Source organism: Oreochromis niloticus, linkage group LG23, assembly GCF_001858045.2.
Source record: "Oreochromis niloticus isolate F11D_XX linkage group LG23, O_niloticus_UMD_NMBU, whole genome shotgun sequence".
In the NCBI taxonomy this organism is placed as follows: Eukaryota; Metazoa; Chordata; class Actinopteri; order Cichliformes; family Cichlidae; genus Oreochromis; species Oreochromis niloticus.
The window spans coordinates 13,525,190-13,634,060 of NC_031986.2; the positions used below are offsets into that span (position 1 = coordinate 13,525,190).

General features: G+C 39.6%; 6 protein-coding genes, 4 long non-coding RNA genes and 9 other non-coding genes across 25 annotated transcripts in view; 11 read left to right on the forward strand and 8 right to left on the reverse strand.

Annotated features, from left to right (window-relative positions):
- The window catches only part of LOC100707934 (sodium/myo-inositol cotransporter), an 8,030-nt gene extending 2,330 nt beyond the window's left edge, over positions 1-5,700 (forward strand). For both annotated transcript variants that reach the window (XM_019352280.2, XM_005460664.4), the window contains 4 exons: positions 1,392-2,319; positions 2,408-2,603; positions 3,753-3,880; positions 3,983-5,700. In XM_019352280.2, coding sequence (XP_019207825.1) covers positions 1,692-2,319; positions 2,408-2,603; positions 3,753-3,880; positions 3,983-5,229 — 2,199 coding nt within the window. In that variant the 5' untranslated portion in view covers positions 1,392-1,691 and the 3' untranslated portion in view covers positions 5,230-5,700. The remainder of the gene's footprint in view (positions 1-1,391; positions 2,320-2,407; positions 2,604-3,752; positions 3,881-3,982) is intronic.
- On the reverse strand, positions 1,175-1,256 carry trnal-aag (transfer RNA leucine (anticodon AAG)). Its single transcript has one exon. It is a non-coding gene; the product is annotated as a tRNA-Leu (tRNA).
- Positions 5,701-13,118: 7,418 nt separating the features above from the next.
- Positions 13,119-32,480, forward strand: LOC100708206 (ATP-dependent RNA helicase DDX3X). 5 transcript variants are annotated; one of them, XM_025903439.1, is made up of 20 exons: positions 13,119-13,485; positions 15,007-15,058; positions 15,556-15,603; positions 16,333-16,392; positions 17,105-17,305; positions 17,459-17,561; positions 17,771-17,887; positions 18,423-18,522; positions 18,612-18,747; positions 18,833-18,930; positions 19,783-19,881; positions 19,977-20,137; positions 20,228-20,372; positions 20,600-20,744; positions 21,437-21,487; positions 22,545-22,726; positions 22,897-23,014; positions 23,176-23,329; positions 23,496-23,623; positions 24,045-32,480. In XM_025903439.1, exons 1-20 carry the CDS (start codon positions 13,441-13,443, stop codon positions 24,122-24,124), a joined length of 2,223 nt encoding a protein of 740 aa, XP_025759224.1. In that variant the 5' UTR covers positions 13,119-13,440; the 3' UTR covers positions 24,125-32,480. The 5 variants fall into 5 exon arrangements, with proteins under 5 accessions (XP_025759224.1, XP_025759225.1, XP_013119969.1 ...); XM_025903440.1 differs by having other exon boundaries at positions 16,336-16,392; XM_013264515.3 differs by lacking the exon at positions 21,437-21,487.
- On the reverse strand, positions 31,924-38,944 carry tgds (TDP-glucose 4,6-dehydratase). The gene is made up of 12 exons (XM_013264518.3): positions 38,706-38,944; positions 37,487-37,553; positions 37,282-37,350; positions 36,994-37,084; positions 36,741-36,889; positions 36,557-36,655; positions 35,708-35,767; positions 35,214-35,257; positions 34,947-35,112; positions 34,782-34,837; positions 34,526-34,623; positions 31,924-34,443 (listed from the first exon to the last, which is right to left on the reverse strand). The coding sequence occupies exons 1-12, from the start codon at positions 38,750-38,752 to the stop codon at positions 34,325-34,327; spliced, it is 1,065 nt and encodes a 354-aa protein (XP_013119972.1). The 5' UTR covers positions 38,753-38,944; the 3' UTR covers positions 31,924-34,324.
- A 374-nt stretch (positions 38,945-39,318) lies between these two features.
- On the forward strand, positions 39,319-45,506 carry gpr180 (G protein-coupled receptor 180). Its single transcript, XM_003455919.5, has 10 exons — positions 39,319-39,591; positions 40,447-40,590; positions 40,721-40,815; positions 41,366-41,471; positions 41,766-41,946; positions 42,148-42,197; positions 42,323-42,480; positions 42,608-42,805; positions 42,886-42,963; positions 43,115-45,506. Exons 1-10 carry the CDS (start codon positions 39,453-39,455, stop codon positions 43,268-43,270), a joined length of 1,305 nt encoding a protein of 434 aa, XP_003455967.1. The 5' UTR covers positions 39,319-39,452; the 3' UTR covers positions 43,271-45,506.
- Positions 45,507-46,856: 1,350 nt separating this feature from the next.
- On the reverse strand, positions 46,857-46,938 carry trnas-cga (transfer RNA serine (anticodon CGA)). Its single transcript has one exon. It is a non-coding gene; the product is annotated as a tRNA-Ser (tRNA).
- A 669-nt stretch (positions 46,939-47,607) lies between these two features.
- Positions 47,608-51,583, forward strand: smim11 (small integral membrane protein 11). Its single transcript, XM_003455894.5, has 3 exons — positions 47,608-47,725; positions 49,258-49,493; positions 51,077-51,583. Exons 1-2 carry the CDS (start codon positions 47,711-47,713, stop codon positions 49,444-49,446), a joined length of 204 nt encoding a protein of 67 aa, XP_003455942.1. The 5' UTR covers positions 47,608-47,710; the 3' UTR covers positions 49,447-49,493; positions 51,077-51,583.
- LOC112844022 (5S ribosomal RNA) lies at positions 48,652-48,770 on the forward strand. Its single transcript, XR_003216577.1, has one exon. It is a non-coding gene; the product is annotated as a 5S ribosomal RNA (ribosomal RNA).
- Positions 51,584-51,858: 275 nt separating the features above from the next.
- Positions 51,859-51,977, reverse strand: LOC112843968 (5S ribosomal RNA). The gene has a single exon (XR_003216535.1). It is a non-coding gene; the product is annotated as a 5S ribosomal RNA (ribosomal RNA).
- A 343-nt stretch (positions 51,978-52,320) lies between these two features.
- Positions 52,321-52,439, forward strand: LOC112843979 (5S ribosomal RNA). The gene has a single exon (XR_003216545.1). It is a non-coding gene; the product is annotated as a 5S ribosomal RNA (ribosomal RNA).
- A 2,978-nt stretch (positions 52,440-55,417) lies between these two features.
- LOC112844037 (5S ribosomal RNA) lies at positions 55,418-55,536 on the reverse strand. Its single transcript, XR_003216592.1, has one exon. It is a non-coding gene; the product is annotated as a 5S ribosomal RNA (ribosomal RNA).
- A 312-nt stretch (positions 55,537-55,848) lies between these two features.
- On the forward strand, positions 55,849-55,967 carry LOC112843990 (5S ribosomal RNA). Its single transcript, XR_003216546.1, has one exon. It is a non-coding gene; the product is annotated as a 5S ribosomal RNA (ribosomal RNA).
- Positions 55,968-60,082: 4,115 nt separating this feature from the next.
- LOC109196846 (uncharacterized) lies at positions 60,083-60,524 on the reverse strand. The gene is made up of 2 exons (XR_002058179.2): positions 60,371-60,524; positions 60,083-60,287 (listed from the first exon to the last, which is right to left on the reverse strand). It is a non-coding gene; the product is annotated as an uncharacterized LOC109196846 (long non-coding RNA).
- Positions 60,525-65,605: 5,081 nt separating this feature from the next.
- Positions 65,606-77,790, reverse strand: LOC112843946 (uncharacterized). The gene is made up of 3 exons (XR_003216498.1): positions 77,411-77,790; positions 66,298-66,407; positions 65,606-66,080 (listed from the first exon to the last, which is right to left on the reverse strand). It is a non-coding gene; the product is annotated as an uncharacterized LOC112843946 (long non-coding RNA).
- LOC112843945 (uncharacterized) lies at positions 75,742-79,976 on the forward strand. 2 transcript variants are annotated; one of them, XR_003216497.1, is made up of 3 exons: positions 75,742-75,892; positions 76,125-76,237; positions 78,806-79,976. It is a non-coding gene; the product is annotated as an uncharacterized LOC112843945 (long non-coding RNA). The 2 variants fall into 2 exon arrangements; XR_003216496.1 differs by having other exon boundaries at positions 75,755-75,892; positions 76,125-76,225.
- A 4,811-nt stretch (positions 79,977-84,787) lies between these two features.
- On the forward strand, positions 84,788-87,788 carry LOC102079780 (zinc finger BED domain-containing protein 1). Its single transcript, XM_019352290.2, has 3 exons — positions 84,788-85,847; positions 86,243-86,871; positions 86,961-87,788. The coding sequence occupies exons 1-3, from the start codon at positions 84,905-84,907 to the stop codon at positions 87,351-87,353; spliced, it is 1,965 nt and encodes a 654-aa protein (XP_019207835.1). The 5' UTR covers positions 84,788-84,904; the 3' UTR covers positions 87,354-87,788.
- Positions 87,789-91,772: 3,984 nt separating this feature from the next.
- Positions 91,773-91,891, reverse strand: LOC112844034 (5S ribosomal RNA). The gene has a single exon (XR_003216589.1). It is a non-coding gene; the product is annotated as a 5S ribosomal RNA (ribosomal RNA).
- Positions 91,892-92,712: 821 nt separating this feature from the next.
- On the forward strand, positions 92,713-92,831 carry LOC112844043 (5S ribosomal RNA). Its single transcript, XR_003216598.1, has one exon. It is a non-coding gene; the product is annotated as a 5S ribosomal RNA (ribosomal RNA).
- A 5,124-nt stretch (positions 92,832-97,955) lies between these two features.
- On the forward strand, positions 97,956-100,531 carry LOC109196763 (uncharacterized). Its single transcript, XR_002058130.2, has 3 exons — positions 97,956-98,284; positions 98,523-98,635; positions 100,421-100,531. It is a non-coding gene; the product is annotated as an uncharacterized LOC109196763 (long non-coding RNA).
- Positions 100,532-108,871: the final 8,340 nt, after the last annotated feature.

The window sequence follows — 108,871 nt, forward strand, 5'->3', positions numbered from 1 at the left end:
TCTGACAAAAGTTTTTATTTCTGGCTCAAAATGACTCAATGCTATTTCTGAGCGATATATTTGACAGATTATAGGCCAACATACGGTGGCCCTGAGAGGCCAAACGGACTGCAACTTGAGGAAACACCAGCAATAAGAAAAACGCTGCAAAAGCACACAAAACACAACGGTAATAGGAAAAATGACAACGGAAATAGGAAAAAACAAAACACAAATAGGAAAAAACACCAGGGAAGTGTTTCTGGGGAGACAATAACCTGACAGACCAGTTACAGGAATCCAAAACATGGTAGGCGTGTTTTATCATGATTCATATAATACTGATGACGGATTTTTAGGCTAATAGTTAGGCTAACACACTTACCTCTCATCTTTTCTTTCCTCACAACACTGATAGATCCTCCACTTCTTTTAACTGTCTCCCAGTGCAATTCTTAGCATATTTTGGTTCCTGCAACTCGTCCGTCGGGTTATTGTCTCCCCAGAAACACTTCCCTTGTGCTTTAGGAACTCTGTTTTTTCCTATTTGTGTTGTGTTTTTTCCTATTTACGTTGTGTTTTGTGTGCTTTTGCAGCGTTTTTGTTATTACTGGTGTTTTCTTAAGTTGCAGTCCGTTTGGCCTCTCAGGGCCACCATACCAACAACTCATTTACAACAGTTGAAATACCAGCAATTATTTTTATGGTAAATCTTTATGCAAGATGATAATTCTTTGAAACAATGTCTCTATTAGCTCTATTAGCTGGGAGTGTTAAAGTAAGAGGCTAAAATTAATAGGTGACCAACTTGGGATGACGACTGAGGCTCTGAAAGGTTCAACCACTGACTGCACCACTTCTCTTACACTGAACAGATTACAAGGTTTAGGGAACAGAATATCTTACATGATTTCTGGAGCATTTCTGCATGTGTACACACTGAATATGGCAGCCAGATTTACAGTTAACTCCACTGCAATTCAGTCAGCTTTTTACAAACAAGAATTAATGCTTGGGTTTTGAGACAAAAGAACCATTATATCACCTCATTTCGCAACCTTTTACAGCTTATCTACACTGCAAAGAAGTGTTCTAATCTAGATAGATAGATAGATAAAACTTTATTAATCCTTTGGGTGGGTTCCTCTGGGAAATTCATTTAAATAAATTAAAAAAAAAAAAAAAATTCTGTTTATGGCAGCGGTGGGATTCGAACCCACGCCCCCGAAGAGACTGGAGCCTTAATCCAGCGCCTTAGACCGCTCGGCCACGCTACCGATATTTGGCAACCCACTGTGTTTCCTAAGCAAATATTGTCTCCTTGTTTTATCAGCCATTTTCAGCTGTTCACATGTTTTTGCATTGCTTTGGTCATGCAACTTGTTCTTTATGTTTTGTTCATCTTGTTGCAGGAATCGCACTTCTTCTGTAAAACCAAGGAACAACCCAATGCCATCCTGTGTGCTGCCAAACCACAGCTTGCACAGATTTCCAGAGCTAACTACCAAGGATCCAAAAGTCAATAGTGCTTGAAGTAATTCCTAAGAAACAGATGCAAATGTTTCAGATGTCTCTTTCATAAACGTCTTACACTGTCTGTGTATATAAGAAGATATAGATGACTATAGATGAAGCGTTTGAAGCCGTGTCACAAATTCGCCATTGGGCACATTTAGTTTATTTCTGCCATATAGCCATAAAAGGTTTTAAACATGGTTATGGAAGCGGCGGACATGATCGTCGTAGCGATCTACTTCATCCTGGTGTTAGGGATTGGCTTCCTTGCAATGTGGAAAGCCAATAGGAGCACAGTGAGCGGCTACTTCCTTGCTGGGCGCTCCATGAACTGGGCAGCTGTGGGAGCTTCTCTATTTGTCAGCAACATAGGAAGTGAGCACTTCATTGGATTGGCTGGATCAGGTGCTGCTAGCGGTCTCAGCGTGGCTGCATGGGAGCTCAATGCTGTATTACTGCTCCAGTTTTTAGGCTGGATGTTTATTCCCGTCTATATCCAGTGTGGCGTCTACACCATGCCAGAGTACCTGTCCAAGAGGTACGGGGGGAATCGACTGAAGGTGTACTTTGCTGCTTTATCTCTTGTCCTTTACATCTTCACCAAGCTGTCTGTGGATCTCTATTCTGGAGCCTTGTTCATCAAGGAATCCTTAGGTTGGAACCTCTATCTGTCCATCCTCCTCCTCATCGCCATGACAGCTCTGCTGACCATCTCCGGAGGTCTGGTTGCTGTTATCTACACGGACACAGTTCAAGCGTTCCTCATGATTGCTGGGGCACTCTGTCTAACAGGCATCAGCCTCGTCAAAGTGGGAGGGTTCGAAGGTCCTTGTTTCTCTTTTGTGCATTCATGAACTTATGCCAGTTGTTTAACTAAACAATGCTAAACCATGTTTTGGCATGTCTTTGTAAGGTGTGAGACTCGGTTACATGGAGGCCACTCCAAACATCAGCGCCATCTTGCTGTCTTCACCCAATCTGACGTATTCTGAGTCCTGCTATAACCATGCCACTCCGAAGCCAGATAGTCTGAAGATCCTCCGAGCAGCCCAGGATCCAGACCTGCCATGGCTTGGTTTCTTACTGGGCCAGACTCCTGCCTCTATTTGGTAATGCTATTTCTTTCAAGACTAATTTCCTTACCAATACAGTTTTGTACAGCTTTGTGTGTTTAAACACTCCTAATCTCTAAAAGATTTACTCTGAGCCAGGTGTTTTTCTTTTTTTGCCACCTGTCAGATTTGATTGCTTTAAGTTAAAGTAGACTGAATTTGTTACCATGAAATGCTGCCCTGAGGAGCATTTATTCTTGCTCCTTGGCTTTGCATGCTTCATTTAATGTTTTGTAGCGCTAGGGCAAGTATGCTAATCAACCATGCAACATGTGTGCAAGGTCCTGGTTGCTCGCTGGCATCGCAGCCAGGACCTTGCACACATGTTGCATAAGATTTATTTTCCTCAAAAAAAAAATGAATTATACAGTTAGAAATTCTTAAAGTAGAGGCAACACATATAAATTGAGTGGTGCTTCTTCACAGCAAGAAGGTCCGTGGTTTGGTTCAAGCCATGGAGCAAGAATCCAAACTCCTCAGGTTGGCATTATTGGCAATAAGGTCAGTTTCAAGCAGTTAAATCTGACAATTGAGAAATCTTTCTGTGTGGGTACTCCAGTTTCCTCCCACAGTCCAAAGACATGCACTTAGTGGGGTTAGGTTAATTGGTCATTGTTAATTGGCCATAGGAGTGAATGTGAGTGTAAATGGTTGTCTGTCTCCCTGAGTTACCCCTGTGACAGACTGGTGACCTGTCCAGGGTATAACCTGCCTCATGCACTATGGCAACTGGGATAGGTTGTAAACCACCGCAACCCTAAATTGGCAGAGTGGAATAAAATGGATGGATGGAAATTCTTAATGATGTTTAGTTCTCATTCTTTTTCTCTAACATCACTGAAAGTCCAATAAAGGCTTTAAATATCCCAGTGGTCAATGATTGACCTATAAAGTCATTTCAGTGTCAACATACATTTTTTTTCAGTGAAAATGTTTCATGATTTGTCAGACTGAGATCTGAGGTGAAGGACTGACTGAGAGACCCTCCATGGAGCCACAGAACAAGCACGGTCTCAGAAATGTCCCTAGAAAAGTTCTCACAAAGCTAACTTTTGGGGTCATTACAAATGGCACAGGTAGTCCAGAGTATACTAAATAGAGGTAAGTACCAATTAGCAGACTAATTTTTGTGTTTATGTGCTCCAGGTACTGGTGTGCAGATCAGGTGATTGTTCAGCGGGTTCTGGCAGCAAAGAATATTGCTCATGCCAAAGGGTCAACAATCATGGCCGGTTTCCTCAAAATCCTGCCTATGTTTATCATTGTCATCCCAGGTAGAGACATTAACCACCCTATGAATATCTTACACAGCTAAAATTCTGACTCTATACTCACTAATTGTCTTACTGATGTATCCTATGTGATCATGATTCCAGGAATGATTTCCAGGATCTTATTCGCTGATGACTTGGCATGTATCAGTCCAAAGCACTGTGTTGAAGTGTGTGGCTCTGCAGCTGGCTGCAGCAATGTGGCTTACCCAAGGCTCGTCATGTCAGTAATGCCCGTCGGTCTCCGCGGGTTGATGATGGCTGTTATGATTGCAGCTCTAATGAGCGACTTGGACTCTATCTTTAATTCTGCAAGCACCATCTTCACCCTAGATATTTACAAGATGCTGCGAAAGCGGGCGTCGTCCAGAGAGCTGATGATAGTAGGCAGGCTGTTTGTCGTTTTCATGGTGATCATCAGCATCGCCTGGGTGCCTGTGATCATTGAAATGCAGGGAGGCCAGATATTCTACTACATCCAAGAAGTATCAGATTATCTGACTCCGCCCATAGCGGCTCTCTTCCTGCTTGGTATCCTGTGGCGTCGTTGTAATGAGACAGGTGCCTTTTGGGGAGGGATGGTAGGGTTTTTCCTTGGAGCACTCCGTTTGGCTTTGGCATTTGTTTATCGAGAGCCACACTGCGATCAGCCTGATGAACGCCCATCCTTCATCAAAGATATCCATTACATGTATGTGGCAGCCATCTTGTTTTGGATATCATCTCTGGTGGCTGTTGTTGTGAGTCTCTGCACTCCTCCACCCGAAGAGGGACAAATCAAAACCACTACTCTCTGGGGACTAAACAAGAAAAAGAAGCTAAAAAATCAAGAAAAAAATGCTGAAAAAGACGTCAATGTTTTGAAACCCCTAAATCACTCAGCCTTTAATGGAAATGGTGTTCTTGGTGAAGAAAAGTGTCCCAAGAACCCAAACTTGCTCAATGGCTCTGAGGCAAATCTTGAAAATGGTCAATCAAGAAGTAGTAATAATGTCACAGCAACTGATATAGAAGCAATCCCTTCAGTACAGAATGGTGGCTGTGCTCAGAGTTCAGGCTCCAAAATGATAGAAAATGAGGAAACAAGAGGAGTGGAGGATGTGGAGGAGGAAGACGAGAGCTGTGGTGCAGGGGACGCAAAAGAGGAGCGTGGATGTTGTATTAAGACTTTGGATTGGTTTTGTGGATTCAAGGAGGAATTATCCAAAGATCAGGCCATAACAGTTCAAGAACAGGAGAAGATGGTGGAGGAGCTTCTCTATGAACCTCCAACAACCAGAATCATCTTAAACATCGCACTGGTGGTGGTTTGCTCAGTTGGGATCTTTCTCTTCATCTATTTCTCCTTATAGGTTCAGTTATTTCCAAACAGAAGGCCAAATTTGTCAGTAGATGAATGTCCAAGAAATACAGAACAGGCATGTTTGATACAGTTAATTACCCATTACACAAATTAACAAAAGCCACATTTTAAGGATACAAAAGGCATGGGGCTACCATATTTTATTTTGTTATTCAATATTCAAAAGATGGTAGAGTTTGAGATGTACTAACCTATATTTTGGTTGCACAAAAAGTTAGCAATACACTTAGATGCCTATATATATATATATATATATGACAAAGTGAAACCCTTTAAAAAGCATTTACCCACATTGCCTTTCATATATTTTTGTTGTGCTGGGTATATACATACATACGCATATACTGTAGGTCAGCGGTCCCCAATCTCCGGGCCATGGACCGGTACCGGTCCGTGAGCTGTTTGGTACCGGGCCGCGAGAGTTGAGGCTCAGGTGTGAAATTTTCAGTTTTCAGGGTTTGTATCGTTAACTCGGTTTCCCTGGGTCTTTTCCCGAGTTGTAGTTGTGTGTCTTATTTTGAAAGAAATATTTACACGTTACCATAGCGACCAGATAGCATTAAGGGGCAGAGAGGAGGATGTTACTCTCAGTGCTGTTGGCGCATTTCAGGAGGACGCTGCTAATAAAGTTACACAATTACACAGTGAATTCGTGTTTATTATTATATTTACAAAGTACCACAGTTTTTGTCTTGGTTGTGTCATTTTATTGTGTTGTATTTATCCGCGACACCTTAAAGGCCGGTCCGTGAAAATATTGTCTGACATTAAACCGGTCCATGGTGCAAAAAAAGGTTGGGGACCGCTGCTCCAGGTATTGTACTTAGAGTATGTAAGTACAATACTGTAAAACACCAAGCTGGTGTTTTACATGGTTTTAGTCTTTTGTAGAGAAAAAAGCTCTGATGTTTTGCCTTTAGCCTATAATCAAAAGACATGTCATGTGTTAGGCTATTGGAAAATACAAATACAAAAGAAGAAAAATGTGATTTCAGAAAGTAGAGTTTGACCAAAATAAATACATAATCTAATCTAATATTTTTTATATACAGTTTATAGTAAATTTATATTTTCTGACAATATGCTGAACTATATGTATAATATATGTTTAATTCATTTGGATTTTGGATTCTGAACTAACATGAGTAAATGTGTACAAATAATGACAGAAGATGACTCAAAGAGCACTGTTGTATAAGTACAAAGTTTATTTTAATGCACCTTATGTTTTTACAATCACTGTCTGTCAGTGTATAATTTACACAGGTCATTAGTGAACTTGCTCTAGTTGTAAATCATGTTTTACAAAAATTATGACGCTGTCAATGAGCTGCTAGCATAATTTTATAAATTAGGTTTAATTGCCCAGTACTCATTTGCATATAGGTACATAAGGTGTTTTTCCCGTAGTGCCACATTTATAACACCGTACACTTGATGATATCAGGTGAAAACATAAATTGACTGCCAGATTTGTTTTTGTGTATGCTACAGCTACAATTGCATAATCTTGAATTAATCCCAATGGGAATGTGTTCATGATATGACAATTCATAATGAATGTGAATGGCTGAAATTTACTGTGACTACATCTTTTCATTTAAATGGAAATGTGTAGGTAATTCTGTTGTTTTTAGCCTTTTTTTCTTCCAAGACATATGATCATGACACCTGGATTAGTACTTGATACACATTTGAGTTGGAAAAGGCATTTGGTGTGATGGTCATGTTTTATTTTATCTGTACACATACGCAGAACTCAAAGGGTGTCTTGCACTTACTTTAATCACAAATGAATTAATTAATTGTGAATTAAATGATGTCAAATTGTAAGAAGTTATGCTGACCCTGATCATCAATTTAAAGATAGGACATACTTATATTGCAATATTTCCATTATATTATTTAGCACTGAGCACTTAAACAGCGGACCAAATTAATTGCAAAACAATTTTTTTTTAAAAGAAACTGATTGAAAGTTGTCCAGATTTAAAGTTGACCACATAGTACGTTTTTTAAAAGCATATTGTACAATAAAAACTTCTTAAAAAAATGAACTACTAAGTACTAGTGTCTTTTATGTAATTATTCTTTTATAAATTGATCTTTGCATAGTGTAACTGCCATTTTAAGCACACTGAGGGTTTGAGTCTATTTATGTGTATATATATCAGGACTATCGCATGTTAGTGGTGCACAGTGGTTGGAAACTGGTGAGAACTACAAACTTTACAAGCTTTCTTTGACCTGATTTGCTTTGTTGAGAATGAGGGGAAAATGTGGGTTATATCTGTTTACAACTACAGAAAATATTTTTTAAGACAGACATCCAGCAGATGGATTAATTTCCAGCAATATTACCACTCACGTTATTCCTGCAGCCAGCTCAACCAATACATAAGAACACCCAAGCCGGGCATCTTTCTACCACTTTTATTCACGCTGCGATACTCCAACAAGTGTTGGCTGCACTTCAATGAACTGAAGGCCTCAATGTTCACATGCATAGTGAAATATTAACAAGATAAACTGGCACAAATATGTTCCTGGGGTGTGGTGAATTTAGGTGTTTTTCCTCAGGTTGCTATTTTAACTATAGCCGTGACAATTTATACACATACTTATTTCTTGAGAACAGAGAAATCTTTCTACCTTGCAGGATCACTGAGTAAAAACATGCCTTCATTCTGCTGACTTCTGCATAACTAATGACACCTATGAGCCTCACCTATACTTTACTGTGAATGATGAATGTTAGCATATTGAATTAATATGATGAATTACTAAATAAACCTCTTTACTGACATAATATAGTAGACTTGAGGTTTACACTGTAAATGTGCTTATTATCAGCTGCTGTGACGGTTATTGCAATAGTGATTCATTAGAAACATGGACATGAAGTTCTTAAATGTTTGAGCTACTGTAAAACCAGCACACATTGAGCTGTCTAAAGAAAACAATGTCAAACGAAGAGCAACCAGGTCATGGTGTGTGAAGCAAACTGCATACGCTAAAGCCACGACAACAAGCATGCCACCACTCAGTGAAGTAAATTAACAGCGGCCTCTACTACAGTGGAAAGTTACTGGGGGTAGTTGTCACACAAGCCAACGCACACAAGTTTAGGTTATTTTTCCTCACTTATTCAGTATCTTCAGCTTTATTACACCTCAGTTGTGGCCGCTACACAATTTAGTGTTTATCGAGATAATGTCACTATAAATAGATGACTGATAATCGCACGCACAAAAAGGCCTTGCTGTATTTTGAAGTTTCAGAATATTACTTTAAGAGTCTTTGAACGTTTGAAAATTCATATTGCATAATTATTTACTTTAACTACAGTGATAAGTAAACGTCTTGAGCCAGACTTCATTTCTTTATATTTTGGTATATTTTGTCATGTTCAGGTTTTTTCAGAATGAAGTACAGGGAAAATATCTGTCGTTTTAAAAAGATTTAATTTGCTTCAGCAGTTGAAATTACAAGTTACAGCGCTGGACCGTGATGTGAACACAACAGCCTCCCTCACACCAAGGATGACCCTGGTTTGGGCCGCACAGTTTTTATACTGCGACAATAACAAATGATTATTATGTCTGTCTTCTTCCGGAACCCATCCTGATGTCTCCATTTGACCTCCTCTCTGTCCATGCCCGCTCCCCGTCGGCCTCCTATCTGCTCTTTTTCCTGGAATCATAAAGACAGGCACAAAAACCACCTTCCTGCCTAGCCTTGATCAGTTTAATATTACTGACTCTAATATCTAGTTCAGGAAATTTTGTTCGGACTCCCTTTGGCCCAGAGAATATCCTTATAACCATTATCAGTGATGTGTAAGTGTGCTGAAAAACCCTCTACGCTACTACGTCAACTCTTCAATATTTCAGCCCAGTCATAGCGCTGGAATAACCTTTTGACCCTAAAAACACGGAACGCCAACTCGATTATGAGGACACTGCATTGTGTATATAAAAATAATAAAAAGAGCTTTATTTAATCATTTTCAACCCTAACAGGAGCCAAACTTTCTTGGGCTTGAGCAATACTTCTCCATGAAAAGACGTGAAAAATGCTACCAGTCATGGATTGGCCTCCCCAGAGCCCGGACCTCAACGTTATTAAAGCAGTTTGGGATCATCCTGACAGAGAAGAGAACAAAAGGCAGAAACATCTAAAGAAGAGGTTTGAATGTCTTTCAAGAAGCCTGGAGAACTATTCCTGAAGACTACTCAAAGAAAGCTGCCTAAGAGAGTTCAGACTGTGCTAAAGATTAAAGGTGGTCATAACAAGTATTGACTTTGAAACTTGTTAGAATGAACAAATTGTGTTTTAGCCTTATATGTTTGTTACGTTGTATTTCGGGTATTACAAGAGACTAACCAAATGCATGGCAAATGAGGGCCCATCCATTCAGACATTTCTAACTTCCAGTACAAAATATCAAGAAATAATTGATCGACACAAAGCTGCAAGTATTTTATTTTGCAAGTTTGGAGCTCAAAAATAGGCAGTTGTAGAACTACAGAACAGAAATACAGCATGGTTTACGGAAGCTTTGCTTGACTTGGTTGGAAACTGTCTGAAAACCACAGAGAAAACAAAATGTGTGTGCACAGTTTGTTTTTCTTTTTTTGTGGTTTAAAACCTACAACATACTGGGAATCCATGTAGAGTCTTATTTTGGTTAACCACCACCCTGAGACCAAATCTGGTGAGCAGTTAGTTGACACAAAAGACCAGAAAAGTCCCATGTTTTTCACAGCTTTTAGCAGAAGTGGGTGAAAGAAAGATTCCCTTTGTGAATTACGAAAATGTGTCAGCAAAACCACTGCTACAGATGTGACCTGACTAAGCTCATATGGGGCCTGTACTTTCTATTAAATGCAAGAGTATAACATAGTCACTAGTTTTAATACAGTCTGTTCTTATCTTGCTTTTCCAAGATTCAAGATCTTGAATCTTGAATTTATTCTGTTTTATCTTGTTTGGGTTTGCACCGCGCTGCTTCATTTTCCTGCAGACTCCTGTGACGCATAGCTGTGACTCCATTATGCCTTCTGTTTATCAGTTATCATAGATTAGATGTAAATGCCAAATAATATTAATAAAATGAGAATCTTAAATGTTGGTTCTACAGTTTACTTAAAGTGTTATAGTTTTTGTCAGACTACCCCCTCCCCCCATCGTGTGTGACCCTGTCTTTTCTTACTCAACTTTGTTTCGACATATTTTTTGTCAGAGTTGACATGAAAAGATTTCCATTAAATTGCTTAATGTTAAATCAAACCCACATTTTAAGGCTTCGTCATTTCAAGGAAAGCCCACAACTTGATTCTGTGTAATTTTACTAAAAGTGTCCAGTGTGACAGTGTCGAGTGTTAAGTGTGGGCGTCCTGAATCTTTAAACAAGTTGTGCCACAAGTTCTTTAAAGTGATTCCAGAAGTTGCCCAGTAAATCAGGGATATATAAGGGATGCTTTACACAGACTCAATGCTCCTCCAGAATCAGTGCTATTGATCCTGATGGGACTCTATTAAAAGTGACTCACATTTATTAGAAATTAAGAGAAGAAAATACAACACAAAATAGAGAGCTTATACCGCTGAATGAAACGGTGCTATCACTAGAGAAATGAAGGTTATAGTACAATGAATTACCACATCAGTGTGCCAGAATGGACACTGATGAGGATATGTCAGTAAACACATCCAATATGTCATGGGTTGCTGAATGCCTGAGAAGTGGGCCGCAGTATCCGAGACTGGAAGGTGGTCTATCTGATGTGCGTACAGGAGCTCCAAAGGGGACTGTGCTGTATTCATTCCTGTTCACTTCATACACCTGAGGGTTTCGGTACTACTTGGAGTCATGGCACATACAGAAATACTCAAATCTGCAGCCGATAGATGCAAAAGTAATGGGCAGGAGGAGTAAAGAGTGGATGAGTTTTGAGAAATGAATAATTTGCTTCTGAATGTGAATAAGACCAGATAAACGGTGATTGACTTCAGAAGGAAGAGGAGGGACACGCGACAAGAATACCTGGGCTTTTATGTCGACAACAGGCTGAACTGGAAGACCAGCACAGAGGCTAAGCACTAAAAGAGGTTGAGTGGAATCTATTTCCTGAGGAAGCAGAGATGCTTTAATGTGTACAGCAAAATGATAGATTGAAGATGAATTTTATATCATTCAGTTGTGGCGAGTGCAGCATACTTTGCTGCAGCTGGTCACACTACCTGACAGAATAAACTGATTATGAAAGCTGTCTGCAAACTGGACACTTTGGAAGCAGCACTGCAGAGGAGGTCACTGAACAAATGGTTATCCGTCATGGATAATCCTGAAAACCCTCTGCAGCACTTGTTGGCAGACAGGCATTTTCTGTGACAGACTGATTCGGCTCTGCTGCCACAACAACAGAGACAGGAAATCTTTCATACCATGCTGTCACTCGCTATAATGCAATATCTCTCTCTGGCAGAAATCCTATTACATTATTAGACAACAAATAACATTAGCAGAGTCACGCTAAAGTAGGCTAAACAACAAATGAAACTTTAACCAAACAAAACAGCTAGACAGATAATAAAAGCTACATGCAGTTCAGACATGACAAAGATCCAAAATGGGCGTGTAGGTTATGTGCAATTCAGTGCTGTTTTATAACTTTTGTCCTCCTCATGTTTCTCCCTCCCCTCACTCCAACCGGTCGTGGCAGATGGCCGCCCCTCCGTAAGCCTGGTTCTGCTGGAGGATTCTTCCTGTTAAAAGAAAGTCTTTTTCTTCCCACTGTCATCAAAGCTCTTGCTCATAGGGGGTCATATGACTGTTGGAGTTTCCTCTGTTTTCTATGTATTATTGTAGGGTCTTTAGATTAAAATATAAAGCGCCTTGAGGCAACTGTTGCTGTAATTTGGCACAATATAAATAAAAGTAAATTAAATGGGCATTTCTTAATATATTTGTTTATTTGTTTTTTCATTTAGATTAAAGGCTTACAGACATATGTATATATAGGCTTTATTAACCCTGCTTCAGTTGTTACAGAAGCAGAAGAGCACAAGGGTCGTGAATTAGAGAAAACAGTAAAAACAGAAGAAATGGCAGAAAAAATATGTTAAGATGCTAAAAATGCTAGAAATGCATGAATCAATAACTTACAAGAGTCATTTTTACTCTGTACAAATTATATATATATATCATACGTCAAAACACACATCACAGGGATTTACGTTATGAAAAAAAAGAGTTCAGTGGGAATGGTAATATATATATATATATATATATACACATCTATTTTTATTTATACTATGTGCGTATTGTACACTCTGATCTCTGTCAGACTTGTTTGCTTTTCAGTCGGGAAACTAGCATAAGTGCCTCAGGCCACATTAAAAATTGCAATTTAAACATTGTGTGGCACAACCTAATGCAAGATGTGTGATAAAAGCATTCTCATATTTGTTTTATGTTAGTGCCAAGATTTTGAAACCAAGTGACGGTGGGAAAGAAGTAACGGAAAATCTACTTAATTCTCCGCTAGAATATTTGTGTAACGGTATACTAGCGATATCGCGACAACCTACTACTAAAATCTCGCGCATTCTAGATTAATAACATTCGAGAAGTGTCTGCCAAGTTTGCTAGTAGTACTAGCAGTCCGGACATAGGAACATTTCAAATTAAGGGGATGTAACCCTCTTATCGTCATTCTTAACTTCAAGAACACAAAAAAATTAATAGTATAATAGTATACGTTATTATTATTATTATTGTTATTATTATTATTATCATCACCTAAAATTTAATATAGATATAAAATTATACCTAGTTTGTTTTTCAGCTTTTATTTTGACGTCACCGGATGTTTACTTTCACATTGTTCGCGTTCCCTTCACGCGCTTCGTGAGGGCTTCGTCTCAGCTTCAGCTAAAGACCAAACAGACAACAGCTGTGTTTGCTTGAAGTATCAACCTTGAAGCTGAAAATACGGGACTTTATCGCTACTTGAAATTCAGTAATAGCATTTTAAAAAGTTACCTGAAACCATTAAGGAAATGAAATAGCTGTCATTTGGCATAACCACAGAAACGGGCGAGACGCAAAGGAGAAATAATAACAACATCAAAACCCGGCAAACAAAGAGGTCCCCTTTTCAACGGCATCATTTTTCCTCCATATTCTATAGTTATGAGTCATGTGGCCGTCGAAAATGCCCACGGTCTAGAACAGCAGGTAAGCTGTGTTTGTTTCGTATGTCTTAAATGTTCGCTTTAGAAGTAGTGTAAAAAACGGCGGTGGTAAACATTAGCTTGCCGGCTAGCCTGGGGCTGCTAACAGTATGCTATTGTGCTAGCTTAACGTTGGGTGCGCTGCATTCGTGCGCGCACACGTCTGATGGTGGCTGCGGAGCATACGACATAAAAAATGTTTTGGCCCCTCTACAACCTGAAGTATAATGCTTTTATTGAATTGAATTCTAGAAATAAAACATCCATGTTTTGCTGGTAGACTAACCGGTGTTCTTTAAAACGAAGAGCTAAATGCGAAATGACGCACGAGTGGTTCCTCTGCCCCCCTCATGTGAACACATGAAACGCACCCCTCAACTGTTACGTCCACTGCGCTTATCTTGCAGCTCGATATAATAATAAAATGGAGGTCAATGTGGCTGGAACCTGCGGGTCTACTTGCTACACAAACAATGCGCCGTGACTGTCGCCGTCCCCGGCTTTTAGATGATACGCAGCATTTTCCAGACTTCCATGTTTTTATGTTGACTGCGTCCCGCTAAGAGATGGTCATTTCTCCTGCGTCACCAGCAACGTAGTCTATCTGTGTCTGGCTGGATGGCAACAGAAAAGTACTGCATGTACTCAGTTGATATTTTGGAGAGCCCCTATTGAGGAAAAATGTCTAAGAAGGAATGTGATGCGCAACCCAGGCCCCTATTTCAGCGACTTATACGTCCTCATGAGTTTAGTTGGCCTAAGCTGAATGTCACCACCGCCATCCCCCAACCCACAGTTAGATTTTTGGTAATGAAAGCATTAAATCCAAAGTTGTTCCCTGGACAGCAGTGAGATTTGACGCACCAGCATCGCATCTCAGTATCCCAGACCAGCTGTGGCTGGGTGCAGTTTGCTGACATCATCATGATAGGAATTCAGCACGCTGGAGCTCACATCTCTGTCTCCCTTTCTCTCTCTGTCTCTTTTTTTTCTAAGTCTGCTGCAGAATTCAAAAATAAAAATTACTTCTAGTTTTCTTTTTCATGTCAAATCTGAGTACTCTAACCAGTCCCTGTAAGCAAATTGTTCACTCTCCTTATTATACACAAATATTTTTTAAAGGTAGGCAGCAGCTCTCTGTGTCACCTACTCTTATGGATAAGTGGTCTGTGGCCTCAAACACAGCCTGCCTAACAATCTAAATTCTAGTTTCCACTCATTTGGTTTTACGTGCATTCTTAATTTAATGGGGGATACATATAACAGTGACACTGAGCTGTCTTGTAGCATTAGCCACTGAAAACCTAGACAACTGAGAATCAGTAGGGAGATTACTACAGAAATACTACTGTGTTTGTGTCTATGGTGGAGAAAAATCAATTTGTAATGCCACCAGTTAATGTAAGACATGGCCAGTAATAGTTTTTATAACTCATTCTGTTGAAATGCAACTTAATTTTTTAAGTTGCTGGAAGTGGGTCAGTGAGTCTTTTTCTGATTTTGTGTTGTTTTTTTTCCTCTCTAGCTCGCTGTCCTAGACTTGAGCGCTGCAGACGGACAAGGTGGCGGCAGTAGCAGTAAGCAGCTTTCATGTTTTTGTTTGAACTTTTAACTTTGTCTTGCTAAAACAAACAGAGGTTAAAAAAAATGACTGCTGTATGTCTGCATGTGGTACAGTGTAAATGCATCCCTGGCACAGTAAGTGATGTACGATGATGCTGAAAGCAGATGTTTCTGTTAAAATATGCATGTCTTTGGATGCTGCAAAGGTTTTGAAGAAATTATGTCTTTAAATCTTTTATTATTCATTAAACACGGTGACTTTTCGGTCACGTGATCTATTTTTATTTAAGTGCAGAACATCCGTTATTAATACAGTGACATTTAGTTGTAACCATGTGAAAATGCATATTTGCATGTCACCTTAAAGTTTTGCTTCACACTATAGTTTAATAATCTTTTGTCATTACAGTCACAATTTGGGGGTCAACCCTGAAATCGGTAGTTAGATGTGATTATAAATGCAGTGTGACATAAGCTCTGACTGATTTTTGGATGTCTGTCTCTGTTGCAGGGCGATACATACCTCCACATTTAAGGAACAAAGATGCTTCCAAAAATGGTGAGTAGGGTCCACTTAACCTTGTTTCCTATAAAGGAAAAATCTGAATTGTTTATTTTTAGGCCACTGAGCAACTCCCATCACTGATTCCTACCAAATAAATCATTTTCAAGACTTTTTTTGATGTTCAAATCATGCATGGTTATAGCTGGATTTCAGTCTTGTCACTGATTGGTTAGTGAAATCCATCGACATCATGATACTCGATGTGATGAGCGAAGGGCAGGTTGAACTGTGAAAGTGCACTCTCATTGGCTAACGATTTGTGATTGCCAAGTACCAATGAACGTACCCTGGATAAGGCTCCTTTGTGACTCTTAAAACGAATAAAATTTACAAAATGGCCTTTAAGTTGTGATCATTGTGACCTGAAGCAAGAAATGTTTTACTGAGGTCACAGAGAGGGAGCTGATGTCAGGTTTTCCCTATATGGCAAATAAAGAGTGCAGGTTTAAAGCACTTCAGGTCTGGTTTTGCTTTTCAGACCCAGTTTTCAGCTCTGTCCGTCTTTATTTCTCTACAGTTAGCAGTCAGTCTCCCTCCTCTGTGCTCTGCTTTGTAAACGTTATTACTACCCATGGTTAATTTTTGGAATAGTGAGGAAAAACGGGTGACACAGTATTCTAAAAGTAATTAGACCCCACACCTGTAACTCCACAAAGTACCTTTATTATATCAGCATCTGTTTTTTACCATAAGTTACAACTGGTATTTCGTCTCCTAATCCAGCAGGAAATGCCTTTGCTGCTGGGCGACAGGGTGGTTACACCATCGCGCCTGCAGCCAACTGTAAGTTCCTCTCTGAACTTCTGATTTTCTTGGATAGAGTTGTGCAGAAGTTGGGGAATTGGTCTTTTTTTAGAGGTTTTTGGGTTTTTTTGTAAACTGTTGGCTTACTGATATGAATTCATAGTGAATGCCTAAACATTAAAGTGTGGCTGCATATTGGAAGCAGCAGTAGAAGTATCTGAAAGTGCTTCTTTGAATTGGTTTGTTTAATCATTTTGACTTGATCCATCTAATTTCCTACCTTTACACAAGAGTCAATTTTTCTTTCAAAATTAATTCGATATATGTAGAAAGCGCAAAAAATAATCGCTGGTGCTGAAAGATGTCTTTATTGGCATTCTGCCACAACACTATATGGACAAAGTACTGGGCCACACACACATTACACCTACAGAAGCTGTTGATCATACCATGAAGCTCCCAGCACACAGTTTTTGTGCTGATGTTAATGCTAGAGGAGGTTTGGTGCGCTGCAGTTGCTGAGTCAGCAGCATTAGCGAGCGTTGGCGACTTTTGCAAGTTTTGCGCCTGTGACAATGGGACTGAAAACACTTGAATTTAAAAAATTTAAGAGGTGTAGCCCATTACTTTTGCCCATATAGCATTTATTGCCAGCGCTCCACCAGTAACAGCAGTGATGATCATGAAGACGATGTTCCTGCAGGTGTGATAATAATTATTAATTATTTTGTGCAATGTTTCCTCTCTGCAGACGGCTGGGACGGCACACGCAACAACTTTGTCAACGGCTACCACGACAATCGCATGACGGGGAACTCATTTAACCGTGGCCCGCCTCGCATGGAGCGGGGAAGAGGTGGCGTTGGAGGTGGTTACCGCAACAACAGGGGTGGAGCCTTCAACCCCATGAACCCAGCACAGCCAATGAGCTTTGCTGGGTATGAAAATAAAGGTGCGATTCAGTTTTAGTGCTTCCAAAATTTCTTTTACTTAGCTCGTGCATCCAGTATGTGTTCATTTACCTGCCTCTCTACTACATGAATGACTGGATGTGTCTGCTAGCATACTGTTGAAACCTGATCGCTTTGTGGTGTTCTCCTGTTAGACGCAGGTGGCTGGAACACTGCCAAGGACACCTATAGCAGTTTTGGCAATAACCGTGGAAAGTCTGCTTTCTTCAATGACAGAGGCAACGCTACCCGAGGAAGGTAAGCGGATCAGATGCAGTGTCGAGAGCTTATGTCATTGAGCTTCAACAGAAAATTCCCATGTTTACTATAAAAGCTAAAAAACGATCCTCTTGTGAACCCTTAAAATGGTTTATTATTACCTAAAAAATGTTAAGTGGAGAGCTGTTTGTGTAATTTGGAGAAAGTTGCTTCATTATTCATCATTAACGTGTGCATGCTGTGTTCAGGTTTGAGCATGGAGGCTTTGGTAATGGAGGAGGGGGAGGAAACAGCCGCTGGGTGGAGGAATCCAGAGATGACGGAGACTGGTCCAAGCCAACCCCTCGCAACGAACGTCTTGAACAGTGAGTCTGTGCTTTTGAGTGGTCGTGGGAGGTGTAGTCTACTTTCTAATTTGGTGTGATTTATTGTAAGATCAGGAAATTTCAGGTAGAATTGCAAAAGATATTTAAAATTAGAGCACAGAATTAGATTATTAGACTAGTGTAATTTCACTATTAGACTGTCTGAGTCATATTGTTGGGACTTCATTGGTTTCTTGTGTAACAGAGTAAAACACACGAAGGGAAAAGCAAATTCTTTGATGTTTTGTTATTTCCAGTTGTCATCCTAATGACATTTGTTCTTAACTTATTTGGAGGTTTCTAGTCTGATGTCAATATGGAAGTATCTTTAACTTTGCCCGTTATGGTTCTGCAGCATATCCCTTACCTGACACATAATAAATTCAAGTGGCTAACCTGCCCCAGTAAAAATAGTTATGGGTTTTTATTCTTTTAAAATTTGACATTCAGATAAATTATCCCAAGAAATTGCTGCAGTTACTCTAAGCAATAAAGTTCCAGAGCATTCGACTAACCTTTGTGTCTCTCTCCGTAGTGAATTGTTCTCTGGCAGTAACACTGGGATTAACTTTGAGAAATACGATGACATTCCTGTTGAGGCCACGGGACAGAACTGCCCTCAGCACATCGAGAGTGTGAGTTACTCACATTATATCAGATACCAGCTGCACTATTGCTTTTCTTCGCTCTTTCTGTACATGTTTCTGTGTTTGTGATCTCACAGTTCCAAGACGTGGACATGGGTGAGATTATCATGGGTAACATTGCTCTGAGCCGCTACACCAGACCCACTCCTGTCCAGAAATACGCCATTCCTATTATTAAATCAAAGAGAGACCTCATGGCCTGCGCACAGACAGGTAGCGCACAAACATAACAAAGTATTGGAATTGGGTCGATGAGATGAAAAGCAGAAATGGATGAGGCTGTCCTCGTGTGTTTCAGGTTCTGGGAAAACAGCAGCATTCCTCTTGCCAGTCCTCAGCCAGATTTACACTGATGGACCAGGAGAGGCCCTTAACGCAGCTAAAGCATCAGGACAGGTAAAAGAGAGAAAAATCAATATTATCTAGTTAAATACAGCTAATTTCATCATGGCTTTAACAGGGGGGAAACAAATGGTTCAGGTGCTGTGGGGGATTTCATGGTAAAGTAATTTAATTAAACTATCCTGTGTTAATTAAAGCGCATCCTCCAGATTAAAAAAAAAAATGCATTAATTTCAGGCACGCACACAGTTCTGCAAATGATTGGGAAAAAGGTATCGTTCATACGTTACCACAAACCGTGAGCACAAGTTTTAGTCACTGCAACAAACAAGCAGACCTGCTTAAGTTGATTTATTTTATACCAGTAGTATAGTAGACTATCAAAGAAGAGGCAAAACAAGCAGCAGTTAAAGAAAAGCAAAACCCTTTTAGACACAAGTCCTGCCTGTCAGCAGCCATCTTGATATGACACCTGGCACCTATTTAGGGAGTTATTTTGTCTAATTTAATTTAAGCTGTTATTGAGAAAGAAAATCAGCAGCAGGTAAATCTGATTTTAAAGGTTATCTTTCTTTCCTCTGGAAGTTTTTATTTTGCTAACCTCACTGTTGTTGAATTATTCCATGAACTTTAAATTGGGAATTATTTGAATGCTATGTCTCTGATAATTGTCAGGTAATTCCTATTACACTAGTTCTACCCTAATTTATATTATGAAGCCTTTAGGGGATTTTTGCTCTCAGGAGTCACAGACTGGTCCCTGATAGGTTTGACACATGTTCTGTAAAATGTTTGAATTTAGTCTAGTTTCTAGCCCACTCATGGCGTGGCCTCAGTTTTCTCTAGTTTCAATCATGTTTGTTGCTGTGAAACTTAAATGTTGTGTGTTGTGTCATTGCTTTGTAGGAGAATGGAAAGTATGGCCGTCGCAAGCAGTACCCCATCTCCCTGGTGCTGGCTCCCACCAGAGAACTGGCACTGCAGATATATGATGAAGCAAGGAAGGTATTTAAACACATTAGTGTGTAATAATCTGTTTATTTAATGATGTGATTTTTAAATCTGTGTGTAATTGTTAATACGTTCTATTTTCCTGTTAGTTTTCCTACCGCTCCAGAGTGCGTCCCTGTGTTGTGTATGGAGGAGCAGACATTGGCCAGCAGATCAGAGACCTGGAGAGAGGCTGTCACCTGCTGGTGGCCACTCCAGGAAGACTCGTGGACATGATGGAGAGAGGCAAGATCGGACTGGACTACTGCAAGTAAGACATAAACAGGAGTAGTGAGTGATGGGTAAACGTCTGTTGTCATTTTTTTCTAAATTTCAAACTCTTTTCTTCTGTTTCCTTTAGCTACCTGGTCCTAGATGAGGCCGACCGTATGCTGGACATGGGCTTTGAACCACAGATACGGCGCATCGTCGAACAGGACACCATGCCTCCTAAAGGCATCCGACAAACTATGATGTTCAGCGCTACGTTTCCCAAAGAAATCCAGGTATATCTGCAGTAATTGTCAAAGAAATTGGAACTTTTCTTCTTCTTCTTCTTCTTCTTCTTCTTCTTCTTTTTTTTTTTTTTAATCCGCCTGTTACTAATAAAGAGAAGTGCAGCAAGCATTCACATGGTGATCAGTGTTTCATTTTAAAGATGTAAAATTTTCCATCTGTTTGGTCAGATGGTGCAAAACAGTTGTGTTAAGCACATATTTTGCTCATCCTGCAGATCCTAGCTCGGGATTTCCTGGAGGATTACATCTTCCTGGCAGTGGGCAGAGTGGGTTCCACCTCGGAGAACATCACTCAGAAAGTGGTGTGGGTGGAAGAGAGCGATAAGAGGTCTTTCCTCTTGGACCTGCTAAGCGCTACAGGTGAGCCGATCTCAGCTCAACTGCCACATGTCCCAACACATAACATAAATACTGTCTGCAGCCTGAGTAGACTTATCTGCAATTATCTCGAGCCACACATACATACACACACACACACACACACACACACACACACACACACACACACACACACACACAGATGTGCGATTTTATTTCCCCTGTCTTTTTGCCATCATCATATTGTCATCCTCACATCTCAACCAATACATTACTGTGTTTCCCATGCTTAGCACAGTGTAATGTCCATCAGCACCCTTTGTCTTTCAGTGAAAATTTCACTTAGATATGTTTGTGTGTGAAATTAGGAAGATGTATACCTCTAGGCTGCACTGAAAAGGGTTTAAAACCTCTAATTTAAAATATGCTCTTTCTATATTTGTGGTAGTTGGCAAGAAACATCGTGTTTCCTGGATTATATATATATATATTTTTTTTGCCTCCAGACGGCAGTGTTCTATTTTTATTACAAAATATCTTTTTCTTCAGATTGAACTTTAAAAGAAAGGTTCTATAGGATTTTAAATCATTTGTGGCTGGGAAAACTACCTTTTTGTTTTGTTAGTGATTATATGGCAACATTTTAAACCTCTGTTAAATCAGTAATATCAGACACACAAACATTGCTTTCAAACTGGAGTTTACATGTCAGTGGTTTGTGGTTTTATCCCAAGCCATCCCAAGTGAGGTACAGGACAGTACTGGAGACAACATAGAGAAACCTGGTAAGATCCTCAAACAGGAAACTTTTATCTGTCATTTCATATTTTAAATAATTTTGCTCGACTTTACTGTTCTTTTTTTTTTGTGGATGGAGAATCTCCTGTTTATTATATTTATTTAGGTTCTGTGTCCCATTTCACACGTCGCGTCCCCTCATGTGAAATTAAACATGCCTGTTGTTTGATTTTATAGCTTAAGGTTGTTTTGGTGTCATCTTTAGAGTATGTTGCTGTGATGTCTTTAGGTCAAACCCATAGCTTTAATGGAGAGAGTCTGGTCACGTTGTGTTCGTGCTGTTGCCGTGTATCTAACTTGTGATATAAATGTGGGTCAATTGATGATGTTGATGCAGGAAGAATACAATGACCAGAATCTTTCCATCAGTGCCTCTAGTGAAACCTGCATGAAAACACATTGCTGCTGGTCATTTTACCCACACTGCACCTCCTGCTGCCTGTTGCACTGTTCTGCTCATATAACAACATCTGCTGTAAAGTAACGCTGGTAGATTTAACCCTGAAACCTGCATGTTAGTCACCCCATGGACTGACACACACCTATATACATGTAAACATATGATCTGTACACAGGGCTGCTGCAACAAACCCACTAACTGATGTGCTATGGAGGATTTCATATACAACCAAGGGCGTTGATTTATGTGTGCATGGCAGCAGAAAACCGTTCACACGTAAAATTGTATGATTCATTTAGATCCTAACTGATCCCATTAGCTAGAAGGCAAATCAATCTCATGTAGTGGACTGAGAAGCCTAAAAAAGGTCAGTTTAGCAGGCTGGGCAATCGGGGATGAATTTTAATTTATGTGCTTGGTTCTCATAATTGCTCATGCACCTAAATTCTATATAATTCCAGCATGACTGCAACTTCATTATTTGTGCTTGTTCCACAATTTGGTCCATGCTACATAAAGCCAGAGTCATAGTGGCGCAGGATTATTAAACTCAGTCTTTTATTTAGTCCAAACACAGCGCAGCCCTGAAGTTGTTTTATTCTTTGTAGCATTAACACCCAGTGTTTCCCCTCTCGGTTGATCAGGTAAGGACTCGTTGACTCTGGTTTTTGTGGAGACCAAGAAAGGCGCAGACGCCTTGGAGGACTTCCTATATCGGGAAGGCTACGCCTGCACCAGTATCCATGGTGACCGTTCCCAGAGAGATCGAGAGGAGGCCCTGAACCAGTTCAGATCGGGAAAATGTCCCATCCTGGTTGCTACAGCGGTCAGTAAAAACTTCCTGTTGTTTGCACGTTATGGTAAACCGCAACAGGAACCATTCTGTTATTAACTGACAACCACAATCGACAGAAAAACACTTGAGTTAGAGCCCAAACGAAATGTTTATGAAGGTGTGAGTTTTTAAAGTATCTGCTCCTCTTTTTGTGATCTCAGGTAGCAGCTCGGGGTTTGGACATCTCCAACGTGAAACATGTTATTAACTTTGACCTGCCAAGCGACATAGAGGAGTACGTCCACCGCATTGGACGTACGGGACGAGTAGGAAACCTGGGTAAGGCTATAAGTAATGTGATTTAAGGGAAGTATCCTCTTGATTTAGGATGGACCCCATTTACTGCTCTTACTTGCTTATATTGCTTTGAAAAATGTCTCCTGTTTTTAAGTGGGTTTTTTTTTTTTTTTTTTTTTTTTTTTTTTTTCTGTTTCCTGTAGGGCTGGCAACATCGTTCTTCAATGACAAAAACGGGAACATCACTAAAGACCTGCTGGACATCCTAGTAGAGGCCAAACAGGAAGTTCCCTCATGGCTCGAGAGCCTGGCCTATGAACACCAGCACAAGAGTAGTAATAGAGGGCGCTCTAAGAGGTACACACACACACACACACACACACACACACACACACACACACAGATTCTGTCTTTAACTTGCAAATGTTTGTTTTTTGTTATAAGTATTAAAAACATTTGCTGGTCTAATCAGAATCCCTAAACACTGATTTATTTATTTATTTATTTATTTTTTATCCCACAGGTTCTCTGGCGGGTTTGGAGCACGAGATTATCGTCAGACTGCTGCAGGACTCAACGCCGGAGGGTTTGGAGGACGTGGAGGAGGACGCAACCAGGCAGGACATGGAGGAAACCGTGGCTTTGGAGGAGGTGAGGCTCTGATCTTTGGATAGAAATTTATTCACTAATGTAGGGTGATTATTGTGCAGACCATTGTAGTCACATGATGTTCATTGTGTTGCTTTAGAGCCTTTTTTCCTGGGCCCCCCAGGATACCTTTTTTCTGTTTTCTGAGAGCTTGTATAGAGAGAAATAAAAGAAGAGCACTTGAGTTTGCCATATATTGTTGTACTTTTAATATATTTTGATGGAGAGTCGGGAAAAATATATTCAGTGTGAATTATGGTTTTACAGAACTGCACATTCGAGATAAATGTTTTACATCAAACCTGCATTATAGAGATTTGTTTTGCTTGGAAACACTAATTTCTGATACTTGGGCGATGAAATGCTACAAAAGTTTTACTTTATTAAGAAGGCTTTTTTTTTTCTCTTCCCTTTTTCTTCTCAGGCGGCTTCAGCAACTTCTACACCAGCGATGGCTACGGAGGCAACTACTCACACTCTCAAGTTGACTGGTGGGGCAACTAGGTTTCTCCATCCCTCCCTCCCTCGCTCATCCCTCTTTCCTCTTCTCACTCATCCTCCATTCTTTCTCCACATCGACGTCTGCATCCCATCTGTCTTGTTACCACCATTAACCCCAAGAAACCCCCATGCATGTTATTAAACTATTTATGCTCATTTATGTAGCTTCCATCCCCATCCTTCATGTCTTTTAAGTCGTTTGAACAGTTTTCTTGTGCTTTCTATGTCCACCTTTTTTTGTTTTGGTAAATTAACTTTTCTCCTCTTGAAAAAGACCACATTGTGACGAGATTCTTGAATTTTAGTTGTTTACTTTTTAAACACTGGACACAGGCTTACTTGTTAGCTTCCAGCTAGCAGCCACCTTAAGACCATTTTCCCTCTGTGACACGTGTGTGTGCTGGTAAAAAGACCTGGGTGTTTAATTCCCTGAGATTTCAGAGTGTGGGCTTCTTCAAAGAGGGGAAAATCCTTTCTTTATTTCCCCCCACTTTATATTTGAGTTTGATTTCACTGTGTTTTTGTCTGCATTTACACTCCCCGCGTGACCTCATGTCATCTTTGTATTTAACGCACGGCCATGTTGTAAATCTCTGGCCAAAAACTTTTCTAAAATATAGCTATAGGCAGGACATAAAAGCAAACCATGTCTGCGTATAAATTCAAAAATACTGGCCTTCACGTATCACACATTGGAGGCCACAGAAACAAGAAAATCTTTTTTTTCACCTTTTTTAAAACATGAAACTTTATCGAGGTCTGACACAGATGTCTAACAAAGAGAGACTAGTGGCTGGACAAACTGAAATGGCATTGTTGGCCATTAGCAGTGAGGCTAGCAGACAGTCTTAGGACTTATGGTTGTTACTGCAAATAGCATTTTTTTGTTTGTTCATTTGTTTAATTTTAAGATAAGCGTTTATGGAGAATCATTTGTTTCTGTACTGTGCCTTTAAGAATTTAAACTTTGTCTCTTATTTCCATCGTTTTTATTGCCATAATACGTTAACTGTCCACAAGTATTGGCCCACGGTGACTAAAAGTGTGTATTCAATGTCATTTGTTGGTTTAAATGTTTTCTTTATTTTTATTTGGAAGGAAGCAAACTAGGCTTGAACTAAATCAAACCTTGGCAAAAAAAAACAAACTAAACTAAAACTATGATGAGGAAACTCAAAGCATTTCCTTATCTGTCTATTAGAGACTGAGCTAATTCCCCAAAGCATATAACCACTGTAAGCATATTTGTGGATTACTTTACTCACTCTGGATGAGTAAATATAAAATGGGTCAAAAATTGCATTAATCGTACTGTTAAAGTCAAAGAGCCAACGAGCAGGTCCGACCACAGTGGCTGTATGCTTTTGGGAACCCGAGTCCTACTCATTGACACTTGTGTCACATCTATAGCTCAGCTTTGAGCTTGCAGTTTGGTTTCTCAAAGCCATCTTGTCACTAATTGTTGGGTCACTGTGTGCCACTAACAGGGCCAGCAGCAGTCACGTTATGTTGTTCCTCCCCCTCTTATTATCCAGATATGTAGCCGTAAATGTCCAATTCCTCATAGCTTGCTATAATTTAAAAAAAGCCAAAGTCTGGTGCCACTCGAGTCATATTAAATTACTGTAACCACTACACAGTTTGAAACACCTTTGCTTAGAAAACACTACATGGCTGCTGCTGAAAACAGTTCCCAGATTGTGTTGGTGTCTGCGGCCGTTCAGATGACTCTTAGTGCCATCATGCTCTTGGGAATCTAGCGCTGCTTTTAACCACAAACATTGAAACCCTTGTTTTGGGAGAAACTTTCTCTCGAGGGGGGAATACGCAAACTAAAAAGAGGTCCAAATTTTCTCGCTCACTCTATCCTGGAGAGTTGCATGAAGAGTCTTCTCTAAAAGTAGTCATTCCAGTTAGGTCTTTTAAGCTCTGTTGAAGTCGGGCGTTAAAAGTGAAGAACTGGATCATCCTTACGAACTAATTTCACTGCAGACAGCTGGGGGCTTCCCAAGGAATGCAATGCATCGTATCTACAGCACATTTTAGCCACGTGTGCAACTGTGATCAAGCACAAGATCACTCAAAATCGCGCCTCGGTTCAGTTCCTCCTCATACTACTGCTTTCAGTCAGCAGATAGTGTTTCTCAGTGTTGAAGTCACTTCCTCGATGAAATGTTTACAAAACTAGATTTCGGCCAACGCGCACAACAGCCGTACACTGGCAGCATATGATTGCTTTCAAAACACTTAACACCCAGCCCACAGAGCTCCCAGAGCTCCCAGATGGGCCACACTCCTACTTCTTCACACTGATGCACGTCCACTCTCCAGAGTAGTTTGCTATCTGGACTGGCAGTCTTGGCAGCTATTGCAACGTATTCACCTTCTGCATGCACGACACGTCCCAGCACGTGCTGCAGATTAATAAACAATGACAGCGTCCCGCCGCGATTGTCGAATGCGAAACCCAACTCGGCTCAGCACAGTGAGAAACTGTCAGGGTAAATTGTGCTTGTGGAAAAGTTGCTACACAGAACTGATCGCATGCATTTAAATCCTTGGTTATCCCTACTTGGCTCTGCTTTGCAACCAGGCTTCAAGGGGCCAGTTGACCCAGGATGTCCATGTTTCGTCCCTGATTGAACTTGAAAAGGGATCTCTGCTGAACATTTGGATGGTTCAGTGGTAGAAATCCAATCCTCCTCCTACTCCCACCCCCCCAAACTGGGCCAATTAAGAGCCAAAAAAAGCTCTGTTACTCCAGTGTGGGGGTGGATTAATTTAGTTATGTTTACATGTAGAACTCAGATTAAATGTAAATAGTTTCAACAGAGAGGAATCTCCACAGAAAAAGAATGTGAAGTTAAACAACACTTGGTGTGCATGAGAGTCACACTTGATCACTCAACACTGGACCAAGATTGGTCTGGTGAGCTTAGCACAGTGGGCAGTTTGAACACCGCTGACTAAAGTTCAAAGACAAAAGCTTGTATTCTTTCAAGAGAATACACACGTCTATATAGAGATACATTCACCCAAATTAATGCGCACAAGGTGGATTAACCCTCAAACTGCCCACTGACTCTGACAAAGCAGGACCAAGACTGTAAAACATATTCAAGTGTTGTTGTTTTTTGGTCAAGAAGTTTCAAATGCCAAGCAGATGAATCCAATTCTATAGCAGGCTTTAATTATGTTGCAGTTATTTATTTTATATCATAGTTTTTTTTTCCTGCTTTTGATTTTTTGACTCTTGTAATCAGTCTTAAGCTCCCTTTCCCTCGGATTACATTTGAGGGGGACGTTGGGGAAACTCTGAGTTTAATAGCATTTTTTTTTCTTTCTTTTTTTCCTGATGAGTTTGAAGGAGTTAAAGCAGTTAAAGCAGTTAGCTGGTCATTTACTAAATATACAAAGTAGATTTTTCCAGAAGCTTTTCTGGTGCTAAAAGACACCAGTCAAATATAACTGTACGATATCTCACTAAGCCTGGTCTGACTCAAAATGAGGGGCCAGGAGCAATGCTGCATTCAAGGACGGCTGTGAAATGATAGAATTCAGCTGTACTCCTCGATGTCCACCTGCTCCCTTTTATGCATTTACAAATGAACCAAAAACAGGAAATTTGAGTTTTTCTTTTCAGCTGCTGTTACAGCACGGGTCAGATAAACAGTTACTGTCGCACTAAGAGCTGTCACTAAGTTTGAGACTGCAGTCTAACACGGGCTTAATGACTATGAGCGGCGGTTGAATCGGCGATTCAAATGTTGACCAGAACTGTCAGAGGTGTCCCAATAGATGATTTCTTTTTCTTTCTTTCTTTTTTTTTTTTTTAAAGCACCCGTTTACTGATCAGCTTTCTTCTTGAGGTCATGAAACATTTGATTTTCTCCTGCAGACTTCTTGTAAGAGCTGTTGCAAAGTATTGAAGGAATGAAAAAACAGGACAGCAAGTTGCTAATGACAATCACAGAACTCCCTTCACACACAAGCAGAAGTCTTTAAGTTGCACTTTCACACCTAGAGGTTTTATTAAATAGCTGTCTTGCTGGCATTGTTATAAAATCAGCTTCAACCTTTAAAACTCTGTAGGAGGAACTTTACTGACTGAACTGGCAGTCGGATACTGCTGACTGATATTCCCTGTGTGAAAGCATTTCTTACTTGAATCAGTGGCTTCTGCCGACCATAAGCTTAATGTAGTCCCATTTGTTTTGTTACCAATGCTGCAGGCATGCGGCGTCGCAGGCGAATCCATTGAGTGGATGTGGTTGCGTAGATGTTGCTGTGCCTTCTGACGAGCGCTTGGCAGCACATTGAGAATCCGTTAAAAAAAATGAAGGAACCGGTGAACCTTTTTAAATGCAGTGTGACTTGTGAGAGTAAAAATTCAGTTTACCTCTTGCTTTGTAGATCAATCGTGTCAAATAGTGTTGTTCATAAATATGCAATGTATTTCAGTGTTTTTCTAGGGCAGGCTGGTTTTACCTGTCAGTCGTATTTACCATTGAGCTGTGTTAGAGCAACACTTAAATACCACTGTGCCCCCAAATTCCTGTGTGGAGGGGGGGGGAGAAACCCTCTGAACTTTTACCCCAAGTGCAATAGAGTTCAGTTACTTGTGGCTTGCTTTCGCTGTGTGGTCACCACGATTCTCTGCATGAGTTTTCTGCTCGAGTCCAAACTGGCACATGTGAAATGAGCCCAGAGTTTTACGTGTGAACGGTGCCTTTTGAAGTGGCCGAATCACTAAAGACTGAAATTTGTTGGTTAGGGCTGGGTATTTCAAACTATTGCAGAAATTTTTATTATTTTCTTTTAAGTGTAGGAATGTTTGCTTGGTCAGATGCTGTAATGATGCAGGGGTAAAAAAATGATAACTTTATGTAAATGCTTAAGAGCTGTTGACTCAGAACAATTCAGGCACACATTTTTTACTGACTGACAACTGATTCCCGGTGCTAAAACTTGGACATGTTGCCGTTTTGTGCCGCTAACGTTACGTTTTTGAGAAAATATGAGCATCAGGGCATTATGAATAGGAATGTAGATCAGGCACTTTATCTACTGCGTTGGTCCTCACAATTTCGATTTCTGAAAGACTTCATTTTTTTGGCAAAATACCGCAAAACTCTTTGTCTGCTAATTAGCAAATGCTACCTTGGTAACATGCTTATGTAAGATGGTAAACAGTGCTACCGTTACATGCTAACTGATCATCAGTGTCTTGCTAGTGTCACTGCATGTACCTGTAACTATCACACACACTTTCAGCAGTAAACAAAGTTTAAGAAAAAACACAAAAGTTTGTGTCATGCAGAAAATGCTTAGTTTACTTCCTGCGAAACTGATCCAGCACTTTAGTTCTTTTTGTTTTTTTATTTCCCAAAACCTTCTGATGCCTTAAATGAAGGGTGATACCCAGCCCTAATGGAGCTGATAGCAAACTTACCTGTGATACAGACAGCACTGATGGTCAGAGAACAATTAATGGTGCTATGCTTCCATTGCTGCGGCCTGCAGGGCCCCCTCCGTTATAGAAAGACCACTGAGTTTTACACAAAAGACTTTGCTTAATCTTCAACAAAAGTCTTCTGTAGCACATGTCCTTTAATCCTAAAGAGGTACGACTGAGAGTGAGTGTGAAGGCAGTGTAGAGGTGTTAAATAAGAAGTAAGTGTGTGTGTGTGTGTGTGTGTGTGTGTGTGTGTGCAAAGGTTCTTTGAGAATTTTTGTTTTTAAGTTTTGTTTTGTTTTGTTTTTGGGACCAGGTGGAGTTCTAGTTAACAGCAAAGGTAGGATTCAGCTGTTTGCACACAGAGTTCTTGAGTCTACTTTCACTGCAAGTTTGTGTAATTTATCAAGCATTTTTGAGAAATATTTATTTTTCTATGCCTAATACAAAAGCTGATATTTTACAAAGTGACTTGACCAAAAGACAGTAAACAAAAACACTGGCACTTGAATGTTGAATGTCATTGGTATGAGTGAAAAATTTCTATTTTTCTGGGGTAGTGTGAGCTTTTTAATGTTAAAGATGCGACGTGGGGGAGCGTTTCTCCGTCAGCGTGTCACCATAGCAAGGCTGGGTTTCAACAGTGGTTGTAATTTTCAAAAATCACCTGCATTTCATAAATACAGATGCATATATTTTGTGTAAGGCCAGTAAAAAAAACAAAACAAAAAAACAACAAAAAACCCCTAAAACCTAGCTCCTTTGCTGTGTGCACATCTTTTCTTTTTTAACTGGGCAGTTTTTGCAGCCACGGTTCGTTCTTACATTCTTTTTTTTTTTTTTTTTTTAATTGTAAGAATGAAACTGGATTTTATCAGGCAAATCTGTCCCATGTATCTGATCCTCAAGTCCCACTTTGAAGTCTTAATATTGGCATCTTCACTTTTACTGTCTTGATTTAAAATGAAACAAAACAAACAAAAAACCAGATCTGACTGGGACTACTTACTCATTGGCTAAAAGTTTTTGAATTATTACCATTGGGTGTACCATAGATATTCCTTTTTGAAGCATATTACGACCCAAGATTTACAAAATAGACTTAAAAAAATTAAAAACCGAATGAGTGACTTAGCCAATAACTCAGCAGGAAACTGTTCTTTTAGCAAGCACAGCTATCGCCATCTGGTGGTCTTCAGATAGAATGCAGGTTTTAGGCACTTCTGTCTTGGGCGTAGCTATTGAGTCAGACAAATTAATCTGTTTTATACCTTCTATGATCAGCTTGTTTAAAAACCTCTGAAAGCCGGGGGTTCTCTGGGGGTGGAGGTACTCGCAGTGCTTCCTGGTTATCGGCCATGCTAGCATCAGCAGTCCATGACTTAGTCTATACCTAAATAACTCAAAAAATAACCTTCATTATCACTTGTTTTCATCCTGTATCACTTTTGCCCATTGGTTTATACATTTTTAGCACGCTAGCACTTACCCTACCTTTTAGCGCTAGCCATCATTCTATGTGGCCTAAAATCTGCTGAATCTACGCAATGTCTATGATTTTATTTTTGGCAGTATTCATGCTGTCATTCCCGAAAATTCCGATTTCAACAAAATAGTCCAGTCAGTTCTGGCAATTAGTTTAAAGATGCCACAGCATCCCTGCATAAAGCTCAACACCAGTGTTTTCCAGCACTACAGTACTCTTCTCCCAACTGAAACCTCCAACTTCAGGTCTTCTGTTAATGTGTAAAGATGTGCATGTGGTGTAACATGAAGGTACGAGGTGTACCACAGATTGTTGATTACAGCCGATGTGATGGCGACACGTTACGAGAAACAGCCTCCACTGGTTACCTTTAAAGTCACATTGGACTCAGTATCACATCCGCAAACCTGTTTATGCGACAGGCTTCATTGCCAATAATAATCAACCATAAACAGCCATTTTTAATCGGCGAACAAATTGAGAAAATACCACCGTAAATGCCAAGGTTTGGATTAAAAAATAACAAGTTAACGATCAAAGACCATTTTGTAAAAAACGACAAAAACATGCAGTACAAAAAAAAGTGTCCAGATTTTCTCCAAGTCGTTTTATTTTTCCTTTTCTTTGTTGAATCTTTACACTTTTCCTTCTCGTTAATACCCTTGTTGTGAATGTCTGGCAAAAACAAGTGGCGATCTTTAAAGTCTTCATAACACAGACTTAACTGTGGTTCTATTGCTCCGTTGTTGTGGTTTGCATCTTTTCAGGCGTCGGTGTGTTAGAGCTGTCACAGGGGTGTTTCTGGCCAATCAGAAATGGGGATTTATTTATTTTTTTCCCCCTTCTTGCAGCTGATCAGTATTTATCTGACCTGCAGGAGAGACAGAGTAATATAACGGACATTTGTACTGTTGGTCCTCTAAGCACAGACCCACTGTAGTTACACAGGGACCGATTGATTTGTCCAAAGACTGTAGCCTCAGCAATCACTGACGCATATCAGACGTAGGTGAACCATTACTTTACAGCCTTTTGTATGCACAAACTACATTTTGCAACAAAGTAATTGTATTTTTTGTCAGGGTGTCGTGAAAGACACACAAAAACAAAACACTTTGTGGCTTTATTTCAAGTTCAGTTTGTTAAAGTGATCTGAAATTCACAGATGCTGAGGTGCATTTAGGAACGATTGCTGTTCTCTTAGCGAGCGAACTGAAATGAAATGAAGCCCAGTGCTGTCGTCATTACTGAATGGCCAGACCCCACAGTGTGGACGGGCAGCTGCACCGGCCTGGTAGTTAGTATTTGCTTATGTATTAGTTTAGCAGATGTGCACGAAGAGCACTGCACGAAGAAAAACAAAACTGTGCAAATATTCTGATTTTACCACAAATAAAGGTTTGGATTTGCAGATGTAATCAGTGGTTTTGTCTTTTTTTTTTTTTTTTTTGTGTGACTTTACAGAGATGGAAAAACACAAACTGTGTTTATTTGAAGATAAACAGCATCAAATTATAAAAACAGTGTGCATAAAATGCATCTGACAGGAATGATTGTGATTCCCTTGTCCTTAAAACACAGATCATTAAAAATCATAAACGGCTAATTTGAAATCTGAAGTTGCACCTACATATTTCTAACTTGGTACAGAGCCTTGCTGACTGGTAGCAGGAGATGACTCGAAGCGGTTTGCTTCATCCACTTTCTTCAATAAGCAGATTAAAATGACCTGACAGCCACGTTTCTTAAAGTTGGAGTCAAGTTTATTAGCTTTGTGTAGAACAACAGAACAGCAGCCTCTATAACTCTGAATAAAGCTGCATCCACAAAGGAAGTGATTCGCAGTGATGCTGTGACAAGAGACCGTAGGAAGTCGATGAGATTTGGCAACTGTAAAACTGCTTAGAAACCTTTCTCAACTTTGAGGCAAGCGATTGAAGTGACTACTAAGTGCAAAATACTGGTAACATGTGAAGGGGTGTCAAACATGAGGCCTTGGAGCCAGTTCAGCAAAGACTCCAAAGACCTTCCCCTGTGGCCATTCATAGTACACCAAAGTAATGAAATATTTAAAAAACTTAAATGTCTTTTTTAAGTCAACGGTAAAGAAAAAAAAAATAAGTGAACAAAAACTTTGTCCAGAATGTACTAAAATTATAAAACTGTGAGCTATCACATTTCTTACGGTTTAAGCCCAAAGAGTTGTGCTGACAGATGTCATGTAGAAAAACTTATTTTATTAACATGAGGGATTAAATGTGAAGTTTCTCTGATCTAGTTGTCTTCAGATCACAGTATGTGGCCCACGATGTACAATGGCAGACATCCGTTCATTAGAGGGTTATCTAGGCATTACCTGCATAACTCTTGTTCTCTGAAACCTGTCCCAGATTGCTTATGTAATGTGTCATTCCAGTCTGGGCCAAACGGCGACCCGAATATTTGCATTAACAATCTTAAAGGAAACACATGAGAACAGACAGTGGAAGGTCAAATCAGAGTTTCTTCTGGTCTCAAAATGAGCCTCTTGGGTTCATAATCCAAGTACACTGGAAATAAGGCACTGAGTCTGTGCTACCTACATTAAGAGATCATTGCTATTTCAGGCCATTTGGTAAAAGAAGGCTAAAGTTAACAAAGCCCAACTTAAAAATCTATTCTTACAATCCTGATTATTTTCCTGTTGAGGAAAGCCAACAGGAGAGGGGAGTCTTAATTTAAACTGTTGTACCTGCGCTGCATACTCGGCCAAACGCAGTCAAAGGTGAGGCGTTGCTCTTCCCCTCAGTTTTTCTTACTGCGCTGACACTTTAACCTGTTTGTCTGTACTAGTCCAGGATCCTGCCAACACTGTAAATGAAAATGTTGAACCAATCAGAGATTAATGTCCCTCAGCCCACAGTGTGCAAAAATATAATTTAAACAAATCACAATGAGCAGGACAAGACACTGTTAATATCAGCTAAGATTGTAATTACTATAAAGTTAAGTAATAAAGTGCATTAATTTCCAGCTGTAGGTCTGCTTTGGTTGCAGGAAGGCTCTGCCCTTGGTTATCTGGCACTTCAGGTCCTGTTGCTCAGACCGTCTTAACTCAGAGACGGCTGAGAATGAAATGTTCTGCAGAGTAAGACTGATGCTAACTGAAATATTCAGTGTTTTGTTCATTCAGCTTTAAACCAGCCATGATGGCCTCTGTGCTACATAAATATCACGTGAAATTACTTGTATGGAAAAAAATTAAAAAGTCTCTTCCTGTCAGTCAAGATTCAGAGCTGATCGGGACGACTGTGGTGGTAGCATTTTCAAACTCGCGCCTGATTGGTGGTTGGTCCTCGCTGATGTCTGACCAGAAGTCTGGGTTGTCTCGGTACCATTTCACTGTAAAAACAAGAAACGTATGAATCACTAACACACCATACAGGAGGGTAATGAGTGTATAGTCGTGTGTGTGTGACTGTACCTGTCTGTCTGATGCCTTCAGTCCAGGACACCTCAGCTCTCCAGCCCAGCTGCTGCAGCTTCTCACACTTGATGGGGTAACGCAGGTCGACCCGCGGCCTGGAGAGCAGAGGTCAAAGGTTAAAAGTGGACAAAAGTGTGCTTTCAAGGTCAAGATGTCAGGAGAGACGGAGATTTTGAGAGCTAAAGCTAAAGTGGATGGCTTTGGCTACTTCCTGGAATTCTCCCCTGCTTTTGCCAGCTCTTTCTCTACTTACCTGTCAGGCACAAACTCAAGCCAATCATTCACTTCAGATTCTGGCACTTTCTTGACCTAAACATCACACACACACACACACACACACACCTTTTAGTATTCATTTAATTCGCTTACTTTCTAAAAGCTCCTGCTAAATGTTTGAATAAACAGTTCCTAAACCCACCATCCTAACAAGTTCCCTCGCCAGCTGTATGATGGGAATCTCACAGCTTGTCCCCACATTGTAGATTTCTCCCACAATCCCTTTCTCCAGAAGCAACAGGAAGGCGTTTATGGCATCACTGACAAACAGGAAGTGGCGGGATTTCGGAAGGGTTCCCTGGATAGTGCTGCCGCAGAGCAAACGCACAGAAACGGGTTTAATTGGATAAGCGCGTCTGTTCCTGTGAAACACAGACCGGAACGACAGCGCTCGTTAAAACAAACCCACCATTTCTTGTCCATCTGTAAGAGGGTGAGGAACCTTGGAATGACCTGAAAGATCAAGATGACAATTTATATTAAAAGCTTGGTGGCAAAGAAGAAGATATGTTTAACTCTTTAAAACCAGTTGAAAGGAACTGATGGTGAAAGTCTGACATTTGCATTTTCTGCCTGTGCATTCAGTTGTAGTCAAATGTAAACACACAGCTGATTGCAGCATTTTTAAACCTGCAGGGTGAGCTTTTGTCTCCCCTTTGTGGCAATGAGAGTAATTACAATAACTTTAAAACAAATCTTTAAAATATGTATCACTGTAGATTAATCTTGCACAGATGACATCAGTGTGACCTGATGTTGCTTTACATAGATGAAAATAGTTCTACATACAGCTGTGCAGATATCTTATATACAGCCTCAAATCTTAAACTGTACAAATGGAGCATATTTCTGCAAGATTAGCCACTAAATGTAAAATGGGTGTGCTCAGTCATGATACTGGACCTTCTCCGTGTACTGCCTGGGCCCGTAGATGTTGTTGCTCCTGGTAATGATGATGGGAAACTAGTAACAGAGCAGTATTCAAATGACAAAGATTTTTAAAAAAGTCATTTAGGTTTTAAAATTAAAGGGACAGTTCACCTCAAATCACATTAACCACTGGCCTCTAGTACCATGTATCCATGTAGATTATTTTGATGAGAGTTGCCCAGTTTTGAAGTTCTCTTGAGTACAAGAGTACAAGCACAGCTAGTCTGCAACAACAGGGGACTTGACAACCAGCTGGTTGCATTCTAGTCATATTCCTGTAAAACTGGAAGGTTGTGGAGCGCCCACATCATTTTGCAGTTACATCGCTTTCCTGCAGCAACGACATCACTATTTATGGAAGGATTTCTCATCAAATCGATGGGTCTCTGGCTGGACTCTGAATATAAGGACTTAATGTGAATTTCTATGTATGTAGACAGCGAAAGTTAACTGCTTCATGATCACTGATTGAAATCAAATGCCAATCCAACCGGGCTCATTTGTAGACTGATAGCAGGCTGACTCGATCTTATTGATGTTTTATTGCCATCTAAATGCACCAAAGTATCTTTAAAGATGGCATCTGACTACAATCAGTGGCCGACTCATCATTAAAGGAACTATTTCAAAGGCAGTTCATGTCATATGGTCACAATAATAACACTGTTTTCACTACTGTGATTGTTAAACTGGGTAACGAACATCCAAGCCAAAACATGCCCTCGAACTTGACTGTAAAAATATGAAACTGAAAAATCAAGAACTAATATTTAAAGTCATTCATTTGGTTTGGAAGCTACTGCCCCATCTGTATGTGTTTACCTTGTACTGGTCCCAGTATGATCTGACCAGATACTCTGCAGCAGCTTTAGTAGCAGCGTACGGATTGGAGGGCCTCAGTGGGCTGCTCTCATCAAACACCTGTAGGGGACAAACATCAGAGTCACTGCCTGATCCATAAACACAAACAAAAGCACAAAACAACAACCCCAATCTATCCACTGGCCTCACGCAGACTGGCTCCGTACACCTCATCGGTGCTGATGTAGATGAAGCGCTGTGGCTGGTGTCGGGCCTGATGGGCCGCTCCCAGCAGAACTCTGGTCCCTTCAACGTTGACCTCCTGGAAAGAGGATGGGGATTCAAAGGAAGCCTCTGACAGCACAGAGAGGAAGGAGAGAGCAAAAGAGCTTTAACACGAGAGCTGAAACTACAAAAGCTCCTGTTCATAAAAACTGCCCGAACAAGCTGCTGCTCACCGACGTGAGTTTTGGCTGCCAGGTGAAAGATGATGTCGATGTTTTCGGAACTGAAGATGTGGTTCACCAGCCGCGGGTTACACACATCCCCCTGTTGAAGAAAAGAGTCCAAATGAGTAACTGTGCACCCGGCACAGTTAAAGCTCAACTGATGATAAATCCTACAAATTACACCTTATTTTAAATATAATAATATATGTAATTATATAAAAGTAGCATTAAATTACATAGATATCTGGTGTCAGTCTGGTTATTCTTGACCTGATGTGTTTATTTATCAGCTCTCACCCTGATAAAGATGTAGTTCGTTCTGTTTTCAACGCTCTCCAGACTCCTGGGGCTGCAGCAGTAATCCAACTAGAAGAGATCAGACAGTGAGACATGCAGTGCACACAGCAGAAACTAGCTGCAGCTTTGCACGTCACAAAGACAACAAACCCAGAGTGTTATATTTGGAAACGGAGTGAGGGGGGAAAAGAAAATTAAGACTTACATTATCCAGGTTGATAATTTTCCATTCCGGGTGTCTGTGGACCAGCGAGCACACCAGATGGGAGCCGCTGTAAGGGCAGAGAAATTTGAGACAGTTCATTTACGCCCCACTGGCCTTTATCTGACTCCGTCAGCCCACACATGCCTGTGCCGTTTATGCCAAGAAGACGACATGAGCTGACCACTTTGCATTGCCTATATGTATACAGTACAGAAATCACATCCCACATACAGAGATTCCTTCATTAGTTAGTGAGATAAAACCATAATAATGAAATGAAACCTGATTTGTGAATTGAGCATTCCCAAATTTTACATTTTTCTTATAATAAAAGGAAAAACTTTGCTTGTTCCTTCATTTGCCGTTAATAAACCTGTCTCTATGTGTTTTTTATGTCTAATATCTTTGCTTATATTGGTAAAGAGGCTGTATTAAACAGGATTTGCTAAGGGGTTATATTTAACACAAAGAAATCACCTGTTATTGTACCTACATTATAAATAATCCAGTCAATTTCAGTCACTTCCAATTTCTCGAAAGAACTCTGATTTTAAATTTGCTGCAATTTCTGCTGCCCACTTGGTCACATCTGTTTTGAAAAAGACATTTTTAATGCCAATAACACTTTTTACCGGGATAAATAAAGGATATATGGAGATCACTTTGCCAAAAACTGGTTCCAGCTTCTGTGTTGTCACAGGAAGTTCTTTCTGGCTCAAAATGACTTTATATGTTTGACAGATTACAGGCAAAACAAGTAATTTACAACTGTTTTAACTGAGTGCTAACTACACATTAACACTCATCTGAGCATTTGGCTCCATGTGTTTGTGGGCTCAATTCTCAGTCTGCCATAATATTTTGAAATATACCCCAGGACCGAAACCACTACTCCAAAACTTGTGAACAGTTACTCAACAGGTAGAGACACCGGGATGATTTATAAGATAAGGCAGAGTAATGTTAGTTCGTTTTTGTTTTTTACAATAAATACTTTTTTCACTAATAAATTGTGCTTATTTCTTAGTAAAGCACTGCTATTGTTAACAGAGGCTCCTTTATTGTTTACCTCTGTTTCACCCGTGCAAAGGTTTTCCTTACAGGTCCTAGTCTTGATAACTAAAAGAGGAACCACAGTCAGGTCTGTTTATCAAGCTAAATACTAAGTTCGTAATGTTATTTCAGCTTAACTGTACACTGATATGAAATACGAACGCACATGAATCCAGAGCCTCCAGTCACCAGAACAGTCCTGTTGAAGTCCATTTCCCGGTCTTCCAGCAGCTGTTACCTCACAACATGTACTCCTACAGGTATATTAAAAACATATTTACCGACATCAAGCCTGGAAGCTAGCTATCCTGACGGAAACAGCAGAGCTTTATTTCCTTCCATAACAGTAGCCGGATTGTGCAATGTGCGACAGTTACCGGCTGCTTCACGGCAGTGTTGACACGTTGAAAGCGGGCGGGTCATTAACAGTGTGTGTACTAGTTTCTACTCTCTGATTGCTTGTCCCACATGACGCAGTGAAGTTAGCGCGATGTGATTGCGTGAATCCCGAATCAATCAAACGGTCAACGTAGACCTGTCGGCAAGCGAAAACCAGTCAAGTCCGCATAAATAAACACATATCATCCGGTTGTGCTTTTCAAAATAGAAGTCATATTGAGTATTTTAACCTATAAGACGTTTGTGTGTGCGTTTAGTTTTGTACCAAACTTAAATATAAAATTATTTCAGGCGTGTCTTCATGTGGATGCGTTTTGTGTCATTCCGTGCGCGTTTATTATCCATTATTTGCAAACTTAGCTTTTATTTGAGGGCAAGAACATCCAACTTCCGGTCACAGCTTGGCGAACTTTCGGGGGTCTTGACGCAGCTGGTTCACTTCTGGCTTCGTGGCTCATTGAATCGATGAGGCATCCTATATTTGTCGATAACGCTAAACTGCACAAGGGTGAAAATGTCGTACTTAATAGCCACACTTGCGGCTGTTTTGCTGCTCACTTCAGAGGCTTCCGGGAAAACTGTTACGGGACTTTTTAAGAGCGAAGCGGCGAGACAGCAGAAGGGCCAGTTCATCACTAAATTCATGTACCAAGGTAACGTTGACGATGCTGATGTGCTGGCTGCTGGCGTGTCATTCCAGCTCTGACAGCGGACTTAGCTTCTTTTCACTATCAGTGATTAACGTGCCGTAATAACGAGCTGACGGCTCAGTTTAGTGCCCGTGTTTGCTTTCCTTTCTTTTTATTTGCTAACGGCTCTCACTGAGCCGCTCAACAATGGGTGTAACTAACGTGTCATGCGAGTGTCTGATAACGTGTGCACTGATTATTAGCAGCTCTGACAGCATTCAGCTGGCGCTTTATCTTTACCTTTGCCGCTTAATGTCAAATTACTGTTTGTCTTAAGCCTCTGTATTTTATTTTATAGCATTTTTATTCGGGCTGACCTCCAACAAGCAAGGAAACTTGCTTCAGGCCACTTTTAGGTATTTTTTACAGGTCTTAAAGGAATCCAACTTCTTCCAGCTGATTGCACCCTGAGTGTGGACAGAGGCTGGCTACACATGTCACACGTCATAGTGGGGGTGTTTTCTGCCAGACTTGGTGCTTTAAAAAGGTCTGAAGCTACCAGATGTCAGCTAATCTCACTAGTTTTAGGAGATGAACCCTGTGTGAAGCACAAGGGCCTATGGGTAGAAACCATGCTGGCAAACTAGGGACCCACCATTGGGCCCCAGAGGTCCAAAGGCCACTGAAGCTACAATCTCTTTGTTCTCCAGCTTATATATTTGAAAATGAATGTTTTATATATTAAAGTCTAATCAGTTGACTACATTATTGAATTACTAGTTAGGCGTTTGTTCTGTAAAATTTCACAAACATGCTATGTGAGTGTTAAATGTTACATCTGAGAAGCTGCTGCAACCATGGTGCCTTGTCTTCGTTTAGCTGGCAGCGGTCTGCTGGTGTGCCGGGTGGACAGCTCAACGCTGGCTAAAGAGAGAGAGTCCAGACTGCTGCTGTATCAGGATATGGACTCGGAGCTGGACAACCTCAGCTGCTCTGAGAGGCTCGCCAAAGCCGACGTGACCAGTAAGAAACCAGCAATCGCTGATACAATCCTGGATTCTGCTGCCATGCCGCCATATTGATTTATGTCTCCACTTTCCTTCCTCCACACTGTCACCCCATCTCTCTTCCCCCACCCCTTACCCACCCACAGTTACACTCAGTCAAGAAGAGCACAACCAGACAATCCCTCGGCAGTCTTCGCCCACAGCCTGGCAGATCCTGTATGCTGACAGATATACATGTCAGGTAACACAATTATATATAATATTAATGTAATAATGCAACTTGGGCTTCAGTCAGGCAAACCTGCCTCCAGCTGCGACGCTGTTGTCAAACATATGAACATATAAATACATAAATACAGTCAAGTCCTACTCCTGCAGAAACTGATGTAGGGTCGCAGATGTTTTGGTTTGCATCACACCTACAGGTCAGTGCATGCACAGTCATGTACGCATATATATAGTCAAATACACACACACAGTCATAAATCTGTCACAGTAGACAGAAAAAAACATTTATTGTCAGCGAGCTCGTTCTAACACAAAGCACATAACCACAACACTGACAGTGTGACACAGTTAAATACAATATTGTACAATAACCACAACACTGTTTTAAATATTGTATTAAGTACAATATTTAAAACTGGTTCTGGAAAAGTAGGTTGAAATATTGGTAGTAATGCTGTTATACTAGATAGCAATGCCTTCAACAGTACTGCATGATCGAGTAATAATGATAGTCATAACTAGATGGATTCTGTCTATCCCTAAGATTTCCGTTCTCTCCTTAGGAAAACGTATTGATTGCCGGCCACGCTGATCTTGATTTCACTGTCCTGCTGTTTAATGCCGACTCAGCTGGAAACCCTCTGGAGCATTTCAGTGCAGAGGAGGCAGGTCAGACACCCCGAATACGCCCTCCGCTGTCAGATTACAGCAGATAATGTCAGTGCATCACTAAGCTAAAGCTTAGTTTCATGCTTGTTAGCTTCCTCTGCAGTGAGAGTATGACTGTCGGCATAAAGTCCCAAATCCTGCTGTCATCTAGTAAAACTAATAAAAAGTTGTAATGGCTCTTCAGGTGCTATGTCAGACCTCTACACTAAATACATCATTAATGCATTAGGGCAGGACTTTATGTTTGATCCTGATGGATTGCTGATGTGACTTTTTCCCCTCTCGCTCTCTTAGGGCTCCACAGTTTTTACTTCCTCCTGCTGCTGGCCTACTTCATCGCCTGCTGCATCTACATCCAGCCTCTGTACCAGGCTCTGAGGAAAGGAGGACCCATGCACACCGTCCTCAAAGTACTGACCACAGCGCTGGCTTTACAGGGCTGCTCTGCGCTCTGCAACTACATCCACTTGGCCAGGTAGATTCAGCAGAGCCAGAGAAAGGCAGTGTTTCTAAAGCTCACACTGATGGACCACTGTTAGATATCAGTAACATTTTATGACTTAAAATGTATTTAAAGTCTTTTGGAACATTTGTATTTATTTAGTACAGAGTTGTTAATAAAAACTATGTGAATTAAGACAACAGTGTTTCTGTTTGTGCCTGCTGTTGTTTGCAGGTATTCCAGAGATGGAATTGGTCTTCCACTGATGGGCAGCCTGGCTGAGTGTATGTTACCATATCATAGAGCCAACAATATGTCATTACATTTATACTCCAACATTATAAAGAGTCAATAAGAGAAAAAAGGAACCTCTCTGATCATTTTAACCTCTCTTTTGGCTCCAATGCAGTCTGGGATATGGTGTCCCAGGTGTCCATGCTGTACATGTTACTGAGTCTGTGTATGGGCTGGACTCTGAGCCGAGGCAGGAAGCCTCAGTCCAGACCTCTGCAGTGGGAACAGTCTCCGGCCTCCACGGCTGTAGCTGTTGGTGGAGTTATTACACAGGTATGCAGAACTTAAGACGATTTCAAGTGTTACCGATCAGGTAAACATAATGTTTTCAGAATGAGGTGGGAGTTCATTTGGGGTATTTGCAATAAGATGACTATTAAGAACCAGACTGTATTTTCAGGCGGCGTTGCTGCTGTGGGAGCAGTATTCAGAGTCGGAGAGTGAACACCACAGCTATCACGCCCAGCAGAGTGTGGCCGGTCTCCTCCTCATGGCTCTGAGAGTGGGCCTGGCCCTCCTGCTGGCCTCCATCCTCTACCAGATCATCTCCACCGAGAGGAGCACCCTAAAGAGAGACTTTTATCTCAGCTTTGCAAAGGTAAAAGACATTTCACACTAAAACTGACATAACAGACGCCTGCAGGTTCTCGGGTGGTCATGTGGTCTTGTTCTGTGCAGGGATGCTTCCTGTGGTTCCTCTGTCATCCCATCCTCGTCCTCATGTCTGTGATCTTCAACGAACATCAGAAGGAAAAGGTTTGAACTCCCACACAAAGGCAACAACAGTTTTTGCTATTGAGGATATTTTTTTCATGTTCATTGAGTTTAAATGTTCAGTTCTTACCTTTTGTCCTCCATTGGCCACAAAGTTTACACGCTGCCTCCCACCTGTCTTCCTCCTCTGCAGGTGGTGACCATCGGGGTGATCCTCTGCCAGTCCATCTCCATGGTCATCCTCTACCAGCTCTTCCTGTCTCGCTCTCTTTACTGGGAGGTGTCCTCTCTTTCCTCAGTCTCCCTACCCCTCACCATGTCCAGAACGAACCACAGGGCGCGCTACTGAGCATGTACACAATCACAATTTTCCTAATAATGAATATCACGAGCTAAGGGTGGATGTGCCATGATGCTGTGAGGCTTCTCCTCAAAAAATATGTGCTCAAATGCTGCAGGGACTGATTTTCTTTGCAGTTAACTGTTTCCTGGGAGAACTTCTGTAGTTACTAGGAAGCAAGTTACCAAGAAATCATTGAAAGAGGGTGAACAGAGGATGATTTATGTACAACAACAGCCTACCTCTAGTTTTAAGTGATTTTTGACTGGAGCCAGCATGAGCACTGCTGAACAGGAGCAGGGGAGAACCGTCTGTCAGGCGGTTTCTTTGGTTCTCTATGACGCCAGCCAAAATACCACTGAAACAAAAGAAAAACGAGGACGGATGAAGACAGCCGGCCAGGACTGAGATTAAGGATGCATCACCTAGAGAGACGCAGATGTCAGGAAAGAAAAAGGAAGCGAAGATTTACTCCTCACAGGGCTGAACGTGGAGATGGCTGCCCGGGCCTCACGGACGCGGGCCAAGATTAAAATACTCGAGAGCATTTTACTTCTGTTCTTGGATTTGATTATAACACAAACAAAAGCATCATCGATTTACTATCAAGGAAAAAACAAAGACACTAATATTTAGGTCTGGATTCAAGAAGCCTTTGTCTCATTGAGCTTTCCCTGCTCATTAAAGCTGCAACGACTTGGATCAAAGCCACGAAGGATGGAAAAGTCTCAGTTTGTGTCTGAGGCTGGCGCTTTATATCAGATTAAGGATAACCCCATGAACTAAGCAAAACCGAGGATATGCTACTCTCTGACTGACCTACGACCTCTAGTTTCTATACTTAGAAACTAAGGCCTGGTTGGCTGAGCAGCCACGAAGGCTCATTGGTGTGTTTCTGGTGCAGCTCTGTGGCACGGAGGTATTTCGAGCCACTGTTGATTTTGGTTTTCTCATGCTAGCCGTTACATGTGTTAGGATCGATCGAGATGGGCAGACAGACGGATGGACCAGCGGAAGTTTGAACAGATGGATGCAGCATGTGTTCTGTAAAGCAATGGATTGTTACTCTGTAAACTGAGAAGGACGCGTGTACTTTGATTGTGCAAAGCCAAAGTGAAGAAGACGAGCCAAAACATCAGCATTTACACACAAGCATACAGCTGCACCTTAACTTGGGTGCTGACATGACTTCATGAGCTGAGAGCATGTGAGACTCTAAATTGTGTAGCTTAAGATGCGTTGCATGGCTAACCCATTATTAAAAAAATCTTAAGTATAAAAAAGATCAGGAGGAACTTAAGTCTACTTGGTGGCTTCAAATGAATTTCACTGTGTAAATACATTCGAACCCCACACGTCCATTCCTGTGTCATCAAGTTATTACTGTACATGAGGCTCATTAAATGAGATATTAGTGTTATATAAGAGCCAGGCAGAACTGAACTGTACTGTCATGTAGGACAAGTCCCACTTAGCAAACTGACAGCTAATATATTTATTAATCAGCTATTTATTTCAAGATCAGCACGTTATAAAGAAGCTTTGGTTGCAGTTTCATGTTTGGTATGTTTTTGCAGATTCTTTTTATTTGTCTCCTAAATCATAAATTGATTCTTTTTCATTCATTGAAAACAAATAATGTATAGTGTAGCATTAAGGTGCAGTACGTTTACCTGGATACAGTCAATCCAGGTCCTTCTTCTGAGATAGAAAAGCTGGGGTGAAAATATAATTGGCAGCTTTTTAAGTAGCACAGTTGAGCCAACTTCATCTAAAACAAACACAGACACACCTCCCATTATAATTTTAAATATGTGCTATAATCCTTATTGAAAACCAGTATATACTCCTCCTCATTTATGAAGTTCTACTTGACTATGAGCCTGCGTGGGTTATTTTTTAATCTCAAAATGTGCAACCTTGTTTAAATCAGCTTACAGATTGGTTTCTACTGAAAAAGTGCACGTTTTTCTTATATCCATGCATAATTTACTGTCTGCACACAGGATGTGAGCCAGTGCATCCTGTATGCATCATTTTGTCCTTCAATGACAATCTTATTTATGAGGCCACCAGTTATACTGTATACTTTAAATGCTCATCCTTCAGTTAGAGGCAAAGTGCATTTTGTTTTGTAGTGTTTACATTTCACACTTCAGTTTTCTTATATTAATTTTTTTTTACAACCTGTGGAAATATTACACCTGTGATCATGACAACTGTAATAAAATAGATCTGAAACTAATAAGTGCTTAATGTTGTCCTTCATGCTACAGCTTCAAGAAACGTGACTGTTACATAAAGCACAGCAGCCACTGAGCCACTGACTGTGCTTGAGGTTTGAATCATAAGGTACACTCTAACCTTATCCTATATTGACACTGGTTAATCTAAGTAACCCAGTTCTAGCTTTTTTCACAGCAAGCATGCATCTGCTTGTTAATAGAAAATATGTCTACCAAAAAGGACTCTTGCTATCCATTAGGCCGTAGCCTAGTTGCCACCTGTCTTTCTATGCTTGGTCATCGACATACGTGTATCTGTCACACTGCTAAAACCTTCACATGTTGCATATTTTGTAAAAAAAAAAAACCCAAACCCCCCCCATCTTAAATCAATCAAGCAATGAGCTAAAGCTGTATGGTTTGCAGCCAGCACTTATTTCTTTATATTTTGTTTCCAAGCAGACAGATCATTTTTAAAGTAGTCTTTAGCACTAGTTCTGCTGGCTCCCCACCAAGTTTTCATTTGGACATTGGCTGCTTTTTCACTCACTTTTAGTCTAGTCTTTGAACCTGACTACTTTCACAGGAATATTTCTTCTTCTTTAAGGGATGAACCAGTGTAGTGTCTAATTAAATTGTATCTTTAACCACTGGAAATCATTTGATTAGCAACAGCTTCATTATTCAGCATGAAAATGAAGTCATAGATATCATATCAGTCAAGGATTGGCCTCCCCAGAGAAGCAGTGTGGGATCATGTTGTCAGAGAACAGAACAAAAGGCAGCCAACATCCAAGGAAGAGCTTTGAATGTCCTTCAAGAATCCTGGAGAACTATTCCTGAAGACTACTTAAAGAAATGACAAGGAAGTTCAGACTGTGCTGAAGAATTAAGGTGATCATACTAAATATTGACTTGCAAGCTTATTAGAATAGTACAAATAGAAGTGCCATCCAATAATAAACACACATAATATAAAAAAGGAAAAAAAAACAATTACCTTACAAATACATTAGTAATGTTGCATTCAACTTTAGTGGGAAAGGGGGAAAAAGACAGATAAAGACAGATTAAAAGAAAGAATTATACTAAGTAATTATCACCCATTTATGTCGCAGAAATATAACTAATTTGCATATGAACAATAAATTTTGCTTAAACTAATGAGTTATGAAAGCTAACAATTTAAAACTAAAAGTATTTACCTGTTACATTTGTAATGTGTAACTGAATATGAAATGAACAAAACTCAGTTATTAATATATATTGAATTCATGCTCCTACACTGTATATTTATAAGGGAAGAACACTTCAGCTAGCTAGCACTTCAGCTTCAGCGTGCACTTTGATGGACAACATAAATTAAATTTCGTCACGAACAGGATTCGAACCTGTGCGGGGAAACCCCATTGGATTTCGAGTCCAACGCCTTAACCTCTCGGCCACCGTGACTACGCATGTCCAAGACGCCGGCATACTGGTATACAACCCGAGACACAAAGCCGACGTATGACAAACTTCTAATTTATCTGTACTCTCGGACACGCACTCTTTATCAAAACGTCATTATGACATTATGAAGAGTTCGTCCTATAGAACACAGCAACAAAGACTATGAATGGCCCGTAACCTCGCACACACAAGACAGTTTCTTAACTGGCAAAATTATCCATTAGCAAGCACCAGTTATTAAAAGCCTTTGAGGTTCCTTATTGACCTATTAGACCGGATATATTACATATTTTCTATTGTTTTTGAGCAAATGTTGTTACCGACTTCTCTTCTGTGAGCACACAGAAGTGGAAGATGTAATGTATATCTAGTTTACTTGACTACTAGAACCTTCAAGCAGGTACGAGTCAGTCACACTTCCAGTACATCGGCACTGCCATTAGTAATGATGCATTCAACTTCAGTGGGAAATGAGGAAAAACGGAGATAAAAAAAAAACCATTTAATAATTTAATCCCTTTAATGTTTAAGGTCGTTTTATACCATTAGATTGATGTAAATTAATGTTTCCACATTATTTGATCTATTCCAACTCGTCTTACGAGTTGGTTTGATTTGATTTACTCCATGAACTTTGAATGTAGCATAAGTGCCAGCTAGCAGATACCGCATTTCTATTGGCCAGTTACTGTAAGCTCCGCCTTCTTCTCGCGACCATTAATAGCGCTCTGGCTGCTGACTGAGAACGACTGCACCATCACAGGAGCGAAAAATGATTAACTGGAAGGTAACCATCAGTAAATATATCATTTTAAATGGACCAAATGCATGCTTGGCTATGAGAGTATAACTCTTGTGCTCGTTTAGGTTTTCTTTTGTTCCTTTTTTGCCGCAGCTGTCACTAGCTTAAAGCTAACGTTACCATAGACTCTCGCGTTATTTGTTACAACCGCGTCCAAAACTTTTACTATCGTCATATATCAAATAGCATATATATATCTGTCTCTCTCCGCGTGTATATTTCTGTATATTTTAAACCGCAAGTGGCATCTCCAGTTTCAAAACTTGTTATTTTTAACCACAGAAATAAGCTGATAATAGCGTAAAAAGAGGTGACTAGTAGAAACATTATTAAAACCGCTGTCACTTGTTAGATAATATCTATGCCGAATTCAAGAGTGATCTGTGGCAATTAGAAATTTTCTTATAGAATGCTTAATTTAAATTATTATGTAAAGAAACTTTTTAAAATGCAAAGATTTTGAATGCGGTTTCGGTAATGACAAGTGTGTGTGACCCGGTGCAGCTACAAGCTCATAAAGCACATGGTGCGCAGCTGTTTGTCCTTTTTCACACACCCCTCCCTCTCTGTGTGTGACCAAATTAACTGCCACCTCCCGCATAAACAGCTGAGGTAGATAAGAAGAGAGGAGGGGGAAAATCTCCTATGGGGTCCCAGACTGTTCCAGACATTTCTTTTGCAGCACATCTCTTAAATCTAACATAAAAACCAGAAATACTATAAAGAAACTCTCTAACAAACAGTATTTCTGTGTATATATTTATATACATATGTTAAATGTAATAATAATATTAATAATGAAGGATGCAAGTTTATACTGTAACATATAAGTAGGTTTAGCACAAAAACATATATATTAAAGTGTGTGACGTTTGCCACTGATAAATGGACTTTTATGTGATAACTCCGTTGCTTACGGCCATACCACCCTGAACACGCCCGATCTCGTCTGATCTCGGAAGCTAAGCAGGGTCGGGCCTGGTCAGTACTTGGATGGGAGACCGCCTGGGAATACCAGGTGCTGTAAGTTTTTGCACTTTCTACACACAAACTGCAGAGGGCGCTGCTACTCCTGTTTGTGCTTACAGGCATGAAAAGTTACATTTCTGGGTAATAAATGTTTTTTTTTCATCTAGTCTTCCAGAATATTCAAAGTAATGACAAGACAAATGTAGAACAAGGAAAGAATAGGCCACGTCTCACTCTCAAACAAAATTGCTGTTTTCTGAATAATTTCACACACTCATTTACAGGAAATGAGTTTTCCTTCAAAACAAACATCAAAGCACAAAAGTGTAAGCATCTCTCATCCCTTTTTTTCAGTGGAAGAAAACAATCTAAGCAGCTATTTGTAGCACTGCATGCATAGACTGTTCCAGACATTTCTTTTGCAGCAAATCTCTTAAATCTAACAGAAAAACCAGAAATACTATAAAGAAACTCTCTAACAAACATTATTTCTGCATATATATTTATATACATATTTATGTTAAATATGTACCCTTATCTATGCTCAGGCTTTGGACAACGTCCCCTTGCTTTTCTACATCTTGGCCCTGAAGACGCTGCTGCTGTGTCTGGGGTTTGCTGGGGTGAAGATCTACCAGAGTAAGAAAGCAGAGGCGGCCCTGAAGAAGCAGCAGGCTGAGAAGAGGAGGCTGGCCCAGCAGACGCAAGAGCTCATCGACAACCTGAAGGAAGACTGACGAGTGGAGGGAGAGAATCAGAAGCTGCTGTACTCGGGGAAGAGATGGTAATTACATGATAAGCAAAGAAACGCATGGCAGCAGCACTGGTTGTTCTAAATGTCTTTCTTTTAGTTGCAGTTTGGTTTATTATTAGTTATATATGGAGTCAGCACATAGTGTAGTATTGTTATTAGAGATGGCACGATACCACTTTTTTATGTCTGATACCGATATCATAAATTTGGATATTTGCCAATACCGATATGAATCCGATATAGTGTGTTTTTTTGTTTTTTGTTTTTTTTAAATAAATAAATAAAAATGTTTTGTTAATATCTTGCTGCATTTTGTATAAGTTCATACTAAATTTTTAATCTAATAAACTTGAACCTACACAATCCTTCCTATTTTAGTATTTTAAAGAGTACTTAGCAGAAATATTAAGCAACCAACTAATAGGGTTGCCAACTCCCAGCAAAAAAAATAGGGAACCACACCCCACCATCCGCCTCGCGATGCTTAATCGACGTAATCAACTTCAATTTAACGCATGTGTAAAAAAAAAAAAAAAAAACAAACAAACAAACAAAAAAACCCACAGAATTCAACTATTTTTCCACAGTAATTAAATAGATTCAACATCTTTTTTCAGCAGAATTGCAGACTGCACAGATGGTTCCTAAGGGAAAAAGTAAAGTACTATAGCTTACTAGGGTATATTAGACTTAATAGTTACTATATACAGTAATGGACTTCTATACATTTTACATCAGATTAAAACTTTGGGTGTAAGATTCAGATAATTATTTATTAAAAGCTAGACATTTTAAATGAGAATAAGAAACAAAAGTATGTCTTTGTGCCCCCCTTTCCCCTGTTAATGCCCTACCTGCCCCCCTGGCTAAACTTTGCTAGATCCGCCCCTGCACAGTTACCAGCCGTCAGCTACGTAGAAAAGGATCCTGGTGTAGAAAGTAATATTAAATAAATTCTAACAACAGCTTATCAAGCTTTAATGTCGTGCTGTTGTTCAGCCGCTGGTTTCCTCTTTCTGGTGCAAAGTGGGCCAAAAACAAACAAGAGAGAAGGGAGTCGCGACAGAAAAGCCGATCAGCTGATTATCGATCAGTTTCATGATTGAAGTAGCAACAGGAGAGGGAGAGAGAGAGGCAGTCGCTCCATATATTGGTTGTTAAGCTTAACGTGGGAATGCTTTACAAACATTCAGAGATGTACTTACACACTTGCTTTACTTCTCTCTGGGATAACTTTCTCAGAGATGAAATGCCGGTTTGGTAGCAAGGCTCCAACTCCTCAACCAGACCGCCGACAGGTCTCGCACACCCCAGCCACCCTAGCCACCCTATCACGTGACGCATACTCCTCCGACGTGCAAAGGTTATGAGCTGAGTTACGCCATGTCGCAAGTTTTGTGAGGTGCTTTTGTGATATTTAATGGATCGTATTACATTTTTTATTTCTCTCCGATATCCGATCCAGTAATTTAGGTCAGTATCGGACCGATACGTAATATCAGATCGGTTCATCTCTAATTGTTATACACTAATACAAGTAACCACCAGTTGCACTGATGTGATTAGACTCTTGTGAGTCATCAATCTCACAAATTTCCTTCTCTCTCCTCCAGGGAAACATCTTACCGACCAGAACTACAAGCCACTTTCTCCAGATATGACGAAGATGTGTGATTTTCAGCAACAGGGACACTTTCCTGAGTTTCAGGAAATGATTTGTGGTTAAAGTAGCAGGACTGTCGATCACATTTTTATATTTCAAGGTGCCGTTTTTTTAATAAGAAAATATGACAGCCAAAAACAACAACAAAACCCCCCAAAAAACTCCAAAACATGCAAACTTCTGTATCAATACTAAGATGAGAGGACAGGGATGAGGTAAAGCTTGCTCATTGGTCCAGTATTGGATGTATTCCACATACATAATCTGCTGAGGTGGTCATTCAGGCTCCATGCAGATGAACTCAACACTTCATTTGCTTTGTACCCTGTGTAAGTCTGTCAGATCTGTGTATTTATGTGAATATGACGCAGTGTTTTTTCCTGTAAAATTCTCTGTAAACTATAAACCAAAACTGTGTTTCTGTTTTTTATAATTATATTAAATTCAACATGCCACATCTTGTTTTTTTTATTTCCTCTAACTTACTTCATGTCTAAATGTTATACTCTGCAATAGTAATGTGATTTGTCTGTTTAATCAGTTATTGACAGTGAGGTGCTGTTTTAGGTTTTATAGTAGTTACTGTCAAAAGGAAATATTCCTTGATTAGCATCTAGGAAATGATCATTGAGGCGCTTTTGTGCTTCAAGGAAAGCAGGAGGAAACTAGAGACTGCAGGAAGGAGTAGTGACAGTTTTAGCGCCCTCTGCAGTTTGTGTGTCGAAGCGCAAAAGCTTACAGCACCTGGTATTCCCAGGCGGTCTCCCATCCAAGTACTGACCAGGCCCGACCCTGCTTAGCTTCCGAGATCAGACGAGATCGGGCGTGTTCAGGGTGGTATGGCCGTAAGCGAGGGAAGAGCTCAGAAACAGCCTTTTTATACATGCTGTAGCGACACACACGCGCACACACACACACACACACACACACATTTTCTCTTCTATATAGAAGTTAAAGACTCCAAACGACAAAAATGTTTGAATTACAAAACACACTGTTCTAAAATAAGCTAACATGTGTTATTATGAAGCTGTTACTGCGGGAAAAGCATTTTTGCAGCTCAATGTTGAAGCTGCAGTTAATAACGAATAGCTGCATGTTTTCGCTGTAATATATGAAATTTAGCACAATAATATATAATAAACTATGAGATATTTGCCATTTATAAAATGCCCTTTATATAGCAGCTCTCTCGCTTACGGCCATACCACCCTGAACACGCCCGATCTCGTCTGATCTCGGAAGCTAAGCAGGGTCGGGCCTGGTCAGTACTTGGATGGGAGACCGCCTGGGAATACCAGGTGCTGTAAGCTTTTGCACTTCGACACACAAACTGCAGAGGGCGCTGCTGCTCATGTTTATGCTTACAGGCATGAAAAGTCACATTTCTGGGTAATAAAATCTTTTTTCTATATTTTTAACATGGGAATATTATATTTCCATCTTGTCTTCCAGAGTAATCGGATTAATGATAAGACAAAAGTAGAACAAGGAAAGAATAGGCCATGTATCTCACGTTTAAACAAAATTGATGTTTTCTGAAAAAGGACTGTTGGCGTCAATATCAAAAAACTGTAAAAGATGCCAAAAGAAAACTCTTTTACACTTTTTTATTGAGAAGGTCTCTTCCACCAGGGCTCACATCTCTCCTTCTGCACATGACCCCTCAGTCCCTGCTTCCTGGGCTGCTGTCTTCGACAGATTGGACATGCTGTAGTCAAATCCCTGATTAAAAAAAAAACTGTTCTTGATCCTACAATTCTTGCATAATAAAGGTCTCCAAACTACCTTTTCTTTCCAAAATTCTTGAAAAGACAGTTCACAGCCAACTAATGACATTCCTGGAAAAACAAAATGCTTTAGAAGTTTTCTAGTCTGGTTTTAAACTCTTACATATCACTGAATCAGCCCTTTCAAAAGTTTTTAATGGCATATTTTAAGCTACTGATGCTGGGGACTGTCTTGTTCTTGTGCTTTTAGATTTGACAGCTGCATTTCATACAGTGGATCATGCCATTTTACTCTCTCGTTTGGAGCAGTGGGTGGGCACTAGGGGCACAGCACTGGAGTGGTTCAGGTCCTACTTGGCGGGGTGAACTTTTTATGTTAGTCTGTGTCCATGTGTCGTCCTCCGCTCCTCTCTTGTGTGGTGTCCCACAGGGCTCAGTTCTAGGCCCCCTCCTCTTTTCTTTGTATCTGCTCCCTCTCGGTTCTATACTGAGAAAGCACGGCATTGCGTTTCACTTCTATGCTGATGACTGTCAGATCTACATCCCTCTAAAAGAAAAAGGCGCATATTCCATACAGCCATTACTTCAGTGTCTTGATGACATTAAGGCTTGGATGTCTATTAACTTTTTAAAATTCAATGATAAAAAGACTGCGCTGATGGTTTTTGGTAGCCCCACTGAGACCCCCAATATGTATTTAGATAGCTTGGCCCAGTATAATAAGCCAGCTGTCACAAACCTGGGGGTCATAGTGAACTCTGATCTGAAGCTTGACAGTCAGATTAAGGCAGTGATAAACTCAAGCTTCTTTCAGCTCAGGCAGCTGCTACAATAAAGCCAATTCTTTCACGGCAGCACTTTGAGACAGTTATCCATGCCACTGTTAGCACTCGGCTGGATTACTGTAATGCACTTTATATAGGGGTCAGTGCTTCATATGTTACTCATCTACAGAGTTGTCTTCTAACTGGCACTCGAACGTTTGAGCACATTTCCCCTATGTTAGCTTCACTTCACTGGCTGCCAATTTCTTTGAGGATTCATTTTAAAATTCTTTTATTTGCTTTTAAAGCCCTCCATGGCCTAGCCCCATCTTTTCTCTTTTCTCATATAAGGCTGCTGCAGCCTTATATGCCTACCCGCTCTGTCAGCTCAGCTGATGCTGAAGGTACCCAGGACTGAGCATCAACTTAGAGGAGATCATGCTTTTGCTGCAGCATCTCCCAAACTGTGAAACAATCTGTCTTTAGAGATTAGACAGGCTTCTTCTCTGCCTGTTTTTAAGTCACTTCTGAAAACCCATCTCTTCACCCGGGCCTTTGACGCCTTGTGAGATGTTAGTTTCAGTTTATTTGTATTTTAGTTGATTGTATGGTGTTTTATCTTGTTTTTTTTTTTATATAGGGCTGTTTTAATTTTTATGTGTTTTATTTTTTGCTGTTTTGTTTTATTCTATTGATTTTAACTTATTTACTGTACAGCACTTTGGTCGTGTGCTGGGTATTTTAAAGTGCTTTATGAATGAAGTTGGATTGGATGATCCTTCACACCACAGCCACTCAATATTCATATTCCACAGGACACATTAACATGTCTCTTCAGCACATCTCATCATCACAACTCTCACCAGCTTATCAAGTTATCAAGCACTCTCTCCTCCCTTGTCCTCTGCCTATAGGTTTATTTTGCTACCAAGAGTTTGGTTTGAACCCACGTGGACATTTGTCCATTCGATCTTAAGTCCAACGCCTTCACCACTCGGCCATCCTGGTTCAAAAGAGTTGAGCTGTGAGGCAAACGGTAAAATAATTAATCATAGCATCAAAATGCTTTTTACAAAGTTATATATGAATAAAAATAAATCCTAGTAACAGGGCAGTGTTGCTTTGACAGAGAGAACAAAGTGTGCAACAGCTTTTATTTAAAAACTAGGTTTGTGCAGTTTGGAGACTACAAGGTAAAAATATAAAAATAATGCATTACGGCATCAACAAAAGGCCTGTTCCTCACAGCCACACTGACCCAAACACGCCTGTCAAACATTAGTTAATAATTGCAGTTTTAAAATGACTTTTTTTCATAGTAATACAAATAAAATGATACATTTTTGTTTGTTTGTTTTTAACAGCTCAGTGTTGGATTAACAGAGAGCACACAGTCTGTTAAAATCGTTTTAAGTAAAAGATTTTTCCCATTTAAAAACTTGAACTAAAACATAACAAATAAAAAATACAAGAATATACTTTGATTGTAAATCTCCACATATCAGCAGATTTTCTTGTGTAACCTCTACTTTGTCCAGAAAGTAAAGTCAGGATTATTGGTGGTGTATTTTTGTCATCCTGAAGCATTCAGACACATGACGTCACGCTGAGCTGAACCTCTGATCTACATCAGAAACATGAGAGTGTTTACAGGGGGCTGCAGGGATGATTGTAGTTTTCATTTATTAACTCTGCACAAGCAAAGAATTACAAGCATGGTTATGAGGTTTTTCCTGAAGCTTTATCTCCACCGAGTGAGCAGCAGCGCCCTCTGCAGTTTGTGTGTTGAAGTGCAAAAGCTTAGAGCACCTGGTATTCCCAGGCGGTCTCCCATCCAAGTACTGACCAGGCCCGACCCTGCTTAGCTTCCGAGATCAGACGAGATCGGGCGTGTTCAGGGTGGTATGGCCGTAAGCGAAAACGTCCTGTAGGAACAGCCTTTTTTATACATGCTGTAACGACACACACTCCAAACGAAACAAATGTTTGAATTACAAAACACACTGTGTGCTCTCTGTCACTTTCACACTGTGCTGTAATCAACTAACATGTGTTATTATGAAGCTGTTACTGCGGGAAAAGCACTTTTGCAGCTCAGTGTTGAAGCTGCAGTTAATAACGAATAGCTGCATGTTTTCGCTGTAATATATGAAATTTAGCACAATAATATATAATAAACTATGAGACATTTGCCATTTATAAAATGCCCTTTATATAGCAGCTCTCTCGCTTACGGCCATACCACCCTGAACACGCCCGATCTCGTCTGATCTCGGAAGCTAAGCAGGGTCGGGCCTGGTCAGTACTTGGATGGGAGACCGCCTGGGAATACCAGGTGCTGTAAGCTTTTGCACTTTCTACACACAAACTGCAGAGGGCGCTGCTGCTCCTGTTTGTGCTTACAGGCATGAAAAGTTACATTTCTGGGTAATAAATGTTTTTTCTATATTTTTAACATGGGAATATTATATTTCCATCTTGTCTTCCAGAGTAATCGGATTAATGATAAGACAAAAGTAGAACAAGGAAAGAATAGGCCATGTATCTCACGTTTAAACAAAATTGATGTTTTTTGAAAAATCTCACACAGATAAACATTTACAGGAAATTACTTTTCCTTCAAAACAAACATCAAAGAGTCTGTGGTTTTCTTTATTAATTGTACTTGAGCAGAAGCTGTAAAGGAAAATTTCTATTATTCTAATTTAAAGTGTTTAAGTTCTTAAGCATATGCTTAGTTGTGTAATAGACTGTTCAGTGGAAGTTTCTAAACTAGATGAACTTATTTCAGCCTCATTAGTTGAAGAAGACAACTCCCTATTGCATGCATAATATACCACTGAAATTTAAATAACAGCTTTCAAAAACAAGTTTGAATTTATTTAGGATTTTCTCAAATGCACAAAGTGCCAAAAGCATACACACAGTCAAATCTTTTCATATGAGGTGCTGAAGGTTCTGCACCTCATAACTCAACAAGCCCTATTAACTTCTCATTAGTGATCATGGCTGACTACAAGTGTTAGTTTGTCTTCGCAGCGTAAAAAGGATTAGCTTAAAAGCACTTGTTGGATTGACCAATATTTAGAACAACGGAAAGTCCAAGGAACTCACTGTAAACCATTTTAAGCCATTTTTATACACTTACAGATTCGGTTCAAACAATCGTTTGTAATTACAAGTTGTTTGGATATGTTACCACTTTGCCAAGGACTGGAAGAAGACCCAAAGAGTTCCCCTTAGATCAGAGGGAATTTGTTATTACTGTGAACTGAGAGGATCCCAATCACAAAAAAGCCATTTGCTTCTGGAAAGACAGCTTTATGGGCAGACTAGACAATGACTGAGCTATATAATGACAACAGTATGTTTGGTGTATCAAAGGTGATCCTTTGAAATCTGAGAACACTGCACCAGATGTTAAGCATGGTGGTGGTAGGATCATGCTCTGTGGCTGTTTTGCTGGATGGAATAATAAAGAAGGAGGACTAGTAAAGTGAGTTTACAATCAGCCATTGAAACTGATAATCAGAGATAGAAACTTCTATATTCAGTGCTACTCCAAATCCTCATCCTCAACTTATTAGTAAAAGAAAACAAATTTCATTATATAATATGTTCTGATGACATTCAGTTGGATTTGATTTACACATCAGAGGCTTGGTCAAGTAAATGAACATGAAATAAAGAGCAGGAAACACTGCATGAGAAGTAATTCAAAACATGACTTTCCGTGAAGCCGTGCTGTCACACTGTGGCTAGCTAGCAAGTTTGTCAACCATCAGATGACACTACATCACAGAATTTTCGCTAACCACTTTCTTCTTTTCATGACCACAACTCAGAGTGTTTGCAGCCTGGTAATGCACCGTGTGCCAAAACTGTGAACAACTGAATCTGTCCTGAGAGCAGAAGAAACTTATATGAATGCAATAACTCTAGATGTTATCACACTAACGACATATGTTATAATGCAATCTTTGTGTAATTTAAAACTCTGAAGTCAAGGTTATAAATGGCCGTTTTTGACAACTTTTGAGTTTACCTTCATTAATTTCACTTTTACAAACTGCTTATTTTGCCTTGTTTGGTGTCATTATTTTCAGCACACCAGCATAAATAAGAATATACAGTTATTATTTGAATTTGACTGCATTTTTGATAGACAAACACAAACTCACGCACATTCACACGCACACACACACACACACACAAACACGCACACACACACACACACACACACACACACAAACACACACACACACACACTGTTAGATTTGTATTGTGATTGTCATTTATGCTTAGAAATATTTACTCATATATGCTTAGAGGTGTATAATCGATTGTGTAGTGATAGGAGGTTTGATCCTTTATAGTCTGCAACGGCATTGTGTGCATTCCAGAGTGTTCTGGTTTTCACACCCACACTCTGGGAGCATGGGAGAGGTTGTACCTTGTCTTATTGCTTTATGGTAGGATAAACGTATCTATATCTGTTTTAGGCTAAGTGCCTTTTGTTTAGATGGACGGCTCTGGGGAGTCTTCCTGGGGTCACAGTTTGACCCCCACACACGGATACACAGATACACACACACACACACACACACGGTATTCTTGGTTCACATGTATACCTATATAAGAGGTCATATGTTAATGACCCTATGCATATTCATGTAACCACAATAAAAGGAGTGCTATGGGGAACCTGGCTGAGAGTCTGACGGAGGTCAAGTGGGTGGAACGACACTTGGCTCCAGGCAGGTCTCCCTCATGCATGAGTACTACAAAGAACGTTGCCTACTTGTGTCTTGTTTTTGCTGTGTAGCAAATTGTCCTGAACGTTCCAGCGAATAGGTTTATGTTACAAACCTATCACACACACACACACACACACACACACAAAGCTACACTACACAGTCAAAAAATTCCAGAAATCTCTCAAATCTCAAAACTTGCTGTCAATGTCGCTGTTCTTTCTTTTGCCTTCACTCCAAGAACCCTTTTCCATAGCAAATGCCACATGCTGTCATATCATTTTGGCTGTCATGCTGCATTTCTGCCCCCACAATAGGAAATTGAAGTTGTGTTATATTTAAATTTTTTTTCGTTGCATCCTTAGAATATGCAGTTTTTACAGTTTCTTCTTTCACTAAAGGTTATTTTCAAAACTGGTATGTAGTTTGACGTCCGCATTTCTGACCCAAATTGAAACGAGACTCAGTGAGGGTTCGATGTCATCTTAAATCGATCACGTGATTTGGATGCTCTAGTTTGTCTGTAGACTCTAGAGGGTAATACGTTCTCAGTTTATTGCTTCACACCAGACAGCCTCCTGTAATTCAGAAAGCACCTTTAATGCTTCAATACAAATTAAGAAAGTAAATAACAGCCAGATGCTGCTAATGAACTGCACTTGATTAACTGTTTACCAGCAAGTGTGAGCACCTCTACGAAAGCATAATATTTGACAGTTAACACAATTATCATTATCTTCCCAGGAATCATGTCCCAGAAAATTCACGCCAGGGTCAAACTGTGGAATAGTCAGAAAAAGCTCAAAAATCCAAGGTTACATCTCAGACTCTACAGGCCTCAGTTAGCATGTTACAGTTTTTTCTGATTGCTTAAGCACATTTTTTGTAACTATTGGCTATTTTTGCAAAACTCTACACACAAATAAGAAAACCTGTCACCCAATTATCAAAACATTGTAGTTCTCTTGCAAAAGCGAACACAGCTAGATTAACTCTTCACACCTTCGTAAAAATGGTGTTTTCGTATCAAACAGTACACACAAGCCACCATCTACTAAGCACACAATGTGCCACCTGCACACTGATGGTATGAATACAAAACACATCTGGCTTTTTGTCAATTTGAGGTCACACTTTTGTCATAGTGTCATGTAAACATACAAGGATCCAAACTTCAAGTATTGGTGTTTATTCACACTCATCAAAACCAAGACAAAGTCAGAACACAAAATAGGAATCTCACAAAAAAAGGGAAAAAAAGACAATCAGCCTACATCATGTCGTCTTTCTGGGTCTGGCCACAAAATTTCGTCCACATCGCATGCGATATCCTCCAGTCCAAGGCACCGGGGAAAATATCTCCTTGAATGCCGTATCCAGGCCTGACATGATGCCTGGTCAATATCTCCACATGCCTCCTCCATTGCCTGTAAAAGGGCTACCTGTTGATGAGGATGACGGTCGTACACTTTCCAGCGCCAGGCAGAGAAGAACTCCTCGATGGGATTTAAGAATGGAGAGTATGGAGGGAGGTTGAGTGCCATGAAGGATGGGTGGTCTGTAAACCGGTTGCGGACCAAAGCAGCCCTATGGAAACTAACATTGTCCCATATGATAACATATCGGGTCTGCTCTGGTCTCTGAACAGTGAGCATGTCATGCAAGGTGTCCAGGAATGCAATAATGTGTGCAGTGTTGTATGGGCCTATGGTTGCATGATGGTGAACAACACCATTTTGGCTTATAGCTGCACACATGGTTATGTTACCACCACGTTGTCCTGGGACATTGATGATGGCACGGTGTCCAATAATGTTCCTGCCACGTCTCCTGGTTTTACTGAGGTTAAAACCGGCCTCATCCACAAAAAGTAGCTCATGTCCCATTGCATCTGCTTCTAGTTCCATCACTCTCTGGACAAGACAAAACAAATGCAACACATCAGGCCCATGCACAGCACTACAGTATGCACTTTCAACCAATGACACTAGCTTACCTGCACATAGTCATATCGCAGTTGCTTTACACGTTCTGTGTTTCTCTCGAAAGGAACTCTGTAAATTTGCTTCATTCTTATTCTGTGGCGCGCAAGTACACGACTTAGTGCAGAAATGCTTGCACTGTGTATATTTTGAAAGATGGTGTCATTATCAATTACGCGCTGCTGTATTTCGCGCAGTCTTATTGCATTATTGGCAATCACCATGTTCACTATATGGGTCTCTTGCTCTGGAGTGAACATTCTGCCTCTGCCCCCAACATCTGGACGTCTAGCAATTCTGTAAAGTAACAATTTCAGTATTTTTGCATGTATGGTACTGTTGTGTTTCTCATTAGAGTATGGCAGTGCTACAAAGTACTTACCAATTCTCATTTCGAAATGTCCTAATGATGCCTGCCACAGTGTAGCGGCTCAGTTTAGGCTGAACCCGTTGGCCAGCTTCCCTCAGGGTCATCCCATGGTTGATGACATGGTCCACTATTGTAGCTCTGATGTCATCAGTTATTCTGTTTCTTACTCTTCTTACCCTTCCTCTTTCCCCTCCTCGTCCTCTTCTTGCTCCTCCACGTCCTTTTCCTCCAACTTCTTCACCTCCACGTCCTCCCCCTCGGCCTCCTCTGATTCTCACTCTTCTCACTCTTGCTGCTCCTTCCATTGTACTCCACATAGACAGCTTACCTGTGGCCTGTTTATAGTGCTTAGGCTGATTGCAAAGTGGACTAATTATCTAAGACAGTTTTCACATGTGAAAGTGTGCCAGACAGTTGGCAAAATAGTGTTAATGATAGCCATACATGTGTATAATTTTGCTAGGAGTGTGTTGGAAATTTGGTAATTGAGTGTAAGCAGTGAGTTGTGTTCAAAGTTCTGCAAAAAGAGTGTTGTGCAGTGAATTGTGCCTACAGTTTTGCAAAGTGTGTCTTACAAAATGGCAAACTGAGTGCAAAGCAGTGTTTATGCTTTTAGTTTTGCAAACTCAGTGAGTGGTTTTGCTATAAGTATTAATAGTTTTAGAAATTGTGCTATGGAAATCACAGTTAGGGTTTAAGCATTCAGAAAAAACTGTAAATGTTAAAGTCCATGACAGTACAATTAGAAAAAGGTTGAATAAGTGTGGCTTGTTTGGAAGGGTTGCAAGGAGAAAGTCTTGTGCAAGGAACAGTCTTGTCAGTGCAGGGAACTTAAGAGAGCTGTACATAAATAAATGTCACAAACTTCAATGATCTGAAGAAACAATGTAAAGACGAGTGAGCCAAACATCCTTGTGAAACACTGATAGTCATACAGAAACAATTTGGTAACGCTATTGCTGCTGAAAGGTGGCTCTACAAATGACTGAATCATGGAGTGTTCTTAGTTTTTCAGAGTATGCTATAGATTCCTAAGAAAACAATCTTTTCCACATGACTGTATGTATGTTTGTTTTCTTCTGACTGTGCTATGAGGATTAAGTTAGGATTTTCTTAACAGTGCAGCAGCAGCTTGAGAATGCTGCTTGGTTAACAGGAAGTTTTAAAAGACCTGATCAAATGTCTTACTGGAAATGTTTGATATCTTCAGTCAGCTCCGTGCAGGTTTCCCCAACCTGTGTTTGAATTCAGACTTTACATGACAGAATTGACAGCATTGACTTGCTGCTTAATTTAAAAGTAAAATAGTTCAAGGTGTCCTTGTTGGCAGTTCGTTTGTAATCGGAAGGTTGCCGGTTCGAGCCCCAGCTCCGACGGTCTTGGTCGTTTTTGTTGGGTCTGTGTTTCCACAAGCCCCGCTAGTTTAGAGACTTATTCCTCATGAAGAGCACAAGACATAACAGAACATCTTCAACGGGTTTTTTAACTCACTAACGAGGGAAGTTTGGGTCAGAACCAATCCTTCAAAGAGCAGCTCGTAGCCTTTTTATTGACATGACAGTTACAAAACACATCACAGCACAAGCACCTCCCTCCGTAAAACCCCTTGGTTACAAAGACAAGGCACTATGTGTGTGTGTGTGTATGCATGTGAGAATGTGTGTGTGTGTGTGTGTGTGTGTGTGTGTGTCATGGGGGTGTGTTTGTGTGACCTCCTGCTGACCGAAAGGGTCATAAAAGCAGGAAGCTTACAACACAAGAAACAGATCTTTCAGACAGGATGTATCTACAATAAAACCTCCCCCAGCACAGAGTGGCTGGAGAGGTGGTCAGAGACAAAGGAATGTCTTGATCCTATAGATTGAACTCAGACTTTACAAATTTAAGAATCACAATTACAACATTCAACAATTAGACTTAACAGTTTTGTCCTTGGGCAAGACACTTCACCCGTTGCCTACTGGTGGTGGTCAGAGGGCCCTGTGGCACCAGTGTCCGGCAGCCTCGCCTCTGTCAGTGCGCCCCAGGGTGGCTGTGGCTACAATGTAGCTTACCATTACCAGTGTGTGAATGTGTGTGTGAATGACTGAATGTGTAAAGTGCTTTGGGGTCCTTAGGGACTAAGTAATGCGCTATACAAATACAGGCCACTTACCATTTAATGCAGGTTATCTTTAGAATGTAACTCCCATTGCTAATAAACGAGGGACCACTGTATATATTTTTTTCTTATCTGAAGTTATTCTTTTTCAAACAAAACTCAAATCACAGCCTAATAAATCAACTTATAAAAGAACCGGGTTGAAACTGATTTCGTAACACATAATGAATTATATACTTTTTTTGTTACTTGCATTTTACTTTCATTGATATATTTTTTATGAATTTGCTGTCTCTGTTCTATGTATCATATGGCAATAAAAGGATTTTTTGAGAAAATCTCTTTTGAATCTAGTTTTTATATGCTGAATTTCATAATAATATTTATAATATTTTATAATATTTTTATAATAAGCAGAAATCTAACCCAAACAAAAATGGTAATATAACCCATACAATGGGTTCTGACTTTCAACTCAATTTTTGGTAACCTCAACTTCAAACATTGGTCAATTTCACTTGAATTTTTGGTCAATTTAACCCAGTGTGCTGGGTCAAACCAGTAACCCAACCCTGTTAAAATGAAGCAGCGTTGGCTCGGTCCATATTTGACCCAGCGTTGGGTTACTGGTTGGGTCATTTTTAACCCAGCATTTCTAAGAGTGTACATAAGGCACACTGGATTATACGGCACACTGTCGATTTTTGAGAAAATTGAAGGATTTTAAGTGCGCCTTATAGTGCAGAAAATACAGTACTTTGACATACAGAGTGGAGGACCCAGGAAGTGAAGCAACAACCTTCTGATTGGTAAACAACCTGCTCTACCTCCTGAGCCTGAGTTTTATTCATCAGCAACAAAATACTAGAACAAATGGTTCAGAAGCAGCAAATAGTTTTTATTGAGTTTGCTTTTTTTGCTGTTTGTTTATTGTAATTGAGGACAAAATATGTACATGGTGGATTCTAATTATACAAGTATATCTAAACACTTGATGTACGCAGCTGCATGAAGAGCACATGAGTTCGTCACCTGTTTGTTGAACTACAAACTTGTGACCAGGAATTCTTTCTTTTTTTTTTGCCTATAGTGTGTTATTTCACATAAAGTGATTCAGAGTCATTCATACCAGAGTAACCAGAGAGGATAATATATTTTTAAATATATAACTTTCTACAGGACTGAATATAATATCTTCATTTAAAAGTCCAAAGCCTCTGAGGATTATCCAAGTATTTATAACATTACACAAAGCAAAGGTCTCATCACAGTGTTCATGAAGGGTTTATCCATCTTCTGGGGCGGGCCTACAGAGGAGCTCTGAAGATTTCCCTGTGAGGGAGCTGCTGGTGAAGAGCATGAGGTCCTCCTTGATCAATACCATGAGCTTCAGTCTTTCTGATGTTTCTGAAATGATGGGTGGGTCTCAGTGGGTCAACAGAACATCTGGCACAGGACAGCTGTGATGAAATAATAGTAAGAACTTTCTCCAAACCTCTGGACCCAGAAAACCCAGCTTGGTCCTAATGGGCTCCCTCACTAGTTTCTCCCCAGGGTGAAAGTAGCTGTTGATATAATATGGACTCTATTATTAAATGAAATGAACTTACTCTGCGAGGCTCCTGACCACGGTAGCCGTAATGCTCCGACAATCCATCAAGCAGTGCGGCTTCGTAGCTTATCAAAGTCGTACTAAAACATTTTTTGACAGATTTTTGGGTGCCGTGTACCACATTAAATCGGTTCGCGGTCAGTAAGCACAAGCAGAATTCATACATAAGGTGCACTGGATTATAAAGAGCACTGTCGATTTTTGAGAAAATGAAAGCACTTTAGTGTAAGTTTATAGTCAGAAAAATACACTATACAAGTTTTGTAAGGGGGTTTGTTTCGGGGCAGGAGGCTGGGAGACTTCGCGGTCTGGGATAACACACACACTCTTCATTTTGCACTTCATGGCGTTGTTGAAAATGGTGAAAATACTAGTAGTGCTCCAACCTTTAGGACACTTTCCTGACATTCTCTACAGAATACATTATTCTGCTGCTCATCTGACACTCCAAATAATAGTAATAATAATAACAGTAATCTCCAAATGTTTTCTTTTTACCAACCAGCTCCTCTTTGAAAGCTGCCACGTCCATCTTGTGCTGCCTGCAGATGAAGCGATGGGGGAGGGGGAGTTGTGTTCAGGGAAGAAGAGAGGCGAGGCAGAGTAACGTTGCGTAGAGACAAAAGTGGACGAAAGAGAGGCAAAATTCCGGCTCCACAAGTATAATTATAGAGTAACATATACTATATCGATATAAACGATATTGTCACATCTCATATCTCATATAAAAATATATTGATATGTTTAAAAGCTCGATATATCGCCCAGCCCTACTACTGAAAGTCCTTTGTTAGTTGTCTCTGCTTATTCCCACACATGGAGCAGTTAGAAATACAGTGCAGTCCAGATGAACTCCATCACTAACTCTGACCTCAGCACTAAGACAAAATCTGTGGCTTCTTTCTTCATCAATGATTTTAAAACCAGCGAGTGTTTGTGGTTTTACAAGAGCTTTGTTTTAAGTATAAAAAAATTCTCTGGAGCAGCAAGTTTTTTTTTGGAGATTATTTATTGAATGCTGAAAGACAAGTGATGACTGTGATCTGAAGAATTTCAAATCTGAAGAAATCCAAAGCAACATCTTGAAACAATGATAGAAAGATCACAGTGAGTACAGAGCAGCTTTAAAATCAACAGCAGCATTCGAAGTGTACAGGTTGAAGACCACTGCCAATTTTCACACATGCAATTTCAATATGCTTCTTTATCTTTACACCTTTGTATGTTTTTTTGTCATATTGCAGTTTGCAGTACAAAATCTCCATCTCTTCAGAGCTTCTATAAAGATTGTCATTTTTATAAACACGTTGTTTTTCTGTACAAATATCTTTAACCTCTTCAAAAGTGCTAAAGATGAAGGTGTTTCTTTCTTTATTGTTACCATTAGCATCTTTGATGTTCTTCTTGCGTATTAGTTCATCACATGACTCTTTTGTGCCTGGTTCGATGATATGCTGGTCTTTGAACATTTCAACACGATCTTCATCACTTTCTTGTGCTGATCTGCTAAAATAAACGGACAACATTTTCGTGTCTGGTTCCATGATACGCTGGTTTTTGAACTTCTTAACATGATCGTAATCCACACAGAGCACAGTGACAGAGAACACCACCATCAAGAAAATGGAGAGCTTCATATTTCTATTTTGAAGACAAAAAAAAAGGGAACACTGATAAGGATATGTAAAGTAGTCGTTTTTTTTTTTTTTTGTGTGTGTGTGTGTGTTTCTGAAACATTTTACCATTTGAACATGCTTACACATTAAAACATATTTAAAATACACATTTAATATTACAAACTGGATGATCCCAGTTGAATGAACCAAAACAACAACTGGTAAAGATGTATTACTTTTACCTCTTTCTTCAGTTAGCAGAGTGATTGGTTATCTTAAGCAAGTGCAGTGTTTGGTGGGAGTCGGCTCTCTGACGCAGGGATCAATGAAGATCTTCAGGGAAGGAAATGATCTGTAATGTCAGATTAATTGCTATGACTTAATAAACTAAATGGGTGAATGAACAGCAGCTGCACCTGAACCAGTTGACTAGCACTCTAATTTCCTAGCTTCAGGTTTTACTTCCACTGTATCGTTCTGTCTGATGTGTTTCTGCCATGTCTGCCACATCTACAGGAGCTCACAATAGAAACTTCAAATATTTAGGTGTTGAGGTCAGTTGGCCTGTTTACAATGTTAACAACAGCAAATAGAACTTTTTTAAAACTTTGTTTTCCTCTACTTGTGCTACAAAAGATTACAAGATAACATATTATATTCATTATAATTATAATTTAAGTTTAAATAAAGTTTGAATTTCTTTATATTTTTTATTATATTAATAATGAGGTTTGTTTAGCTTTGCGCCAAAATAGATTGTAGAAATAGGCTTTAAAATGCACTCAGAGTCATTCAAACAAGTACATTTTAGAGATGTTATTTTCCTCACTTTTGAGTAAAGAAGTTGAATCAGTTTCTTACAGTTTACTAGACTAATTTTAACCCAAGCACATGTACTTGCACTTAAATGATAAAAATATGTATTTTACCACATCTGCACTCAAGAGAAATTGGACAAACTAACATCTTTTTAAATATAACAATTGTTTTTAATACTCGGATGAAAATGATTTGTAGTTAATCGTGACCTGAAGTTATATTACACTCAAGTAAAAGGTTATGCAAAAGCAAAGAGACATAAAATCAAAGTTAAAATATAACAAGTCTAAAGACTGAACTGTGTCGAGCTGAGGATCACTCAAAAAGGACCATAAAAGAAAGCCAAGGGACAAAGGTAAAAATGAACCACAATTTCCAAGTCAGCCCTTTTTATACTACACATCTACCTTAGCCATAAATAGATTCAGCGCACATAGCAGCAGCTTAGCACCCACATTTCCTGTCAACTTCGTGTCTTTGAGCCCATATATGGCACATATACATCAACATGAAGCGCTACACAAACATGACTGCAAAAGAACAACTTGTACGGCCAAATATGTAAAGATATGAGTCACTGTCTGTGCACAGTTTTAACCATGTTTGGTTTAATACTTAATAGCAAAAGGTCATTGAAGTTAATTAATGCACCACACATAATAAATATTACATGAAGCTTATAATAAAAATGTTCCTTGTAATTATGTTACTTTAATTTTACAGGAAATGTGTGCTACCCATTTTTTATTTTTTTTTGTGTGAATGTAGTGGCGTAAAGTTCACGTCTGGTCAGCTGGTCAAAATAGAACATGTTTGCAAAAGTGCTCCGATGTTTTCGGAGATGTCACTAGCTCAGCTAACAGTCAGTTGACAGAGTGTACCGAGTTCACAGCTCCGGTGTTCCAGCTTAAATGTTTTTACGTTAACCGGTTAGATTTGTGTGTTCCACATTTTGCATCTGCAGATTCTCATTTTCACCGAACGGTCGTCTCTTTCCGCCTGATCTTGTGTCTCTGTGTTTCTGTAACATAAATAACGAGCCGACATTTTCCTCACAACACCAGCGATCAGTAAATGTAGTTGTTTTTTTTTTCTGGAGCTCAGGGCTGCTGTAGCCTGTGTTTCCGTCACAATGACTGGCCTGGGATAAAGACGACAAACGGATTTAAACGGAGAGCGATGGACACCTAGAAAACTACAGAGCACTTTATCAGCGGCTGACATCCAGTCACCGGCACACAGCTTTAAATCCTGAGTTTTAGCTCTCAGTGGTTAAACACTGGACTTAATTCACTCAGGTTCTGTCTGTCGGTTCTGGCAGTCCTGACCCCCAGGGCCAAATGAATAATTAATTAATTGAATTTGTCATAAATATGTATTTAATTAATGTTAGTTAATTAATGACACATTTGATTAATTATTGACACATTTATTAATTATTTAACGGTGTATTTAATTAATTCATTTCAGCAGTCCTGGCATACAAAAAAAATTCTCCTCTTGCGAACAAAACCCCCCCCAAAACAAAACACCCCCTCCCTTCCCTATTGGTGTTAAAGCATACTTTGTCAAACAATCAAAGATTATATGGCAACATGTGGCATTTGGTTGTTTAGGAAGAGACGGACACATTTAGGAGTTTTGTGACATTTAGCGTGTTTGGAGTCTATAGTTAGTGTGCAGTTAGTGTTTAGTGTAGTCATTGTTTTGTTTTGTTTGTCAGTTATACTGATGAATGTCACAGTTGCTCAAAAAAGCCACCAAAGGCAGACTGCAGTGTAAATGCTAGGGGTGTGTTTGGCAAGAATCTGGCGATACAATATGTATCACAATACAGAGGAGACGATACGATATATTGCTGTACTAAGAGCCAGATGATATTTGTGTTTGTGTTAATTGTAGGAAAACTCACAGTAAACAGTCTAAACTCTTAAATGTTTGACATGAGCTATCTCAACTAAAATAGAGGGATACAGTTCACTAGAGGAAACAAGTTATTTGGATGTGTTACCATTTGGCCACGGTCTGCAAGAAGACCCAAAGTGTCCCCCTTAAGCTGTACGTACACTGTGTGATTTTTTTCAGTCGCGTTATTCAGCTCCTGCTCAACCCTGTACGATTGAATCGAAGGGGTTAGAAGTTCGTAGGTCACGATGCACGGTCTCACAATATGCGGCCCGATGCTTTGATGCAACCTGAGTGTTCACACTGTGTGTCTATAACGTGAACCTTATAACATAAAATCTGTCTCTCCTCTCTATCTTTAACACACACACACACACACACACACACACAGACACACACACACACACCATCAACTTTACAAACTTGCTAATGAAAAACATTGACCAGACAGCTGCAATTGAGCAGCAACGTCCATCCAACTCTTTTCACGGTTGTTGCGGTCGTGATAGTTTTGTGAGGCCACATCGAAAAGGCTCGGATGAGCTTCCCAACGTTCTACAAGTTGGGCCTCCATCGCTTGTGTCCAGATCACACACTGCACTGCCATGCTTCTTTGTCTTTTTCATTTCCATTTCTGTGTTTGTGCGTGCGCAGTGTGACAGGTTGTGTTAAATCGGGGTGACCAGGATTTCTAACAGGTTTGAAATTCTGGCCGCAACCATATGATTGCTGATCGGGAGCTGGTCGTGAGGTGTTACTTGCTTCTTGCTACCCCATGTGTACTACACGATATATGACACACGACTAAGGTGAAACTTGGGCCGATCCCCAAAACGGTTGCACGACTGAAAATTCATCTTAAATTGGGCCAAAAATCCCACAGTGTATGACCAGCTTTAGATCAGAGGGAATTTGTCTTTACTGCGAACTGAGAGGATCCCAACCACAAAAAGCCATTTGCTTCTAGAAAGAAAGCTCTATGGGCAGACTAGACTATAACTGAGCTATATGGCCACAATGACAACAGTATGTTTGGTGCATCAAAGGTGATCCTTTGAAATCTAAGAACCGTGTACCAGATGTTAAGCCTGGTGGTGGTAGGATCAGTGTTGCTTCAAATCCTCATCCTCAACTTATTAGTAAAAGAAAACAAATTTTATTATATAATATGTTCTGATGACATTCAGTTGGATCTGATTTACACATCAGAGGCTTGGTCAAGTAAATGAACATGAAATATAGGGAAGAAAAAACTGCATGAGAAAACATTCAAAATGCGACTTTCCATGAAGGCGTGCTGTCACACTGTGGCTAGACTGAGGGTTTGTCAACCGTCAGATGACACTGCATCACAGAATTTTTGCTAACCACTTTCTTCTTTTCATGACCACAACTCAGCACCTTATGAGTGTTTGCAACCTGGCAATGCACCGTGTGCCAAAACTGTGAACAACTGAATCTATTCTGAGAGCAGATGAAACTTCTACGAATGCAATAACTCTAGATGTTATCACACTAACTAAATACGTGATAATGCAATCTTTGTGTAATTTAAAACTCTGAAGTCAAGCCTATAAATGGCTGTTTTTAATTACTTTAGAGTTTACTTATATATTTCACTTTTACAAACTGCTTATTTTGCCTTGTTTGGTGTATTTTTTTTTTTTTTTTAGCACAGCTGCAGCATATATTTGCCTTCACTCCAATAACTTCCCCTTTTCCTGAACAACCAAATGCCACACTCTGGCATTTGGTTGCTGCACTCAAGCTGACAGTATTTGGGGAAAAAGCATGGGCTACATTATTTTTCACAACTCTGGTTTTACTTGATCCATCAGCACAATTTAAACACTTTAATGTAGTTTGAAGTCTGCACTTCTTACCCAAATTGAAACAAGAGTCAGTAAATGTTCGAAGTAATCTTAACTTGATCATGTGATTTGGATGCTCCAACTTGTCTGTAGACTCTAGACGGTAATATGTTCCCCATTTATCACTTCTAACCAACTTCATTGCAATTCACAAATTGTTTTACCAGCAAGTGTGAGCACCTCTATGAAAGTATACATTTTGGCAGTTTGCTGGTCTGGAGTATTCAGCTGTGTGTCATAATCACAATGTCATAATCTTCCCAGCAAATTCACCCCAGGGTCAAACTGTGCAGTGGTCAGAGAAAGCTCAAAAACCCAGGAGCTACTTCTTAGACTCTACAGGCCTCAGTTAGCATGTTAAATGTTAAAGTCCAAGACAGTACAATTAGAAAAGAGTTGAATAAGTGTGGCTTGGTTAGAAGGGTTGCAAGGAGAAAGTCTCTTTTCTCAAAAAAGAGCATGACGGCATGGCTGCAAGTTTGGTAGCAAAGTTGCAAAGCATACCAGCACAAACACCTCATACAAGCTGTCAGCACAGTGGTGAAGGGGTGATGATTTGAGCTTGTTTTGCAGCTACAGAACCTGGGCCCCTTGCACCATTGAGTTTTCCATGAACTCCCCTGTATACCAAGTACTCTATAGTCAGAAATGTGTTTGCGACACACAGCAGGGCAAAGTTCCCAGAATGACTGAAAAAGACAAGAGTCAAGGTGTTGCAATGGCCCGGTCACAGTCCAGACCTCAACCTGACATTCAGTGCAGGGAACTTAAGAGAGCTGTACATAAATAAATGTCACAAACTTCAATGATCTGAAGAAACAATGTAAAGACAAGTGAGCCAAACGTCCTTGTGAAACACTGATAGTCATACAGAAACAATTTGATGACGCTACTGCTGCTAAAAGGCGGCTCTACAAATGACTGAATCATGGAGTGTTCTTAGTTTTTCAGAGTATGCTATAGATTCCTATGAAAACACTCTTTTTCACATGACTGTATGTTTGTTTGTTTTCTTGTGACTGTGCTATGAGGATTAAGTTATGATTTTCTTAACAGTGCAGCAGCAGCTTGAAATAAGATTTTACATGTTGTCCAGTTTCAGGCAAGAGAACTAAAAAGTGTGCTGAGGATAAATGATCAATTAGGCAGATGTAAATGAACAACAGCTAGAGGCTGGAGGCTCTGACATCACACCTGATGGAGAACCTGGAGAGTTTGTCCTCGCTCACCTACTAAATGGTAAATGGCCTGCATTTGTATAGCGCTTTACTCAGTCCTTAAGGACCCCAAAGCGCTTTACACTACATTCAGTCATTCACACACTGGTGATGGCAAGCTGCCCTGGGGCGCACTGACAGAGGCGAGGCTGCCGGACACTGGCGCCACCGGTATCTTGCCCAAGGATATTTGGCATGCAGCAAGGAGGCAGCCTGGGATCGAACCACCGACCTTCTGATATACTACACCAACATTACGGTAGATGATGCTCTCATCCACCTCTGACATCAATCCCTCGCCTGGAAATAGTTTGGGGCACTATGAGAATCATGTCCTTTGATCTCTCCAATGCTTTCAACACCATTATACCCACAATCCTGAAGGACCAGCTGGATTACACAGGTGTGGACCATCACCACATGGATCCTGGTGAGTCTTACCAACCACCCTCAATACACAAGTGCCCATAATTATGTGTCTGAATGGGAATTTTGCAGTACAGGTACCTCACAGCCCATATGGAAAAGATATATATAAATCTTATAAAGTTTGTATCTGTCTTGTGTGAAACTTGTATGAAAAGCATACAAGAGTAAAAACAGATATAAGATCCCTTGAAAAATCATATAAATGAAACTTGTATGTTTTGGATACTTACTAAAACAATATATGAAAGTGGCCATTTTCATGATAAAATCATATAAGCCTTATATGATTCACTATATGAAGTAGGCCAAATCTGATGCAAGTCTTTTATAAGTTTTTACTATTTCTTTTCCATATGGGAGGGAACAGACCTGACTCCATTTCTATTCACAATATGACTTCTCCTACACTTTTGATAAATGATTCCTGCAAAAGTTCTCTGATCATTCAGTAATTATTGGTAAATGGGGACCACGGGAAGTACAGAAGACTGACTGAGGACTTTGATGACTGGTGCCAGCAGCTCCGCCTCCAGATTAGCACTGGGAAAACCAAGACAAACATTCTCCACCTAAGAAAAGTGAACAGGGAATAAACATTAAGATAGAGGACTCAGAAACAGGGTGTTCATCTGACCAATAAACAGTAGCAGACACATCTCTACATCAACTGTTCAGAGGAGACTGTGTGAATCAGGCTTTATGGCCAAATAGCTAAGAAAACACTACTATGGAAGATCAACAAGCAGAAGAGATTTGTTTGGACCAAGAAACACAAGGGATGGACATTAGACCGGTAGACATCCATGCTTTGGTCTGATGTGTCCAAATTTGAGATCTTTGATTCCACCTGCCATGTTTTTGACTGATACAGAGAAGGTGAATGGATGGTCTCTGCATGCATGGTTCCCACCATGAAGCATGGAGGAGGAGGTGTGATGGTGTGGGGGTGCTTTGCTGGTGACACTGTTTTGGATTTATTCAAAACTGAAGTCACACTTCGAACCAGCATGACTACCACAGCATCCTGCAGCAACATGCCATCCCAACCAGTTTGTGTTTAGGACAATAAACCAAGAGACGTGACAACAGGACAATGACCCCAAAGACACCACCAGGCTGTGTAAGGGGTATCTGACCAAGAAAGAGATTGATGGAGTGCTGTGGCAGATGGCCCGGCCTCCACAGTCATCTGACCTAAACCATATTGAGATGGTTTGGGATGAGATGGACCACAGAGTGAAAGAAATAGAGTCAACAAGTGCTCAGCACCTCTGGGAACTCCTTAAAGACTCTTGGAAAACCGTTTCAGGTGACGACCTCATGAAGATCAAGAGTGTGCAAAGCAATAATCACAACAAAGGGTGGCTGTTTTGAAGAAATTAACATATAACATGTTTTGAGTTATTTTTAACATTTTGGTTTGCTACATCATTCCATATATGTGTCATTCATAGTTCTGATACCTTCAGTGAGAATCTACAATGTAAATAGTAACAAAAAATGAAGCACAATTTTGTCTTAACCAGGTAACTTTAGGGTTAGCTCTGGGTTTTATGTCCTACAAAGGTGATTTGCTTTTACTGGGGTATATTGCCATGGTAACTTGTGCTTTAGACCCAATCTGTCCCAGACTGGAGCCATATCTGAATTCTCTTTTTATATTCTGTCTTTACTCTTAAACTTTGCAGCTGACAGAAAAAAAACTAAAACCATCAGGAGCAGGTTAAAGTTCAAAGTTGTGGTTTAAAATCAACTCATTTTCACTGATTATTTTATTCACAGCATGTTTTAAGTGTAATGCAGAGTATTGCTGGGAAAATACATTTTTGCTTGCTATGGAATTAAAACTACTGAATGAAGCACGGACTGCATCTGGAGACAAACTAAAGTGATTCCACGTCTCTTCTGTTAGTCTGTGAGAGTGTAAGCTTTAACATTTGAACAGTGTTGGGAAGGTTACTTTTAAAATGTATTCCACTACAGAATACTGAATACATGCCCCAAAATGTATTCTGTAACGTATTCCGTTACGTTACTCAATGAGAGTAACGTATTCTGAATACTTTGGAATACTTAATATATTATCATGCTGTTTACAACTACATGAATGTCCTATTGCTGTGATTTATTACTGTTACTGAAGGTACGTAGTACGAAACGTAGTAAAGGGACCTCTGGCTAATACGTCGGGTTCGTGTCGGGCTGGTAGCCGAAAACTAGCTTTACTTTGTTGTCTGGGTCAACTTTGCTTGCGGGAGACAGAGAGAGGCGTTGAAAGGCTGCTCCAACGGAACTTATTTTTTCCGGAGGAAAACACGAACACAGTGTACAGTTGAGTCTTAATAGCTTACTTACAAATGGGCTCGTCAGGCACTCTTCTTGGCTGCAGTGGTTATTATTATATTTACATGCTTCCAGCTCCCGTTTTTGCTCCGTGACAGCTCGGACTTTTCCTTTCTCTCCCTCCCTCGCTCACAGACACATAACGGGTATGGTAGTCCATTCTCCCTGCAGCACGGACTACACTGCCCATCAGGCTACATTCTTTAGGGCCATGCCTGTAGCCCCTTCTGCCTTTTAGCTTAGCACAACAACAACAACAAAAAAGCGCTCTCTCACCCAGGAAACACGCAGAGAGAGAGCGCGTCACCCTGTAACCATGGCAACCGTAACGCTGCCGCCTGGAACAACAGAACACAGCTGTCAAACAAACCCAAACAATCCTGACCCGCGACAATATGAAACAGGGAAGTACCGCCGTGTATTCCATTTATTTCAACAAAGTAACTGTATTCTGAATACCACCTTTTTAAACGGTAACTGTAACGGAATACAGTTACTCATATTTTGTATTCTGAATACGTAACGGCGGTACATGTATTCCGTTACTCCCCAACACTGCATTTGAATGCGTCCAATCTGACGTTTCAGAGCTTTAATGTGTAGCAACTGCCTTACAAATAATAAATTCAAATTAAACCGTTTAATCCTCTCTGTGTGCTAAATGTTCGTTTTAATGCAGCATTAATCTCATTGTTTTAACAGTGCTGCATTTTACATTGTCTCTGATTGGAGCAGGCGGCACTCATCATGTTGTGTGCAAGAAGACTACAGCTGAACAACAACACATGACATATTACACCCAAGTTAACAAAAACTAAGCCAAATGCATTTTGTGTATTTTTCAAAAATGTAATTATTCTGATCGTTTACCTATTTTTAGACACATTTGTTTTATTTATGTAAAAATAATTTCAAACAGCTGCCTGCAAATATGCCTCTTTACCATAAAGCCAGCTGTGAATGACAACCTGCAGCTGCATGCTGTTGTGGTCACTGGTCGTCACATTAGGTTTTGAACCACAAACAGAGAAGTTTCTTAGAACTGGTGGGCTAGTGATGTAGGTATTGATGTAAATGATTGCTTAAGGCGGTGCTACGACAGTGTATAAAAACTGAAGCCCTCAGAGCCAAATGTTATTTGTTCTTCTGTGACTGAGGTGAACTCTAATCTGCTCAGGTAGAATTTAATAACAGCGTGTCTGAACTGTACTTGACTTGATCTCTGCTCATCTCCAGGCTTCACTTCTCATTCGGTAAGAACTTGTTGGCTTTTGTATACTTCCAAAAAAGAGAGAGAAATCACTCTCCTGCCACACTTATACTCACATTCACTATCCAGACATGGGCTTCAAAACATGCTGGCATCATCTGGGTTCTGTGAGCATGCATATAATGCATAAGTAATGCAATTACTGCATGTCGAGACAGAGGCCTGTCTTTATTGATTCATGTACAAATAAAGTTTAACTTTGATTCCACTTTCAGGGCATTTGATTCACTAAAGACATCTTCACCACCTGCTCTTCCAGACGACGGACTCGTGCCCGAACACCTGCAGGTTAACCAACCATCCACTGATCAGTAAGGTAAAAAATAAGGTATATATCCTCATTTGGAAAAGTGTGAATTCAAGCTTTATACATTTCTAATATAATAATTACATTTAGCAAAAGTGTTGTCTATTTATGATCACATCTATTATAAATATCAGTGCTAACACAGCTGTGACATGTATGAAGATAATATTTTGTTGTGATAGCTAAGACACAGGTACTATTATTAACTGCAGTCAGCCATTTACCTATGTACGGTTCAATGTGTGGTTGTAAGTAGAGAACTCTTAATGCCTTTAGGTCCACATCATAAATTCATCTATAAAAAAACAACAACATAAACAAACAAACAAAAAAACCTACCAAGGTTATTTAAAAGGCTTTAAATAAAAAACTCCCCTCCAAACTTTTAACAAATAACCAGAAACCTTTTTGATGATTTTCATGTTTTGTAAAAGCTAAAGTTAAAAACAACATATGAACCTTTATAAAGCATATTTTATTTATTTATTGCTAAGATTATACCAAGTTCTGATCAGCAAACTTTATCTATCATGGCTTTGTGAAAAGTCAACTGGTTTAACCTGGTGAATGCAGCCTTTTGTAATTATTTGGCACATAATATTCATAATAATGTCGGCATGTGAGCATTTGTATATAAATAATGAATTATTGCCTTAAAAAAAAGTAATATTGTTAAAAAAAATCCACAATATTATTGTTCAAAAAGTTATTTTATGCATCAAAAATTAGACTGGTTTTGATATTGAATTGTTGGAAGCTTTTATATTGATTTTGATTGATTTTATAATGTAATTATTTAAAAGGCTGAATTAAATTGAATATGAAATTCATTTGATATGTTTGTATTAATAAAGTAAAATGGTTGTTATTAGTGGTAAATGATTGAAGTTTGCTAGATGTACCTCAGAGCAACAGGAATTCCTTACGTACATATTGAACCGTAAATAGCAAAGTAGATGTGCACACGGTTTTCAAGAGTAGGTAGAGGGACCGTACACACGGCATAACGGTGTCAATATTAGACTGAAGGTGTGTTTCACAGACACAGACACTAACCTGCAGTCTTTACAGTGAAGACACACAAACATTAACCCGACTGGAACATCACTGTATGAAAATATATGATCTGTATTTGTCTTAGCTTCATAGTTACACTGTTTGAACTCAAATATTAAACCAAACAGGGGTAATTACCTGTCCAGCAGAGCTGTGTGTAGGCATCAGTTAGAAAAGTAATCAGGTCCTGATCTCCTCTCAATAGTCGCTCTGCTGACTCTTGTTTTATTTCCAGCTCAGGTTAACTCTGTCTGCTTCTGTCTTTTCCTTTCTTGCTGGTTCTGTGTCTTTTGCTCAAGTCAGCCCCCTCCGCCGGATATGCAGAGGGGGTCTGCGCTGTGCGTGCACCTCAGGTGTGCAGAAGCATGCTTCCGCTTTTCGGGGTGTTTCAGTTTCAAAAAAGAAGTTTCGAGAGCTGCCAAAAATTATGTGACAGTCATAAATCTTTGAAAAGTGGCTCTTAAAATGTCGGAAGCAAGAGAGAAGAGAAAAACAGAGTCGTGCTTGTGGCCTTAGTATGTGACTTTAAAGCAGCGGTCCCCAGTCCCAGTCCACGAGGGCCGGTGTCCCTGCAGGTTTTAGATGTGTCCTTGATCCAGCACAGCTGATTTAAATGGATAAATTACCTTCTCAACATGTCTTGAAGTTCTCCAGAGGCCTGGTGATGAACTAATCATGTGATTCAGGTGTGTGGACCTAGGGTGAGATCTTACAGATCTTAGCCCTCTCCTCTTTACAGAAACTCTCTAAATCCTTTAAGTTTCCTGACTGCCACTTCGAAAGTTGAAACTTCAGCTTCCTCCACAGATTTTCTACAGTACTGAGGTCTGGAGACTGACTAGACCGCTCTGTGACCACTCTGTGATCCAGTAGTATAGTCCTTCTCCATTAGTACATACTCAGATCAGCTTGATGTGACTCATTTTCCATGCCAATCAAGTACCACCTAATGTGCGTGGGGTCATTACAGCAAAGTGGCCAAATGTCTGTGATGTCATTCATATGCAACACGAACACCACAACAAAGGAAGACGTGGCAGGGGGACTGTAGACCTGAAGAAGGTCGATGATCTTGTATTGTCCCTGTAGACCTCAGTAAAAAGTCCTTTGAGTGCTCTTTGGTCTTGCCATGATGGTGTAGAAGTTGGAATGGAAAAAACTGATACTGTGGACAGGTGTGCTTTTTACACAAAATAAACTGAGATCAGGAGTATCTGTAATTGATTAATTGTAATCCAATCTGTGTGAGCAAGAATTCTGGTTTGGTTATAGGAGATCAAATACTTAGTTCAATCAATAACATGCAAATCAATTAAAAACCTTCATGTCATGTGTTTTTTTTCTGAATTTTGGTTGATATTCTGTCTCTCCATTCAAATCAAACTACCATAAATATCAGAGACTGTTCACTTCTTTGTAAGGGAGCAAAATTACAAATTAAGCAGGAGATTAAATAATTATTTCGACTAGTGACAATATTTTTGCTGCTTTAAATTCTTATTGTGGAAAATGTTCCTGTATTTCTTTCTCCAGGAAACAATGAGGATCCTGTTTGCCTGTTTGCTGCTTGTGATGCTCTTTTCCACTGGACTCTCAAAACTAGCTAATCGTCAACTCAAATGGCCGCAGAAAGAAACCCGTTATGAAAAGTTTTTACAACAACATGTAGATGCTAGTATGACTGTGGAAAAATGTGATGAAGAAATGAAAAAAAAGTGGATCTACAATGTTGACAACAGTTGTAAGTTTACTAACACGTTCATCCTTAGTAATGAGAAACAGGTCAAAGACATTTGTAAACGCCAAGGATCACCTTATGATACTTCCCTTACAAAGAGTAAAGAAAAGTTTAATATTGTTATATGTCAACTAAATAATGGAGCCAGGAAACCCAACTGTCAGTATAATGGCAGACTTCACAGTAATGTGAGAGTTGTAGTCCAATGTAAAGGAGGGTTACCTGTGCACTATGCAAAGCACATAGAGACTATTGAATCCAATAACGCAACTACAGGAAAGATCCCCATGGACTCTACTTCTGTACCCACAAATATACATGTCTGAGATAACAAAGGAGCAACATTTATCATCAGCTCTAACTAAAAGTGACTGGAAACATCTTCCATATTATAGGTTTTTACTTGAGCCTGTCTTTTAAGTGCATACATGTTTTGCATGTGTTCAACTTCTATTTCCACACATATTGTATGAAAAACAGTTAAACGATTTTTTCTACAATGCTGTAGAAATGCATGTAGAAAAAAAAACATATTAAATGTAACTGATAAGAAAAAAGACAAAGGAGTAAAAAAACATGAAATTTGTTATTTGGTTCTTTTATCATCGATACTGATATATTAAGATCAGTGACCACAGAATACAGATGTATGTACTACAGTTATGTGCTAAAATAATGTGAAAGGTGATTTTGGCGACTCTTGGATCCAGCTTGCTTCTAATAAATGATTTATTGTCTGATCACAAAATAAATGTGTAAAAAAAATGTTCTTTGAACACTTCAAACATCAGGACTCACAAGTTGACATGTCTTTGCTCAGTGCCCTGTGTGTTTTTTATATGATTTTTTGTTGTATTGACAAATTTACTTGTTTAATTAGAATCCACTATGTACTTATTTTGTCCTCAATTACAATAAACAAACACAGCACAAAAAAGCAAACACAATAAAAACTATTTGCTGCTTCTGAACCATTTGTTCTAGTATTTTGTTCCTGATGAATAAAATTCAGGCTCAGGAGGTAGAGCGGGTTGTTTACAAATCAGGTTGTTGCTTCACTTCCTGGCTCCTCCACTCTCTATGTCAAAGTACTGTATGTTCCACACTACAAGGCGCTCTAAAAATCCTTTAATTTTCTCAAAAATCAATTGTGCGCCTTATGTATGAATTCTGGTTGTGGTTACTGACCTGGAACCAATTTTATGTGGTACAAAATCTGTGGTTCAAAAATCTGTCAAAAAAAGTTTGCACTACGACTTCGGTAAGCTACGAAGCTGCACTGCTTGATGGATTGTCGGAGCATTAGGTTATCGTAGTCATGAGCCTCACAGAGTAATCTGGGTCCAAAACTCGGTCGGCTGCAGGTCCCAAAGTCAAACAAACACTGCAGCATCACTGAGAGTTAAAAACTGTCTAAATTCTTTTATCTTTAATAAAATCATCAGCGTTGCTGCTTTACCAGGTGTAACAATTTTTAACATCCAGGCATCCATGAAAACAGAATTTATTAAATTTAACGAAGTTAGAAGTTAGCAGGAAGTTAGCTCGCTAGTTTCCACCTAAACATGATATTCTATGTTTTGACTGAGAGATTTCTGAAAAAATTAAAGTGTACAGCTCTGCTATCACTTCCAACATAAATGAAGACAGAAAACTAAACAGCAGTGATGTTTGGTACTGGAGTTTGACTAGCTGGTATATAATGATGTGGTATGTGATTGCTAGTGACATAGCTATGTTAGCATAACATAAACACAGTGAAGCTGGAGGATGAATGCTAACTTTTTTCCACTCGATAAAAGTTAACATGAGGGTTCCTGATGGTTTGGGACAAATGCAGTCGCATGGCAGGATGCTGTAAACAGACCAGACTTCAGGAGAACAACTGAGATAATCCATCCACAATACGAGGTTAGTCATTAATATACTGCAACAACATGGCAATAGAGCAGCTGTGAGAGAATTCAACATTAATGAATCAATGGTACAAAAGTGGAGGAAGCAAGAAGAAGGAGTTAAGTAAAGTTTGACTTATCTGACTGTTTTGTTTCGCTTTATGCGCCTTATAATCTGGTGCGCCTTATGGTTCGAAAAATACAGTATCCTTGAGCAAGATTCATAAATAAAGTGACACTAAATGAATTTGTTTGTATAAAAGTCTGATGACTATGAGTACAAATTTACGGCAAATCCTACAGCTCCTCATATTCTTAACAATAGATGATCTGTTTAACTGTACCTTACTTTCAGTAAGACACTAGGATTTGCATGTAAATTAAATTCAGACTGCTGACTCATCATCCACGTGCCCTAATCAGGTAACAGTCCAAATGGCTGTTTTATATAAGTGTCACAGTCACAATGCTGCTTATAAGTTATATTCAGTCTTCACTGATGTCCCCAAAACAAGTAAAGCTCCAAATGTGGATGTTGTTGTTTCTTCAGTTATTACTTATAAATATTTTGAAATGCAGGCATCTCATGTTCCAGTTATGTAGCCTAATGTAACACAGTCATTGCTCTCACTGCTACTGCTGCAGAGATCAGGGTCAAAAGCTGTGTGGGCCCCACCCATGCACACACCAGAATGAATGAACCCTTCCTGTATAAATGCAGTCCCTCGAGACGTGACTGCCCCTCAGCATCTCTGTTTATTACACCAAAGCAAGTTTGAGAACAAAAAGAATAAATGGCTCTCTGTTGCTTGTTTATGTGTTTCTATGCACGAGCACCCTGTGGTGTTAATAATGACCATGTCTTTCAATTTGAAATGACTCACAAAGCTACATTTTTGGCTTTAATGTGCTTTTAATTCTATTAACAGACTGCTGACTGTAGCTCTGATATACATTAGCATTATAATATTAGGGAGAAAACTGGGCGTCTCTGTTCAGTCATTAACTGATAAATAACCCCTTACTTCACTTGCCTCAGTCCTCCTGTGTGAAAGCTGAAAACATGTGAGGTTTGAATTCAACAACAGGTCACATGATATGTTTTCTGTTGATGATCACAATGAACACGGAGCTGTTACCCAATGATTTCTCTAATAGAGTAAAAAGATGTTTTAACGGACCAACGCTGTGTTCACAATAATCACAACAGTAATGCAGCTGTATCTCACATGCAGAGTTGTCTGTTGTTGATGTCTGTAAGTTGTAAATCAGTTTAATCACAGCTCAGAGTAAATGTTTTTTCTTACGTTTCTCAGCATCTCTATCTATGAGTCACATTGTGGAGAAACCACCACAGCACTGTTTTCTTGTACACAACAATTAGGGCAAGAAAGGACAATGAACGCGTTGGTCTGTGTGAACACAGTGGCAACACTTAGTGTTAAAAATTAAACTGCCCACATGGTCTGTGCTTTATTCACATCAAGTAAATAAGCAAATCTACAAATGTGACTTTAACAATGTTATTGTGTAAATTAGGCACAAGAAGGTTGACTTTAAGTGGTCCTGACTCCTGATAGAAACATTGCTTTAGACCTAAATCTTGCCAGTGTAAAAACAGATCTTTTGGTGCCCCCTCCTGGCAGACTTTGTGTAAATGCAGAGAGAGACAAAAGCTCACATAAACATGTTTCCTGTGTATAAAGAGCTAACACAGAGGTACTAATGAGGCTGAGCTTCTATGAGCACTGCAGCATCGCCATATGACAGTTCCTGGAGTGGGATGTCACTGACCACTTCTAGATCTCACCTCTCTCACAATCAGCTGATGTCAGTTCATGTCGTGATAGTGGAGACTCTCTAATGCACAAATCTTTCTTTTTTTTAAAAAAAAAATCTTTATTGCACAAAAGGGAAGGAATGTAATGGTAAAGTGCAAAGTGCACTCAGGACAGAAAAAAGCTGCATTGTAGAGCACAAAAGGTAAATGCTGGTAATTGACAATTCTTAATATTGATATTATTAAGAAATCCACCATTCTGTCAAATATCCTGTATAACTGCTGCAGTCATCGCTGTTGGATTATAACACTGACAGCCAGTCTTACATTTATACTCTTATAAATGTAAGACGCTTTATCTGTCACCGGCCTCAGGCTCTTCACCTTTTCAAAGACAAAGCAGTCATTTAGATAAAATATTAGCTATTGTTTACCTGTAAATGCACAAAGAGAATTTAGAAATGTAATTATTGTCAAGAGTGAACAAGCACTGATAGTGTAATCTACAGCTGTGGCCAAACGTTCAGAGAATGAGAAGTGTTGTTTGTTTATTTACAAAGTTTGCTGTTTCAGTGATAGTTGTATATCATATTATATCACTTTAAACAGGTGATCCAGTAATGCTGCACTAATAAATTAGACTAACTATTCACTTTATCTAAAGTTATTAAGTTAGCTAAAGAGTTGGGATGCTGTGTAAGACATAAATAAAGCTCAAATACAAAGGTTTGGACACTGTTTTGCATGTTTCCCTACTGTAGGGGTCTCTGCAAGCATACAGGGCTCTGAGAGGGTACAAGATGACAACTTTGGAATTCTACTAGAAACAGTCGATCATATTTGTTTGTCAAAGCTGAATCCAGGGCAAACTACGCTAAATTAGCATTTTTAGCTAACAGCTACAATAAGCATAAAAGTTACTGTACGGCTATCATTTGTTAACATGACGCTTGTTCTTATACATGTAGTACATTTATTACCAACCTGAGAGTTTATCCGCTGGTCATTCGACATGACGAATGACTTCCGAAGTCTTAATTCAGCTCAAGACGCTGTGGATTCCCGTCAGTAACACTTTCGGTCCGCTAGTAAAATGTAGTTCTATTAATCTGCGCTTGAACCGGAACCGGATGTAAGTTCCAAAAAACTGAATTGTAGAACTGAAACTGAATGGTGAGAAGTGAAACTGAAATTATTCGAGAGCTGAATTTTTAAAGGATAAAATGCAGTTTCAAAGCAAATCAATTCATTTTCAAAATATAAAATTCAATTTCAATTTAGTGATGATCATTTTCAAACCATAAATTCAATTTCAAATTAGACTAATTCAAATTCAGTTTTTTAAAGCATTTATTCAAGTTACAATTCAGATTCAATCTGAGCAATTCAAATTCAAATTTAACTTATTCAAATTCAGTTTCTGATGGCACAGATTTCTGCCCATAAACAAGCAGCAGGACGCACCTCACAAACGAAAGTCGCCTTTACTCCCCGTAAATGGGCAATAGAAAACCGATTGATAGGCTACCCATGTAATCCCCAAAATGCGCTGCACGATGTCGAGGCAATATGGGTGCAAGCAACTTTTTTTTGCTAATGGCATGATGCCACCCCCACCATGATGTCGCCCTGGGCAATGTTTAAAATAGAAGTCACACACATACAGTAGCTTGCAAAAGTATTCGGCCCCCTTGAACTTTTCCACATTTTGTCACATTACAGCCACAAACATGAATCAATTTTATTGGAATTCCACGTGAAAGACCAATACAAAGTGGTGTACACATGAGAAGTGGAATGAAAATCATACATGATTCCAAACATTTTTTACAAATAAATAACTGAAAAGTGGGGTGTGCGTAATTATTCAGCCCCCTGAGTCAATACTTTGTAGAACCACCTTTTGCTGCAATTCCAGCTGCCAGTCTTTTAGGGTATGTCTCTACCAGCTTTGCACATCTAGAGACTGAAATTCTTGCCCATTCTTCTTTGCAAAACAGCTCCAGCTCAGTCAGATTAGATGGACAGCGTTTGTGAACAGCAGTTTTCAGATCTTGCCACAGATTCTCGATTGGATTTAGACACCAGACAGGTCAGGGTAGGGCTGAACAATATAGCGCATTTGCGATAATATCGCGATATGATCAAGTGCAATTTTCTAACCGCAAAGGCTGCGATTATACTCTGTTTACGTGACATGCGCGAGTAAAACATGTGATATGATCAAACGAGCACTGCACTCTGGTCACGTGACACGGGGAGCAAAGTTTTCTACCGAGAGTGAACTAGCAAGCAAAGCTGTAGCCTACACAATGGCCTCAGGTTCAACAGAACCAGAGCCTGCGGGGATGCTAGTACCAAAGAGGAACTGCACATCAGCCGTGTGGGAATATTTTGGGTTTAAAAGAGATGATGTCGCACAGAGTCAGGTACTGTGTAAAACCTGTCTTGGTAGAGTTTCTACATCTCGGGGAAACACTACGAATTTGTACCAGCACCTTAAGACTCAGCACAAAACAGAGTATGATAGATGTATGGCTAAAAAATCTAGTAGTGTGCTGAATAAACCTAGTAACGTTACTCGGCAAGGATCACTGACCGAACTGTTTGAAGGTGTTACGCCATATGAACGCACTTCAAAACGGCACGTGGAAATCACCAAAGCAGTAACCCACTGCATCGCGAAAGACATGATGCCCGTCAATACGGTGACCAAGCCTGGGTTCAATAATTTGGTAACTACACTGGATAAGAGGTACAGAATGCCCTCCCGCACGTATTTCAGTCAGACTGCAATACCCGAGCTACATATGCAATGTAGGCGGAGGGTTGCAGCGGAGTTAAAGGCTGTTGAGTTTTTTGCGGCGACAACAGACATGTGGTCAAGCCGTACAGCAGAGCCCTATCAAAGTCTGACGGTGCATTACATTACCGAAGACCTCCACCTCGAAGCTCGCAGCCTACAAACGGCCTACTTCCCCGAAGACCACACAGGGGAAAACATTGCTGCTGGCCTGAGAGAGGGGCTTGCGTGTTGGGATCTCCCTGAAGACAACCTTGTCTGCATAACGACGGACAACGCGTCAAATATGGTGAAAGCAGCACAGCTGAACGAATGGACCAGGCTCCAGTGTTTCGGACACAGATTACATCTTGCTATTGGTAAGTTACTGCCGTGAGAGAGAGAGAGAGTGTGTGTGTGCGTGCGTGTGCATGCATGTATGTGCGAGCCTGTGTATCACTCTCTCCCACAAACACACCACACTATTATTTATCTTGTTCTTTACTGCTGTTAATTCTAGATATGTTATGTCAACCCCACACTGATGTACCCACCTCTTCTTATGTATTTTCTTTTTTGTTTTTGTCTTATGGTCTTATGTTCTTGTATGTCATGATGTATGTAACAATAGCTTTGGCAACACTGTTCCCATAGTCATGCTAATAAAGCAACTTTGAATTTGAGAGAGAGAGAAATGGTGAAACCTTGCATCATAACTGCAATTCTATGTCTAACACTAATTTTACTTTTTACTTTATTTTTTTTTCCCCTCCAGAAAATGCAATCAAAGATGGTAGAGTATCAAGAGCAATTGGGCTGTGCAAGAAGTTGGTGGGGCACTTCTCGCACAGTTGGAAGAAAAAGGCAGCACTCACTGAGGCACAGAAGGAGCTTAAGCTTCCTGAGCACTCTCTCATTACTGAGTGCCCTACAAGATGGGGGTCCAAAGAGAAAATGATTGCCAGAGTGCTGGAACAGATGAAAGCCATATCGCAGGTATTGACAGGTGACCGACATGCACGCTCCCTCATCCCAACCTGGCAGGATGCTGAAGTGTTGGAGTCCATTCATAAGGCACTGCATCCTCTCTCCGAATTTACTGATGCTCTTTCTGGAGAAGAGTATGTGAGCATCTCCTACCTCAAGCCAGTTCTCCATCTTCTGGCAACATCAGTCTTGGCTGAAGATGCTGAGGACACTGATCTGACTAGATCAATTAAAACCAAGGTCCTGGCATACCTCAACGACAAGTATAGTGACCTCAACACCCAGGAGCTTTTGGATGTTGCGTCGTTCATGGACCCTAGGTTCAAAACGCAATACATCAGCGCAGACAACCTTCCTGCCATTAAGGCCCGACTGAAGACAGAAATGGTGGAATCGGCTAGACGTACACATAATCAGGTAAATCCTTGAAAATTATATTTCCACAAACACATAATATTTATATATAAGCTAACTGCAAAACTAATGTCTCTCTTCCCATCTGGCAGGAGAAGAGGTCTCGCACTGAAACTGCTCAAAATTCTCCAAGTGCACAGGCCTCTGGGGGAAAGGCAAAGAAGACTCTTGGTAGTCTTTTTAAAACCAGTGCGGCCTCTTCAGCTTTGCCTCTGCCACTTGAAGATGTCGTGGAGGCAGAGTTGAATAGTTACCTGTTGACCCCTGTCATTGACGGAGAGGATGATCCCTTAGCCTGGTGGAAGGTGCACAACATTCACTTTCCACGACTGTGCAAGATGGCCCGCAAATATCTGTGTGTGCCAGCCACAAGTGCCCCCTCAGAGCGTCTGTTCAGCACTGGAGGGAATATAGTGACCTGCACTCGCTCATCCTTAAAGCCAGCAAAAGTAGATATGCTGGTCTTCCTAGCAAAAAACCTGTGAGCTAGGATGATTATGGCTAGCTGAGCCATACTCATTGTGCACTTTAGTTTGTGCTGTGTTGCTGTTACTTACTGCAGATAATCAAGATGTTCAGCCAGTTTTAATTTAAAGGCGTGTTTGTGTGTGTGTTTATACAATTGCTATTATGTTTGCACTTTATGTGTAATGTTACTGACTGCAGAGATCAGTAAGATGTGTGTATTTTTTATTTATTAGTTTTATTTATTTAATATTATTTTTTAATTTAATGACTGTCTAGTAGTTCACAGATGTCGAAAAACTGAGTGTGGTAAAGCCACTGATTTTTTTTTATGTATATTTCTGCAATCTGCACATTGTACTGACTTTCATTTTAATGTTTACACCAGGGTTCCTTGTCAGCACTTTATGCTCAGATGTTTGTAAGCTAAAAATAAACTATTGTGTATGTTCAAATATACTGTTGTGATTGAAGAAGTTAAATAAAAATGTCAATCATCAATTCATGCATCACCTCATGTCATCATAACAGAGGTCTGTCTTCCAGGAAAGAACAGTTTAAAATTAATGTAATATAGTATTGGCCATACTATATGATGTATTGCTTGTCTTTGTTTAATAATACAGAAGACAAAGACCTTAAAAAAATAATCGCATATCGCATCGCAATCGCAATATTGGGGCAAAAAATCGCAATTAGATTATTTTCCATAATCGTTCAGCCCTAGGTCAGGGATAAAGTTACTGAGAAATTTAAAGCAGGCTTAGGCTACAAAAAGATTTCCCAAGCCTTGAACATCCCACGGAGCACTGTTCAAGCCGTCATTCAGAAATGGAAGGAGTATGGCACAACTGTAAACCTACCAAGACAAGGCCGTCCACCTAAACTCACAGGCCGAACAAGCAGAGCGCTGATCAGAAATGCAGCCAAGAGGCCCATGGTGACTCTGGACGAGCTGCAGAGATCTACAGCTCAGGTGGGGGAATCTGTCCATAGGACAACTATTAGTCGTGCACTGCACAAAGTTGGCCTTTATGGAAGAGTGGCAAGAAGAAAGCCATTGTTAACAGAAAACCATAAGAAGTCCCGTTTGCAGTTTGCCACAAGCCATGTGGGGGACACAGCAAACATGTGGAAGAAGGTGCTCTGGTCAGATGAGACCAAAATGGAACTTTTTGGCCAAAATGCAAAACACTGTGTGTGGCGGAAAACTAACACTGCACATCACTCTGAACACACCATCCCCACTGTCAAATATGGTGGTGGCAGCATCATGCTCTGGGGGTGCTTCTCAGGGACAGGGAAGCTGGTCAGAGTTGATGGGAAGATGGATGGAGCCAAATACAGGGCAATCTTGGAAGAAAACCTCTTGGAGTCTGCAAAAGACTTGAGACTGGGGCGGAGGTTCACCTTCCAACAGGACAACGACCCTAAACATAAAGCCAGGGCAACAATGGAATGGTTTAAAACAAAACATATCCATGTGTTAGAATGGCCCAGTCAAAGTCCAGATCTAAATCCAATCGAGAATCTGTGGCAAGATCTGAAAACTGCTGTTCACAAACGCTGTCCATCTAATCTGACTGAGCTGGAGCTGTTTTGCAAAGAAGAATGGGCAAGGATTTCAGTCTGTAGATGTGTAAAGCTGGTAGAGACATACCCTAAAAGACTGGCAGCTGTAATTGCAGCAAAAGGTGGTTCTACAAAGTATTGACTCAGGGGGCTGAATAATTACGCACACCCCACTTTTCAGTTATTTATTTGTAAAAAGTGTTTGGAATCATGTATGATTTTCGTTCCACTTCTCACGTGTACACCACTTTGTATTGGTCTTTCACGTGGAATTCCAATAAAATTGATTCATGTTTGTGGCTGTAATGTGACAAAATGTGGAAAAGTTCAAGGGGGCCGAATACTTTTGCAAGCCACTGTATAGCTGATATTGTTACCAAGGGCAAGAGGGCTTTGCTGTAAGTTCACTGTGTCTGTGTAATAGTTTTGTGTTAGGACAAACCAAATCAAAGCAAACATCTTGTGCCCAGCATATCCACTATCCAAACCATCTCAGCCTTGTTTCTCCAACTCTGTCTCCAAAATGCTCTAAGGTGTCCCTCTGACGTATTCATTTCTAATCTTGTCCACTCACTCCTAATGAAACTCTTAGTTGTTTCATCTCCAGCTCAGTTTCATGAACCTTGAATGCATATACGTGGAATTTATACATATGTGGAAAATATGTAAATAAATGCAGCATTAACAGAAAACAAGACATAGAAATTAGGGCTGCTCGATTATGGCAAAAATGATAATCACGATTATTTTCACTGAAATTGAGATCTCGATTATTTGACGATATTTATTTAACAATAACAATGTATTGAATAATAGCTTTAAAGATGTCAAAAAATAATATAAAATAGTGTGCAAATACTGATAACAGTGCAAATGTTTGCAATATAAAAAATAAATGAAAAATGTAAACATCTATGTTTAGTGAACTTCAAAATACTGCATAATACTGGTTGTTCACTGTGTTAATTGAGCAGTGGTCTTTGGCGAGGAAAACGTTACCGCGTTTGTTATCTCCTTGTGTCTCTGGGAGCTGGTGGGATATTTAGTCGCGTTGTACAGGGTAGCGTGAATGGAAGTCTGTGAGGAAGAAGCAGGTGTTGTCAAGAGTTTTTCTCCATGTTCCTTCATTGTTTGATCGTATGTCACTTTGTGAGCGGTCTTCAAATGATTGAATAAATTTGTAGTGTTGCTCTGTGGTGCAGCTACGACACCGTAGCAAAGTTTACACACTATGTCTACTTGATCCACGTCTGACTCCGCGAACCCAAAATGTTTCCACACCACTGAAGTTGTTTTACCTCTCTTTTCAACCAACGGCATTCTTTCTTCAGCAGCCATTATCCTCTCCTCACCAAATAACTTCTGCTTAGCTTTCCGAGCTTCCCTCGGGTCCTCTTAATTGTTGTGACGCGTGTTCGAAACGCAGAGAGGTGCACTCGATTTGCCACACGGAGCAGCGCGAGAGGAGGAGCTAATAATCGGCTCAGTCATTTTTAATGATCGTTGAAAGCCCAGATCATAATCACGATTAAAATTCGATTAATTGAGCAGCCCTAATAGAAATTAATAATAAAAAGGTTAAATACATTTAAAATGAAACAATTTCTTAAGTTAGCTCAGAAAACATCAACATTACAACAAAATATGGCAAAATTAAAGATGATAACACAATAATACAGAAAAAAATATTTATGGTCACAGATCAGTGATAATAGATCAGTCACTCCCTCAGACTCAAGATGTGATCGATCATACCTTTATCATCTGAGAATGGGGTTCTCTATACCAAAGAAGCAAAAAGGTGAAGGAAAGAGATGGCAGCGTCTGTACAAAACGAGTGAATATTAGCACAGTAGGCGAATATGGAAGGCGCTTTGGAACGCTAATCTCCAAGGTCAGACGGTGGGTCTGGGCCCAGCGCTGGATTAATAGCTGCAGGGCAGGATGGCTGATGGTGTTGTGATGTGGAGATGTATGTGCTCTCTGTGTAGGGGAGTTTTTTTCGTTTTCTGTTCTCATGCTGACCTCCCACAAGGAGCCCAGTATGAGTAGAGGTCTCCCCATGTGATGTCTGTGCTACGTATGTTTGGTCGGGGGGGAGTCTCATTTCACTGCAGGTGTAAACTTTGCATGTGACAAATAAAGGCTTGATTGATTGATTGATTGATCGAGAAGAATTTTAATAGTTGCCTGCTTTCTACTCGACCTTAGCTAGGATTGTACTCCCTGATCTGGGAAGGGTAAGAAAAAAGAATTCAGTTAACAAGTGGAAGAGTCTCCAGGCCAGGACCAGCAGACTGAAGGACAGCTTCATCCATCAGGCTGTCAGGAAGCTTAACTCCCTCCCGATTCTGCCCCCTCTCCCCTCTCTCCTCCACGGTCTCACTGAACTCTGTCACACACACACACACACTCTCTGACTCACTCACTGGCCTGCACTAGTTATTAGTCACTTTGTGGAGCATTGGACTGCCATTACCTCATAAGACTTTGTTGTTACACTATCTCCTACCGTACATTACCAAATCTCCATTTGCACTATTTGCCTATTTGCACTACCTTGCCTGGTTTACACTCAATGTCATTTACCCTTACCTGAATATTGTATATTGTATATTGTATAGCTTTTTTTGTTATATGTAATATTGTACTGTATTTATTTAAATTTTTACTTTTTAATTATTTTACTTGCATTTTTAATCTCTCTTATATTTAAATGTTCATTTGGGTTTGAGAGTAACGAAATTTCTATTCTCTGTATGTCCTGTACATGTGGCAGAATTGACAAATAAAGTTGACTTTGACTTTAACCTGGCTCCACTGAGTGAGCATCAGCGCCCTCTGCAGTTTGTGTGTCGAAGTGCAAAAGCTTACAGCACCTGGTATTCCCAGGCGGTCTCCCATCCAAGTACTGACCAGGCACGACCCTGCTTAGCTTCCGAGATCAGACGAGATCGGGCGTGTTCAGGGTGGTATGGCCGTAAGCGAGGGACAGAATGCATAAAAGGCCTTTTATAGATGACTACAGATTTAGATTTGATGCATTACAGATAGATTACACCAGGGGTGTCGAACTCATTTAATATTGCGGACCATATACAGCCCACTTTGATCTTAAGCCGTCTGGACCAGTGAAAGTCTCCTTTCTGTCAGTGTAAAGAAGTCACTTATGTAACAGTTTTTCTACGTGTTAAAGAAAAAGCTGTTCTGACAAAGAAATAAATCTGTCAGTACGATTTTTTGGACTTAAATTGTAAGAAATAAATGTGTAAAATCCCAGACAACGTTCTGGTAGCTGTTTGTCCAGATTGCCCATTTTTTCTTGTTGTGGTTCTTGTTGTTTTTTAACTGTAGTCATAAAAAATTAGATTTCTGTGGTTGAAAGTAAAAAAAAAAAAAAAAAAACTTTTCTGCTTACAAAAGATTTATTGGAGACATAGCTAAGAATTTTTCAGTGTGCAATAAATTGTGAAAGCCGAAGTTTCTTTGACAGTGAAAAGCAAAAATTAGGCTTTCTTGTCAGATGTCATTGTTTGGGAAGAAAACAGTGGTCACATAAAATGACATGGCAGGTCACATTATGTTTTTATTGACATATTACTTTGTAAAAAGCATGTTGCTGCTGAATGTAGTTGTATAATCATAAAGTAGTGTTTTATCTATAACATATCACATTAATGTTAAAAAGTGTAACTGATCATTTACTGCAGGGCAGTGTGACGGAGAACAGTCAACTAAGACCAATAGTTATAGATGATGAATGTTTCTACGTCATCTATAAAAGGCCTTTTGAACGTGTCATCTCTCGCTTACGGCCATACCACCCTGAACACGCCCGATCTCGTCTGATCTTGGAAGCTAAGCAGAGTCGGGCCTGGTCAGTACTTGGATGGGAGACCGCCTGGGAATACCAGGTGCTGTAAGCTTTTGCTCTTCTACACACAGACTGCAGAGGGCGCTGCTGCTCACTCACAGAAAACAGAATCAGAAAAGAAACTTCATTACAACGCTTATAAAAAGAATGCGTTTAGCTTTTGTGTAAAACTTGATAATCATCTTACTGTATCTACTTTTCTGGTGTGTATTTTCCAGCAGAGGTTTAGCTCAGTGTCATGTGTCTGACATTTAGTGGATGTCAGAGAGCATTATTATTATTTCCTAACTTTAGGTTCCAAAATAGGAGGAAGACTGATCTTTACTCACAGTAAAGATCAGTCTTCATCCTGTTTTCTATTTTGCAGAGCCTTATTGATGAGCCACAGCTGTCAGTCTGTTATTTTCTCCCCCTGATATCTGTAACTTTATCATTTAAACTGTTGATATGGCTCAAAGCAGCCCCATTAATTTCGTAATTGACTTTTGTTTCCTCCTTTCTCCTCTCTATTATTTACTGCCAATATATTGTGAGTTTATATCAGTAGCATTTGAGCAAAACCTGGTGAGGATTTAGAAGAGCTTCAACATCCCATTATAATTTTAGTATTGCACAGACAACATAAATTACAACCTAATCCAATCTGAAGACACAGTTGAAGCTTCAGACATTCATCTGTTGACGGTGAAACACTGCCCTCTGCTGGACTCCAATAAAACAGATGATACTTTAAAATGAGGCAGCATCAACAAGCTGTCTGCAAAAAAAACAATATAAGAACAAAATTTGCATGAAATACAGAACTCATTGATTCTATGAATCAAAAAAAGTTAAGCACTCTGTAGTATTCTACAGAAAGAGGAATTTCTCAGCACAGTACTGAGTAACTTGTCAACCATGGAGAAGGCACAGTGTCCACCTAAAGCCCTTATTTACAAAAAACAGAGCAGTTTTTTCGCATGGCTCAAGGTGAAGGTAATGCTGTCATTTTCATATGACTTATTATGGGCTTCAATATCATAGTGAAAAATTAAAAAGTATACACACATTCAAATCTTTCAATACGGGGTTGTACAATGTCTTAAATTGACATGACTAATGCCTATTAACTTCTCATCAGTGATCATGGATGGAATAATGAAGGAGGAGGACTACTAAAGTGAGTTTGCAATCCAACATAGAAACTGACCTTCTGAGATGAAAACTTTTATATTCAGTGTTACTCCAAATCCTCATTCTCAACTTATTACCAAAGAAAAAAATATGTCATTATATGTTCTGATGACATTCAGCTGGATCTGATTTACACATCAGAGGCTTCTTCAAGTAACTTTATTCAAGTAGAGTGAAATAAAGAGCAGAAAACACTGCATGAGAAGCAATTCAAAACGTGACTTTCAGCAAAGGCGTGCTGTCACACTGTGGCTAGACTGAGGGTTTGTCAACAGTCTGACGACACTGTATCAGAGACTTGTCTTTAACCACTTTGTTCTTTTCATGACCACAACTCAACACCTTGTGAGTGTTTGCAGTCTGGTAATGCACCGTGTCCCGAAACTGTGAACAACTGAATCTGTTCTGAGAGCAGAAAAAACTTCTATGAATGTAATAACTTTAGATGTTATCACACTAACTACATATGTTATAATGTAACACTTTGTGTAATGTAAAACTCTGAAGTCAAGGTTATAAATGGCTGTTTTTGACAACTTTTGAGTTTACCTTTATATATTTCACTTTTAAAAATTTACAGTCATCATTTCATTGTGACTAAATCTAAGCAGGAATGTTTTTTTATCTCTATAAAAACATTTTTAATCAGTCAATTTTAATATGAATTGAAAATTATAAATTGTATATTTCAAAACTATGTTTAAGTAGCTCATGCTTTTTAACTGGACTTGGAGTATACATACATAATAAATTGGACTGGGTTAAGATCACCGCTGCACTCCACAGGAAGGGCCAGAGTCGTCTCTATTTTCTGAGGCAGCTAAGGACAATGCTCAGGATTTTTTACAAATCTGTTGTGGCCAGTGCCATCCTCTATGCTGCTGCATGGTGGGGCAACAGGTTTAGGGACACAGGTGCCAACAGACTCAAACTGATCCGCAAGGCCAGTAATGAGTGGGGATGGAGTTGTACTCATTTAGGGTGTCTGAGAGGCAGATGTAGTCCAAGAAAAGGAGCACATTCAGTGAGAGACTGAGATTACCAAAATGCACCACTGAACAACACAGGAAATCATTCCTGCCCTTGGCCATCTCCCTGTACAACTCCTCCATCTAATACAGTTATACCCACTGGCACATGTTCTACAGTAAAATAACAAATGACAAAGTTCACAAGTTAGAGTTAAATGTCAATCACACATATTTCACCTCACCTCTTGATATTTATAATTGCGTGATTTGTGTGTGTGTGTGTGTGTGTGTGTGTGTGTATATATATATATATATATACATTATATATACATACATACATACAGAAATAAATAATTTGCAGTTTGACTCATGTAAACAAACAAATCTCTGAGATGAAAACATTTTCTGCACTTCAGTGTTTGATACATTCGTTCATTCTCCAGGTCCCGAACCCCCCTTGGCTGCATGAGTCTGAATCACAATCGGTGTGTATATGAGCAACTGTAACCCACATATTTTCCTTTGGGATTATTAAAGTCATTCTGATTCTGATTATTCATTTTAAATATGAATATCACACCAGACGGCTCCTGTTATTCAGAAAGCACCTTTATTGCTTCAATGCAAATTAGAAGGTGATTAGCAGCCAGATGCTGCTAATCAACTGCATTTGAATAATTGCTCATCAGCATATGTGAGCACCTCTATAAAAGCATGAGTTTTGGCAGGTGTGTGTTAAGACAATGTCATAATCTTCCCAGGAATGGTTGTCCCAGAAAATTCACCCCAGGGTCAAACTGTGCAATGGTCAGAAAAAGCTCAAAAATCCAGAAGCTACATATCAGACTCTACAGACCTCAGTTAGCACATTAAATCTTAAAGTCTATGACAATTAGAAAAAGTTTGAATAAGTGTGGCTTGTTTGGAAGGGTTGCAAGGAGAAAGTCTCTTCTCTCTAAAAACAGCATGACAGCATGGATGCAAGTTTGGTAGCAAAGTTGCAAAGCATAACAGCACAAACACCTCATACCAGCTGTTAGTATGGTGGTGAAGGGGGGGGGGTGATTTGAGCTTCTTTTGCAGCTACAGAACCTGGGCCCCTTGCATTCATTGAGTTTTCCATGACCTCCCCTGTATACCAAGTACTCTATAGTCAAAACTGAGTTTTGGTAATGCAGCAGGACAAAGATCCCAAGCACATCAGCAGAGCTACAACAGAATCAAGGTGTTGGAATGGCCCGGTCACAGTCCACACGTCAACCTGAAAAACAGTGCTGGGAACTTAAGAGAGCTTTACATAAACAAATACCACAAACCTCAATGAACTGACGAAACAATGTAAAGAATTGTGAGTCAAAAGTCCTGCACAACCATGTGACAGACTAAGAGTCATACAGAAACAATTTGGTGACACTATTGCTGCTAAAAGGTTGTTCTACAACCTACTCACTCATGGACTGTGCTTAGTTTTTCAGAGTATGCTATAGATTCCCATAAAAACACTCTTTTCCACATGACTGTATATCAGATAAAACAGATATGATCTGTGAATCCAGAGCAGAGGAGGATTCTGAGAAGAGAAAACATCTGGGGACCTGTCCCGAAAAGTTAATTTTGTTCATCTGGACGTAGAGTTTTCAGTCGGAGGAACGCTACGTCACTCATCCAAGTTCGACTTCCGACTTCTTCTGTCTCAGCTCAGTGCAGGTTTCAACCTTTGACCAACCTTTGTTGGAATTTAGACTTTACATATTGTCCAGTTTAAGGCAAGGGAACTGAAAAGTGTGTTGAGGATAAATGATCAATTAGGCAGATGTAAATGAACAACAGCTGCAGGCTGGAGGCTCTGACATCACACCTGATGGACACCTAGAGGGCTAGATTCAATTATTTTGGAGTTTCTGAAGACCTTCTATGACTCTGGGGTGACATCAGTCATCTTTTATGGTGTGTTCTGCTGGGACAGCAGTATCCCCACTGAGGACAGAAAAATACTGAACAGACTGATCTTGTAGACCTGTGTTATGGTTGAGGCAGCATAAAGTGACTGGAAAAATGGCGGCTAAGCTGTCATCGCTCTTAGATACAACCTCCCACTGTGTCTTATGTCTTTCTGTGTGTCACAGAGGACACACAGCACAACAGCACATGTGGGTGAGAGTGAGTGAGTGAATAATTTGTGTTTGTGTGTGCATGGCTGGGCCTGGGTCTGGGGCTTGCTGTGACTTAGCCCTGGATACAGTCAGCAATCCCAGCCGGACGCTTCTCCTATCTTTTGGATGCCGGGTGGTTCTGGGTGCCTGGAACCCTGTTCTCAACCTGTACCAGGATGGTTGGCCTCTAGGGTCGACTGCCCGTTGCCTCTGGTCCTCTGGGACTCTCACCCTTTGGCTTTGGCACCCCATCTGGGGCCTCCCTCTTTCCCCTGCTGGGATGGGCACGCACACGTCGCTGAGATGTGTGGTCTCAGATAATTGGTACTCCTGGAGGCTGCAGGTGAGATAGTCATACTATACCAGTGTTATAACTGAAATAACACAAATAGAAATGAATAAATAAACAGATAACATATTCACATGAACAAGAGGAGCCTATAGAGATTCCAAGTAGCTGTTCTTGCAAAAGCAAAATGTGTTCTGCACCACAATGCATTCACGTCACAACTCTGATTGCAAAAGCTTGCAGATAGGACAGGATATTAAAAATAAAACAAAAAAACCCACCTCCCACCACATGCAGGTCATCCTAGCAGCACTGAGCAGCTCCTACAGTGACACGCTGCTGCAACAACAGTGTGCCAAGAAGAAATTTCAGATATCTTTCCAGCTGCTGTCAGACTCTACAATAGAGTCTTAGTGCCCACCTTAAAATTAGGTATATACAACATCAGCTGAATAACAACACGTGATATATTACACCGTGCCATTATTTACTTAACAAAAACTAAGCCAAAATGCAGTTTCTGTACTTTTTTCACAAATGTCAATATTTTATTAATTTACTTATTTTTGATACATGTGGTTTATTGAATTGAAAAAAATAGCTGCAATTGTTGTAACGCGAGCTATGAAAGACAACCTGCATCTGCACCTGTGGTCACTGGGCCTCACATCATGTTTGCAGCATGTTCTGAACCACAAACAGAGCAGTGATAAAGTTTCTTGGAACTGGTGGGCTAGTGATGTAGACACTGATGCTAGTGATTATTTAAGGTGGGGCTACTGAAATGTTTAAAAACTGAAGCCCCCAAAGTGCTTTTTGTTGCTCTGTGACACAAATGAGCTCCAACCTGCTCAGGTAGAATTTAATAACAGCTGAGCTGCACTAGACCTGGTCTCTGCTCATCTTGACTCCTCGTTTGGTAAGAACTTTTTATTTGTATATTTAAAATCTTTTATAGACAACAGGCTTATTTTCAATAACTCGATCTCCTGCCACACTTCTACTCACATTCACTATCCAGATATGGGCTTCAAAACATGCATCATCTGGGTTCTGTGACCATGAATATCGTGCATAAGAAATGTGCATGCACAGGCAGAGACCTATCTTTTTTTTATTTATGTTCAAATAATGTTCAATTTTAATTCCCCCTTTAGAGCATTTCATTTACTGAAGACATCTTCACCACCTGGTGTTCCAGACGACTGACTAGTGCCTGAACTCCTGCAGGTTAATCAACCAACCACTCATCAGTAAAGCAAAAAGCACAGTAAGTGTCCTCAGTTGGAAAAGTTTGCTTAAAAGTTTCATAGCTTTACAATATAAATAATTATATTTAGCAAGAATGTTGTCATGACTGAGTGCAATCACCATTTCCCTCTGTAAGGTTCAATGAGTGGATGCAGGTAGAGAAGGTGCCTTTAGATACACCTCATGAACTCATCAACTGAGACTCAAAAATCATCAAATTTATTTAAATTACTTAATTTGTTGTTCATTTTCTTACTTGTTTACCATATCTACCAAATGCAAGTAAATGATTACAACTGCCCGTTTTAAAAAAATCCAGTAATACTCTAAAAATGTACACAATATTATTGTTGAATCTGTCCTCCAGTGCCTCTCTGATAAGTTTCAAAATAATATGATCTGTATTTGTGTTCGCTTCGTAGTTACACTGTTTAAAATAAGATATTAAACCAAACTGCGGTAATTACCTGTCCAGCAGAGATCCGCTAACACTTGTTTTATTTCAAGCTCAGGTAAATTCTTTCTGTCTGCTTTTCTTTATCAGCGATCGTCTGGTTTTTCCTTTCGACTTGTCTCTCCGCGCTTTCTGCTCAAGTCAGCCCCCTCCTCTGCCGCGCATGCTCTGCAGCGCATGCCCGACGGGGTCTGCGCAGCGCGTGCATCACAGGTGTGGAGAAGTACTGATTAGTGTTGCCGTTTCAAAATAAAAGCTGCCAAAAAGCGAAACATGCTGCCTTTCAGAGTAAAATTTCAATGTTTCAAACCATATTCCAGGGTTTTTAGTTCACCATTTATGAGGTTTCAACAAGAAAATAAAAGACAAATCTGAATGTTTGAAAATGTTTTGGAAAAATTCCATAAAGAATAGATGAAAAACACTGAAATTATTCTTTTATTTATGTTGATAAATTAAGTTGTTATTATTTAGTTACATAAGTTTTTTTTTTTAAGTTAAACTTGTGTGGGTTTCTATATAAGCCAATAAAAAAACAACAAGCCATTAAAAATGAAAAGTAAACTCTGCCAAAGAAACTGAGAGACGGGAAGCGTGGAGTTCAGTTTGCAAATTTATCTAAAACAATAAACATCTATGAATAAAACTTTGTTGGCCAGCAGCTTCTAAGAAAGACAAAAAAGTAAAAAGATGGTCATGAAAAGAAGCTACCATCTGTCACGTGGTTCTGTGTATTTACATTTCATACCATGGGGAAATAATCATTTGATCCCCTGTTGACAACACCTTTCTCACGATCATCCTCACCCCATGAGACAAGATCTTGCATGCAGCAAGATAAGAGGTCTTCGGTCTTGACTATGGTGGCACAAGACTGTAGATTTGTATTGTCCCTGTAGCCCTCAGTAACAAATCCTTTGACACCTCTGCAGTCTTGCCCGTGGTGGTGTAGAACTTGGAATGGAAGAGACTGATACTGTAGAGGTGTGCTTTTTACACAAAATAAACTGAGATCAAGATTGTCTTTAAATGATTAATTGATTAAGTGCAATCCAATCTGTGGGTGCCAGAATTCTGGCTTGGTTATAGGGGATCAAGTACTTAGTTCAATCAATGACATGCAAATCAGTTAGTATGTTTGTGTAATGTGTTTTTTTCTGGATTTGGTTGATATTCTGTCTCTCGATTAAAATGAGCCTACCATAAATATTAGATACTGTTCATTTCTTTGTAATGGAGCAAAATTACAAATTCAGCAGAAGATTAAATAATTATTCCACTTCTACAGTGACAAGATTTTGGCTGCTCCAAATTCTTAACTTGGAAATGTTCCTGTTTTTCTTTCTCCAGGAAACAATGAGGATCCTGTTTACCTGTTTGCTGCTCATGCTGCTCTTTGCCACTGGACTTTCAAAACCAGCCAATCTTAAACCCAAACCAATTGACAAGCGTCAGAATGAAACCCCTTATGAAAGTTTAAACGACAGCATGTAGATGCCAAGATGACTGCGAAAAAATGTGAGGCAGAAATAAAAAACAAGCAGATCTACAATGTTGACAACAGTTGTAAGGACACAAACACGTTCATCCTTAGTGATTACGAAAAGGTCAAAGCCATTTGTAATGGTCATGGGTCACCTCATAAGAATACTTGCTTGACAGAGAGTAAAGCAAAGTTCAGTATTGTTAAATGTGAACTAAAGAATAATGGAGGCAGGAAACCCAACTGTCAGTATAAAGGCAAACTTCTCACTAACAGAATAGTTGTAGTCCAATGTGGAGGATTACCTGTGCACTTTGAGAAGGACATAGTGACTTTTGAATCCAATAACGCAGCTATAGGAAAAATCCCCATGGACGATACCTCTGTACCCACAAATATACATGTCTGAGATAACAAAAGAGAAACATTTATCATCAGCTCTGACTAAACGTCGCTGGAAACATCTTGTTCGTCACAAGTTTTCACTCGAGCCTGTCTTATCAGTAACCATTTACATTTTTTTGAACATGTGATCAGCTTCTATTTCTTCACACATTGCATTAAATAATATAAAACTATTTTCAAACTATATTCAACCCACCAATACTGATATATTAATTGTACTGACTGTAGGATGCTGTGTAGAAATAATCTCTTCGATCAAACTGGCTTCTAATAAAATATTTTTATTTGATCGCAGAATAGTATGTAATAAATGTTTTTGCTTTGTTTATTTACTTTTTTTTTTTTTTTTTTAATTTTTGGCATCACCAGTCACAGGACTCACAAGGTCAAATGTTCATATTCAGCACCCTGCCTCTCGGATGGTTTTTTTGTTTTTAATGTTATTAAATTTTATTGCTTTTGTTTTCATTTTATGCCAACAATTCATTTCTAAGATGAGCTTTAAAGCATCAAAATTGAAATAACTGACCAAAAGGCAAAAGTCTAAATATCGTTGCTATCACTCCTGCTGCAAAGATCAGGGTCAGACATTGTTGGGCTTCCCTCTGTGTACACACCTGTACGAAGGAGTGTTAGGGCCACATTAAGAAAAAAAAGAAATATAAGAAGAATAAGAAAATAAATATACACTTTAGAACTAGGGGTAAAGGGATCAATAAAAATTTAAAATTTATATTTTATAGTTTGATGATTTAAAGTCTCACACACAACCCGTCGAAAGGGGAGGTGGGCCGGCTGCTTCCAAATAGAGCACATTTCATTCATAATTTTGTAAATCCAAGCTCATTATGAATTCATGATTTGAATCCTGGGTTGTGCGAAATCCCAGAAATAAACCCCAGACAAAGCGAATCTCTGAACTAAGATGTAGGTCTGTTAGGTTATGTCGTGGTGATCCTCGGGTTGGGGGATGGGTGTTCATACTGGAGTGCAAAATTAAAACCAATGGAAGATGGACAAGAAAAGTTCAAAGCCATCAGGTGCTCAGTTTAGAAAAAAGAGAAAAGAAGAGGAGAAACGAGCAAAAGATACAGGTAAGCAGATGTGTCATTGGGTAATGGCAGGTCATCCTGAAACAATCAGAATTATAATCAGACGGGATGTTCGCCCAGGGCGCCAAACAGGCTAGGACTGCCACTGATTGTTAATACACACCAAGCCAAAATACATGAGAGGAAAGCTCTCTGGTATTTACATTTAAGATGATTTCATGTCCGAGCTGACGTTTTAGTTCTTGAACATTGTTTCATTGGGTAATGTAAAAGTTTCAGGCTGACAATCAGTGTGTGAAAAGACAAAATCAAAATTCAAATGAGGCTCACTGTAAGACATTTAGATTCAACAGCAATTTGTGGTTGTATTAACCAATAACTAAGATTATTAAACAATGAAGCCAATAAACAAAGTTGGATGGACATCAGTGCAATTACACACAAGGCAAGCAGAAACTACTAAAATAAATAAAATAAACACACACACACCTGTATCGCAGACAGAGCTGCAGTCTCCAATAATATTGAAATTACTGCAGCTTTCAGTGACAATAGCTGACTGCGGCCACACGATGGCAGTAATGTAAAGGCTGGATGGACATACTATTTAACAGCAACATCTGCGATGAAAGGAGAGAGACGGCTTTACTTTGGTACGTTTTAATTTGTGGACGCCACTGAGGAAGAAATAAAAGAGAACAATAAAAATGTCCTGTGTGCAGAGTTGAAAAAAACAGCACTTTTTAAAATGTTGTAATGTAATATTCTTATATAAACATAAGCTGTATCACAATTTTTTAAAGCTTCCTTTTGTGTTTTTAAGACAGAAGCTCATATGTTTTTGATAATGGTGACCAACAACACTAAACTACCTTTAGTTGAGTAAATTCAATGTCACATAAAACTATGCTAACATTTACACTGATTATCACTGTACTAACTGATTAGCATATCAGAAAGAAAATAGACATCTCACAGACACTGAGAGTTTTCCTGTTAATATTCCCCCTGCTGTGTTTTGTCCCAGCTCTTTTAATTTAATTATCAAACTGTCCGTTTTGTTTTGTTTCTTCTGATCTGTCAGTCTCAGAAAGAATGGAGATAGCAAACACAGTCTCTCCTTTCTGAAACTACATTATTTGTGGTGTTTAATAAGAACACTATTTTCCTTTCTCTTCACCAGAGGATCATGCAGGTTCAGTTTGTCTGTTTGCTGCTGGGCCTGATTTCTGCTGTGGAGCTCTGTGCAAGCCTGGACTTCTATCAGAAACATGTCATTGGAAACATGCTGGAATACGAATGTGCTACAGTGATGCAGACGAGACAAATCAACGGTCGAAATGGTGGATGCAAAGAAATAAACACATTTCTTCTGGACACAGGTGTTAGGGTCAGAAACACCTGTGCACGTGGTGATGGAACACATAATGTTGGCTTTAATGTTGTTGTATGCAGGCGCGTTGTTACCAGTTCACATCCTAATTGTAGATATACAGGTCGACGCCATGACAACAGGATTGTTGGTATAATGTGTAAACATGGAGTGCCAGTCCACTTAGCTAGTGTGCAAATTGGTTAAACTGTTCTGAATTGTTGCGTTTTGCTTAGTTTGAAGTTTACAGCCATCCTGGCTACAATCTCATTATTGCTTGTCATGATTTTTCTTCAGTTTGCTTTAAAAAACAATGAATAGTGAAAATGCAATAAAACATTATGTTCTGCACTCAGTTAATTTTACATCTGCTCTCCCTCTGCTGAATTGTTGAATTGATAAAATAAACTTATTAACCAGCTTTCTGCATCAGAGAATTTCTGTCACTTAAAATTTTCATGATTTTTACAAATTGTATTTTCAAAGAGAAGCTGTCTCACATTTAGTTCAGTAACATTATAGTGAAAAAATGAAAACAAAGTTTTCAATAATGAATGAATTTCCATGGATTTTTGAGATAAAGTCCGATGTTTCCTGTACAAATGTAACAGCAAGAGTTTCACTTTAAACCTCTACACTCCTACATGTCAGGGAGAATAACTCTGGAAATGAAATATAATCTTTTGTAGAGTCACTACTTAGTGGGCAGAGGACAGATATCACTTTGCTGAATGCTTTAAAGTCACATGTTCTTTATTTGCTGTATGTAGATTAACAGGATATTAACAGATTAACTGTTTTCATTAGAATTCATATGATAATCAAGAGTGCACTAACTGTTGCTCTTGTCACTGTTTATTCTTGCTCATTGAATCAGCTCTGTTCAGATAATATGCTGAACTCAGCTCATGTTTCTTTAAATAAGGCATCACTTGTCCAGCTATCAAACTCTGAAAGAGTTACAGTTTCACCACTGAGCACTTTGAATGGTTATTCTTTTATTTAAAAGTATTTATTTTAGCTGCATCACCAATACCACGAAAAACAGTGACTTTCAAAATCAAAATAAGAGCTTAGTGAGCTTGACACCAAGATGGGGATAAACAAACATGGGAGCACACAATGGATTGGGGAGACAAGGACAAAACACAAAGAGAGGGACATTGGAAACAGGTAAAGGAGACAAAACACAGAGACAGCACTAAGACACAGAGAGAGGGAGAGACAAGACTAAGAGGACGGTAAAGACAGAATGCAGAGATGAAGGCTATGACAGACGGGACATGACAACAAGACTGACATGCACTGGAGGCACTGAGGACAAACAATAATAATAATACTAAAAACAATTAAGAAGAAGAAAACTGACATATGTAAGAAAACTAAACTAGGAAACCTCAGTCAGCATAAGAATACGACAACAATGATTGAATAAGATTCAAAAGTCCACCAACACAAAACACTGGGACAAAGACCCAGAACCATGACACACAGACACTGACAGTGTTCTTATTAATGCTCTGCCTCTTCTGGATCTTCACTTTTAATTTAGTCAGCTAAACTAGACTGCAGTCTTTCATTTATTGATATTATTAATAGTTTTTCTTTCAGTCCACCTGAATTGCACAAAACAACTTGTTACAAGCTTTTTTTTGCTGCTTCCAGTGTCTCAGATCTCATGCAAATAAGTGGCTGGCTCAGTGAATTTGAATTTAGTGCATGTTATATCTCTCTGTTCAGATATAAATATGTATTCATTATGTATGTGTAACCCCTATAGAATGGTTACTAGTATTTTTGTTTTTTACCTTGTTTATTATTTCCGACACCCCTTGAACACACTTTGATTTTCCGTAGTTCAGTGAATGCAACAAAAGCACGCTGCTGCATTAAGCTAGGCAAAACGGAGCAAGACACCCAAGAGCAATTAACAAGCTACACAGTGAGTCTTTCGATATAAAATAAGTGTTATAAAGTATTTTAACAGTCTCTAACTTAAAGTTATGTACTTTTCAGAGGCCTTTATGTGTTTTACTCTCGACCAAAACCAGGCAGAGCGTGGTTTTGTTTCTTGGGAACTCCGGTAAGTTACTAAAAGTGATAAGTTAGCAGGAAAACCTATGCTAATTTTACATGTGGTAAATACTGCAACAGTGTGAATTCTGTATTGTCTAAGAAAGCTAAAACCAGACGGAGTACTTGAACTGTGTGTGAAATGGAGTGTCGTATTTTATTTTATTGTCTATTTGATTGGGCATCTTCACAAATGCGCAAAACTAATGCAGGATGCACTTTTCTTTTAGCCATGAATGTTGTTCAGTGTTTTTTCTGCACTTTGTCATTTCAGTTATGGGTTGATTCATGTAAATAAGTTATTTAAAACTAGTTACGTTGCAAACATTTCATGATGTGATTGTATATGCCTTAAAAAGGGGTATATAAATACAATTGATTGTAGTGCTGTAAAGCAGTACAGATTGAATTCATAGAGACAGAACAATGTTAAAACAACAGTGTACTTGATTTTGAAAACGTTATGAGATCTCATTTTATTTAGAAAAACTGTTAAGAACTATTTTGTTTATTGCTCTGTACTGTATGTGCAGACTGGTTTTTTGTGATCCTGGATCTGAAGTGGTTCTGGATATGGATGGCGAGCCAGACCCTGTGAAAACTCTTGGCGAATCCAAAAGCAGTGTGGCCAGCTGTTCTGGATGCAGGAGTAGATCTACAGACTGAATTACTTCAAATCACAGGATTTCAGATAAGCAAGAGCAAAAACTGCTTACTTCATACGGATCGTTTCTCTGGAAACTATTGAACTCACAATATCCTGTTCATCAGGAGTCAGGTCTAAAGAGACTACTTATTTTATTTTATTTTATTTTGTTGTTATTTTCAAAAGAGCGCTCTTCTCTGTCGATCTTCGGTATAATTTTCTATGTTGTTTACATTGGTTTATTGCACCATTGTAACATTGTAATAAATCTGCCGGCTGTTCAACACTCAATTCTCTCAAATTTATTGTACTCCTCTCGAATCTAGTTGATAAGCTTAACCTTACTATACAAGTAGGTGTTACATATGTTTAATCAAGATAATGATAAAACTGGTGTTTACTGACTGAGAAGATTTACTCAAACAACATGTACACAACTTACACTTAACTGCATGAAATACATTTACAGTGTACAGAGAACTGCAGCAGGCGCTACCATAGGCTGGATCTAAGCCATCAGCAGGACTTTGCTCACACGAACACACTCCACTAAACTTTCCAACTAATATGCACATCTTCTGGATACTCAAAATAATACTGACTTATTATTTCAGCCCATTTTGGTAATGCCAAACACTGAAAACTTACCTAACGTGGAGAAGTAGTCACAAGTGTGAAAAATTGGTGTTGGCTTTTAACAAGCATGTAATGACTTTCAGCCATCCAGTGGGTGGTCGACCCCTCGTGCACAGCTCAGGAGTCGCTGACAGTCCCCTCTGAGGCCTTCCCCAAACTGCAGCCTAAATTCATGCTCAAGCCATCTGCCATTATCTACTAGAAATGCTGTCAAACCTAAAATGAGGATGTGGTCTCAGCTGGTGAAATTGCAATTTAAACCGCTTTGAGGCAACTGCAGTTGTGAATTGAATTGAACAGGATGAAACTGGGATAACACCTTTTCTTAAATTCATTATTAGTTCAACGTTGACAAATAGTAGTTGACTAATATCAGGAGCCAAAAAGAAAAACAAAACAAAAAACAAACTAAACTAGTATTTCAGATGCTGAAAATAAACAATTACAGTTGTTTAAATTTTCTGTCAGTGAGTTAGGTTGACTACATGTATCAGACCTAACGAATCAATATTACATGTATAAAGTACAGAACTGACTAACATATAATGGTAAATGAACTGGTTCTTATATAAAACTTTTATACTCTCTACAACTTGCCTCATTCACCCAATCACTTTTTTCTATGCTTTTTTTTGTAAGTGCTTTCTATTTAACATTAATACACATTCATCCTCTCAATGGATATTTGGCATGCAGACTGGAGCAGACGGGGATTGAACCAGCAACTTTCTGATTAGTAGGTTTCCTGCTCTACCTGAGCTACAGATCCCAATTTGTGGTGCTTTGGAAACAACACGTTCTCATCCCAACATGTGACAAATCATCGGTATGTGTTTGGAGGCACGAGAGCTGTTTGGAATGAATCTATACATGTAAATGTGTTTTTTGTTCTTCTGGAGAGTGTCTTTATATATTTGGTCATTTTGGGGAGATCCTTTATTTAGTAGTAAACCTAGTCGGGGATATATATCAGTTTACTTTCAGATATCAGCATTGTGATACCTGTGGATGAATGAATTATTATTTTTTGAAAGACTGGCTCATGTAAAATATCTGAAAGTATGACAAAGCTCTCCTGCCACACTTTATGCACACCTGAGCTTCACCATGAGGGCCTGTCTTTATTCACTTTATTCACTGAAATCCAGTTTTATAATGAATTCACAGTAATCACTGACACCTTCAGAGCATTACATTAATTAAAGACATCTTCTACACCTTCTCTTCCAGACGACCGACACGTACTTCAACCACTGCAGGTTAACCAGCCACTCATCAGTAAAGCAAAAACTAAAGGTAAGTGTCCTCATGTGGAAAAGACTGAAACACAACTCCCATATATTACTAATGTAACAGATCCATTTAGGTAGAGTGAGAACACTAGGCTGGATGTGTTTTAATGCAGGAACATTCATCATGTCTTGAGTTCAACAAATCATTTACATTTAATATGTGAGCTGGATGGTTACACGATACAATACGATGGAAATTTTCAGTTTTTGTCAACAATAACTGCAATAGATAATTCACATGACTATAATTTTAAGAAGTATTAAATGATTCTAAGATTATTAAACATTGATGCCAAACAACATCAAGTTAGTGTCACTTTTATTAACGATCCTTCTTCATGAACACAAAGCTCCTCTGAGCAGATCCAAACAAGGCAAGAAAACTGTATGTTTCTTAGACACTGTGTCTGTTCATCTCTAGCCTCAGATTTTAAAACTGTTCTTGTCCATCACAAAGCAATAAGTCACAGATGCAACACCTAAGAAGCCTTGATATTACTGTGTCATCTGAGGTCATTCAAAAACTCAAATCACTCTAATCAAACCAGCAAAGTAATTAATTAGCAATGAGAGTTTTCTGCAGAAAACGCTACTTGCATAAACTCATTGTAGTACTTTGGCAATATTTGTATAATAATATGAATATTAGTGCTAACACAGCTTTAAGTTTAAGTTTGAACCTGCTTTGCTTCAAAGAGCTGGCTAAATGATAAGGCACCTCTCTATAAATGAAGTTTAACAGGCTCCCAAACAGCTACACAAAGTGAATTTCCATATAAGACAGGAAAGAAAGAACAGGGTGTGAAATGGATGGTGCACTCTGACAAACAAATTACTGCTTT

Excerpts from the sequence above, each read along its gene's own strand:
- LOC100708206 (XM_025903439.1), top strand. The coding sequence starts at position 13,441 with ATGAGTCATGTGGCCGTCGAAAATGCCCACGGTCTAGAACAGCAG. Across the intron at positions 18,931-19,782 it reads CAGCTAAAGCATCAGGACAG|GAGAATGGAAAGTATGGCCG; the intron begins GTAAAAGAGAGA and ends ATTGCTTTGTAG. Across the intron at positions 20,373-20,599 it reads CGTTTCCCAAAGAAATCCAG|ATCCTAGCTCGGGATTTCCT; the intron begins GTATATCTGCAG and ends CTCATCCTGCAG.
- tgds (XM_013264518.3), bottom strand. The coding sequence starts at position 38,752 with ATGGACTTCAACAGGACTGTTCTGGTGACTGGAGGCTCTGGATTCAT. Across the intron at positions 37,554-38,705 it reads ACTGGAGGCTCTGGATTCAT|CGGCTCCCATCTGGTGTGCT; the intron begins GTGCGTTCGTAT and ends CTGCCCTTACAG. Across the intron at positions 37,085-37,281 it reads CGAACTACATCTTTATCAGG|GGGGATGTGTGTAACCCGCG; the intron begins GTGAGAGCTGAT and ends TTTCTTCAACAG.
- gpr180 (XM_003455919.5), top strand. The coding sequence starts at position 39,453 with ATGTCGTACTTAATAGCCACACTTGCGGCTGTTTTGCTGCTCACTTCA. Across the intron at positions 39,592-40,446 it reads CACTAAATTCATGTACCAAG|CTGGCAGCGGTCTGCTGGTG; the intron begins GTAACGTTGACG and ends GTCTTCGTTTAG. Across the intron at positions 41,472-41,765 it reads TTTCAGTGCAGAGGAGGCAG|GGCTCCACAGTTTTTACTTC; the intron begins GTCAGACACCCC and ends TCGCTCTCTTAG.
- LOC102079780 (XM_019352290.2), top strand. The coding sequence starts at position 84,905 with ATGATCAAACGAGCACTGCACTCTGGTCACGTGACACGGGGAGCAAAG. Across the intron at positions 85,848-86,242 it reads CAGATTACATCTTGCTATTG|AAAATGCAATCAAAGATGGT; the intron begins GTAAGTTACTGC and ends TTTCCCCTCCAG. Across the intron at positions 86,872-86,960 it reads CTAGACGTACACATAATCAG|GAGAAGAGGTCTCGCACTGA; the intron begins GTAAATCCTTGA and ends CCCATCTGGCAG.